The sequence below is a fragment of the Erinaceus europaeus genome, chromosome 7 (assembly GCF_950295315.1).
Source record: "Erinaceus europaeus chromosome 7, mEriEur2.1, whole genome shotgun sequence".
NCBI lineage: Eukaryota > Metazoa > Chordata > Mammalia > Eulipotyphla > Erinaceidae > Erinaceus > Erinaceus europaeus.
Window position 1 is genome coordinate 110347420 of NC_080168.1, and position 144179 is coordinate 110491598.

General features: G+C 42.0%; 3 protein-coding genes and 1 long non-coding RNA gene across 10 annotated transcripts in view; 2 read left to right on the forward strand and 2 right to left on the reverse strand.

The window, feature by feature from the left end:
• Nucleotides 1-4209: 4209 nt before the first annotated feature.
• NCKAP1L (NCK associated protein 1 like) lies at nt 4210-58109 on the reverse strand. Of its 2 annotated transcripts, XM_007518137.2 has the most exons (31): nt 57756-58105; nt 56620-56730; nt 55443-55535; nt 54382-54438; nt 53799-53941; nt 52430-52520; nt 52210-52347; nt 51421-51469; nt 51156-51312; nt 46945-47001; nt 46395-46491; nt 45797-45906; nt 45497-45629; nt 44695-44776; nt 44441-44499; nt 44053-44198; nt 42818-42950; nt 42441-42560; nt 36495-36640; nt 35993-36124; nt 30865-31083; nt 27045-27175; nt 21783-21880; nt 20191-20284; nt 19968-20050; nt 18930-19010; nt 14813-14906; nt 13635-13751; nt 13181-13290; nt 11209-11298; nt 4210-5798 (listed from the first exon to the last, which is right to left on the reverse strand). In XM_007518137.2, the coding sequence occupies exons 1-31, from the start codon at nt 57855-57857 to the stop codon at nt 5667-5669; spliced, it is 3405 nt and encodes a 1134-aa protein (XP_007518199.1). In that variant the 5' UTR covers nt 57858-58105; the 3' UTR covers nt 4210-5666. The 2 variants fall into 2 exon arrangements, with proteins under 2 accessions (XP_007518199.1, XP_060051183.1); XM_060195200.1 differs by lacking the exons at nt 4210-5798; nt 11209-11298; nt 13181-13290; ... (4 more) ...; nt 20191-20284; nt 21783-21880 and adding an exon at nt 25361-25613 and having other exon boundaries at nt 57756-58109.
• A 3882-nt stretch (nt 58110-61991) lies between these two features.
• Nucleotides 61992-90024, forward strand: LOC103109256 (gametocyte-specific factor 1-like). Its single transcript, XM_007518300.2, has 8 exons — nt 61992-62056; nt 63818-63915; nt 64970-65090; nt 65238-65339; nt 66234-66300; nt 67402-67472; nt 89700-89778; nt 89880-90024. Exons 2-8 carry the CDS (start codon nt 63823-63825, stop codon nt 90022-90024), a joined length of 678 nt encoding a protein of 225 aa, XP_007518362.1. The 5' UTR covers nt 61992-62056; nt 63818-63822.
• GTSF1 (gametocyte specific factor 1) lies at nt 88857-103755 on the forward strand. 2 transcript variants are annotated; one of them, XM_007518140.2, is made up of 8 exons: nt 88857-89778; nt 91156-91201; nt 94708-94808; nt 97549-97675; nt 98116-98199; nt 98662-98725; nt 100720-100814; nt 102411-103755. In XM_007518140.2, the coding sequence occupies exons 2-8, from the start codon at nt 91186-91188 to the stop codon at nt 102425-102427; spliced, it is 504 nt and encodes a 167-aa protein (XP_007518202.1). In that variant the 5' UTR covers nt 88857-89778; nt 91156-91185; the 3' UTR covers nt 102428-103755. The 2 variants fall into 2 exon arrangements, with proteins under 2 accessions (XP_007518202.1, XP_060051184.1); XM_060195201.1 differs by having other exon boundaries at nt 88858-90797.
• An 8054-nt stretch (nt 103756-111809) lies between these two features.
• The window catches only part of LOC132539495 (uncharacterized), a 42709-nt gene continuing 10339 nt past the window's right edge, over nt 111810-144179 (reverse strand). The window contains exons 2-5 of one of the 5 annotated variants that reach the window (XR_009550822.1): nt 123713-123779; nt 119233-119350; nt 116465-116511; nt 111810-112141 (exon numbers count right to left, since the gene is read on the reverse strand). This is a non-coding gene — a long non-coding RNA (uncharacterized LOC132539495). Of the gene's footprint in view, nt 112142-116464; nt 116512-119232; nt 119364-123712; nt 123780-144179 lie in introns of all 5 variants that reach the window. The other 4 variants (XR_009550820.1, XR_009550824.1, XR_009550823.1 and 1 more) reach the window with 4 other exon arrangements.

The window sequence follows — 144179 nt, forward strand, 5'->3', positions numbered from 1 at the left end:
TTTATTTCCTCTTCTGCCTGCTCTGTCTTTGCTCAAAGAAAACTAATGGCTAAGAGCCCAGCACAAAACAGTCTAGGTGCTGAAAACATCAGCAGAATAAATATGCTGGGGGGTTGAATTCAAGTCCTTGTAACAGGGCAAAACCCCTTCCATCCAACTGAGTCCTACCTGGGGCTCTTGCAGGAACCTCTCTCTTCCACAGGATGGCTCCTCTCCTTAATGGCCACCCACCTGCTTGGTCTCAGATGGGGTAAATCTTCTGTAAGCAGGCAGTGGAGATGTAGCCACTAACTGCTGGATCCAAAACAGGCCACTTAACCCAGGACCCCAGAATGTGAGTTTTAGTTTCAAGAATTCTGGAGAGTGAGAGGAGAGTGGTCAGGAGAAGGGTACTACTCCTTTCTAAATATAGGTGAAGTTACCCCTCTTTCCAAGCAAGGAGTAGTGAAGTGACAGCATGAAGACTCCCAGCATTAAAGAACTACCTTTTAAATGCTTTTGTTTTTTCATTTTTATATATTTTATTTATTTGATAGCAATAATAGAGAAATTGAGGAGGGGGAGATAGAGAGGTAAAGATACAGAAACATGCTGCCTTCCTTCACCATTCATGAAGCTTCCCCCCTGCAGGTGGTAACCAGGGGCTTGAACCAGGGTCCTGGCACAGTGGTTAAGTAATGTGTGTACTTAATCAGGTATGCCACCACCTGGCCCCCAAGAATTGTCTTTGGGGTAGTTAGACTAAGTGAGGCCTTCAATCTGGAAGAAGAGAAACACCCAGCAAATCCAGCTCTCAGGAAGCACAGAGGCAGGAAGACAAGGTAGAGTCAGAGATGAAAGGCAGAAAGAATCTTGGAATTCCCCCTCCCGATCTATCTAACTTCAATGTACATCCACCTTTCCCCTCCTTGCCAAAAGAACCATCCCAGCCAAGATAGAACTGCACCTGAGCCCCAAATCAGACTCCCACACAAGCCAGTTCTCAAAACTTGAGAACAATAATCTTCCTTATCAACTGAGAAAGAAGGGGCTGGAAACTACAAGAGAATTGCAAATTAAGATTAGATCTAAATAACTCTGATTAGTAAATCAGGATTAAAGGTAAGAAGCTTGCCAAATTAGGCAAGGCATTTCAACTAGGAGGGAAGGAGCGGGATGACGTTTTCCGGAAGGCTTTTTCAACACCTCTTGCAGCACAGTGACAGGCCCACTCCTGCCCTCCCAGGCCCCCAACTCCTAACCCATCTTAAGAAAAGGAATATTGACAACAAAGAAAAGAGTTATCCATGAAGGAGACTTTAGAGTTCATCTAGGGTCATAGGGAGCGCAGCAGGTTAAGCGCAGCAGGTTAAGCGCACATGGCGCAAAGTGCAAGGACCGGCATAAGGATACTGGCTCATCTATCTTTCTCTCCCCTGTCTTCCCCATATCTCTCGATTTCTCTCTGTCCTATCCAATAGCAATTACAACAATAATAATAGCAACAATGATAAACAACAAGGGCAACAAAAAGAGAAAAAAATAGCCTCCAGGAACAGTGGATTTGTAATGCAGGCACCGAGCCCCAGCAGTAGCCCTGGAGGCAGACAAAAAAAAAAAAAAAACAAATTCCATCTTGTCTAACAATCTTTATTTAACATAATGGGAAAACAAATCCCTCCCCAAAGGGGAAAAAAATATGTTGAATCAGTGACAAAGCCAGGACAAAGTCTCTTGGTCTTTACTAGTGCCTTTTCTATTCTGTCACTTTCTTTTTCTTTAGTCCTCACCAGTCTTAGTGTTTCACCTCAACCTCATTCCCTTTGGGACTCAGTCCCATTCCTGCTTTACCTAGCTCTAAAGAGAGAAGAGGAACTGTCAGCTCCATTCAAGAACAGGCTCACTATCCTCTCTCCTACTGTGCCCCCAGCTCCTTCTGCTCACCCTCACCCCTCTCCTTTCCAGCTTCTCAACTTCCCCTTTGCCCTATGGAGACCCTGCCTCCTCATTCCCCTAACTCCACAATCCCTTCCAACAAGGTTTGAGTTTGATCGAGACCAAAAATGATGCTTTGGCAGTGGTGACGGATGGATGTGTTCTGCCTCCCACAGGAATGCTATTTAAAGGGGAGGCCTCATAATCCTCTCCTTCCAAAGTGACAGGAGAAAAGGCTGCTCCTCACTCTCTCCAGAGCTGCAAACTCAGCTCAAGTTAACTTCTGACTTCCTCAACCTAAACCTGGCCTGCTGCTCCTGCTTCCTATTCAGGTGGGAGGGAGAGCACTTGACAACTCTCTGAGGTGTGGGGGTTGATGGGGGGGCATTCATCCTCATCTCCTTTGATGACAGGTACTTAAGAGAAACAGGAGGCCCTGTGGGGAATATCAGAAGAACACTCTTCCCCCGACCTCGTGAGAGCATTTCAGCCATGTGCCAACTTCTCAGAGTCAAACTTTGTTGCGGGAAACTGGTACAGGCATGAGGAGCTAGGACTAAGGATGCCTTGGCCTTGCAGGGACTTTGCTCTCTAGGTCCCAGTGTTCAAGCCACAGTTGTTCTCTTCCTCCTAGGCAAGGTGGCAAAGGCCAGGCCCCACTGCATTTTAAGGTTACCCTCCCCTGCCCACTGGACTGAGCACTCCTGTAGTGGGAACAGTGTTGTTGATGCCCAAAGGGAGAGGGAGCTTCTCTGCAAGCATCCTGCCCCAGGCCTGTGGGAAGGATAATTCCATCTCACTGCTGCAAACAAGTTAATGGAGATTTTAATGAAAACATTGTGCTAATGAAAATGCTGAGGCTAGAATCTACTCTTTGCCAGCCAGACAAAACAGTCAGGGTCAGAACTTCTCTCTAATATGCATTTCTTGTTTCCTTTTAGGCCTAAAGAAAGCCAGGCATATGAGAGCAGATAGCAGTTCATAGCTGACTGGGTCCTGGGCAATGAGAGATCAGAGGCTCTGCTGGTCAAGGAAGCAAGCCACCGTCTAAAATGCTGATGCCCTGAGACCTTACCTGTCCCTTCAGCTCCAGACAGTCACCTTTTGGTTTTGGTGGGAAAGGCAATCATATCCTCACCTTCTCCAATGTGTTTGTTCCATGGTCTCTAGATTCTAATATCTCAGTCTCCCTAGATGAAGAATCAGTCTGGTCGGGTAAAAATGGTTTCAATCTGAGTATTGGTTTGGGGTCTCAGTTCTAGATGTACTGCTCCACACATGACCTTCCTTATGTCACCTAACATCTCTGAATCCATTTACTGACCTGAAATAGGAAGGCCTTCCTTGGCTACCTTGCAGAATTGTTACAAGGAGACATGGATGCAAAAGCACTTTGAAAAAGTTTATGTGCCAGCAAGATAGCTCACTCAGTAAGAGTGCTGCTTTGTCATGTGCAAGAAGCAGGTTAGAGCATGGTATCGGGGGTTATAGAAGGGGAAGGGGGGTTGCAGGAAGAAATTGAGTGTGGCTATAAAGGAGGGATCCTTGTGACAAAGCCACTGGGTATTTTGACTGTGGTGGCATGCTAAAGCAACATAGAACTAAATATATCCACAGAGGGGAAAAAACAGGGCAATCTGAATAAGAACAGTGGATTGTATTGATGTCTATATCCTTGTTACAATAGTATACTGCAATTTCGCAAGATGATATTATGAAGGAAACTGGAGCTGTGTTGCCACTTTCCTTTCTCTCTTTCTTACTATTTTTTTCCTTCTTTCTTCAGCTCCAGGAATCAAACCTAGCATCTCTTACACAAGAAGCATGCACTCTGCCAGTGAGTCACATCCACAGTCCTCTATATTATTTCCTTTAAGTGCCATGCAAATTCACTACCTCAATAAAATTTTGTATTAAAACAGTTTGTTAAGGTAAAATGTCTACCCTCTGTTGCAGCTTATCTCACTGCCCTCCGGGAGGCTTATCTTAAGCAATTCTACATGCATGTGGAAAAGGGATCTCTCTCTCTCTTCAAGGAGATTTCAGCAGAGGGTCAAGAGATAGCTCACCTGGTAAGGTGTCTGCCTTGCCATGCATAAAGTTCAAATCCTGGCATTACATGGGATCACCTAGACACTGGGGAATGTTGGAATAGTACTGTCATGACTCTTCTTTCTCTGACTTGAGAAAAACAACAACAAAATCAGCGCAGGAGTGGTGGGATCAAACATGAGTGAGTAAGCCCCAGGTGCCACAAACTAACCAAACAAACCCACAGGCACATAAGAGTCATAGTTGTACAGAAATGTAGAGACTTCTTAGTCTTTTATTCCCAATCAACACTGCCCTCCACCTGAGCAGGGTTACTTTAAATCAGTCCTTAGAATGCAGTATTCTCCCTACACCTAGGCAACACACTTAGCCGTTTCTATCCTAAAGAGCAAGAAATTGTTACTAAGAAGAACTTACACATTGCTCCTTAAAGTATTGACTAATCCTGGGTACTGTGAAGTAAAGATCAAGCACACATCCAAACATCCTAAAAGAGTTATTGAATCACATTAGTGAAGATAGGACAGATTGGCTGAAAATCAACAATTGCTTCCCTTTTATTGGAACAGTATGAACATGAACCTAATCAATCAACTAGCTGATGATATCTGCCTACCCAAACCACTCTAGGCCTGTGACATATATGGTCTGATGCTCCGGTCTTCCTTTTCAGTAAGTGCATAGAAGTAATGAACAGGGCCTCTGGTTTCTGCCATAGAGTTAACCCAACTTATTGATAGTTCAGTGCTATCTTGAATGCCCCAGGCCTTGTGACACTTGCAATTCTAATTAGTGCAGAAAAAAGCTAAGTTGAAACAGCTGGTACTCCCTCAAGTATACCTACTCTCAGGGCCCTATTACCTAATGAGGTCTATGAAACGAAAGATCTGGAAGAGAAATCTCTGCCTGGAGCAACTGCTGTACCCAAGATGACAAGGAGATTTGGGTTAAAGTAATCCCTCCAGATAGGTGGGAAGAGTACCCCCAAAATGGTTTGGAAACCCATATGACCCTGGTTCAAAAAAGTGGTCATATGGCCTTGAACTGACCTAGATGCTCTGCTCTGGTTTGTAGAGATGGGGGGGGGGGGGTCAAGGTTGGGTAAAAATCCTGGAAACACTTCCTTATGGTCCCTGAGGTAGACCCCCCCATGACTCCTAAATAACCCACACACACACAAAGGAGAAGAGGGGTGTCTTTGCTACTACTTTTCAGTAGGAGCAGGTTGAATGTTTGCTGAACACATTTGGAAAAGGAAGAGAGGAGATAATAGTCCTAATGAATGTGCAAGAGACAATAGCAGCTCCAGTGGGAGGATTATAAGCTCATTATGGTTTAATATGATGATTGATCATCTCTGCCCGCCAGCATTAACCTAGAATAGTGATGAAGGTCGGAGAGACCCATGCCAGTCAAAGCTCAAGCTCTACTCACCAGAGGCTAGAAAGCAGATTTTTATGTGATTCATCTTTTTCATTATACAAAGTCACATATGGGGCCCCATCCCCTTTTTCTATGAACTGTCTGCCCACCCCTCCCCCACTTCTCTGTAATTTCTCAGCTCTGGGCTCTTCCTCTGAACTGTCTCTCAGCTCTGCTCCTCCTGCCCCTCTCTCTGTGACTCTGCCTCATTCCCACCCCTGGAGAAAATGGCCACAGCATCCAGTGAGTCGTGGGTTTAGGTGGATCCCAAAGGCACTTCAGTGGGTGTTAGCTGGCACTCGGTTCAGGTGAAAGGCCCGGGATACTTCCCGATAGGCATTTCGAAGCAGGACATAAGGGAAACAGGACTCCAGCATGTCCAGGGTCAGGAAGGATGATTCCTCCACCACCTGGAAGAGAAGAGGCAGAAGAGAAGTTCAGGGGGGCTTACTTTTGTAATGCCCTGTTCTTCATGGGACTCCCTGGGTCCATCTTTGGAAACTCATAGATTCACGAGTAAACTGGGCTCCAAATAACATACCCTTACTCTCCCTCTCCTCACTTTGTTTAGTTCTAGAAAAGCAATGGCCCCCTTTGGCTCCATTACAGTGGCCCCTGTCCCCCCTCTTCAGTGTTACATGAAGAACTCAGAAGCAGAAAGTCAAGACGAATCATTTTCCTGGTAGGGAATAAAAAAAAAAATCCTCCCATTCTCTCTTATTCTGGATGCTAAAGCATATGTGGGCGGACATCACAGATGCAGGTAAGGATGGATAAAAGTGCTAGTGACAAAGCTTTGCAGGGAAGCAACCACCACAGCAAGTCAAGAACAAGGGGCCTGAAATCCACCGGGGTCCGCTTGTGCCGGGCCTTAGTCTCCTCTCTGTGGAGCTTGGGAACAGTTAAAGAAGCTGCATAAAGGAGCAGGCATGATTAATTAGTTTAATTAGAAGCCTATGCACTATGGTAGTCCCAGCAGCCCTCACAAGCAAGGAGAAAGATAGATCAAGATGCTTGGGTAACACTGGGCAGGGGGTGTAGGAGGGGCGGAAAGGCCATATCCGCCAAGAGCAGCACAGCCTCGCATTGGGCTGGGGGCATGGCGGGGGTGGGGGGAGGGTTCCCATCTCTGAAACAGGAACAGGGTGCATGTCCTTCATTACTCTCCTCAGTCAGAGGCTGGTAGACTGCAAACCACTCTGGAGAAAAATGTACCACATCCTCTGGCAATTCACCTAGGCAGGCCCTCCCCAATAGGCCTAGTGCTTCAAGTCCCGAAATTTCAGTTAGGAAAGAGAATCTACCATGCCTATGCTAACACGTTTCTCCCTCTCTGAATCCCTTTCAAGTTGTAAAATGTGTAAGGTGCTGCTCTTCTCCAACACGTGCACACAGAATGCACACAGCAGCCCTAGAGGAGATGCTGGAGGCTGAAGGAAGGGGACCAGGAAAACTGTACCTTTATCTCAGGCTGGGTAGCAGAGAGGATATCTTGCTAGTCAAGATCTGCAAACCCTAAGTCTGAAGAGATAAGATCTCTCTTCCACTGATACCGCCCTTAAGTACAGGGCAATCAGTGACGGCTTCAAGATGGATCCACTAACCCAAGACTTCTAATTCTTTGCTTCGCTAAACACAGAACATAACAGCACTTCTAACGGGAGGCTGCTTATGTCATGGAAACAGCCCTGGAATGAAGACCGAGAAATTTAGATTCTTTTCCCTAAGGTATCTGCTCATATACTTGGGGGAGACCTTAAGAGTTATCTTCCTCCCTCCCTCTTCCTGGTTTCCTCACCTATAAAGTCTAATACAAGACTAATTGCGAGGATCTAGTCTATATAGTTCTAACAACTATCAGTAGAATTCCTTACTTCGATGAAAGCCATCTCTTCCCCTGTGAAACCCAAGTCAGGAACAGGCTGGGAGTGGGCACTGCTCAGGCTGGACAGCCCAGACATAAAGTCCCAGCAGCAAAAGTGCCTGGTTAGAATTTGGGCCTACACTGAGTAGCCAGCCTCCTTGCTCAGTACATGGCTCCACAGTACACTCCAGTCATTTCCAGATTCTCTGTGGAAACATTTGCATTTAAATTACTTTGCAGAGGCTAGTCTCTCAGTCTCCCCCTTCAACAACTGTCTGGTCCAAGTGCTGTTTCTTTTTTTTCCTTTTTATATTACAGAATTACATGTCAACAGGGGTCTGCATCCACACCATTCCCACCACCAGAGTTCTGAATCTTCACTTTCCCCGCTGCAATCCACCACAGTTCCCTTAAAGTTGTAGACGTGGGCCAACCATCTTCTCTACAACTATCTGTCCACATTTATACATAGTTGCCCCTTCTTTTTCTGATTCAATCCACTCTTCCCCTCTAAGCCACTCATAACATGGTAGCTACCTCCATACATCCCTCTCCTTTTCCTTCTCTCTCTCTGGGTGCTGGACCCTCGCATCTCCAGAGCTCTGGTCCACTAGGGAAAGAAACAGGCTGGGGGTATGGATCAACCTGTCAATGCCCATGCTCAGTGGAGAAGCAGCTACAGAAATCCAGAACTCCTACCTTCTGCTCCCCACAAACAACCTTGATCCATACTCCAAGCGGGGGAGACGTGATAGGATGAAGATGAGAGGACTCTGTACTCCAGCTCCAAGTTCTGTTTCTATCACACTGCAGGCCTCACAGAGACACCACAGGGGCAGTAACCTTCCCACACTTTGGGGGAGTAGGGAGGGGCAAGGCAGGAGGGGGGTGCAGGACTGAGTGGATCGACTCCATCCACAGAGTGATGTAAACTGGCCAAGAAAATGCAGGGGCATGGCCAAATCACAGAAACAAAAAAATAAGGAGGGAAAGAGGAATAGAGGGAGAGAGAGAGAGAGGGAGAGAGAGATATGGCACTAACATTTGTTGAGCATCTATTATATACTTGGCATTTTTACACTTATTACCTCATGAATCCAACTACTATATCATAGCATTAGTGCCCACTTTTAAGGATGAAGAAGAATTAGAATCTCAGGAAAATCAATTAATCTGACCAAAGTTGTGCTGCTCCAAAGACTGTGCTCTACCTAGCACACTGCTGGCATCTGCCCACTCAGCCTTCCCCACTACCACCCCCACCCCCTCAGTGACACCCCTACCAGCACCACCACACACAAGCCCTCCTGTCTACTCCCTTCTCCATCCTAATTTCTAAACACCCAGTTGAGGTCTTTTTCTACTTACAGATAGTAAGGTATAGCAGCATTCATGTCTATATATTTTAAAGAGGGAAGCCTTCATGAAGTCCTGCGATATCTGCTCCTAAATTTGTAGACCTGGGCCAGGAGTACAAACAGATGCCCGCATACTAGATGACAATAAATTAAATAAACCATTACGTCCTTTTTTTTTTCATAGTGACAGAGAGAAATTGAAAGGGAAGGAGAAGACAGAGAGGAAGAGAAAAAGCAGACACCTGCAGCATTGCTTCACTACTAGTGAAACTCACCCTCAACCCCCACAAGTGGGGACTAGAGGCTTGAACCCAGGTCCTTGATGTGTGTGCTCTACTGGGTGGGTGCACTATCAGCCCCCATTAAGTTCTATCTTTCAACCTTCACGACATACTTTTATAACTTCATGGAGGCCTACGAACTGGGAATTCTTAGGCTCCTCTTAAAGTTCTACACCAGAACAGGGGGAAAGGAAGGGACGGGATCAGTTGTGGAGTCCCCTCCTCTCTCCAGCCCCAGTTTGAGAGATTTGTTATACACGCTGACTTCCTAGCTGCACACTGCAGTCACACGTTTCACAGACACTAAAGAGCCATCTGCCAGCAGCACAGTCAGCCTCCAGAGAATGAACCTGGGGAGACTCCACATGGGCCCTACAAGTGGGCTGGAGCTCCTGAGCAGAGAATTCTGCAGCCCCCAGAAATCTTTTGTGTGGGCTTCAAAGTAGCACCTGCTGCAAGCAGCCAACCCCACTGCCCAGGGAGGGCCTCTTAAGTGCAGAGCTCAGGGAGGGCTCTCCTGTCCATGTCTAGGTGCGCTTCTAGTGTGGGAAAGTGGACATGAGAGCAAAAGGCAATGTGTTAAAGAGAGAAAGAAACTCATAAGAAAAGTTGGTTTTTATTTGTTGTTGTTTTGTGGTTTGTTTGTTTTTTTTTTTAAGCTGAGTTCAAGTTTCCAGAACTTTCTGCCGGGAAAATGAAAAGTCCACAGCTTGGGAAGACAGGAGAAAAGAGAGCCTGGTCAATAGTCCAAATAGCCCTCTACCTCACAGCTTTGCAACTAATACCCTTCCTTCCCCATCGTCCTCTCTGCCCCCACCCCCAGCAATACTGTGTGCTATTCAGCAACTCTTCACAGTGCTCTTTTTTTGAATATATATATATATATATATATATATATATATATATATATACATATATATATATATATATTTAACATTTTCCTTTATTGGGGGATTAATGTTTTACAGTCTACAGTAAGTATAATAGTTTGCACATACATGACATTTCTCAGTTTTCCATAAAATAATACGACCCCCACTAGGTCCTCTGTCATCTTTTTTCTAGGACCTGTACTCCCCCACACACACCCACCCCAGAGTCCTTTACTTTGGTGCAATACGCCAACTCAAGTCCAGGTTCTGCTTAGTGTTTTCTCTTCTGACCTTGTTTGGGATGATCTCATTCACAGGCAGAAGTTGAACAACAAGATCAGAAGAGAAAACACAGTACTCTTTTTTATTATAATTAAAGATTTACTTATGAAAGAGAGAAAACCAGAATATTACTCTGGCACATATGGTCCTGGGGACCTCATCTTGCAAGTCCTAAGCTTTATCTACTGTGGTGCCCTCCACACTGCTTTTTTTTTTAATGTTTCTCTTTAAAAAAAAATTAGTCTTTTATCAGTGAGAGAGAGAGAGAGAGAGTTCAGAGCACTACTCACCTCAACTATGGTGGTGATGGGGATTGAATCTGTGACCACTGGGGCTTCAGGCATGCAAGCTGATGCTCTAGTGAGTTGAGCTATCTCCCTGACTACACAGTACTCTTAAAGTCAAGAAATGCAGTGGGGGCAGTGGGTAGATAGCATAATGTTTATGCAAAGAGACACTCTTGCCTGAGGCTCCAAAGTCCCAGGTTCAATTCCCTCCACACACTCCACCGCACCCCCATACCACCACCATTAGCCAGAGCTGAGCTGAGCAGTGCCCTGGTAAAATAAATAAATAAATAAATAATAGAAAAAGAAAATACAGTGGAAGCAGGCAAGTAAAACCAAACAGCTAGATACGGATAAGGACATCTGCCCTGTCCAATGCAGGCTGAGGTCAGACTGCAAGGAAAGAGGCCCAATCAATGAGGTGTCAGGAGGGCGCCATTCACAGAGAAAGCCTTAAATACCATACTCCAGGATTACAGGACAAGTCTGGAATATTAACCAGAATGTGAGAACTAGGTCCAGAGGGTAGTTTACACTGAGGTTATTAGTTCATGTCTTGGGGTGGTGATGATGGCAGGGACCCAAAAACTCCTAACAAGTACAACTCACCTGTATAGTGTACCTGCTCTGCCATGCATGTGATCCAGGTTTCAGTCCTGCCCCCCCACCCCCACCCCCGCTCCACCACCACACCAGAGGAAACATCAGTGCTGGGGTGTCTTTCCCTCTCTCCCTGTGTGTGTCTCTCTCTTCCTTCTATCTGAAAAAGTTAACCTGGAGTGGTACAGCACTAGTAATGACCAAAGTGGGGAGGAAGGGAATCTCCCCCTAGCCCATCCTCTCCTTTTCCCAGAGCAGCTTAGATCAGATACCTACCAAGCGCATGAGCAGAGAAATGGATTCCCGGTTTCTGGTTTTAAGCTTATCTGTCTCCTGGCCCAGCTGCAGGAGGCTGACGGATGCCACCTGTAAGGGAAGAATTTGTAAGGAAGCAGATTCTTATGGAGTTCAGAGTAGGACAGCCTCAGGCTACAGGAAGTTTAAGAGAAGATCAAGGAAGAGAGTCAAGAAGTGTTGGGATGTTCCTAAAGACTCAGGGTGGAAAGGCAGCAAATCTCCTTGGTTTCAGAGATACTCGCACTGCCTATAAACTACACAGACAACAGGAAGCTGGAAGGGGTGAGGAAAGAAGCTGGAACAAAGGCAAACAATACCATAGGCCTGGTGATCCATCTCTTTGCCTAGGCAGCCTCCCGACAACACTGTCACTCACGGGCTGTTTACAGCTGCCTCCCCACTGGACTAGAGACAGAGCTGAGCCTTGGATGCACGCAAAGCATCTTGTTGTTCAGCTCCTGCCAATTCCCAAACTTGCCTTTCCATTCATCTCCAGGCCCCAGGCAGATCAAAGGGGGTGGAAGAAATGTGATTACTGGTATCTCTGGTCCAGATAATCTGCATTTAGCTAAGGGGAGCAGTGGGGACATCTTCTTAGCCCGCCTCAGAGACCTGGGGTGAATTTTCTTTATATCTAAGAGGCTCAAAGTTCATTCTGTCTTTCTGGCTGTCCAGTACTTTCAATAGAGACCCTTTATCTAAGCTTCCAAGTTCCTGACACACATTTCTCAGAACAGTGGTATGAGTGCTGTGCGAATGGTATGATCTGTGTTTCCTCCCTAGAGGAGGCAGAGGAGGCCCTGGTCCTTAAGTCAGGGCCATACTTTGCAAAGGTATAAACTCCCTATTGCCAAGAATGCTCAGGCGGACAGTGGGTCACAGGCCATGTGTCAGAAGTATATGGATGGGATTCCTCCACGGAGGATTTACAATGGCAAACTCTAGGGCCAATTTTCACAATGAGAGGAGATTACTTATTTGGTGGTTTTCCAGAGGCAAGAATGAGATCAATGGTGATAGTTATAGGGAGTCAAGCTTGGGCTAAAATTTCTTAAGGGGTTTTCTTTCCAAATAAATTGGACAGCAGAATGAGCTACCTGGTTATAAATGCCAGTTCCTAGAAAGCTAGACCTGTGGTTCTTGGCATGAGAACCAAGGGTAAGCAGTATCAACCTCACCTGGGAACTTGCTGTACTTTTCCAGCCCCGCCTCTAAGCTACTGAGTCAGAGATTCCACTGGTGATTCTGAAATACACTAAAGTTTGAGAATTTGAACTGAGTTTGACTTTTTGTCAGTATTAGGACTGGAAAGGGCAGTGTCTCTCCAACTTTCTTGTGCATCATATTTCTTAGAGTCCTTATTACAAACAGAGACCTGGCAGCCGGGGAGATGGCACAATGGGTAGAGTATTGGACTCTGCAGCATGAGGTCCTGAATTCCATCCCTGGTATTGCCTATGCCAGAGGGATGCTCTGACTTTCATTCCCTCTATCTATCTCATAAATAAATTTTTAAAAATCTCTGAAAACAAATTTAAAAGGGCCTGGGCTTATCCAAGATATATTTTAACATGCTGCTTGGAATACACTAACTCAAACCATGAGAGTGAGTGATGGCTGCAGGTTAATTCTGTTTATTTAACGGGAAAACTGGGATCCCCAAAAATCTTGGCTCAACAGAGGCTCATCACTTCTTAACAAGAGATCTGCAACTAAAACTCTGATTTGTTGATTCTTAGTTCAGGGCCCTCTCTAACTACACTAGTGGAGGCTGTAATATCAGCTGCTAGAGAATTTAGAAGAAACTCCTACCTCTCACTACTTACTGAATCAATAGGGTAGAAATTTGGGCTCTCAGGCCTGTGCAACAATAAGCATCTTTGAATTTAAGCCAACACAGTGCCAACTAGACTTTGCCATCTTCCATGCCTTATCTTCTAGACCCACTCACCACCAGGAATTCCTTGAGGTGAGTTTCAATGTTCTTGTTGTAGAGTGTGAAGAGGGCAGCAGACACCTGGATAATGGCTTTGGTCAAGCAGTGAATATTGTTGTTGTAACCTGGGTTATTATGATAGAGGGAGAGAGAAACAAAAGAAAATAATAAAGTCACCCTGGGTTCACCCCTCTACAGATACTTTCTCATTTTTCAAGGCAAGGCTACTCCTATTTGACACCAAAAAGACTAGGAGGCACTTAAGTATTAGGCAAACAATATTGCTATGAAATTTCATAGGAAAATGGATTTTATGAATCATTTATTCTCAAGTCTGTTTAGAGACAGAACATTACAAGTGAGTAAAAAAAAAAAGTTGTATTTTCCAGATAAATGTCTCTGTCTCATTTCCCCACCTCCGGATATTAACCTAAATAGCACTAGTCCTTGAAACTGACTCCTTACTTACCATCCTTCTCAATGCTATAGAAGGAAGAAGGGTCACTGGCAAGGAGTGGGAGGGAAACAGCAAGGAAGATGAAGAGCAAGCAGGCCACCTTATAGTCTTCCTCGGGGGATGATGTGTCTGGAAGGAGGGGGCAGGGAGGAAAACTGAGTAAGGTCAGCTAACAGGAGTTCTCTTCTTTTTAAAAAATATTTATTTTAATATATATATATGGAGAGAGAGACAGAAAGGAGGGAGAGATAGAGAGACATACAGAAAGAGACACCAGCACTTCCCAGCTCTGGCTTATGGTGGCCTGGAGGATTGAACTTGGGACTTCAGAGCCTCAGGCATTAAAGTCCTTTGCATAACCATTGTGCTATCTCCTCCCAGCCAGGAGTTCTCATCTATAGGGGTTCTGCTTCACAGAATGACTGGGAAGATCACATGAGAAGGTATCTAAGAGAACTCATTATAAAGTAGTAGGAGCACACTGTGACTGCTGGTGGGGACAAGATGAGCCGCCTTGCATAGTGAGGAGCCTGACCTCCTCTAGTGACAGAACTAAACTGGGGGGGGGGGCAGGGAAGAGACACACAGTCCAAGAAGACTGTTAACTGCCTGATGGGGGAGGGACAAAGGCAAGAAGAAGATAAAAGAGTCTCCACAAGACCAAGAGAGAAGAGGGAGGGCAAGATGGGCAATTTTGAAAGAGTTTAGTACCAGCCCCTTTGTTCCATCCTATTTGGGAAGTGTTTAAGTATGAACATGCGCATTGGAGGAAACGTGTAACGGAAAATGTAAGAGGCAAATGTGGGACAGGGGAGGAATGGATAGTCAAGGTGATTACAAGACCACTCTGGGGAACTTAGACACTCCATGCACAGCTCAGCATGAAGTCATACACTGCAGTGTACTGTTCTCTCATTATTTCATTTGCATTCATCTTACTTCCCCAGCCAGGCTATAAATTCCTTTGAGCACATACTAAGCATCAAACACATTTGCACTTCCTGCTTCTTAGCTGGTTGACAGATCAGCCAGTTAGGATCTAAATCACCTATGTTAAGTATTTTCTAGAATTCAGGGCCTAAACTTTGAGTCCTTCCTTAGTTCCCAGCTTATATCTTCTTTGACAGTGGTAACTTCCCACCCCAAGATAGCGCCCACAGTCCTCCATTACACCCTTTTTGCAATCTTACCATTTTTCAGATTAGCAATTGCAGCCACCAGGGCTGGGTCAATATCACAGCCCACTCCTGCAGCAGATGCCAGCTCAAAGATACTCAGGGTCACCTGGCAGAGAAGAAAGCAACATTCTGGAGCAGGTTCCCAGGATAAAATTCCCAGAAGTGAAGTTCTTGGCAGAAGCTACAGATTGTCAGAATACCTAGAGCACAGATGAAACTTTTCGGTGTACTATCATCTTCTCTAGATATCCCTTCATTAGCTGCTGCCCTTTCTAACTTACAGGGAAAACACCTGGATGAATGGTTTAGTTCAGCATGTAGCTAATCCATAGTACAAACTTACTTTCTCAACGTTATTTCCCCAAATGAAGTCAGGATATTTTTTTTTAATCCACTGCTCCTGGTGGCCATTTTTTTTCCATTTTATTGGATGAGACAGAGAGATATTGAGAGAGGAGGGGGATATGGAGTGGGAGAGAGAATGAGAGACACCTGAATACCTGCTTTATCACTTGTGAAGCGACCCTCCTGCAGGTGGGGAGCCAGGGGCTCGAACCTGGATCCTTGAGCAGGTCCTTGCACTTCGTACTATGTACACAGCCCCCAGGAAGTCAGGATAATTTAGCCACTGTCTCCAAATTATGTCTTTTACTTTCTTACTCCCATACTTTGGATCATATGCTACGTTCTTTTTTAATATTTTATTTTTAATTAATTAATTTTTTATAGAGACAGAGAGAAACTGAGAGGGAAGAGGGAAATAAGAGTGGGAGAAAGAGAGAGACACCTGCAGCACTGCTTCATTGGTCCTGAAGCGTCCCCCTGCAGGTGAGGACTGAGGGCTTGAACCCAGCTCCTTGTGCACTGTAGTGTGCACTCAACCTGCACCACCATCTGACCCACAAGTGCTACACTTTTAAAGAGTATTCTTTCCTCTCCATTACTTACATCAAAGTGACACAGATCCCCCACGAGGTTTACCTTAAATATCATATAAATATCTGTGACATTCCCCCTTGTCGCTTCAGCCTAAGCCCATCTCTCCTTCATTAAATTGGTACCATTGACTTAGCATTGACACACAGAACCAGGTATGATCTATCTGCTGTCTTTTCAAATAGGATGTGAGATTTATGACTTATCTCTTCAACTACTGCATAAAGGTTTTAGAGGAGAAGGTCTTACCATCACTTGCTCTATGTGCAACTTTGGCTAAAAGTTACTTAACCTCTTTGAGCCTCCACTTTCTCATCTGTAAAACTGGGGAAATGATGCTACAAAAATCTCTGGAGGATTAAGTTAGGACACATGTGGAAGGCATCTACTAACAGAGCCACTAGTAGACTAATAAAAATTATACCTTCCCCTTCTCTGTATCTCAAAGTCAAGAAGTTTGAGTTTCTCCTTATCTTTTGTAGTTTTTTTACATAATGCTAAGCTCAGGGGCCAGGCAGTGGCATACCTGGTTAAGTGTGCACATTATAGTTCACAAGGACCCAAGTTCAAGCTCCTGGTCCCTATCTGAAGGAAGAAAGCTTCACGAGTAGTAAAGCAAAGCTACAGGTGTCTCTCTGTCTCTCTCCCTATTTCCCCCTTCTCTCTCAATTTCTCTCTGTCCAATAACAAATAAAAAAAGATTTAAAAAAAATAAATTTAAGCATACAGCAGGCATATAATTACTAAGTATTGATGCCTGAATCCTTCATTGTTCCAAAGTCCCATTCCCACATCAAGGGCTTAAATACTTTTTGAAGTTTAAAAAAAATACAAAAGTGTTCTAAGAGGCTAGGGAGATTGTGCAGAGGTGGTATACCATATTTCCATGCTTGAGGCCCCAGGAACTGCAGGTTCTATGCCTGGTACCACTATAAGCCAGAGCTGAGTAGTATGAGAGCCTGCTCACTCACTCTGTCTATCTCTCTTTAATGAAAATACATATTTTATATTTATTTATTTATTCCCTTTTGTTGTCCTTGCTTTTTATTGTTGTTGTTACTATTGTTGTCGTCGTCATTGTTGGATAGGACAGAGAGAAATGGAGAGAGGAGGGGAGGACAGAGAGGGGGAGAGAAAGATAGACACCTGCGGACCTGCTTCACTGCTTGTGAAGCGACTCCCCTGCAGGTAGGGAGCCAGGGGCTTGAACCAGGATCCTTACACTTGTCTTTGTGCTTTGCACCACCTGTGCTTAACCCACTGCACTACCGCCCAGCTCCCGAAAATACATATTTTTAAATAAATAAAATTTTCTGAGAGAACAAGAACAACTGTTCTAATAGCAGACAGGTAAAAGTATGTAGTGCAGGAGTCAGGTGGTGGTGCTCCTGGTCGGACATAGTACCATGTGAAAGGAATTTGGTTTAAGCTCCCGGTCCCCACCTGCAGGGAAGATGCTTCACAAGCAATAAAACAGGGCTGCAGGCCTCTCTCTTTCTCTCTCCCTTTCTATTGCCCCTTTCCCTCTCAGTTTCTCTGTCCAATAAAATTAAAATAAATAAATATTTTTAAAGTATGTTGTACAAAGAATCCCACAGACATAACGATACACACACTACCTATGGAACTGGGCACAGAAGGCAAGCCAAAGCCATATTCTGCTCTGCCCTTTAAGTTTCTTTCTAACTAGATAATCCTGCTCTTGGCAAGCATGACCAGGGAGACAGGGACCTGGTCCATGACTTGTCATTTTCTGCAGGAAAACAAAGGATGAATGAAAATCAGAGGTCTTAAAAAAGAAGAAAGAATGAAAGAAAGAACGAAAAAGAAAGTCAGAGGTCTTATTTTTCTCCCTTCCTCATCTCCTCATTCCTTTGAGGCAATAACAGCATCTCTGATGGACAGGCTATCCAACCTGCTTACCCCAACCTGCTTATTTTCACAGGCAAGCAAACCTCACACTCAGAGCTGCCTGGGAGATATCATCTAGACAAGCTCCTGACAGGCCAGAGCACTGGGCCCCAACATCAGTAGCTGCCAGAAGCCCAGGCTAACCGAAAAATCAAAGACTGTGCAAATAAGCAACCACTGCAGTGAAACAGTCAGTGTGATATTGTCCTCTCCTAACCCCCTTGACCATTGCCCCTCATCTGATTTCAAGCAGAGAGAAGGAAATCTCTCAACTCTTCCGATCTCAAGGTAAGGAACTGTGTCTTAACATAGAACTTTAATTCTTGCTGCTAACCTTATCGCTAACCTCCCTCCATCAAACTCTATTCATTTAAAGGCCTTTGTTCTCAGCCTTCAGCTGTATTTCCTACAATAACATACTTGTTTGTTACATGTGATTCAAAAGGCGAGGTGATGCAAAAGTGTGGGAGGGACAAGAGAATGAATGTTCAACTTGAGGTGTCTGTAGAACTTGCTGGAGGCAAGTGACACAAACATGGAAGAATCAGAAAGTTTCAGAACATAAAGAAAGGTCCAGAAAAGAAAGGAGGGGCTGGGTGGTGGCGCACCTGGTTGAGAGCACATGTTACAATGCACAAAGACCTGGGTTCAAGCCCAGCCCCCACCTGCAGGGGGAAAGTTTCACAAGTGGTGAAGCAGGGATGCAGGTGTCTCTCTCTCTGTCTCTCTCCCTCTCTCCCCATTTGTCTTGATTTTTGGGCTGTCTCTACCTACTAAATAAATAAAGATAATAAAAAAAACTTTAAAATTTTAAAGAAAGGAAACTTCTGAGGACAGGCAGGTAGGCTGGGAATGGAATGAACAAATCTTTTTTATGTAAACTACCTAAGCTCCCATCTAAAGAGGGGAATTGTTTGCACAAAGTCCACATCTAATTTGCATGCCTTAGGTAAAGGCCTAGGGATCTAACCTGGAACCTTCTATCCCTCTCCAGTAAAGTTCCCCACACTGCCAACATCTCCAGGCTCCCACTTCTCCCCACCCCACCCCACCCCTTGTCTCCCCAGCTCTCTGCCCTCTCTCTCCACAAATGTCTGTCTGATCAGTGCCCCACACTCCACAAAATCTCCCCATGTTTTCCTGTTCAAGTCCTGGCTCATTTCCCTACAGTAGTCACAGTAGTCAGTGCTCAGAGTCCTTTCTCCTGTACAAGATCCTAAATATACCCCCTTTTCAACAACAGAAGTCTCCCAACCGGATTTCACCTTGCATTCCTACTTACCTTGATGTCTGTGTCTGGAGTGACAAAATCCTTCAGGCACTCAATGGGACCCATAAGAAATGGGCAGTGGGAAGAGAAAACCTGAAAGTTAAGGTAAATTAATTCAAAGGGGGAGCCAGACAGTGGCACACCTGGTTAAGTGCACACATTACAATGTGCAAGGACCCAGACTCAAGCCTCTGATCCCCACCTTCAGGGAGAAAGCTTGGTGAATGGTGAAGTAGGGCTGCAGGTGTCTCTCTGTCTCTGTGTCTCTCTCCCTCTGTATCTCCCCCTCCCCATTCAATTTCTCTCTCTGTCTCCCCAGTAATAAAATTATTTTTTAATAATTAATTTACTCGAATGACCATGGTCAGTGTCTTTAAAGATCAGTGGAAACAACTAAAATAATAATGATGATGATGATGTTTTGGCTTAGATTTTTAAAAGAAATAAATTAAAACAGAGAGAAAGGAAAACAAAAATCTAGTGGGCTCTTAAGAAGCTCACCTGGGAAAGCACCACTTTTGCCCTCCCACAGAACCCCAGTTCAAGCCTGACCACACTGGAAGAAGTTAGGCTCTGTGATATCTTCCTCTCTCTTTCTCTCTCTCTCAAGCCCCAGTGGCAAGAAGAAAGAAAGAAAGAAAGAAAGAAAGAAAGAAAGAAAGAAAGAAAGAAAGAAAGAAAGAAAGAAAGAAAGAAGAAAAAAAGAAACTAGCCAGTTTTACAAGCTATTTCTCTCCTTATACCTCAGGGCTTCCCAGCTCATCTTCCTCAAACATCTTTCAAGACCTCTACAAAATTAAATTCCTGAGTCTAGGAGGTGGTGCATTGATAAAGCTCTGGACTCTCAAGCATGAGGTCCCAAGTTTGATCCCCAGCAGCACATGTGCCAGAGTGATGTCTGGTTCTTTCTTTCTCATAAATAAATAAAATATTTTTAAAAAATTAAATTCCCCTGCTCATGGCTCACCAACCTTTCCCAATATTTCTCATACAAACCCTACCTACAGAGGGGTCTAAAATTCTGTGGATCCCCCCTCTCCCTCAGCTCACCTCCCGAAGTCCCTCCTGGGCCATGGCTCTAAAGCTGAGAATAACACCAATGATGGTCATGCGCTTTAGTACGTTATCAGCCCCTGAAGAGAAAGGAGAGCCTTAGGGAAGAGAACTCTGAAGAGCAGCAGCAGTGTTGCTTCAGATCCCCCCAAGAAACCTCAGGTACTGTCACCACAGTGCTTTTCCCAAAGATCCTTCTTCCTTCAGGACAGGTGCTCACCTATCAGCTGGGGCACCAGAGAAGCCATTAAGTCCGCCTTGCTGAAGTTGGATCTGATCTGAACAAGTGCATCCATGTTTTCCACAACCAGCTTCTGTAGTGAGCACACAGAGACATTAAGCAGGGCCTTGTCCTCAATGTGGAACAACATTGGTGGGGATTGCCCCACTTTCCAAAGGGTGGCCGGGTCAAAATACTCTGCTAATTGAGAAAGACAGGCCCTAAAGTGAGTGAAGCCTAAAATGTTCCTAGCTATGATCATGGAATGAGAGCTCAGACCTACAGGGATGTAGAGGTGACATAGGCTCCTGGGCTGAATATGGGCCCCAGATCAGGTCAATGGGGTTTACAGTTGACGGTATCTATATGCTTTTCTCATATTTAGTAGCTACTCTCTCCCTTGATCCAGCTTTCTAGTCCTATTTCCAACTCTGACACTATCTCCCCAGACAACACCTTTGACCCACCGCATATTAGCTGTCAGTCTCAGACAAAAACCAATAAAGTCATGGGCCCCTTGGAATAGACTTAAAATAGACTTCCTAGCTTTTTCTCATTTGCTATGTTCATACCTTTAGTTTTCTGATTATTAAACAATTTATTCTACTTTATATCTTAATGCTTTTTAGCTACCAAGTTGCAGGTGCTACCATGACACCAACCTGACAACCCTGGGGAGACAACCTCACTAATGTGTCCTGGAACCCCACCTCCCCAGAGCCCTGCCCCACCAAGGAAAGAAAGAAACAGGCTGGGAGTATGCACCGACTTGCCAACACCCATGTCCAGCAGAGAAGCAATTACAGCAGCCAGAACTCCCACTTTCTGCACCCCATACTGATCCTGGGTCCATGCTCCCAGAGGGATAAAGAATAAGAAAGCTTCCAGAAAAGATGGGATACAGAACTCTAGTGGCAGGAATTGTGTGGAATTGTTCCCCTCTTATCCTACGATCTTCTCAATCATTATTAATTCAATAAAATAAAATAAAATTTACAGACCAACAAAATGGCTGAACATTTTCACAAAGTGTAACTAAATCTGGATTTCTAATACCTTCTCATTGGGGGAATTTTATTTTACTTTGTTGCATTAAAATTTAATGCAAAGAAGTCCTTGACTGTAGGGGAAATAAAGTTAATTCAAATTTTGTCTTAAAAATAAAGAAAGAGGGAGTTGGGCGGTAGCGCAGGGGGCAAGCGCACGTGGCGCAAAGCGCAAGAACCGGTATAAGGATCCCGGTTCAAGCCCCTGGCTCCCCACCTGCAGGGGGGGGTCTCTTCACAGGTGGTGAAGCAGGTCTGCAGGTGTCTGTCTTTCTCTCCCCTCTCTGTCTTCCCCTCCTCTCTCCATTTCTCTCTGTCCTATCTAACAACGACGACATCAATAACAACAACAATAGCAACTACAGCAACAATAAAAAAAGACAATAAGGGCAACAAAAAGGGAAAATAAATAAAAATTTTTTTAAAAATGAAGAAAGGAAGAAAGAAAGGAAGAAGAGGCCCACAGAATATCTACCCCCAGCCCCTCCCTACTGCCCCTCTGTATCCAAGACTGGGCTTGCTTCCCATGGTTTGCTTCCACAGTACCTTCAGCTCCACAATCTGGGAGGTCACATGCCACATCAGGTTTTCACTCAGGAACTTCATGCCATAGGGGCCCAAGAGTTCAGCCAAGGCCCGCATCTCTGGAACAGAGTCACAGACATCCCAGGTGGGAGTCAGAGGAGTACCGTAGGAGCTATAGGGTAATCTGCATATTTAAGAATATTTTTCAGGGAGTTGGGTGATAGTACACCAGGTGGAGCACTCACATTACTATGCACAAGGACCCAGGTTCAAACCCCCAATCTCCACCTGCAAGGGGGGGAAGCTTCACTAGCTGGAAAGCAGTGCTACAGATATCTATTTTTCTCTCCGTCTCCCCTCTCCCTCTCAATTTCTCTCTGTCTCTATCCTAAATAAGTAAATATAAATATTTTTTAGAAGAAAAACAAGCCAAAAAATGGAACGTTGAGGAGTGAAAATGGCATTCAGGTGACAAGTCATACCTGCCTGAGGAACATTTGTCCTTCTCCCAACTAGTACTCATAACACCACTTATCACAGATGATAACTATTGATTTTACATTCTACTTTGAAGCTTAATGGTTTAATACATTTTCCTTTTTTATTGAGTTAACATTGCATTATAACATTATATAAATTTCAAGTGTGTGGGGGCCAGGTGGTGGCACACCTGGTTGAGCGCACATGTTACAATGTGCAGGACCTAGGTTCAAGCCCTCGGTTCCCATCTTCAGGGGGAAAGCTTTGCAAGTGGTGAAGCAGTGCTACAGGTGTCTCTCTTTCTCTCCCCTTGTCTATCTCCCCCTACCCTCTCAATTTCTGGCTGTCTCTATCCAATAAATAAATAAAGATAATTTTTTTTTATTTTAAGTGTGCATCACTAAAAATCAATAGGGCTACAAATTACATCATATTCAACACTAAAATTTAAGTTCTGGGAGCCAGAAGACAGTTCACCCAGAAGATCACAAACTTGACCATGCATGAAGATCTAAGTTTGAGTCCCTACACCACATGGGAGGACCTGAATAGGAGACGCTTCACATGCACTAAAGCAGAGCTGTGGTTTCTCTCCTTTCCTATATATCTCTTCCTCTCTGTCTCTCACCCTTTATCTTTAAAAAAAAAGTCTGCCAGCGCAGTTAAATATTCAGATGCAAAACCCGAGCGATAACCCTAGTAGAAAGAAAGGAGAAATGAAAAGTAATAATAAAGTTCAGTTCTTCCCTTGCCCAGTATTGGCCCCTTTATCGGATTCACGCATGCCCAGTGCCCTTCAGACTCTACACTCTTTCAAGCATCTCTATTCCCCAAGTTCTTTTATATGTTACCTGGGTTTTACTCAAGCTGGACTCTAGCTTAGTGATATATGATCTTTTAAACATGTCCCCGAGCCTCTGTGAGACTCACTTTACTTCTCTGTAAAATGAAGACAATATCTGCCCCAACTACATCAGTGTTGATATGAGAGTAAATAATGCACTATATTATAAAAGCTTTAGAAAACTATAAAAACAGGGAGTCGGGCTGTAGCGCAGCGGGTTAAGCGCAGGTGGCGCAAAGCACAAGGACCGGCATAAGGATCCCGGTTCGAATCCCGATTCGAACCCCGGCTCCCCACCTGCAGGGGAGTCGCTTCACAGGCGGTGAAGCAGGTCTGCAGGTGTCTATCTTTCTCTCCTCCTCTCTGTCTTCCCCTCCTCTCTCCATTTCTCTCTGTCCTATCCAACAATGACAACAACAATAATAACTACAACAATAAAACAACAAGGGCAACAAAAGGGAATAAATAAACAAAATAAATATTAAAAAAAAAAAAGAAAACTATAAAAACATATACATGTATTAGTAAGAATTGTTTCATGATGGTGTTGAAGGACCTAGGCTGAGGGTGAGACTGTCATGCAGAAAATTGAGAAATTTTATGTATCAAACTTATTTACTGTAAACCATTAATCCTCTAATTTTAAAAAAAGAATTGTTATGAACTAATTGTTTCCAGAGGTATGGGGCACATCATCCTGGTTTAATAAAATATGGAAGGTTAGAGATCTGTCTAAGGCCACTTAACCAAGTCAGAATTGATACTAGAAATTTAGTACAATGCCTTACTACTGTACTTAGTACAATGCTTTAATGTGCCTCAGCAGATGCTGTAGCAATTCCCCTATCTTTGGCCTTGCTTTTTCTTTTTCTTAATTAGTGATTTAATAATGATTAACAATATTGTAGAATAAGAGGGCTACAATTCCATACAATTCCCAGCATCAGAGTTCTGTGCCCCATCCTTTTTCTACGTTCTTCCCTCCACCTTCCTTATTTAAAGCCTCACTGGCCACGTTTCCTTTTCCTTACAGTGCCTCCAGGACTGGATCTTCTTTCCAGAAAGGACCTTCTCTTTATTCATAATCAACCCACATCTCCAAGTCTCAGTTGTATTCCTCCAAAGTCCTCTTCCCTCAAGCCTTCACCAATACCTTACCCTCCCCATTCAGCTTGCCTCTAGCCCTTTGTGGATTAAATAAAACCCACCTGGAGAAATCCCACACTAGAACTACTCAGGACAAACTCAGGCAAAAATTCTAGCTGTGATCTTTGGCCATGGGCCAACTCAGCAGACAAGCATAAAAGACCAGACATAACAAGAGACCAATAAAAGAAAGGTTGTTTAATACAGTTAAGGAGAGTTCAGAGGGTAAAGGAAACCAGGGCTCCACATTCAAGTTTCTGAAGACAGTTGATGTCCAACTCCCTCAATGACAGAGGAAGAGAGACTGGTCACAGCATCTGACAAAAAGCCTTGCTGAGGAGTAGATCCTTGACATGATTTTAGAGCCAACTGTTTACCAAAGGAAGAACTGAATTGAGGACTAGAAAAAGACCTTTCACTGCTCTTCTTTATATCTTAATGCTTTTTCAGACACCAAGTTGCAGATGCTACCATGATGCCAACCTGACTTCCCTGGGCAGGCAGCCTCACCAATGTACCCTGGGACCCCACCTCCCCAGAGCCCTGTCCCACTAGGGAAAGATAGAAACAGGTTGGAAGTATGGATTAACCTGCCAATGCCCATGCTCAGCTGAGAAGCAGTTACAGAACCAGACCTACTTTCTGCACCCCAAAATTGTCCTGGGTCCATGTTCCCAGATAAATAAAGAACAGGAAAGCTTTCAAGGGAGAAGATGGGATATAGAAATCTGGTGGTGGAAATTGTGTGGAACCGTATCCCTCTTAGCCTGTGGTCTTGGTGATATTTTTTATTTTATAAATAAATTTTAAAAATTAAAAAAAAAAGATCTTTCAGTCAGGCTAACAGTACTAAGAAGGCTTCTGACAGAAAAGAGGAACTGAACTGCCTTCTCTGGACTTGTTGGAGAGGAGACACACAGATCTACTGCTTTGGTTCTGCCAAGCCTCCTTACTCAAGTCTTCTCTACTCCAGGCTAGTAACCCTGGGGCTTCTTCTCTTTCCATCTATCTATTTTTACAGTATCACTGTCCCATCACCATGGCAACCCAGGAAAATTGAGGTGGGGTGGTAAAAGGGGGAATCGGCATTACCTCCTGCTGCTAGTCAGTTGTCAGCAAGACCTAAAGCTGATTTTAGATGCTGCCTACAGTCTGTGGGCAGAGTTCATAAGAAGGGGGTACCTGGAACCTCCAGCGGGTCAAGAATATAGTCAGCTTACTAATGGAGTCAGGATGAGCAGAAGAAGGAGGCAGAACCAGAAAACAAACTACACTCAGACTTTTATTAACACCCCCCCAAGGAAAGGGAAAGTTGGAAAAGGGGGTCCATGAAACCCCCTTTGGTGGAGACCCAAATCCAGGTCCTGTGCAGGAACCATGATCTATATGGAGGAGAAAGGAAGGAGGGAACAGTAAGACTGCTCACGAATCAGTTATTCAGTAAAGCAAACCTATTAGAAAGAATCGGTATGATTGCAAGCCCTCTTTAAAATGAGTACTACTTCCCAACTCATTCGCTACACACTCCTTACCCGCCTCCCTAGAGACACAAAAGCACTTCTATATAGTGGAATCAGCACTACAGAGGGATTAGGCACTTGGATTCTGGATTGCCTTGAGTTGAAATCCCAATTCTACTATTTATGTATGTGTAGCCTTGGGCAAGCTTCTTAACCTCTGTGCCCTACCTATAAAATGGGGGTAATAAGATTATTTGCCTCAAGGCTGTTGGCAAGGAGTAAATGAGTTAATACGTGTGAATGTTAAGAATTTAGGCCACAGCAAATGTCACCCATCATTTCTTCATCATTATTAAATCTCAGCGATCTAAACACTGGCTAAGGAGCTCAAATTTTTCCTTAAAGAAAAAGATCCAGGACATCAGATTACTATGTAATAATTCCAAGCACGAGAATGTCCTCCATATACTTTATTTTTATAAACCTTTTATTTGTTTGTTTGTTCGTTTGGAGACAGAGATAAATTGAAATTGGATAGAGACAGAGAGAAACTGAAATGGAAGGGGGAGACAGAAAGAGAGGCACGGGAGTGGGGTGGTAGCACAACGGGTTAAGCGCACGTGGTGCAAAGCGCAAGGACCGCTGTAAGGATCCTGGTTCAAGCCCCTGGCTCCCCACTGCAGGGAAGTCACTTCACAGGTGGTTAAGCAGGTCTGCAGATGTCTGTCTTTCTCTCTCCCTCTCTGTCTTTCCCTCCTCTCTCCATTTCTCTCTGTCCTATCCAACAACGACAACATCAAGAACAACAACAATAATAACTACAACAATAGAATAAGGGCAACAAAAGGGAATACATAAATAAAATAAATATTTTTTTAAAAAAAAGAGAGGCACATGCAGCACTGCCTCACCACTTGTGAAGCTTCCTCTGAAGCTGGGGACTGAGGGTTTGAACCCATATACTTGCACATTGTAACATGTGCACTCAACCAGCTGTGCCACTACCCAGCCCTCTATATTTTTACCCTTCATTTTATGACCCACTTTGGTTATTCTTTATGGAAATGAAAAATATCTATGTGCTACCCTCCAAAGGATAATTTCTTCAGGTGACGTGAGTCCCCTCGCATAACTCCTAGTTCCCTTCTCCCTTCAACCCCCAGGTCACTCCCATTCTGGGTCTCCTTAAAATCTCTTTTTTATTGTCTAGAAGGAGGCATCTAGCAGATTCCTGGGAGGAGGATGTAGAATGAGCCTCTAGGGAGGTAGGAGGGTTGTGTGGTGCCTGTAGATTTAGAGACTGTATGAGGAGTGGGTGCACTCCTTGAGAGGGAAACCAGGTTCTGGACTCACCTGAGATGTCAGAGAACTCCTCTGCACTGAAGTTCTGCTCCCCCTCCCTAGGGAGGCTGATGAAGGCTTGCATGGCTGGAGAGAGGATAATGGTCCCACCACTAGCCTGTCTAAGCAGACTTTCGAGATACCTACAGTATTGATCAAGAAAACACAGGATTATTATTCAAATTCTTTCTTCCTGTCACTACCCCTTATCATTCCACCACAGAGACCAGGAAGTGCCCCAAAAGCTAGATCGGGAAACAGAGACTCAAAGAAAACAGTCCAAAACTCTAACACCCCATGCTATTGGCTCAAAAACAACTGGCAGTACTGTAATTTCTACTTTGCCCCTAATCTACAAGAGATGCTGCTATGCTGTCAACTGCAATGATGTGGACTCCCTTCTGTTAGTCCCTGCTTTTTCAATGACTGCACTCCCCTCAACTCTGGTCTTTCTATAGGTAAGAACTGCCTGCCAAGAAAAAAATCCAGTAATTGGGCTCCTCTGAAATATACCTAGCCTCTACTTCTCTAGCAGGAATACTGGACTAAGGATCTCAGATCCTAGAAGTGGCTCTTAAGCCACATCTGGACAGAGAGAAACCTGTGAGTGCTAGTCATCCAGTTTCTAATCTCTTTCTGAGCAGACAACAAAGACTGACTCCAGTCATTGTCAGGCAAGAAGAGCTTGGCCAACCTGTGCTACACAGCCAGACACTACCTCTGGCCTTGGTTTCACAGAAGTCACTAGCTAAGCACAGGAAGGCCAAGTCCAGTCATCTAACATAGGACTTCTTTTCCCTTTTAATTTGAATCCTTTGTCAAAAATTCGAAACTGTGGGTCTAACATTAAAAATAAAAATGTACAGGTTGGAGAGATATCTCACCCAGTATGGTGCATGGCTTGCCTTGTGGGTGGCACAAATCTGAACCCCAATACCCCAGCACTGGGGAATCTCTGGAGCTATGATCTATCTATCTAACTGAATGAAATGGGGTGGGGAGTGAACCAGGATGTAGTGGAACTGTATATGTGCAAGGCCCTGGATCTGCAAAATAAATAATGATTTAGGAGGACAGTAACCAGACAGTGGCTGACCACTTTAAAGAAATATGGGGGGACGGGGAGAAGTAAGTCCTCTCCAACTACAATATGGGAGTACAACTACATTGCCCATTTACTCCCACCTACCTGACACCTATATTTGCAAATCTTCTTGGTCTTCCCCCCTACTCAGAGGTTCCTTTGCAGCCTCTCTCACTGAGCTGACACTGGATTAAGGGCGCCACCCAGTGGCTTGGGGAGGAGAGACTCCGGCTCTTTTCCATCTTTAAAAATCTCAGAAACAATATTGCTGATTCCCACCTCCTCTGGTTTGGGAAAGGAGAACCCGTCCAACCCATCTCCTACTTAAAATAGTCTATAAACTTGTCTTCATTTGGGGGTAAGAAATAATGATCTGGGGAGACAATGTTGGAATGGTTTTCAAAGAAGCTGGGAGAAATCAGAGATTTTCAGCAATTGAAGAACTTCAGAAATAAGAGAGATCATTTGAAATTAAAATGATAAGAATCCAGAAAAGAGTGGCCAAGAAAGTGGTTCAGTGAGCAGAGTATATGAGTAAGTAGCCAGGTTTGATCTGGCACTGCACATGACAGTGGAGGCCTGGTTGCTCTCCTTCTCAAAGAAGACATATGTATCTTCAGAAAGAGAATAAATTCAGAAGAGGAAATCTAGAAGTGGAGATTATAAGGGAAATACCAAATGTATCAGTGTCTGTCCATAGAAAGGACGTCAAGCAGAATTCCCCGGGCAGATGGCCTCACCAATGTACTCTGGAATCCCATCTTTCTAGAGCCCTGCACCACTAGGGAAAGATAGAAACAGGCTGGGAGTATGGATCCACCTGCCAACGCCCATGTCCATTGGAGAAGCAATTACAGAAGCCAGACCTTCCATCTCTTCTGCACCCCAAAATGGTTCCGGGTCCATGCTCCCAGAAGGATAAAGAAAAGGAAAACTTTTGAGGAAGGGGATGGGATACAGAACTCTGGTGGTGGGAAATGTGTGGGATTTTACCCCTCTTATCCTATGGTTTTGTCGATATTTTCTATTTTTTATTTTATAAATAAATTTAATTTTAAAAAGAAAAGAAAGAATGTCAGGCAGAGCATCAGCATTATTGACACCCCTTCATAAGCTTCAGAAGAAACACTATGCAACTGGCCAAGAGCTATACTGGCAAAAACTACATATCAAGTAAAGAACAATTTTTTAATTTTTTTTTTGGCTTTATCTCTCTTTTTATTTATTTATTTATTGGGGAATTAATGTTTTATATTTGACAGCAAATACAATAGTTTGTACATGCATAACATTTCCCAGTTTTCCGTATAACAATACAACCCCCAATAGGTCCTCTGTCATAAAGGACAAATATTGTCCCTATAACAACCTTTGTTAGAATCATCAAATAAATGCAGAAAAACTTGAAGCTAAATAAGACCCCACTAAAATCCTATTTCCCTCTAACTTGAGACAAGATCCCATACACCTAATACTGGTTTGGATACAACAAGGGATACTCAATGTTTTAACAATTGGGAGAAAGCCCAAGATTATCAGATAAAGAAATGACTACAAAAGCTGGATAAGGGCCAGAGACTGGCTCACTTAAAGATGGCCTTTTTGGCTGCTATCAGGCCAACTTATCACCCAGGGTCCTAGGCAGGGAATTTCTGAATTCCTCCATAGATAATGAGCTTAAGACCTCTGATAGATCCTTCTCTCAACTGTCATTCATCACACTCATTGGGAATGTCACCTGAGCCCTTTTGTAGGCCTCGTCAGGACCCGTACCCTCACTATGAAATAGCAATGGCAGGGACTGCCCTACTCTCCAAAGGGAAGCTGGGTCATCCTACTCTGCCATTTGAGGAAGACTAGCTCTGAAATGAGTGCAGCCTAGAATGTTTCCAGCTGTGACCATGGACTGTGAGCTCAGTTTGACAGGGACTCAGAGGTTATATAGGCTCCTATGCTAAATATAATATGAATAAATATAAATATATGGGCCCTGGGTTAGATCAGTGCAGTAAATGGCTAGTGGCATTTATATATCTTCAAGTTTACAAGCAACTCTCTGCCCTATCCTGCTTCCTAGTTCTACTCTCAACTCTTGACACCATCTTCCCAAATACTTCTGGTCCACCCTCATGTTAGCTATCAAGCTCAAGCAAAATTATTAAGGCATAAGCTCCAAGAAACATTCCTAAAATATACTTTCCAACTTCTTTCTACCCTAAGGCTCCTACTTTCATTTGTTATATTCCTACTTTATGGTTCCTATTTATTAAACATTTTGTCCTGCTTCCCATCTTCATTTTAGTCACCAAGTTCCGGATGCTACTATGATTCCATCCTGACTTCCCTGGACAGATGACTTCACCAGTGTTCCTGGAACCTTACCTCTCCAGAGCCCTAACCCACAAGGGAAAGATAGAAACAGGCTAGGGGTATGGATCAACCTGCCAATGTCCATGTCCAGTGGAATAGCAATTACAAATGTCAGAACGCCCACATTCTGCACCCCAAAAGAATTTTGGCCCATACTCCCAGAGGGATAAATAGGGAACTTTCCAATGGAGAGGATGTGACACAGAACTCTGGTGGTGGGGAACTGTATGACATCACACCTCTATTACAATTATGTCCCTTATAATCTTGTAAATCAATATTAAATCAACAATAATTTTTTTAATTTTTAATTTTTTAAAAATTAAAAAGAAATAAAGAACATCAGAAAAGCAGTGGGAGAAGGTAAGCGACACTGACCAGTTTGTGTAGAGTGTGGTGATTGTCTGCTCCCCACATGAGTCCAGTGGCTGTGTCTGCTGCAGGAGGGCATTGCGGATGACTCTGGAAACATCTGTCCCCAAAAACTGGGCCAGTGACTGTATGAAACTGATGTATGCTTTGACTCCTGCCAATAGCTCAGAAGGCCTTGCAATCTCTTGGGTACTGGCGTTGTAGCCAGCCAGCCACACAATAGCTCTGGGTAACAAAAATCACAATTATAATCAGAATGATAACCAAAGTAACAATGATCACATTTGTATTGTGTTCCAGATGTGGCACTGTGATCTCACTACATGTTATATATACCTCACAGTAGCACAGTAAGGTAGGTACAACTGTTATCCCCCCTGTATGCATTTATTTTAAAAAGCATAGATATAATAAGCCAGTTGTTACCAGTGAAGACCACACAGCTGGCAAATGGCAGATCCTGGGCTTGAATCCAGTAGCATCTGACTCCTAACCAGTGTGTTCTCCTACAACCTCCAGGGAAATCAGGTTAAGTGCTAAAACATCTGGACTCCTAAATACCATCTAACTCTACCTGTGGGCTCCTTGGTATTCTCAACACCTGCATTCTCAGGCCAGTATTTGTCATCTCCTTTGGAAGAATTAGTTCTAACCATTGTCAGAAATGAAAAACTATACTTAGGAACCCTTAGACTCCTTCAGTGAGTCCCAAGTGCTTGTGAGATGCCAGGCTAGAGAGAAAGCACACTTGGCTGACACACAGCCATAGTCACCACTAAGAGCCCACAGGTTGATGTTCAGGGCATACTAGAACTCCATATTCCCCCACTGAATCCCCAACTCCTTCCAAAATACTATCCCCAGGAACTTGAGAATTCATAATTAGACTCAGTGCTTTGACCTGACTTTTCCCCCTTATTAAAATGGCAGCAGTTGAAGAAGAAGAAGAACATCACAATTTGTGGTCCAGGAGGTGGCACAGTAGATAAAGCATTGGGCTCTCAAGCATGAAGTACTGAGTTCAATCCCCAGCAGCATATATACCAGAGTGATGTCTGGTTCTTTCTCTCTCCTCCTATCTTTCTAATAAATAAAATCTTTAAAAGAAAGGAAGGAAGGAAGGCAGGAAGGAAGGAAGGAAGGAAGGAAGGAAGGAAGGAAGGGAGAAAATCACAATTTGAAAATGACAAGCCTTTTTCAGTCATTTGTATCTCAAGCCTAAGTTACATTATCAGATTCCTCCTAGAGTCACCTGTACAATATAGGTTTTTGTTCACCCCACACTCCTGATACTATGGCCATTAGTTAAAAAGAAAGGGGGAAATGTTGGTATGCTTCTAAATTCTGCTTCTAAGACCCCTTCTGTTACATTGCTTGAGGCTGTGGTCTATTTACATAATCACTGTTTTCATTGGTTTAATCCCCAGTAGTTTGAATGCTATTTTCCTTCTCCCCACCCCCTATCCTATGTACTCCTCTTCCTGACACTTCCACCTCAAGAGATATATATATAAGGACAGGATTGTGATTAGATATAGCTAGATCCAACTGCATCCCCGCTCGTCAATAAAGATTGAACTGCATTCCCAGCTCAGCCATGAGTCCCTGGTCGTCTGTCTCCTGCCCGCGAAGCTAGATTGGCAACTGGTCCTCCGAACTGGGACCGGCAGAGTTTTTTTTCTTTGCTTCCTGTTTTGGGTGAATGTTTGTAGCAATATTAGGGGAGGAAAGAGGAAGGCCTCCTCCCCAGATGAAAAGGAAAAGGGAAGAGGAACTACTTGACAGAAAGTAATACAGAAGGGGTAAATGGGGGAGTGGGAAGGTTCTAGAAACAATGTCAGTAAAGAAAGTATTAGAGATTCGGGGTAAATCAGGATATCATGCCCATGCTGCTCCTGGGTCACGAAAACCACTGAACTGACAGATTGTGAAGGCTTTGCACACAGATGATTACCAAACTGTCATCATCCTAGTGTTGTGTATACACCTGAGACACTTCCTTCCATAAAACTAATCTGTTTGAAATGAAAACAAACCAATTTTACTGTCATCCAAGCAAAATCTTAATTGAAAAATAAATATGCATCTCCTCTAATTATAACACAGACTCCTAGTTGTTCCTCTAATTCTGTCTTTGCCCTTTAGTGTGGGTAAAGCAAACCTATTGAAATGTTGAGTCAAATCTTGTTACTACTTTATTCAAACCAATCAAGGCATCCATCTTACTCAGAACAAAAGCCAAAGTATTGACAATGACATAGAAACACCTATTTAATCTGTCATTCATACAGCCTCTAATGTCACATTCTAACAGTTTTCCCCAGCTTCATTCTGATCAAGCAGTATGAGCCTCCTCCATGTCCCTTGAACATACCAAGCATGTTCCCACCTCAAAGCCTTTGAACTTGCTCCAACTGGAATGTCCTTTTTCCAGATTATTACACACATGACTTCTCACTTCCCTCAAGAGTTTACCCAATAACACTTCCTCATGCAGATCATGATCATTCTGTGTAAAATTGCAACATGTTAATGTACACACACACCTCCCTTTCCAGTTTTATTTTTCCACTTAGCACTTACTTTTGTCTAATCTGCTATATTTTGTTCATCACCCTTACCAGAAGGTAAGCTATATGGGGGCAAGGATCTTTATTATATGGTTTGTATACTATTATATTAACCGCTTCTAGAACACTACTGACAGTCAATGTTAAACAAGTATATACTATACATTCCAAAACAAAACATAGAAGACTAAGGACTAAATATAATAATTCTTCCCCTAGGGGGGTCAGGCAGTAGCGCAGCAGGTTAAGCTCACATGACATGAAGCACAAGGACCAGTGTAAGGATCCCAGTTCGAGTCCCAGCTCCCCACCTGCAAGGGGGTCGCTTCACAAGTGGTGAAGCAGGTCTACAGGTATATCTCTCTGTCTTCCCCTCCTCTCTCCATTTATCTCTATCCTATACAACAACAACATCAATAACAATAATAATAACTACTACAACAATAAAACAAGGGCAACAAAAGAGAAAAAATAGCCTCCAGGAACAGTGGATTCATGGTGCAGGCACCGAGCCCCATCAATAACCCTGGAGGCAAAATAAAATAATAAAATAAAATAAATAATTCATCCCCTTACCAAGTCCCTTAATAGCTTACTATAAGGTCCTCATCTGCAGATACCTTTAACTAGAAGATGAGAAATTGAACCCATGTGCCAATAACTGTACTACAAACTATTGCCCTCCCCCCATAAAATGAAAGAAATGACAGGGGAGAAGGAGAAGGAGAGAGAGAGAGAGGGAAGGAGAGAAATGGTCCTGCTTTAGGGAGTAATGTAATGACGGGTGAGGGGAAAGGTATCTATATATCTGAGGCCTATCACATGTCAGGAACTCTACAATCACTGTCTTTATTTCTCTAGCAATTATCAACTACAAAAAAATATCAATTATCTATTTACAAAGTAAATATTTGTATCCTTACTTTACAGGGTGTGAAGCTAAAGCTCAAACAAGTTAAACAACTGTTCCACTTTTCTTATTTAATGTCCTGAATATTACACAGGTCTGATGACTGAAAAGGATCCAATAATTTTACTAAGTCAGAGATAATTAACTGAGTTGTTCATCAAAATCATCTAGAAGTTTGATTTTTTTAATATTTTAACTTATTTTGGATAGTGACTGAGAGCAACTGAGAGGGAAGAGTGGGAAAGAGAGGAAGAGACCTATGGCATTGCTCCACCACTTACTTGTGAAGCATCTACCTGGAGGGATTGAACCTAGGTGTTTGTGTATTGTAAAATGAGTGCTTTCCTAGGTGAGCCCAGCCTGACCCCCTATTGATGTTGTTGTTTTTTTTTATTTATTTTTTTGGTAATTTTTATTTATTTATCTTCCCTTTTGTTGCCCTTGTTGTCTTTTTTTAAATTTTTTTTTGTAATTTTATTTATTTATCTTCCCTTTTGTTGCCCTTGTCTTTTTTTTTATTGTTGTTGTAGTTGATGTCGTCGTTGTTGGATAGCACAGAGAGAAATGGAGAGAGGAGGGGAAGACAGAGAGGAGGAGAGAAAGACAGACACCTGCAGATCTGCTTCACCACCTGTGAAGCGACTCCCCTGCAGGTGGGGAGCTGGAGGCTCGAACCAGGATCCTCATGCTGGTCCTTGTGCTTAGCGCCACCTGCGCTTAACCCACTGCGCTACCGCCTGGCTCCCTATTGATGTGTTTTTAATAGAGATGGTTGGGACCTATGCCAGGTTGCATCAAAATTTCCAAGGTGTAACATGACCATCAAGAGGAATCTAATAAAGTCAATTTTGGTACCCATGTGTCAACAACTAAACTGTAAACATTAAACCCCTCCTGATAAAAATTATTTTTTAAAAAATTAACTTTAAACCCAGCCTCTCCAGAGCCCTACCTTACTGAGGAAAGAGAGAGACGGGCTGGAAGTATGGATCAACCTGCCCGTGTTCAGCGGGGAAGCAATTACAGAAGCCAGACCTTCCACCTTCTGCACTCCATAATGATCCTGGGTCCATACTCCCAGAGGGATAAAGAATAGGAAAGCTTTCAAAGGTGGGGGTAGGATACAGAGTTCTGGTGGTGGGAACTGTACCCCTCTTAACCTATGGTCTTGTCAATATCTCCATTTTATAAATTGTTGGTCATTACACCAGGTCCCCTGCATTGCTTGATGCTGTGGTCTATTTACATAATCATTGTTTTGCCTGAGACCCACCCTGCCTGCAGGGTATTGGTTTAATCCCCATTGGTTAGATGGAAGCTTGCTACTTTTGCACTCTTTTGTTTGCTCCACCCCCTCTCCTAGCCATTTCCTTTTCCCACTTGCCACTTCCAGTTAAAGAGATATATAAAAGGAATTGTATCTGATCAATAAAGGAGGAATTTCATTTTGTTCCCGCTCAGCCACGAGAGTTCCTGGTTCCTCTCCTGCGTCGCTGAGTAAGCAGCAGCCTAGGTTGGCTCCAGTCAAGTTCTCTCCAACCCAGAGAGCATGTGCCCGGGAAGAAACAACCTCACGCTAGCCTGGCAATACATTAAAAAATCAACTCTAATAACTAGCCTACTATAAAATAAGGAAACAAGGAAAGAGCTATACCTGTTGAGTCTGGCCTCCAGATGGCTGCTGAGATACTCTGAAGGGAAGATAATGTGTTCAAATACAGTGAAACTGTGTACATGATTCATTGTCAGTGCCAGTTCTGTCAAGCTTAAATGGAGCTTGTCCATGCTGGGTGAAAGCAAGAAAGGAAAGTGAGCCTCAGTTCCAGGGCTGGCACTGTCTTCTAGCACCTGGGGAAGATCTCCCAGGCCCCTGGCCCTCAGACCCATTTCATTTTTTTTTTAACCAGTGCACTGCTCAGCTCTGGCTTATGGTGGTGCTGGAGACTGAACCTGGTCTATTTCTTTTTTTTTCAATCTCAGGGAGGCTGAGACTAGACCAGAACATATAGAATCTGACTTAAGGCACAGTAGAAAATTCATACTATCTTGTCATGCCCCACCACCACTTTACACTTTCACTGGATCACCTTTCCTCTTCCCTGATTTCCCTTCTCTGATGCAGTATGCAGTTGACCCTCTAAGCCTGAGGTTCTTACTTGGTGACAACACTGCGGTTCTTCCGGTGACTCTCAGCTCCTGGCTTGTCCCTCTCAGGCTCGCCCTTTTTGGGAGTCTGCCTCTGCTTCATGGCTTTCTTGTTCTTGGCCTTGCTGATGGTGGTGGCACAGTGCTTAGGTAGAAGCTTTAGAAACAAGCAAAGGCATGCATAAATGTGATTTATTCCTAAAACTTTCAAGTAACCCATCTAACAGTTGGCCTCTTCAGTATTCTCTTGTCCTTTGATCTTTCTTCCTTTCTTTCTCATTCCTTCCATGTATCTCTTTCCTTAGTGGAACCTATTCAGAATGTGTTCACCTTTTTTATTTTCATTAAATAGTTCAACATGTTTTAGGTTCAAAGTTTCAATGTGGCAGTGGCTTTCAAGGATCACTGAACCACTACACACATCATGAGAATCTTTCTTAATGGAGATATTCAAAGGAAAATAATAGAGCCCAAGAGTTCTACATAGTTGCACTTTCAAGGGTCTTCCAAACTAGGAAAACAACCATTCTTTTGCTGATATGAAAAAAAATCATCTCACAGGGGCCAGGCAGTGGCCCATCTGTTTGAGCACACAAGTTACAATGCACAAGGACCCCCAGTCACTACCTGCAAGGGAAAAGCTTTGCAAGTGGTGGAGCAGTACTGCAGGTGTCTCTCCATAGCTTCCTCTTGATCTCCCCCTTCCCTCTCGATTTCTGTCTCTATCCAATATACAAAGACTAAAAAAACAGAAAAACCATCTCAGTTATTATGTTCCTTCATATTCTGTTCCACTAAAATAGTTATCCCACTACCTAAGTTGCCCCCTCTCCAGATTCAAAGCTCACACTGTCTAGCACTCTTTTTCCACTACTTTTTAGAAATAACATGTTTCTTGCTAGCTAGTTTACTTATCAATCCTGCATGTCTTCTCTTCACCAAGATATCCCAGTTAACCATATAGAAAATAAATAATATCAAGGAAAATGAAGAATGTGGGTCAAAGTAACCAATCATCTTGACATTCTCTCCATACAGTCCAATGCACAGCACATCTGGAAATTTTCCATTTGAAATTACTCACAGAGCAGCATAAGAGTATGAGGTAACTGGTATGCTTTTAAATTCTGCTTCTTCTAAAACCCCTTCTGTTGCATTGCTTGACTCTAGTCTATTTACATAATCATTGTTTTCACTGGTTTAATCCCCACTGGTTCACGTGATATTTTCCTTCTCCCCACCCCCTATCCTACATACTTCCTCTTCTTGACACTTCCGCCTCAGGAGATATAAAAGACAGGGCTTTCTAATGAAGAGGAATTAGAAGAGATTAGATTGTTGAACTGCATCCCCGCTCATCAATAAAGATTGAACTGAGTTCCCAGCTCAGCCATGAGTCCCTGGTCGTCTGTCTCCTGCCCATGAAGCTAGCCCGGCAAATGGCGCCCTGAACAGGGACTGGCATATGGCACCCAACCAACATGCGACATAACCTGCCCAACCCCCAGATAAGTAAAGCCGTTTGCTACCTACCTATCCACTACAGGATGCCTTTCTACTTATGAAGAGGTTTCCCAAAGCCTCTACTCTTTCGTCATGAGACAGTTTCTCTGTCTCTGGAACATTTTGCTCTGGGCTACACTTTGGTTCCCTGACTGGGAACTTTGGTTCCTTATGACCGTGATCATAGAGCTTGGGAGATGCATGGAGATATCCTCTGGAACTTTCTGGACTCCCTCTCCCATGTTTCCCAAGGAGAAGGACTACATTTTGCTCCGAGCCACACTTTGGTTTCTTATGACTGTGATCGTAAAGCTTGGGAGATGCACGGAGATTTCTCCTTGGACTTTCTGGACTTCCTCTTGCATGTTTCCTGCGGAGAAGGACTACTCTAACTTGAAGAGCATTCTCCAGTACCCTGGCAGTCCCCAAGAATGGAGACACATGGTTAGTTCTACCCTCCTGATTCGATTCTTTCTTCGATGGGAAGACGTTTTTAAAAATGGGTGCCTGCAGCAATCCAGCAGGAACCGTCAGAAGCACCCTAAATGGAATTTCGAGGAGCTTTTTGGCCTAGGACACCCTCCAGGGACTCATGATGCTACATGGTGAGATCTGGAAAATGTGGTTCAAGGTGAAAGAAGCAAAAACTGCCTACCGCTTTTCTCTCGATTCCCCCCTCATTGTTCTCTCTGAATATCTTAAGTTTGCTGTCTGCTTTCAGTTATGTTTCATAAGAGAGTGATTTGAATGACTGAATTTTTGTATAACATTGACTTAAAAAAACATGCTGGATGCAGCCATGATTTCTAGAAACATGCAGAAACAGTCCAAAAAATTGTTTTTTCCTCTTTTGATTTTTTACATCTTGGAAACGTTTAATCCTGAAAACTGTATGAGTATGGGTGGGGTAGAAAAAGCAATGGTTATGTTAATGATTCTCATGCTTGAGGCTTCTAACCATGGTTCTTCTATTGAGCTTATGCTGTTTAAACAACCTTAAAAAGTTTTGTTTCACAAGTAAGTGAAGTACAGCTGTCAAGTCTTCACATGAAAAAGCATCTGCTCAAATGAAATCCCCGGAAATCCATTTGGACCCCTGTTCTCTGACATCGCCCACAAGATGGCATGACTACAATGCACCCCCCCCACCAAAACCAATGATGTGACCTGGCACGACCTGAAGAAATTGATTAACAGACTCCAAAGCTCACTCTCTACAGTAAAGTGGAATTACAGTGGCTGACCTTCCCCATTGAGACAGATGTGCAGCGTTTCATCCCCTGGCATTTCATCCGTGGTCATCTGCTTTGGACTGACACTGTGGGACTATGTGATAGCTTGGTAGAGCATAGGGGAGCTCTCCCATCCTTGGATGGAGGTCTGGATAGACACCCCGCTTGTAAGTCTCTCTCGTCATATAGGTGAGCCAAGAGGGAAAAAGTCTCTCAGATTAAGCTTGCCTTGTTAGTCTCTCAAGTCCACAGAGACCTCAATGCTTCCCTCCATTAAGTGCAGGCCACATGGCCACCTACTTTAAGATTCACTTACTCAAAGTTCACAGAGAAGAACACACCTAATCACACACTCCTAGCAGTGCCCTTTGATGTATGTCCTTAATTTGCTTATCTTCTCTCTATCTTGCCTTAACTGGTTCAACCCCTTTCCTTCCCTCAAACGCCTTTGGGTAATTAAATGCCTGCATCAGGAGACTAATTATCTTGACCTTTATGTATCTGCATCAATTCTTGTCATAACAGCCCCCTACCATAGGGGCAAGTTGACCTTTAAGAAACCTGTAATTTCTGACCTATTTCAATAATTCCCTTTGTTTGGTTTTCTATTTAACTCATGTCCACCTGCTAATAAACGAGACCTGAGACCTGGGATCTGAGATCTGAACACGCTGTAGGTCTCCCAGTGTCTTTACTTCATGTCGTCCCTTGCGTGAGCAAGAAAGAACCGGTCTGTTACCTTTCTCCTGGAGATCAATTCGCCAGAGACCCAGACACTGACACTTCTATCGGACTTACTGGTACACCTCTTGGACACTTTATACAACTTTACAGCAATTTTCTTTTATGCTGCTGGGTTTCTCAAAGACTGACCGCAGCAGTCTATGAACTTTGCAGCCAGCTGCCTTGGGACTCTATAGACCATGCCCCCTCACCTGCAGGCCCTGTCCCCAGAGTCAGGAATGCCCCCTCCTTACTAGGTCCTGCCCACAGAGGAAGGAAATGCCCTTTGAGGCATGAAACGCCCCCAGAGGCAAGAAACACCCTTTCGCCTGCTAGGCACTGCCCTTTGAGGTAGGAAACGCCCCTTCAGGCCTCCGCTTGGCATCACACTGGTTCTTGCTGCTCTCTTACTTGTTCCTCCATGTCTTCTGCCAGTTCTTTTGAAAATACCTGTATGATACAGGTTTCTGTTCACCCCACACTCCTGATACTATGGCCATTAGTTAAAAAGAAAGGGGGGAAATGTTAATATGCTTTTAAATTCTGCTTCTTCAAAGACCCCTTCTGTTGCATTGCTTGACTCTGGTATATTTACATAATCATTGTTTTCATTGGCTTAATCCCCACTGGTTCACTCGATATTTTCCTTCTCCCCACCCCCTATCCTACATACTTCCTCTTCCTGACACTTCCACCTCAGGAGATATAAAAGACAGGGCTTTCTAATGAAGAGGAATTAAAAGAGATTAGATCGTTGAACTGCATCCCCGCTCGTCAATAAAGATTGAACTGAGTTCCCAGCTCAGCCATGAGTCCCTGGTCGTCTGTCTCCTGCCCACGAAGCTAGCCCGGCAGTTTTGTTGTAGTCACACTTTGTTTTTTTTTTTAAATCCAAACTCTGTTTCAAAAAAAAAAATCAAGTCCATTTTGATGGACAAGGATGTGCCAACCCTGAAATTATGCAAAAGTGTCTGACAGATTCTGAAAGTACTTTCCAAAAAGGTAACTCCATTAGTAATGGCAACATCACATATTACTTATTCAAGATGATAGCTTTGAAAGGGCCAGTGCTCATTTAGTTGCAAAAGCTCTGCTGCATGTAAAAGTAATTGCTCGCATCATATTTCAGTCCTTTCTCATGCAGCACAGAGCAAATCTCTTCAGCTGTGTCCCTTGCATGGATTGATGAATACATATATAGTTTTATTTGTTCGCATATTTTCCTTGCATTAATTACTCACATTTCTTTCAATCATGTATTTGTACTCCTTTTTCCCTTAAGCTGGGACATTCCCCAAGGGCAGGAAATATATACTTCCTTCTGGGACCACATCCCAAAAACTTAGCACAAGGCTTAATGCCCAGTAAGTTACCATATAATATAACAATTAATATTCATTGAGAACATAATACTAAATATCCAGCATTATCTGTTTCATTTAATTTTTATGAAGTCTTTATAAAAACATTTTTAAAGATTTCAATGGTCCAGGAAGTGGCGCAGTGGATAAAGGGTTGGTCCTGAGTTCAATACCCGGCAGCACATGTACCAGAGTGATATCTGGTCCTTTCTCTCTCTTCCTATCCCTCTCATTAATAAATAAATGTTTTTTAAAAAGATTTATTTCATTTTAGTGAGAGAGATAGAGAGGCAAGAGCACTACTCAGTCTGGCTTATGGTGATCCTAAGGATTGAACCTGAGACCTCTATACCTCAGGCATTAAAGTCTAGTGCATAATCACTATGCTATCTCCCAACCATATAGGAAAAAATGTTTTATATAAATCTTACATATGAAAAAATAAAAAATAAGCAATAACTGTGGGTATGTACATGTACACACACACACACACAGCTGGCTCCCTTCCTATGAAAGTTGGATGGCTTCTGACTGAAACCCAGGAAAAGTGGGTAGTCCAAGCAGCCTAAAAGACTAGAGGGCAATAATAGAATAAGCTCTTGTTTTGTGCAATTTAGTCTGAGCTAATCATGACCAGGTGCTGTGTGTGAGTTGAGAGGGGAAGGGAAAACAAACAGACAGGACAAAAAAAGCAGTCCTGAGAATAAACAGAGGAAGTGGCTGAAAATATTCAGACATCAAGAGATTAATGTGCAGATGGAAAGAAAGGTGAGACAAGACAGGTGATTGTGGGGTCACTGTCCTACTCGTGTACACACGGCAAAGAGAAACGGAAAATATAGTGGAACATTTCTTGGCACTCTTCAAATGAGAGCACAGATTTTGTTACAATGGAGCTATTCAAATTTTTTTAAAAAGGGAGAGAGTGTGTATTTTTAGTATCTCTATCTAGTCCTAAGGGTATAACAACTGAAGGAACTTCCATAAGAAGTCTGCAATAAGCTCAAGTACACAAAGTCCTATTCTATCCTAGATGTGAGAAAGGATTCACTTACTTGAATTTTGAGAAGACACAGGTAGAGGAGACAAACCAAGAAAAGGCAGAGAAGAGAATAAGCTGCATGAGGACTGGGTCTACCTGCTCACTCAGGTTTCGCTGTTCAGCACAGATCTCCAGCACACAGTTGCTAGTCTGCTTGGCCAACTCTTCCAGGAAGGAGTTGCAATGATGAAGGCCATGGTTCTTCAGGTGAGGGTACTTTGAGAAAGAAGAGTCAAGGAAGACACTGTCATCACTAAGAGAGCCAGTCACTTAGTCCCCATCTCCTCTAGGGTGAGGAAGTTCTCAACCCAGACAGCTGCAGGCATGTTCTACATCAAACTGAGCCACTTACAGGCACATACTTGTGTCTGTGTCCTTCCTGGGACCAGGAACAACCCTTTGGATTGTGTTGGCAGGGAGAAGGTTGAGAAGTGAAAAGAAAGATGATAAGGTTTAGAAGTCTGAGTACCTACCTCCTCTGGGCACATCTCATGAGTGCAATGGACAAAATGAGCACAGATCAGGGGGAAAGCAATAGCGTAGCGCAACATGGAAGGTTCCTCCAGGGTCATTGCAAACATTTTCTCAAAAGTCCGGAGATGGAAGCTGCAGAAAAAGGGGAAAGAGACTGAGACTTCAGAATCATTGTTTGGGAACTGCTCCCTTCCATTCTTTCAACAAATATTTACTGATAATCGCCACTCTCTCTTTAATGCTCCTTCCCTTAAGGTAATCAGGAACCAAAAAAAAAACCCTTAATCCTTTCTGATTTTCATTCTGGACTCCATGGCAACTGAGCAATGGTCTTCTTTCTTTTCCTTATACAATATTTTCTATTCCTCCCTCAATATTCTCTACTTATTTGGCCCATTACCCCTAAATTACAACTTTAATTCCCTCCCAAAGTTTGACATATAGGTTCCAGAAAACTTTCTTAGAATAATTCTGAGACTTAGGTAAGGAAGATGGCATAATGTTTATGCAAAGTGACTCTCATGCCTGAAATTAAGGTTTCAGGTTCAATCCCTCACACCACCATATACTAAAGATGAACAGTGCTCTAGTAAATAGTAATAGCAATAAATAAACAAAACAATAATTCCATGAGATTCATTTCTATATCTTCTCAACATCAAAACTCTCTTTTTGCACTTTTTTGATATTTCTAATTACTAAATTCATGTCCTTTTCACATGTAGGTGTCATTTCTCCCTGCTAATATTAACTACATGGAACATAGATAATATATTGTATTGTTTTATCCCTTAAAGTGTAGAAATATGCACAAAGAGGTCACCATTAATAAATGCTGAGTGATGCTCATGGAAGACAGTCTAATTTCTTCTTCCAAAAGCCTGTTTTCTAACCCACTTGATTATTTTCAGTTCTCTCCACTAAACTTCCAAGTTTTCCGTGTCTCTTTTAAACCACATTACTCTAAGAAGAAAAGGAATCTGAAGGTTCCAGAGGTACCAATGAAGAAAGAGATGTGCTGATGAATTATTCCAGAGCAGAAAAGGTTGTATAAAATTCAAATGGCTTTCCAAAAGAAAGTCAGAACAAATGGAACCAGTTCCAAATTCCTATCACTTGGTAGAAGCTGAAATGGGTAAGCTTTGGAGCTTAAGCACCTGCCTGTCCTCCTGGAGGGTTATAGTCTCCTACAAAGATTGGACAAAGACTGGGTGAATTGCTAGTAGGCACATACCAGAAAATAGACAGGTCAGAAGTTTCCACCAGCATTTTCTCTACTGAGTCCAGCATTCGGGAGTGAAAAACAATTAGGTTCATAATCTTAGCTAAGTCAGGGTTCTCATGCAGATGCAGGGGAGCCTTAGCCACACTGGTATACGCCTATGGTTAGAGATAAGGAAAGGGTGGAAAAAAAACCAAGATCAATGACAAGGACCTCAAGCCTTGGGGTTATGGTTTGGCTGGGGTTTGTCCTATCCAATAAGCAGTTTTCAATAGTGAGTCACCTTATGCAGCAGAGCTGAAGAGTCAAAAAGAGCATGTGGGGGGGGGGGAAGGTTGAAGAACCTAAGCATGAAAAAAATATATAAAGAATCTAACAAATCTAACAAAAATAGACCTACCTGTAGACGGAACCAGTCCAGTCTCAAGCCAGAGAATTCAAATGTCTTTCCATCATCAACTGCAAGAAAAACAGAAGCTTAGAAGGAAATAGAAGTTCATAAAGCAGGACTCTAATACCCAACTGCATAGGATGGTAGGCCCTCTTCAAGGTCATCTTGTCCCACTCCCTGGCTCAAGAAATCAATATTTCTAGGGAGGTAAAAAGATATCTACTCTCACTTACACCCTACCTGCTCCACTTGCCTTCACTTACCTTGTCTGAGATTCAGAGACGAGAGAGTGCTGACAAATGAGGACATGATAACTGACTCCTCCTCAGGGCATACTGACAGGTTCTAAAAGAGATGTTGCCGTTACTGTCAGGTGGGCATAGTTTCTTGCAGGAGAGAAACTAGGACCACAAGTCAATCAGTGCATGAAGGCCAGGAATAGTCAACCAAGAGACAGAGCAGAGTTCTTGGGTTCCCCGCCATGGCACCCCAGTTTTTATTTTTCTCTCATCTATCTTTCTTCCTTCCTCCTCCTCCTTCTCCTTCTCCCTTATTTATTTACTTATTTATTTATTTATTTATTTATTTTATTGCCACCACAGTTATTGTAGCAGCTCAGTGCCAGCACTATGAATCTACTGCTCCCAGTGACAATGTTTTCCTTTTTTTCTTTTTTCTTTCTATTTTTATTAGATAAGACAGAAATTGAGAGGGGGATAGAGAGAGGGAGAGAGAAAGAGAAACACCTTCAAACATGCTTTACCACTTGTGAAGCATCTCCCCTGCAAGTGGAGAATAGAGGCTCAAACCCAGGTCCTTGACACAGTAATGTGTGTGCTTACCCAGGTGTACCACCGCCCAGCCCCCTTCCCTTCCTATTTCCATGTAGCTTCATTAGAGGGGGGAGTGTCTAGGATTGTGTGTTTGTTTAAGCAAATGTAGAAGGAGTGGAACTGGGTTTTTTTGACACACAATTGACAGAGCATGAGATTCAGTCCGAATCCCCCAAAGAGAAACTGACAGAGATCACCCTGAGGTTTTCTGTATATAATCAATTACACATACTTGGATGATGTCACTGAGCACAAGAGCATCAAATCTGGCCAGATACTGAAGATGGTACTGCTGTATCACTTTGATGTGTTTTCGGACCAGAGACCTAATACCCTCCAACAAGAAAAGCAACTCTGCGATGCTCCTACAAGTCAAGGATGAAAGCAGATCTATCAGACCAGAAATATGAATTAAGGCAGGGGCAGTGATAATGGCAGGAACCAAGGTTCCTTTGGGGAGTCATTAAATGTTTCCCGGTCCCTATTCCCAGTCCTGTTAAGACTGAGGTTCTTAACCATGTCAAGTACTAACGAGTCGGCATAGTCCTCAGGTGTCTTTGTCTTGGTGACATTTTCTGAGTGGCGAACCAGCCAGGTGACCTCATCACGAATAAAAGAAAGGGCCATGAAAGCAAAAAGGGCCTAGAGGAAAGAGAGGGACTATGAGAAACTTCAACTTTAACAGCTGGATTTCAAGGCACAGAGAACATTACCCTGAGAATACACATATGGATACAGTTGTGCAGCCACGCCAACAGAAACAACAAAGACCCACACAAAACCTACACCACACCAAATCAGACATGTACACATGCTCATATTAGCTCACAGTAGATTCTCTTCCCTAACAAATTAAATTTTAGAAATACTTACCAAGCATTTGTGTAGTTTTTAACAAGGACAAACAGTCTTTAGTTAGCACACATTCAAGTAAAGAATAAGACAAATACATAAATAATCATGCTACATGTAAAAGGAGTTACAGAAAGCATCAGGACACTCTAGTAATATTCAAGGGCATCAGTATGCACATATACAAATAGATCTCCAAAGAGGATGCCAAGCCATTCCCCATATAGAATCTTTTATCACTGGTCATCACCCTCCTCCCAAGCATTCTTTTCACTTGCCTTGGGACCCAGCAGTCCTGGTTCATCAGTTAACACAGTTTCTAGCTCCTTTGCTGCCATCCGTAAAAACTGCCGTCGTTGACAGTGAAACTGCCCACTGAGGGAAGAAAGTGGAAACTAGAAACTATAATTGCTCCTGTCCTTAGAACAGAACAGAAAACAACTGCTTTTAGGAAGGAGTGTCAGGGCTGAGAAGATAGCACGATAGCAGTAACCAGACTTGCATGACTAAAGGCCCCTGAGATCACAGGTCCAATCCGAGCACCACTATATGCCAGGCATAAGATGTGATCTGCTCTCTCTGTCTCTCTTTCTCTGTCCCTCGCTCATGAAAATAAATGTATATATTTTTAAAGGAAGAGCTCTCAAGTGGGGGAAGGGTCAATGCTAAAGATAGACTTGCTAAGAAAATAAAATATTTGTGTGGCAGCAGGAAATTCTTGGGACAAGGTAATAAGGCTGTACAGGAACTGAGTGTAGCTGAGGTAAGGACAAAGGTCAGGAGAGATTCTTGTTCCATCCCTCTCAGACAGCATGTTCCCTGACGTACCTGTTTGCAACTGCATATTCCTTGCTTTCCTTCACATCAGCCACTCGCTTGCCATACCTGAGAGTTAAGACAAGCACAACAAAGTTTATTACACCAGATTCTTCTCTCATCACCTAAGTGCAAAAACTTCCTTTGTTTAAAGAAAATAAAATTCTCGTTTGACCCTGACAGCCAGCTGAGCTTTAGTCGTTCTCTCCCATTACCAAATTCCCCTAGAGAGATCCCTACGCAATTTTTTTTACTTCCTCTCCCTTCACTGACCCTTGCATCATCCCTCAAGACTTTGACACTAAACAAACAAAAAAAAAAAAGGTGGGGGAACCAACATCTGAGAGTGGTGGAATCATACAAAGCCTTAGCCAAATTAAAAAAAAAAAAACCCTCCTTTTTCTAATCCTAAACAATCTCTCTCTTTCCTCTCCCTCTCCCTCTCCCTCTTCCTCTCCCCACCCCCCTCTCTCTCAACGTGAACCTGTGAGTCACCAAATTAACTGGCCTTTGTATTGTTAGTCTGCAGTACTGACTCTCCTGACCACCTCTATTTTTTCACGGACTGGTCCCTCAGAACTCTGAGCACTATCTTAGTGCAAGCTTGTGAGCTTGCACGCTCTCAGTCTCTTTTAAATCGTTTCTGTTTGTTTGTTTTTACCAGATGACTGCTGGTTTATGGTGGTGAGGGAGGATTTAACCTGAGACTCCGAAGCCTCGGACATAAGAGTCTCTTTGCAAAACCATTTGTGTGCTCCATTTGCATGCTGTCTCCCTCCCTACCTCCCTCTTTCTTCAGTGTGTTCCTGTACTCTATTATCACTACTGCCACCACAAAACTTCCTAACCTCTCATTCCTTCTCTCAAAACCCTCTCTTAGTGAAATTAGCACAGCATCAAAAACTTGAGAGTTGGAATGTATCTTAATTAAACCAAGATTCAACTCCACAGCATTTGAAGTGGATAATTATTTCAACCATTACCTGGTACGATGGAAACAGATAGGATAAGGTGTCAGAAGATTATTTTCAACTTCTACCCATTATTAATGGAATGACATTGAGACAGAGTCTCCATTTTCCCATTTAGAAAACTATGTGTTAATACTTAACCTTGAATATAAGTGTTGTGGAGATCAAATTAGATTTTTTATGTCAAAAAACGCCCTATGCTATAAATTATACATGTTAGTTGGTGGTGGGAAACTAAACACCCTTCAAATATCCCTTCTGTCCCTTAAAAATAGAAAGTTTTTCCAAATAAATATATCTCTAAATCCACTCCTCAGGCTGGGGAGATAGCATAATGATACAAGAAGACTTTCATGCCTGAGGCACCAAAGATCCCAGGATCAATTCCCTGGAATTCACCAGAAGCAGAGCTGAACAATACTCTGGTAAAAAAAAAAAAAAAAAAAAAAAAAGAGAGAGAGAGAGAAAAGAAAAGAGGGGAGTCAGGTGGTAGCACAGTGGCTCAAGCACATGTGGCACAAAGCGCAAGGACCCAAGTAAGGATCACGGTTTGAGCCCCCGGCTCCCCACCTGCAGGGAAGTTGCTTCAGAAGTGGTGAAGCAGGTCTGCAGGTGTCTTCATCTCCCCCTCTCTGTCTTCCCCTCCTGTCTCCATTTCTCTCTGTCCTCTCCAACAACGATGACATCAATAACAACAATAACTACAACAATAGCACCAAAAGGGAATAAATAAATAAATATTTTTTTAAAAAAGAAAAGAAGAGAAGAGAAAAGAAAAGAAGAGAAAAGGGAGGAAGGAAGGAACAAGAAAGAAAGGAAAGAAAAGAAAAGAAAGAGGGGGCCGGGTGGTGGCACACTGGGTCAAGCACACACAGTACAAGTGCAAGGATCTGTGCAAGGATCTCAGTTTGAGCCACCGGCTCTCCACCAGCAGGGGGGTCACTTTACAAGCTGTGAAGCAGGTCTGCAGGTGTGTATATTTATCTCTCTCTCTCTGTCTCCCCCTCCTCTCTAATTTCTCTCTGTCCTATCCAATACAATTTTTTTAAAAAGGAAAGAAAAGATGGAAGAAAGAAATTCTACCTCCAATAACTTCTAATTATTAATTTAAAAGTTACTATCTCTTAATCATTGAAGTGCTTTGGGGGAGGGGGTAGTGACACACCCAGTAGTGTGCAAGGACCTAGGTTAAAGCCCCTGGACCCCACTTTCAGGAAGTAAGATTCATGAGTGGTAAAACAGTGCTGCAGGTATCTTTCTCTCTCCCTCTCTATCTCCCTTTCTCTATCAATTTCTATCTCTATCCAAAAATAAAATTAAAATAAATTAAAATATAAAAAGTTTTGGTTCTTTAATGACAATATACCATTGTTGAGGAGAATGACAGAACTAGTCACACAAACTATTAAAAATGTGTCTGTTTATATGGCAATCTGGTAAGTACTCTTTTATATTTTAAATATGCAAAGCCCTTACTCAGCAATTCTACCCCTGGTAAGTCACTTCTCCAAATCTGTCCTTAACATAATGTAATTACCCATCGACTCAGCTATATAAATTTCCTGGAACATTCTAGGTTTCCTCTTGCCTCAAAATTTTAATTGTTTCTCTGCCTAGAATATCTTTTTCTTCCTTAAGCAACTCACCTAGGCTGGGAGATAGGCCCCCAGTAGACCGCACACTTTACCATGCATGAAGATCTGGGTTCAAGCCCCAGGTCACACTTTCCTTCTCTTTGTTTCACCCTCTGCCTTAAAAAAATGGGGTGGGGTGGGTGGGGGTGATGGAAATGAACATCTGGGAGTGGTGGGATCATACAGGCACATAGCCCTGGCCAAAAGAAAAAAGCAACTGTCCACTTTTTAGCCCTAATAATTCCCTCTCTCTCTCTCTCTCTCTCTCTCTCTTTTTCTCTCTTTCTCTACATATACCTATCATAAGATCTTTCTGAATTGTTCAGGTCCAGTCCAGTTTAGTTAGGTGTCCTTTCAGATACTTCCACAGCATTTTGTGTTTCCACATAACAAAGCCTTTACTGTATCACAGGTTTATCTGTCTTCCAGCAACTTTAAAACTCCTTAAGAATAGTCAACAATATTTATACATTTTTCTCATATTTGGGAGCTACTCTCTTCCCTGATCCAGCTTTCTGGTCCTTTTTCCAGCCATGACATCATCTCCCCAGACAATAACTTGGATCCACCTGCATATCAGATTTCAGGCTCAGGGGAAAGAAAAAAAAAAAAAAACTAGTAGAGCCACAGGCCCTTTGGAATTTAACTAAAATATGCCTACTAGCTATCTACAAAATGGAGGACCCCTCCCCAACTCTTCATCTGCACTACTCCATCCTTTAGGTTCATGATTAGTCAACAAATTTGTTTGGCTTTATATGTTAACTCTCTTTTCAGCCACCAGGTTCCAGATGCTACCATGATGCCAACCAGACTTCTCTGAACAGACAACCCCACCAATGTGTCCTGGAGCTCTGATTCCCCAGAACTCTGCCCCACTAGGGAAAGAGAGAGGCAGGCTGGGAGTATGGATAGACCTGTCAACGTCCATGTTCAGCGGGGAAGCAATTACAGAGGCCAGACCTTCCACCTTCTACATCCCACAACTACCTTGGGTCCATACTCCCAGAGGGATAAAGAATAGGAAAGCTATCAGGGGAGGGGATGGGATACGGAGTTCTGGTGGTGGGAGTTGTGTGGAGTTGTACTCCCCTCTATCCTATGGTTTTGTTAGTGTTTCCTTTTTATAAATAAAATTTTTTTAAAAACTCCTTAAGAACAGACTGTCTATTTTTAATTTTAAGCACATATAGAAACTCACAATGTACAGAACACTTTTCTATATGCTTTATAGATAGATGGTAGCTCTTTCACTCCTCACAACACTTTAAGGTAGTTCACAGGTAAATACTATTATTGTCTTCATTTTATAGATAAGGTAATTGAAACATAGCATGAAGCCATTAACTTAGCCAAGATCACATAGCCAGCAAGTAGTAGAGTCAGAACTCAGACTCAACTAGTCTGATTTGAGTCCATGCTCTTAATTTCTATGTTATCTTATTAATGTAAAGCCCATAGAAGTGCCTAGCAAATAGCAGTGATTCAGTAACTATTTCTTCAATAATCAGAATCAGTCCTTAGCACCCAGACTGGGACACTCATTGAAATTAAAAAAGGCAGTCAGGAGGTACCAAAAATCCTCAAAGAAGATTAGTTTGGTTCTCCTATCTCTTACCCTTTGAAACTGCTCAACAGGTCCTCAGTGACCTTGTGCACCTGGAGCACGTCTTCCCGGATGAGGGTGATGTACAGGGAGCCCTGCAAACATAGCTTCCACAGCTTCTGGCACTGGCTATTAGAGTTGAGACACCCATGGCAGAGAAGGAACCCAACTATGAGGAAAGGGAGGGAGGGAGATAGTGCAGAGGATGACTTTTAGAACTTGAGCTCTGTGTAACATGCTACTATATCCACTTACTACTCAAAGCCACAAAACTTACTAATAATCCAGCGCTCCATCACTTCCACAGACAGGTACTCACAGGCCATCTATGAAAATAGAAGCAGAGATGGTCAAACAGATATTTAATTTGGTCTTCCCCTAAAGACTATGAAAGTCAAAATAAGGACAATAACATTAGTATTTGAAAATCAAAACCAACTTTATTTAACTACACTGGCTGGGGGTGCATTAATAAGCCAATTCTTGGGAAAATAATAATTCAGACAAGGCACTGTAAATAGGATGATAAAGGATACAGTTGAGAAAAGGAGGATCTTGAACTGGAAGTCAGGACAAACCAAAGGTTTTTAAAAACTTCAATAGTTCAGATACCTACAGCAACAGAAGACCAAAACTAAAAAAACCTCTTCATGATTTCTCTCTCCTCTGGATTATTTCACCACTTGTTTAAGAAATTCTCATCCATCATGTACCAGTGGTTTTATTTTTATGACTATGTGGTATGTTTTCCCGACTAGGTTATAAGCTCCTCAGTTTGGGGCCAGTGTACTAGTAAATAAAAGTGGTTGTTAATGGCTATCTACATTCAAGTCCCTGCTGGACCAGCTAGGCTTCACCCATTCATACTTTCTCTGAGTAGATATTAAATTCCTTCTAGGTACACATATAAATAAAAGCTCCAACTTAACTATGATTTTTTTTTTTTAAGAAATAAGAGGTGATCATCTTAGAGATATATCCTAATAGAGGGCTAACACATTCTTAAGGCTGATGCTCTCTGAAAGAAGCATCCTCTCTCCACTGTCAAGGTGAAAAAGGAACTCACTGTGTCTGAATTAGCAGGGTTAATCATGGCTGGAGGGGTGCTGATAAGACTTAGAAGTTGGGCACCGCGCCACTGCTCAGCCCCTTGGTTCCTTCGGACAAAGAGGAAGTGCAAAGACAGGAGGGCTCCACTCACAGTCTGGGGGAGAAAATGAATCTTTATTGTCAAGGATGGAAACGATACACTGAAGACTGGGGAACTTTCCACTCAGCAAACTTGCCTTTGTGTGAGGGTAAAACTCCTCTGTCAGTTTCTTCAAAGGTTGGTCGTACTCTAATACCATCTGTCCCAGACGGGCAAAACTTGAGTCACTGGAAAAAAGCAAAGGAAAGAGGTTTCCCTACCATGATGTAAACTGTCATGTTTGTATACAGGATAAAGATGCATGCGTAGCCTCTGCCACCTCTGAAGATACACATGTAAAACTATGAATTCCATAGACAGAAAATCTACTCTAAGCCTAGGCATACTAAACCATGGTTAGAAAGAATCATGTAATTTGGGATAGGTTCATCAAAGTTTCTTCCTTGTATACATGTCAATATGTGCAAAGATCAGGTTCAAGTACCTGGTCCCCATCTACAAGAGGAAAGCTTCATGAAGAATGAGGCAGTATTGCTGGTGTCTCCCTCTCTCCATTTCTATCTCCCTCCTCCTCTCGATTTCTATCTCTATTCAATAAATAAATAATAAAATATTTTTTAAAAACTGATCAGTGACAATCTTCTTCTTCTAGAAGAAGTGACAATGTAAATTGACTAATCTGTTAGCAGAAATTTGAGTCAAGTACATATAAGAATGCCCTTATAGGGGGCTGGGTGGTGGCACAGCAGGTTAAGTGCACATGGCACTAAGTGCAAGGACTGGTGTAAGGATCCCAGTTTAGCCCCCAGATCCCCACCTGCAGCCCCCAGCTCCCCACCTGCAGAGGGGTCACTCCACAGGCAGTGAATCAGGTCTGCAGCTGTCTGTCTTTCTCTCCCCCTCTCTGTCTTCCCCCTCCTCTCTCCATTTCTCTCTGTCCTATCCAAGAACAACAACAGCAACAACAATAATAACAACAACAAGATAAACAACAAGGGCAACAAAAGGGAAAAAATAGCCTCCAGAAGCAGTGGATTCATAGTGCAGGCACTAATTCCCAGCAATAACCCTGGAGGCCAAAAAAAAATGCCCTTATAAATATTCTAACTTGTTTTCTTTTGCCAGGGTCATCACACAGACTATAGGTTCTCACATGACAGAGTAAGGCATGTCCCTCCATTTTAGCCCCTACCGCATAGTATCATCTTTGAAATTCATCTCATATTATACCCCCTTGGGGCCAGGTGGTGGTGCACCTGGTTAAGTGCACATATTACAATGCACAAGGACCCAGGTTCGAGCCCCCCGTTTCCACCTGCAAGGGGAAATCTTTGCAAGTGGTGAAGCAGTGCTGCAGGTGTCTCTCTGTCTCTCTCCCTCTCTATCTCCCCCCTCTCAATTTCTGACGGTTTCTATCCAACAAATAAATAAAGATAATTTTTAAAAGCCTTAATACATATACACATACACATACACATACATATACATATATCCCCTTAACTCACCTATGCCCGTGCAACATCTCATGGGCACAGTTATAGGTGCCAATGAGTATACGTCGATCCTCAATACGTGATAGGAGTAAAATTACTGAGGTGTAAGTCACAATCAAGTCCAGATAACTCCGAGTGAAGTCAAAGTTGAGATTCTACAAAAAAGAAAATGCACAGGAACCCAAAGACAACAAAACAGATTCATCTTTATTTTCCCAACCCTTTCAGACAATGCCAAATTGACTCTGAAAAGGGTCTATTTAGAAAGAGGACCTGACAGTACTGAAAATCCAAAAGAAGAAAACCAGAGTGAAAGTCAGAGGCTAAAAATGAGCCCAAGATATTAAAGAAGGCCAGGAAATAAGGTAACTGGGGAGTTAGAAGAGGTGGAATATGATTTTTATACAGTTTCTGTGTCAAATAAATCACTTTTTGATCTGCTTAACAAGTAAGTGCCCTTTAACAACAGTACTTCTTAGAAAAGAATTATGGTCTTGGAATAAAAGAGTTATTCCTCTAGTCCCCCCACAACTCAAACTGTCTTAATCAAGATTTCAGTGGCTTTAGAACAGAACAGAATTGCAGAGAGTCTCACAATATCAAGATGGCACAGGCAGGCATCAATCGTGTTGAGAAGTTCATATACATGATCCTGCAGAAATAATTGGAGATGAGAGTTAATAAAATAAATAAATAGAAACTGACATGCTACCAGAATTTGAGGGGAAGAGTTTGTTTGGTTGGTTTGGTTTTGGTTTTTCTCTTACAAGTATACATGAGCCACCAAGGAATATTAAGGGGGCCATTGCTCAGTAGAGATAGTTCTTCTAACTAAGCTGTCAGTGGACTATACCATGTTTCCACAGGCATATGTCATTACTACATTATACACCCTTTCCTGTTCTTATCATCTAAGGGACCCTTCCTCCACAAAAATAAGATTACAAAATATATTTTGTCAGGCCTATTGTCTCTAAAACTTGAGCAGGTGTTTTAAAATCTAACCAAAGTACCATTTTCAGGATTTTACTTTTGTTAGTGTCAAATAACTGATTTTTAAGTTAAATTAATTTATTGCATAGCCTTTGGGTCTGAGAAAACAGTTCAGCAGGTCGTACGTGTACTTTAGCCCAAGTTCTGACGGTACCAGATGGACATGGAACTATGAAAGATGAGGAAATATAGCAAATAGTAACAAGAGACCCAGGAGAAGAGCAGAACAACATACATTACACCACTCTTAGAATTTTTCAGTAGACCTGTAATAAAATGCTGGTGCAGGAATTCTTTAAATTTTTAACTGAAATAATACAAATATATGTAACTAATTAAAGTCAATCATATACCACTCCCAAAGATAGTTATTTAACAGTTTAATGCATAGCATTCCAGATTTTTCCTACACACACTAACGTGTACATAGCTTACACACCTTATAAAATGTAATAAAAATATAATCATACCATATTCTATACTGCAATTAGCTTTTACTTAAAATAACTTAAAAGTCTTTTCATATTAGTATCATCCATTACTTCCTTTTTTTTTTTCAAGAAAAAATACCTTAGTGAAACATACATGAATATCTACAAAAGAAGGAATAACAGTCTTGGAAGAACAACGCCTACAGCGAGAACCAGGACTAGGAGAGCTCACCCGAAATTCCATGACATCCACAAACGATTGGTAGTAGTTGGTGAGGAATCTAATTAGCTCAGTTTTCTCCCGATGTATTGGTCCCAAGTGTTGCTAAGAGAAACACAAAACAAAGCTTAAAACCACAAAATAAGATGACAATTGATTAAAGTAACCCAAGAAGAATAAGGGTCGCACCTAAAACATTTTTTATTTATTTATTTATTTATTAGATAGAGACAGAGAGAAATTGAGAAGGGAGGGGGAGATAGAAAGGGAAAGAGACAGATTGACACCTGCAGCCCTACTTTACCATTCATGAAGCTTTCCCCCTGCAGGTGGGGACCAGGGGCTTGAACCTGGGTCCTTGTACACTATAATGTGTGTGCTTAACAACCAAGTGCACCACCACCTGGCCCCGCACCTAAAACATTCTTAAAGTGGGCTGAAACACACTGACAGGAAACTGAAATAGTTCCAAACCACTGAAGAGGACATTCTACATCTGAGGTGGATGAAAAAGTGAGAAGATGCTACAGGGAAGATGGTAAGGAATTTAGTTAACATTTCTGAAGAGAGAAGAACAATAGGATCTGCCACTAGACATGTAAGTCTAAGACAGTTAGCATGGAATCACTGAGTGAAAAAGAGAAACTAGAAGACATATGTCCTTTTCTAAAGAGTAAAATGTTCTCATATGAAGAAAGAAAGAAATATAAAGGGAGTCAGGCTGTAGTGCAGCGGGCTAAGCGCAGGTGGCGCAAAGCACAAGGACCAGCATAAGGATCCCGGTTCGAACCCCAGCTCCCCACCTGCAGGGGAGTCGCTTCACAGGCAGTGAAGCAGGTCTGCAGGTGTCTATCTTTCTCTCCTCCTCTCTGTCTTCCCCTCCCTCTCTCCATTTCTCTCTGTCCTATCCAACAACAACAATAATAACTACAACAATAAAAAACAACAAGGGCAACAAAAGGGAATAAAAAAAAATATAAAAAAAAGAAATATAAATAAATCAATCAATAAAGAAAGGTGCAGCATTTTACTCCAATTCACCCTGAAAGAATCCCACTATATTTCAGAATTTTTAAAACTACAGTAACCTGAAACTATGCAGCTGAGTCTAGAGAAACTTTAAAATAATTAATTAACTGATTGATTAATTAAAATAAAAGCAGGGGGAAGTGGATATCTGATTTCTCACCGTGCTGTTTCGGACATCTATGTTGGGGAATTTCTTGTTGATGTACTTAAGAGACGACTCCATGGACTTTTCCAGTAAGAAAGATGGCTTGGATTTGGGGTCTGAACAAGTCTGCATAAACAAATCACACTGTATTTCAACCCTTTCTCCAGAAATATATCTTTGTGATTGTGAACCTCTGAATCATTCATTCTCACAATCTCTCTTAGTGAAAAGGAATCTGAGAATTAATTACAAAAGCATAGGAGTAGGTCAGGAACAAATTCCAAGACACTAAATCAACCATCAGAAGAGCTAGATGATGTGGGCATTTCGTCTTGTAGCTTACTGTCTGCTTAGGCCCAGTACAAAGAGGAAGCCCTCTCCCCACCCATCTACTGAAACCCGGAAAGAGTGAGAGAAGCAGCTGCTCAAGAATTAGACTTCATGGGAGACTCAATGTCACAGTTACAGCCATGATACAATTATCTCATCCCAAGAGCATTTACAGGAGACTTGAGAACAAAGGAACAACATTCCAGGTGAGTTGTTCTATTGCAAAATACACAGAAGTCCGCTCATCTCACTTGCTTTCTCTCTGCCCGTCTTTATCTTTACTGTCCCAAGTCCAGCCCTTAGTCTAGCTCTTGCTCCAGCATCTCCCAGTTCCAGTTACTATGCTAATCACACACACAATCACAGTATGAACTGCTTCAGAAAGTGCCTACCATTTTTTTTTAATCTAGATATCACATCTTTTTTTCTCCCCCTTTAAGGGAATTCTCTTAAATTTCACCCAACTCTTAGTATCTTCAGAATATAGGGTGACCAACAATAACTCATAAGACCCAGAATACAGACATCATTTTAGTTGACTCAGAATACAATTATTTCCCACTCCCACCTCTACCCTCTCTCTACCCTCAGCTGGCAAAAGCAGCCACTGCTGTTAGGCCAGGAGTCGTACTCAGAAAGGGGAAGCCTTGAAAAGAAGCCTCCCATTCCATGTCCCATATTGGCTAGACTACAAAATTGGATTGACTGAAGGCTAGTTTAACCAGCTGGGAAAAGGGCGGAGTCCACCACTAGACCTACAGGCCTCAGGTCCTCGGTCACAGTAGCATTGCCGCAATCAAAAAGCACTTGCTCATGCTTACCTTCTTGATGTTATACATACGGATGAGAACCCCCTGGCCCCGGTCATTCAAGATCGTGAGCTTCTCTGCTAATTTATGCTGGTAGGCAGAGGTTAGCGACATGATGGCCACAGAGAAAGAGGAGCGCCCAAACAGCAGAGTCCGATCTCCCCCAAACACTTTCAGCTTGGGTGGTGACACCCTCTCAGCAGAGGGACCCAGGCTGGTTGGTGTGCTGGTCTTCCTGTTGCCTCTGTAATTGGCTCATGGGTAAGACAGTCATTATGGCTTACAGGCCCTCAGAATCTTCTGCTTCCTCTTGCACACTCAGCAGGGGAGACTTCCTCTTTCTCTCTATGCAGCATTTTTTGGCAAAACTGAGAAATGAGTGAAGGTAGACAAAGGAACAGACTTATAACTCTTCAGTCTGGCACCAACCTTTTTAGCCTTACTCTTCCACTAATGTCCTATACAAGGGTCTACACCATACAAATAAGTGTCTACCTGGGGAGAATACAGGTCCATGAAAAATGATGAATGAAATAGTGGGGGTTGTATTGCTAAATGGGAATCTGGGGAATGTTAAAAAAAAAAAAACAAATAAGTGTCTACCACCCTATTCCTAATCACGTTTATATTTTCCCTCTCATAGATCAATAGAGATAAATTAGAGATACCAGCATCATTCTTTTTTTAAAAAGAAATTTATTTATTTATTTATGAGAAAGACAGGAGCAGAAAAAGGACCAGACATCACTCTGGCATATGTGGGGCTTGGGATCCAACTTGGGACCTCATGCTTGAGAGTTCAAAACTTTACCACTATGCCACCTCCTGGACCACACCAGCATCATTCTTTACCAGACCTTAAACCCATACCTTTTTTTGCCTCCAGGATTATTTCTGGGGCTCAGTGCCTGCACTACACTGCTCCTGGAGGCTTTTTTTTTTCCTTTTGTTGCCCTTGTTGTTTATCACTATTGTTGTTAATATTATTCTTGTTATTACTGTTGTTGTTGGATAGGACAGAGAGAAATGGAGAGAGGAGGGAAAGAAAGAGAGGGGGAGAGACAGACACCTGCAGACCTGCTTCACCGCTTGTGAAGCAACCCCCTGCAGGTGGGAAGCCAGGGGCTCAAACTGGGATCCTTATGCTGGTCCTTGCACTTTGTGCCATGTGCACCTGGCCCCCACTTTTTTTTTTTTTACCAAAGCACTGCATAGTTCTGACTTATGGTGGTGAAGGAGATTAAAACTGGAACTTTGGAGCCTCAGGCATGAAAGTCTTTTTGTGTAACCACTATGCTATCTCTCCCTGCCCAGGTCCATACATCTTTTAGGTCCCAGATCAAATCCTAACTCCTTCCAACTACCCCATTCAGTGTCATATATTGAATATAATACTGTATCCTAGTTATATTTTTAAGCATATGTCTTACCTTCCCATACTACACTACAGGCTCCTTAATGGCATGAATTATATCTAATCTGCCTTTATCTCATTCACAATACTCTCTCCAGTAACTCTCAAAGTGTACTCCAGCAGGATGAGCATCACCAAGAAACTTACTGGAAAAATTATCAGGCCCCATGCCTGGCCTACTTTAAAATTCTGCAGTAGGGCCCAGAGCTCTGGTTTATAAAACCTTCCAGGTGATGCCAATGCATTCTCAAGTTTGAGAACCACAGCTACTACAAGAATTTGTTTGTTTTAGATAGGAGAGAGGGGCGGGGAGGGAGAGAAAGACCGACACCTGCAGACCTGTTTCACCCTCTTGAAGCAGACCCCCTACATGTGGGGAGCAAGGGCTTCAAGAGTTCTTAGTGGTGCTTCAGGAACTGAGATCAATCCTATCCTTTGAGCTTCAGCACTGGGAGGTCTGCAATGGGACTAAAAGCCTATAGCTATTAGTACTGTAGGACCTCTTGGGTACAAATGCCTCGTTAGATAAATACTAAGAAAACACTGATCTAAAAAAAAGTACTTCCTTGACACAGTAGTTATTCAACAGATATGCTGATTATTGAATTATTAAGACTTAAGGGGGAAACAGGCCCCACAAAGAATAAATTAACTGTGGTTCACAAGAGGAAATTAATAATAAGCTTTAAATCTTTGAGGCCCAGATAAATTTTAGCATTAAAACTGTTAACTGATATTAACAAGGGGGAATTAATAATAAACTTTAAATCTCAGAAGACCAGATGAATTTTAGCATTAAAATAGTCTTGCCATTTCAACCAAGGCTCAACTCAATTTCAAGTTTTTCCCATGGAACAAAGCAAAAGGTCCTTGGGAAAATTTTAAACCAAAACAGAATTGTTTTCCTATCTACCTCTTTTCAATTACCACTCCTTTGCAATTACCCCGCCCCACCCCAATTTTCAACTATTCCCACTTTCCATACCCAGGGTTTTCACATCATCCCAATAAATCCTGGGGTAGAAGGGAAAGCTGATTAGTACTACTATTTAAGGAGTTTAATATATGTTTTCCTCCAAGAAAATGTGTGTGTGTTTAAAAAAACAAGAAGATGGAAAATGCTTAACACATAAAAATTTCAACATTATCTAAGGGATACTTTACATTTTTGGAAAATACAATCTGCCTTCCAGTTCATTGACTGGGTGGTACCCTTAGAAAACTATGGTCTGGCATATGGTGTTATTGGTATGGAGAATTATAATCACCTGCTGTCATCAAAGAACCCTCCCAGGTTCTGCTAAGGAGTAGTGCAGGGTTGCCATTGGTTTTTTACCTTGATAGGATGGAATAAAGAGCAGGCAGTAAGACATCAACCTCCATGAACCTGAGCGGTAGCACAGCCAATATCCTAGAGGTTAGTATAGTTCTACTGGCTCTTCCTTATTTTCCTACCTACTGAAAATTTAGCTGAGGGCTTTCCAGACTTGTTTCCTGTTGTCTCCTAAATATACATTTCCCAGTCTAGTGGGGACTAAGTTCTCAGCCTACTGTAAATATGCTACAGTCATTTCTGCCTTTCTGCCCTCACTTCTGCATGCTTTCCCTACTACTGACCCAAACCCCAATTAGTCTTCAGGATCTTTCTCAAGTGCACTCCATGCTACACTTCTACAGTACTTATTCTATGCTACATACTTTACATCTAAATTAGATTCCACCTTCAACTATCCATTTCATAGTATACTGTCACCCTAGCTGAACTTACTGAAATTACTAGCTGAACTGTAAGATTTCTGGAGCTGGAAATATTTGTCTGTATTTGACACAGAGAAAAGCTTTTTTTTTTTTTGACAGAATTTTAGGTTCAAATACAGTTGAGAACTATGACTTACAGAGTAAGAGCTTGGGTTCTGAAGTAAGATAGCTAGAATTTTAGATCCCAAATCAGTTAGCAACTGTGACCCAATTTTCCTACCTATTGAATAAAAATGGGCTGGTAACAGTTCATTTATCATGGAGCTGTTGTGTGTAAAGTGATAGCCTGGGTATTGACTTATGTAGCAGCTACTTTTAAGTACTTTACATGTATTACCTCAAATAATATACCCAAACATGTACTAGCTGTCATTTGACATAACACATCACTGATATGGGTTTCCTAGTCTATAAAATGGTGGCACCCCCCACACATACACACTCAATTATGGAAGCAGTTAAGTGATCTGATGTAAAAGGGTACTTGGCTCAAGACTTGTTACCTTGGCTTAGAAATGTCAGGGTTTTTTTTTTTTCCAATATGTAGTAAACTTGTGTTATTTTCTGTGGAATTCTATTTTGTACCCCATGAATTGAAAAAAAAAAAGCATTTTGAAAGAAGGGACTAATTATACTAACTGAAAATCTTTAGAGGAACTTCATCAGAAAGATAATGGGGTAATTTCTCTTGGAAATTAGAGGGATCCTTCTGAAGGTAGTTTAACTACTCCAGAGAAGGGTTGAGTTACCTTGGATACATATCAGAACCCGCTGTGGAACTCACTTAAAGGCACAGTTATCCAGACCCTGCTTGCGAAGATTCTAACCCATTAGTGCTGAAGAAGTGCCAAAAGGTCTGTCACTTTAAAACTACTTGAGCTTTTCTCATATGCCAGGATTGAGACCCACCTCTCCAAGATCTATCTATGACATCAATAACTTCCAAACCTCGGAGAAGCCATAGAACATATGGTGAGAGTGAGGAGAGTGAATAGCTTGAAAAACTAACTGATCCACATCACTTGATTGAAAGGTACTGTACCTTTACTTTCCTCAAATTTCACTGTTTGCCTTACAGACTGTCTTCCTCTTCACATGACAATTCCCTTTGGACTCTTGAGAGATACTGTTCAAGTATAAGGTAGGTCTCAAGTGCCTATAGACTACAGTTACATGCCAAGTTTGAAATACTCTTGCCACATCTAGTAAGTATTAAACCAAATGACCTAGAGTATAATCCAGATCTCCCTACTTGGAATATTCAACTATCAATAATTAGATGATTCAAGGTAGCCAATTTGAAGCACTCCTTATTAACCCCATCTTTATTGGTTTGATCAGACTTCATACTCTCCTAGATTTATGATTGGAATAAGAGATTGTGTTATCAAAAGATCCCAACTGTATACTAAAGTTATTTTTCCATCATTTCTAAGACTCTAAAGACAAATGAATACAATATTGAGTTATACTGCAATCTTTATTTCCCACAGACCAAATTCACTTCATACCAACTGCTCATGGCTCTGATATTATCAGTAACATGCAGTGTAAGCTTTAAAGAACCACTCTAGCTTGTGTTCCTGAAATATAACAGAATCTAAATCCCTGAGCTTAATTACTTAAATGCCCTCAGGAAAAGTTGACATTTAACATTGTCTCAGTGCCCTTTGTCTGTGCCCTAGGCATGATGTAAAGCATAATTCAAATGAGCTATTCTAGGTACTTTTCTATCCTTTACTGCTTATACCAGTCTGCCTTGATCTTTTTCCCCCTATTAGACTAGACTGTCTCTGCTTCACAAAAACTCAACTGTAGATGTTGCCTGGGAACTTGAGAGTCCTTGAAATGAATGTCTGCTATGAAAACTAAAGATAGCTAGCCATAAGAGAAAGTAGACCACCTATTGGCACTAAAATATAACAGCTTTGAGATAGTTTATTTTTGGTTCTAGGAGTCTTTAAAAGCTAATACTGACAACTTTGGACAGTTTTCAGACTAGAATTCTCATATAGTTATAAAGTAGCTTGAGCTTGAATTGGTACTACTATTCATTCTTCCTATCCCCTCTCCCCAAAAGTGACTATGCTGACCTGCAGGTAGCATCCCTTTCTAGAAAAAAACTTTAATTTAAATAAACTTGGAGAAGAGGTGGAAGGTAACAATGTTGAATAATACAGAAACCAGTTGTCTGGGTCCTGCTTTTTTTAATTCTCAAGGTTATGGTATTCAGCTTTGTCTTACCCTAGTGCTGTGAATTTTCTAAGGAACCTATCTATTTGATACTCTATTAGAGGAAAGAAAGAAAATTTTTATAAAACCTAGACAAATTATATAAACGGTTAATTTTTGGTCTTTGAGGCATATGTGTGATGTATTTGTCCTGTCATCTAACCAACTATGCTATTTTTACTTATGCAAAATTTTCATGGTAAGATTTGGGAGGGGAAAATAAATACATAAATTACACTCTCCTGAGAAAAGGACATAAGCCTATATCAAGACTTCCTGGCTGTAGGCCTATATATCAACTCAGTTTATCAGAGCACAGAACTTACATGTCTAAAACCCAGAAGCCACAGATTCAATTCCTAGTGCCACTTTATGCCATAACTGAGCAGTGTTCCTGTCTCTTTCTCTCAAAATAAACAAATCAATAAATAAATCTTTTTAAAGTCTATCTAGGGGTCCAGTTGAACACACATGCACAAGAGCCTCTGTGCAAGTTCCTGGTCCCCACCTGCAGAAGTGGAAGTTTCACGAGCAGTGAAACAGTGCAGGTGTTTCTCTCTCTCTCCCTCTATAGCTCTCTCTTCCCTCTCAATTTCTCTATCAACCAAAAAAAGAACATATAACTTTAATGTCAAATTTTTCTTTGTCAACCCCTGATTCCTGCCATTAGGCCTCATGGATCCAGAAGTTTTAGAAGTATGTCCTTATGACCCAAACCACAGGATGCCAGCCAGCAGATTACAGTACCACCTGGCATCATGTAAAAAGGTAAATTTTATGGATTACTGTTATGTCACTGGAGGGAGGAAAATAAGCTGAGAATATATAGAAAGTCAAAAACTTATACAGAGGTGGTGAGAAGTCTGTATAGTTGTACTCCTCTTACCCTATGGTCTTATCAATATTTCCATTTTGTAAATGAATTTTTTTAAAAGTTTAAGTCAAAAACTTTGAAAAGAACAAGCAGAAATTTGGTTTTGTTATTGTGGCTGCTGCCAGGGATTCCCTGGGGCTTTATGACTGTGTGGTTGCACAGCTCCCAGTAGATCCTTTGTTTTCTTTTTTTTCCAAATGTAGGAAGAGATAGTGGGTAAGAGGAGGAGAGACACTGCAGAACTGCTCCACTGCTTGTGAATCTTCCCTTTTTTGTGGTGTTCCCATGTGGTGGCTGGAGACTTGAACCCAAGTCCTCGCACATGGTAACGTGAGAGCTCTATCTCCCAGCACTTAGCAGTCTTTAAATATATATATTGGGTCCAGGTGATGGCACATCTGGTTAAGCACACATAGTAATAAGAGCAAGGATCTGGGTTTGAGCCTTCACACCCCACCTGCAGGGTGTCACTTAACAAGCACTGAAGCAGGTCTACAGATGTCTGTCTTTGTCTCTCCTTCTATAACACCCCTCCTCTCTCAATTTCTCTGTCCTATTAATAAAACGGAAAAAAGTGGCCACCAGGAGCAGTGGATTTGTAGTGCCAGCACTGAGCCCCAAGTGTGTGTGTGTGTGTGTGTGTGTGTGTAGTTACTGGATAGAGACAAAGAAAATTTGAGTGGGGGGGATAAGGAGAGGGAGACAGACAGACACCTGCAGCCCTGCTTCACCACTTACAAAGCTTTCCCCCTGCAGGCGGGGACCAGGGGCTGGAACCTTGGTCCTTGTGCACTATAAAATGAGCACATAACTAGATATGCACTGCCTAGCCCCACACCTGGCAGTTCTTAATGTTGGAACATGTTATTTCTTCAGCATTTACAGAACAGAATGGAGAGTAGAATACAGGTGAAATCTACTAGCCGTTTAATAACTTTTTCCTTTTAGAAAAATCCAAAGATAGCTAAAAAGATGGCTAACTGCAAATACAATGCTTGTCATGTGGTTCCAATCAAAAGACTCAAGGAACATGAGGCTAATTGTGTCAACAGAACTGCTGTAGATGATGGTGAGTATTTTGTTTGTGGGGTTGGTAAGTGGTATCAGGTTCTATTGCCCTGCCACTGCCCTTCATAATTATGGAAGACTTAACCAAAATAGAGGAAAACAAAGTTTCTACTTCTGATTGTATAACTTCTGATCTGCTTGGTTTCAGAGCCATTTAATCTCCCAAAGGTTACTCCTCCAAGCTCAGAACTGAATGAACAATCTACTAATACTACCAGTGAGGTTCCTGACCATGATGCCTGGAACATAGGTGAGCATGTGTGAAACAGTTAACAGTCATAAAGGAAGGGCTGAACCCCAATCTTTCATAGTTAGTGTAAACTGGAGGCCTGAACAACTAAATCTCGATGTTCCCACAAAATCTGGAGAATTTCTTCCACCTCAGGAAAGGCAATCAATAAAAAGAAGTTTACATAAGATATAAATTCACTTACAGTAGTTCAGAGATTCTTAACAATACCCAGTCACCTCCTGTAGAAAAAAAAAATTACTGAATCTGAAATGTTAGCATTCATCCTATCCTTTTTTTTTTTTTTTTTTTTTCAAAGATACAGCATGGAGACCTCGCTAGCTTTTCATTCTGACCTAGATTCAACTCTATGCTCTGGCCTAAGGGAAATTACTTCTCAAACACATCTTCCACCTCTTTAAAAGGAGTAGTACCTACCTTGTAAGGTGAATTAGCATTAGCTAAAGATGTATGTCTGTGTTGGAGCCATACAAACTCCTTGAAGAGATAGCATCCAAATAGTGTTAATATCACTGTTTAGCATGGAGAAAGCTTCCCTGTACACAGTCCCAGTGCAAGTATTTAATGGCGGTGATGACTCAACTGCACAAGCTCTTTTCATCTTGTGACTATCACCTTCCACACCTGGCTTCCCAAGCTGTCACTGAAAGGATAGAGAAGAGGCAGCTGGGAACCATCCACTCACCCCAGAAGAAAATGCTTCCTTCCATTCACATTCTGTTAGTGAAAATCAATCATGTGATCACACCGAAATGAAAGGGAGGTGAAACTGTCATTCCTGGCAGAGCAGTTGTTTCCCAGCAACTATGGGAGACTCAAAATTTGCAGCCAGCTAGCCTTTTCCGCAACAATATAAAAATGGCCAAGTACTTACTGTCACTTCTTCCTTTCCAGATAACTTACATCATTGTCCTTCATTTGTTCTTAAGACATTTGCTCCAAAAATGCTGGTTTGTGAAAGGTAAGATAAATCCTCTTTGAAAAATTACTGGAATAGAGGTCAGAATACCTCTAAATCTAGTTCTTAGAGCTAGATGGTCATTGGCAGGGAAGACACCTAAACTTTAACTTGTTTGTTTTGATCATCAAGGTGCCTGCATGACTCTAGCACTGTTTCCTGGTGGCTGGTTTTTGCTTGTTTTTTGTTTTGTTTTGTTGTTTTTTCATAGAGACAGAAATAAAGAGGAAATAAAGAGAAAATAAAGGGAAAGACACCTGCACTTTGGGATGGGAGAGGATGGTTCAGGTCCTGGAACATGATAGAAATGGAGGTTGAATTGTTATGTGGAAAACTGGGGAATGTTACACTTGTACAAAATATTGCATTTTACTATTGACAGTAAACCTTAATTCCCCAATAAAGAATTTTTTTAAAAGACAGCTGCAACACTGTTCCATCATGCATGAAGCTTTCTCACCACCACCCCCAACACACACCCCTACAAGTGGGAACCAGGGACTTGAACCCTGGCCCTCATGGATGGTAAAATGTGCAAATGCCACCTGATTCCTAACTATAAATTTTAAGAGTTTTACTCATGTGCTCTGTGTACTTTTTTTTTTCCTCAAGGGTTATTGCTAGGGCTCAGTGCCTGCTCCTGGAGGCTATTTTTTCCCTTTTGTTGCCCTTGTTGTTTATCGTGGTGGTTTATTATTATTGTTGTTGTTATTGCTGTCATCGTTGGATAGGACAGAGAGAAATCGAGAGAGGACAGGAAGACGGGGAGAGATCTACACCTGTAGACCTGCTTCACCGCTTGTAAAGCGTCCACTTCAGGATGAACCAACACCCAATCCCTTGAAATTTTTTTTTCAGTTGATCCAGGGAAGTAGCTCAGGAACAGTGTGTGTGTGAGGTTCTGGGTTCAATCCCCAACATCTTTTAAAAAATCATAAAGCAAAATTCTCAAACAAGCTTGAAGAGTACATCCAAAAGCTAAAGGACTCATCGATATGGTTGCCTACCACATATACACCGGGAAGGGAAGGTGCAGGGGAACTGGATAACGAGGCTAATTCTCTAGTTTCCAACTAACTTTCTCCTTTTGGTCAACTCCTACAGTGACCTGAGGGACATTAAAAAAGAGACTATGGATGACAAATTTCCTAGCAATGATAAATACTGGAGAAAAGGTAAGATATTTTTTTTGTTTTTGAGGTCATTTTTCCCGATTCAGGGTCCACACACACACATGTAACTTCACCACTGATGGGCCAACATTTTTATTCAGACAGAGACAGAGACAGGGAGAGACACCAGGGTACTAGAGCTTCCCCCAGCTCCATAACACCTCCCATGTGCTGCCAGGGCTCAAACCTGGGCTCCAACTCATGATGAGCCACCTCTCTGGGATAAGACTAACTTTAAAAAACATACTTATTGGGAGTCAGGCGGTGGCACAGCTGGTTAAGCACATGTGGTGCGAAGCGCAAGGACCAGTGGAAGGATCCTGGTTCAAGCCCCGGGCTCCCCGCCTGCAGGGGAGTCGCTTCACAGGCGGTGAAGCAGGTCTGCAGGTATCTGTCTTTCTCTCCCCCTCTCTGTCTTCCCCTCCTCTCTCCATTTCTCTCTGTCCTATCCAGCAACAATGACATCAATAACTACAACAATGTTAAAACAATAAGGGCAACAGAAGGGAAAATAAATACAAAATAAAAATAAATTTAAAATTTTTTTTTAAAAACATACTTATTAGAGGAAGAAAGAACGAAAGCATCACTCTGACATGTGTGATACTGGGCACCAAACTCAGGATTTCATGCTTGCAAGCTGGGCACTCCACCCACTGTACTCTTCCTGGGCCACAAGACAGTCATATTTTTAGTTAACATATTTCAACTATGTTCATAGTTACATGTTCATAGTTAACATATGAGAGCAGCAGTGGAAACCAGCATCACTATTACATTCTAAATCTTAACCTCATAGGCAAACCTTAAAAAGGTAGCCAAAACCTATTTCCTGACTTATTAAACAATATGTGAATCAGACAGCATCTCATGGAGTAAGAAAGGTCCTGTCATGAATGCAGGGGAAGTACTAGTGGCATTAAATCGGTCTCTGGAGAAACAGTTGTCTAGCATTCTGCCTGAAATGCTACTAACACACATTGAGCTTATGTCTAAAAAAAGGAAAAAAAGGTTCAACCCCACCCCACCCCCAGAATTCCATGTGCTGGAGTAGTGTTCTGGGTTCTCTTTTCATGTGAAACTCTCTCATAGAAAGTAAGTGCTTTTTAAACTTGAATAATTACTATCAGCAGCTGAGAGTAGACCCTAGGATGACTTGGTGTGTGTGAGGCTCTATCCCTCGAACTGCACATGTTGTGGGAGAGCTGGGCTCCAAATTCTCTCACTAAATATTTTTTTAATTTTTTTATTATCTTTATTTATTGGATAAAGACAGAAAATGAGAGGAAGGGGAGACAGAGACAGAAAGAAACAGAAAGATACCTGCAAGCCTGTTTTACCACTTGCAAAGCTTTCCTCCTGCAGGTGGGGGCCAGGAGCTCGAACCTGGGTCCTTGTGCATTGCGATATGTGCGCTCAACCAGGTGCGCTACCGCCCGGCCCCTAAATAAATAGTTTTAACTTGCTGTCAAAGCAATACTAACTTGATGCTCTTTTTATCCACAGGTCAGAAAAACTGATGAAGTTATGAAGTGAAGAGCCAGCAGATAAATTATAAATTATTAAACCTTAAAAAATAAAAAAGAAAGAAAAACTTGGGAGAACTCTGTCACATTCTAAAGTACAACTCATCACGGTTAACATCTAAACATGTTTTTATTTATTTAAATAAAAGAATATTTTTTCTTACAGCAAGTTTCGTGCACTTTTCTTTTAACTCTCGTTTTTCTATCTGCACGGCTTAGAGGGCTTATTGGTAGGAGAAAGACAATCACTATAGTGCTATTCCTTATTAGGCTCCTTATGCTTCTGGTGTCTGTCCTCACCCTTTTTTCACTCAATCTTTCACCTCTGTGGTGGGGTAAAGGGGAGGAGGGGAAGGGAGAGGCTTCACTGAGAACAGTGGAATAACACAGACAAAAAGCCCCAACAAAGCCCTGATGGCAAAAAAAAAAAAAAAAAAATTGAGTCAGGAGGTCATTTGACAGCATCACATATTGGCTAACAAGGCCCTGGGCACATCCCCCAGTATTACATTAAAAAAATAAGTAAATAAGAGGTTGAATAGTGGCATCTGGTTAAGCACACACATTACCAAGCACAAGGTCCTAGGGTTAAGCCCCTGCTCCTCAGCTGCAGGGGGGAAGCTTCACAAGCAGTGAAACAAATACTGCAGGTGTCTATCTTTCTCCCTATCTATCTACTCTTCTCTCTCGATTTCTCTGTCCACTAGGTGCAGCAGATGCATCATCATGCAAGCACTGAGTCCCAGCGAGAACCCTGGTAACAAAAAAATAAAGGCCTGCAAAATAGCTCACCAGGATAGTGTGCCTATTTTGCCATGTGTACTAGCCAGATTCTAGCCTGGCCTCTACTGCACTGGAAAGCATTTTGTTAGTGTGGTATCTCTCCCTCCCTCTGTCTCTATCTGAAAAAATCAAGAGTGGTAAAGCACCAGTGATGACAAAAAAAAAAAATGGTCAAAGTATGGCTTTGAGGTTTTTCTAGCTTTCTGATTGGCTAAGTTATATTTAGATGTATAATTGAGAGAAGTTATATTCAGGTGACTTTCTAGATACTTTTCAAATGATCTTTCGTTTTTCAGTTAAAGTAGGAAACAGAAGAAAAACTAGACACTTGGTATCTAGCACGCCCTAGATTACTTCATGCAAAGGAAACCTACTGACTTTCTCCCTTAGATTAACAAAATATAAACAAGATTTACTCTTATCTCTTGACTAAAACTTTGCACATATTTTGAATTTTTTAAATTACATTTTGGTATACTAACACTAGACTATATAAAAACAAAAGAATGTTTCCCAGGGGGAAAAAAAAACCAAAAAGATAAAAATGTCTTCCTTTATTACAATTTAGCTATATGGAATCTTCTCCTCAAAGGCCACACAGACTTAATTGGGGTGACCACATAGTGCTTCCTCCAAACCAAGATATTCTTGAGCATGAAAGGGGAATAATAATTATCCCAGACAAACCAGGCTGCTCACCATAGTGGTAAGGAATAAAACATTAGTTGTGTCAGTCAAAAAAGAAAGTGGTTCTTCTTTCAGCCACCAGGTTCAGATGCTACTGTGATGCCAACTGGACTTCCCTGGGCAGACAACCCCACCAATATGTCCTGGAGCTCTGCTTCCCCAGAGCCCCACCCCACTAGGGAAAGAGAGAGACAGGCTGGGAGTATGGATGGACCTGTCAACACCCATGTTCAGTGGGGAAGCAATTACAGAAGCCAGACCTTCCACCTTCTGCACTCCATAATGTCCCTTGGTCCATTCATACTCCGGCATAAAAGTGTTTTTATATAATCATTATACTACCTCCCCAAACCAAGATAAAGAGTAGGAAATAGTGATAAATAGGAAAGCAAGCACAGGTGGCACAAAGCGCAAGGACCGACATAAGGATCCCAGTTGGAGTCCCCGGCTCCCCCACATGTAGGGGAGTCACTTCACAAGTGGTGAAGCAGGTCTGCAGATGTCTTTCTCTGCCCTGTCTTCCCCTCCTCTCTCCATTTCTCTCTCTCCTACCCAATGACAACAACATCAATAGAAACAACAATAAAATAACAAGGTTAACAAAAGGGAATAAATTAAAATAAATAAAAAATGAAAAGAATAGGAAAGCTATCAGGGGAGGGGATGGGATATGGAGTTCTGGTGGTGGGAAAAAAGAAAAAGAAAAAAGAAAATGGGTGCCAGATCTTTTCACATTTCAATTTACAAAGTTTTGAGCCCTTAAAAAAGGCAGTAGATGAAGTAGATGAAGAGAAGATGTGCAGATCAGAAGTCAGCAGGAGAGACGTGAAGATGCCTCACACTTCCAATCTTAAAGTTAGCAAAAGGACCAGAAGTCACAGAGTATGGGTGCCTGGAAAAAAAATGAAAAAGACATGAAAACAGATTCTCCCCTAGAAATTCTGGAGTCTCCCGAAGGAACACTACTGACACCTCAATTTAGAAATCTTGATCTCTGAAAAGGCAAGAAAGGAAGATGCTACAAGTGCCAAGCTTGGTTCCATATTCATTATCACCACCACTGCCAACATCGTCACTGAAACCATCTCTAGTACCAAAGGGCTTTACAAGAAGGCCCTCAGTGGCTGGACAGTGGTGTACCTAATTAAGCTAACAGCTACTATGCACAAGAACCTGAGTTCAAGCCCCCAGTCCTCACCTGCAGAGGGAAAACTTGATGAGTGGTCAAGTAGTGCAGCAGGTGTCTGTCTTTATCCCTCTCTATCTCCCCCTTCCACCTCAGTTTCTGTCTCTATCTAATAAATAAATAAAATATTTTTAAATAAATTCAAAAAATGAAAAATAATATCCTGACACTGTGATGTGAACAGGTACAATGTCCACTCTCCCCCAGCCAAGAATGCCCAAGCTTTGCTAAGGGATAGGCAGACTGTGCTCTTGTCATCTCTCTTGTGCCCACTATTATTTAACCCTGAACACTGCAGAACACCTAGTCCAGGAAAGATACTAATCTTCCTAATATGTTGGCCAGATGACTTATAGATACCCACCACCAGTCTCCACTAGCTTCTGTTTAGTCTGACCTGTGTGTCTGATTTAGCTAACCACACTTGGGACCAGCACCACTTTTTACAAACAATGGATACCATAGTTCTAAAACAGGAAATGATAACTATATAATACATACCAAGGAGGAGCCCTAGGTGGTCTGAAAGGAAAATACCAGCAGAAGGTAAGTTAGGAATGCTGGGGGGAAGGGGCAGACAGGCTGGTGGTGGTGCACCCAGTTAAACGCATATATTACCAAGTACCCGGACCTGTGTTAGAGCCCCACTCCCCATCTATTGGGGGGGGGCGTGTCACAAGTAGTGAAGCAGGTCTGGAGGTGTCTATCTTTCTCACCCTCTATCTCTCCATCCTCTCTTAATTTCTTTCTGTCCTATCTAATAAAGATTAGAAGGTATAAAAGAAAGGGAGAAAGGGACAGGGGAGGGAGGGAGGGAGGGAGGAAGGAAGGAAGGAAGGAAGGAAGGAAGGGAGGGAGGGAAAAAGAAAATAGAAATGGTACAGAGGGCTGGGGAGACAGCATAATAGTCAGGCAAAGGCTTTCATGATACTGAGGCTCTTGAGGTTCAATCCCCAGCACTCAGATCGGAGTAGTGCTTCCGGGATGTCTGTATGTCTCTCTGTCTCTCTACCTTTCTCTCAATTTCTCTCATTAAAATAAATATATTATTTTTAAAAGAAGTGATAAAATATGAACGTCCTGGGAGTCAGGCGGTAGCGCAACAGGTTAAGAGCACGTGGCGCAAAACACAAGGACTAGAGTAAGGATCCCGGTTCGATCCCCCAGCTCCCCACCTGCAGGGGAGATGCTTCACAGGCGGTGAAGCAGATCTGCAGGTGTCAAAAAAAAAAAAGAAAGAAATGAATGTCCTTTGATTCCACATATGATGACAACCAAGTGATTACACAATTTAAAATATTATTGAACAGTACCATAACACAAAAAGAAAACATCACTTTTTGACTTCCAATACAGCAACTGACAATTTGAAGACCAAATAATCATAAAAAAAAAAAAAGGCAGTTGTCTCTGTCTGCCTAGATTCCTCTATGTCCCAACTATTTCTCCATGTTCCCCTAATCTTATGTCTCCACTGAAGCCCCTTTCATGGTGATTTTACTGTTAGCACCCCTAAAGATGCTTTAGGAGTAGGTGGGGAGGTGGTGGAGTACAGGACTTGTCTGTGCTGAGTCATAGCTTTGACCCCTCAACCACATTATGTTGGAGCAGTACTCCGACTCCTTCCTTAACCACAATCCCATCCCTTCTTAAGGAAGAAATATTTACTTTTTTTTGTTTTTTTAATATTTATTTATTCCCTTTTGTTGCCCTTGTTGTTTTTATTGTTATAGTTATTATTGTTGTTGTTATTGATATTGTTGTTGTTTGATAGGACCTAGAGAAATGGAGAGAGAACGATAAGACAGAGAGGAGGAGAGAAAGACAGACAGCTACAGACCTGTTTCACCGCCTGTGAAACGACTCCCCTGCAGGTGGGGAGTTGGGGGCTCGAACCAGGATCCTTCCAACGGTCCTTGTGCTTTGTGCCATGTGTGCTTAACCCACTGCGCTACCGCCCAACTCCCTACTTTTTTTTTTTAACCAAAGCATTGCTCAGCTCTAGCTTATGATGATGTTAGGAATTGAACCTAGCACCTTTGGTGCTTCTGGCATGAAAGTGTTTTTTCTTTAATATTTATTTATTCCCTTTTGTTGCCCTTTTTTATTGTTGTAGTTATTACTGTTGTCATTATTGATGTCGTCACTGTTAGAACAGAGAGAAATGGAGAGAGGAGGGGAAGACAGAGAGGGGGAGAGAAAGATAGACACCTGCAGACCTGCTTCACCGGTGAAGCGACTGCCCTGCAGGTGGGGAGACAGGGGCTCGAACTGGGATCCTTATGCTGGTCCTTGCATTTTGCACCACCTGTGCTTAACCCAATGCGCTACCGCCCAACTCCCAAGTGTTTTTATATAATCATTATACTGCCTCCCCAAACCAAGGAACAAATCTTTAAAAAGTAATAAGATGCCTTAGGAGAGACACAATCTAAACTAAGTACTCTAAGTACTAGTCACATGCCCACAAAATAATCAAAGTTGCTAAATGTGGAAAGTCTATACTTTATAGGTATGGTGGGGATTAAAAGGGACTCTGTTCTTAGATAAATATTTACACTAGAATAAATCAACCTTTCAAAGGTCTTGGTAACCAGAGTCACTCATCTTCAACTAAAAGTCCTATCAAGACCATTATATTTATATAACAGTAATAAGACTTTCCAGCTATGAAGTTTCTCCTTAAAAATGAGGCTTAAGGGTTTCCACCCTTCCATTCACATTATGAGATGCAGAAGAAAATTGCTATGGCCCATTACTCATGTCCCAGAAAAATACCGAAACATATTCCATTGGTTCCACATCTTTATCCTATTGTTGGTCCATATTTTATGGGCTTTGATTGTACAAGCTTTCCAAGCAGCTGTGGTATAAAACAGAGAAAGTAAAAAAAAAAGAAAAGATAGTTTTTTTCCCACAAATTCTTTTACAAGATAGATAATGTCTCACAGTTGCTGTTGCTTCTGACAAAATATACCTATATTCTCAAATCAAAAGATCAAGTATCTACTGTTTGCAGCACTACATTAAGAACTGCCATGATTGTAGTCCAGTCTGAGGGAACAGTGCTGTCCACCATAGTATATAGCAATGGTTCCTAAACTTTAGTAGGTGTCAAAATCACTTGGAGAACTTGTTCAAACACAGAATGTAGTGTTTCTGGCCCAGTATCTGATTCAGTAGGTCTGTAGTATAGCAGGGGAATTTGTATTTTCTCAAGTTCCCAAGTGAATCTGCTACTGCTAGTCTGGGGACTGCACTTTGAGGAATACCGATATGACACACAGTTCAAGTTCTGGGAAGCAAAGAGGATGGGAATGTCCGGCAAGAAAATGTAAGGACTTGTTGTACCACTCTTATCCTATGGTTTTTGTCAGTGTTTCCTTTTTATAAATGAATTTTTTTTTAATTCGTCCATGGGCTTAAACATTTGACATCCCTTATAGTAAAATTGGGAAAATGGCGTATTTGAGTTGTAGAATAATTCCATCCAAGAACAGTCCCTTACACAAATTTTAGTTGGTAATTTTATTTATTTATTTATTTGCCTCTAGTCATTGGGGCTCGGTGCTAACACTACAAATCCACCACTTCTGGCAGCCATTTTTTTCCTTTTTATTTTATTCACTAAAACAGAGAGAAATTGAGAGGGAGGGGAGATAGAGAAGGAGAGAGAAAGATAGACACCTGGAGACCTGCTTTGCCACTTGTGAAGCATCCCCACTGCAGGTGGGAAGTGGGGCTTGAACCCTGGTCCTTGCATGGGTCCTTGCACTTACCCAGGTAAACTACCACCTGCCCCCATTGGTAAAATTTTCTTAGCATAACCACCATTCTACCATCTTTTCATTAAACTTTTTATTTAAGAAGTTCTATTTTCTTAACTATTTTGCTCAATAAGCATTGTCAAAACAATACTAACAATGGTTCAACTTACAATTTCTATCTTAGATTCCAGCACCAAAAAAATGTGAGGGGTTATTTGTTGTTGGCTCCTAGGCAAAGGAAATGGTTAGAAGTTACCGAAAAACACAGCGAGTATCTTTCTCAAGTGCACTGGTTAACTATTACAAACTGTAGATTACAGAACATATATACATACTTATTTATACTAGGACACAGAATGAAGTTAAAGTATAGAGCAGTAAACAAACAAACATTTGAATGTTTTTTTCCATTCATCCTGTATTTCTGGAGCTGAGTATCAGCTATTCTTGGCAAACTCCCATTTGCATCTTTTTTTAAATATTTATTTATTCCCTTTTGTTGCCCTTGTTGTTTTATTGTTGTACTTATTATTGTTGTTATTGTTAATGCCATCGTTGTTGGATAGGACAGAGAGAAATAGAGAGAAAAGGGGAAGACAGAGAGGGGGAGAGAAAGATAAGACACCTGCAGACAGGCTTTACTGCTCATGAAACGACCCCCCTGCAGGTGGGGAGTCAGGGGCTCAAACTGGGATCCTTATGCCAGTCCTTGTGCTTTGTGCCACCTGTGCTTAACCCACTGCGCTACCACCCGACTCCCTTGCATCTCCTTTTTTTAAACAAAAATTTATTTTCATTGGATCCCTAGTGGGAGAACCTTTTCCTACCACTTTGGCTGAGATTTGTAACCAGTCTCAGTTTTCACCCTACTCTAAAGCAGTAATTCCCAATCTCCCCTTGTCAATATTACTCCACAATTTATTAAAGAATGTTGCTCTCTCACTTTGAAATATTTTACAACTGCACTTATTTTGAGTAATTTTCCTATTTGTCATTACACTTAACTGCCTATGAGAAGTTATAGTTAAGGGGGTGTGCGGTGGCACACCATGTTAAGTGCACATAGTACAAAGCACAAGAACCCAGGCAAGGATCCCTTTTTGAGCCCCCGGCTCCTCAACTGCAGGAGGGTCACTTCACAAGTGGTGAAGCAGGTCTGCAGGTGTCTATCTTTCTTCCTCTCTGTCTTCCCCACTCGTCTCAATTTCTTTCTGTCCTACCCAATAAAAATGGGGAAAATGGCTGCTAGGAGCAGTAGATTCACAGTTCAGGCACTAAGCCCCAGCAATAAGCCTGGAGGCAAAAAAAAAGTTATATTTAGATGAAAATAACAAAACTCTGCCCCACACCTATGAACATCTAATCTTTGACAAAGGTGCCCAAATAGGGAAAAGAGAGTCTCTTCAACAAATGGTTCTGGAAAAATTGGGTTGAAAGATGCAGAAGAATGAAACTGAACCACTAATATTTCACCAAACACAAGAGTAAATTCCAAATGAATCGAGGACTTGGATTAGACCAGAAACTATCGAATACTTAGAGGAAAATATTGGCAGAACTCTTTTCCATCTAAATTTTAAAGGCATCTTCATCTGATACAAACCCAATTACAAAGAAGACCAAAACAAAAATAAACCAACGGGACTATATCAAATTAAAATGCACAGCAGAAGAAATCACTACCGGGGAGCAGATGATGGTGCACCTGGTTAAACACTCACATTACCATGCACAAGGACCCAGGTTCAAGCCTCTGCTCCCCCACCTGCAGGGGGGAAAGCTTCACGAGTGATGAAGCATGGCTGCAGGTGTCTCTGTCTCTCTCCCTATCTCTCCCTCCTCCCCTCTCAATTGCTCTCTGTCTCTATCCAATAATAAATAAATAAAAATGTTTAAAAAAAAGGAAAGAAATTACTACCCAAACAAAAAAAGATCACTTACAGAATGGGAGAAGATCTTTACATGCCATACATCAGACAAGAGGCTAATAACCAAAGTATATAAAGAGTTCACCAAACTCAGCAACAAAAAAGCAAATGATCCCATCCAAAAATGGGAAGAGGACATGAACAGAATGTTCACCAAAGAAGAGATCCACAATGCCAACAAACATATGAGGAGATGCTCCAAGTCATTGATGGTCAAGGAAATGCAAATAAAGACAACAATGAGATACCACTTTACTCCTGCAAGAATGTCATGCATCAGAAAATATAGCAGCAACAAATGCTGGAGAGGTTGTGGGAACAAAGGAACCCTCCTGCACTGCTGGTGGGGGTGTAAACTGGTCCAACCCCTATGGAGAGAATTCTAGAGAACTCTCAGAAGACTAGAAGTGGACCTACCCTATGACCCTGCAATTCCCCTCCTAGGGATATATCCCAATCAATCAAACAAAACCATTTAAAAGGATTTGTGTATACCTATGTTCATAGCGGCACAATTTGTAATAGCTAAAACCTGGAAGCAACCCAGGTGTCCGACACAGATGAGTGGCTGAGAAAGTTGTGGTATATATACACAATAGAATACTACTCAACTATTAAAAATTATGAAGTCACCTTCTTCACCTCATATTGGATGGAGCTTGAACAAATCATGTTAAGTGAGATCAGCCAGAAAGAGAAGGAAGAATATTGGGGCCAAGTGGTGGCACCCCTGGTTGAGCTCACATGTTACAGTACACAAAGGGACCCAGGTTGGAGCCCCCAGTCCCCACCTGCAGGGGGAATGCTTTGCAAGTGATAAAGTAGTGTTGCAGGTGTCTCTCCTTCTCTCCCTCTCTATCACCCCCTCCCCTCTTGATTTCTGGCTGTCTCTACCCAGTAAATAAAATAAAGATAATAAAAAAAAAATTTAAGAGTATTTAATGATCTCACTCACAGACAGAAGTTGAAAAATAAGAACAGAAAAGGAAAACACTAGGCAGACCTGGACTGGAGTTGGTGTATTGCACCAAAGTAAAAGACTGTGGGGTGGGAGGGGAGGATTCAGGTCATGAAACATGATGGCAGAGGAGGACCTAGAAGGGCTTTAATTGTCATGTGGAAAACTGGGAAATGTTACGCATGTACAGACTATTGTATTTTACTATCAACTGTAAACCATTAATCCCCCAATAAAGGAATTAAAAAATAATAAATAATAAAATATTAATATGTGTTTACAAAGCCGAACTTGGACTGGGTTTGGTGTATTGCACCAAAGGTAAGGACTTTAGGGTGGTGGTGGGGGTTCAGGTCCCAGAACATAATGTCAGAGGACCTAGAGGTGGAAACACGATGTTATGTGGAGAACTGAGAAATGTTATACATTTACAAACTACTGTATTTTATTTGTTGTTAACTGTATTTTATTGACTGTAAGCCATTAATCCCCCCAATAAAAAAAAGAACAAAACTCAGTATGAAAAATTCAGCCCAGAGGCAAATCAATATTTTTAGTAAATAAATATTTAATAAATAAAACTTCTGATGGGCAAAAGTTTATGCTTGATTAAGCTTTCTTACACATTAAAAGTCTCTAAAGAATCTCAATCCTTAAAATTGAGAAAATTCAGACTGGGGAGATAGCATCATATATCTGCAAACAGATTCCCATGCTTGATGCTCTCAGGTCCCAGGTTCAATCCCCAGCACTATCCCCAGTTATACCAGAGCTGAGGAGTGTCTCTCTAATTAAAACAAATAATTTTTTTAAAAACTGAGAAAACTCATTTTCTAACAGATTTTTTAATACCTACAGTATAGATCTTTTTATTCATTACCCCAGTCTATTTTCATACAAAAATATTCACTATAAAAATATAATCTATAATTTGAAGATAGGGGCCTGATGGTGGCACACCTGGTTAAGCATACACATTATAATTTGAGGATAAATGCCAGCAAATCCACAAGTAGAGCCAGCAAGGGTTAGATTTAGTTTTGGATATTAATTCCACTAGCTCCGAGAGTGACCCTGCCATGATCTCTCATTGTGGCTCCCCCCCCCTTCTTTCTTTCTTTTCAAATATATTCAACATGGCTGGAAAACCAATCTGAAAGAAAGCTCAGCAGGACCTCAGATAAAGCATGAACTTTATGGGTTGGAAAGGAATGAACAAAGCATGTAAGAAGAGAAAGAATAGATGTGTGGTGCATTTTAAAATCTGCTCTGCAAGGTGTGTGTGTGTGAGAGAGAGAGAGAGAGAGAGAGAGAAAGGGAGAGAAAGAGAGAGATGGGCTGGTTCACTAGTGCTAAATGGAACAGGTTGTGTGTGTGTGTGTGTGTGTGTGTGTGTGTGTGTGTGTGTGTGTGTGTGTGTGTGTGTGTTTGGTGTGCTGGTTCACTAGTGCTAAATGGAACAGTTTTATCCTTGAGGCTTTCCTCACCCTTATAAAGCATTACTAAATGCAGATGAAGCTTGACTCGGGATTCTGATTTGGTACCCACTCCTCATCTTCTCAAGCCTTTAACTCTTCCACTGAAATTTCAATCTGCAGGTATGTGAATGACAAGTATTTGAAGAATCATGGTAACAGTGTCAACAGTTCCACACGATTACTGAAGCTGAAAAAGAAAAAACAACCACATTTGAGGGGGGTCAAACGGTAGCTCAGCAGGTTAAGCACACGTGGTGCAAAACACAAGAACTGGTGTAGAAATGAGAAGCACTGGGAGGCGGAGCTACGAGCAGCAGATCGCTTTCTCTCCTCTCCTCTCCTCTCCTGGATCAACTAGGAATACCAAAGGAGACCACCTGGACCGAAACAAGACAGGACTAGAATGACCACAGAAACCCAGTAAATCACCCGTGAGTACAAACACGCGTGGCTGGTGACAGAGAGGAGAGAGGGGCCTAAGGAGAGATTAAGTGACTGCTAACAGTTCGACAGTTTGTCAGTGGAGACACCACCTCCAGTCTGCTCCACCAACAAGGGGACAGCTGAAGGGAGGAAAGGACTCCCCAGAGACTCACCAAGTACAACTCTGAGTCTCCATTGCTACTACTCTCAGAATCTGGAGCAGCAACAGGGAGGGACACCAGGGTACACCAGGGTACAGAGATCTAACCGGGAAACTCAGGAGAAGACCTATACCTCGGTGGCATAGCTGAAGGGCTGTGAAAGTCTCTTTGCATAACCACTGGATTATCTCTGCCACACCCTGCTTTATCTCTTGGTCAGGAGTCATTGATTAAGCCAAGAAGCCTATTGATAGTTTAAAAGCCCTCAGGCTACCATAGCCTACAAGGGAAAAAAAAAAAAAGGCTTTTACACCACTTAACTCCAACTCAGGGATTGAAAAAACTGTTAACTTATATAAAATGGTTAAAACAACAAGAAAAAATAATGGAGACTCGAACCAGGACAAGAGTCCAGCTAAAAGTCCTCCAGAGGGCGAAGCACAAAACAACGAGTTCAACATCCAAACATTAGCTAAGGAAATAATAACAGGAGTAAAGAATTTGAAAAAATTGTAATCAGAACTGCAGGAACAACAAATGAGAATATGGAAGAAAATTCTAATAATCTCATGGTTATTAGAGAGCTGAAGGCTGAAATTGCTGAGCTAAGAAGGCAACTAGCTGAACAAGCTAAAACAGTATCAGAGCAGGGCAACAAAATAGATGAACTCCAGAAAGCAGTAGAGGGCAGAGAGAATAGAATCAATGAGGCTAAAGACAGAATTAGCAAGATTGAGGATGAATTAGAGACAACTAAAAAAGAAGTAAGAGATCTCAAAAAGAGATTAAGAGATGCTGAAAACAATAACAGAGTCCTATGGGATGACTTCAAAAGAAACAATATACGCATTATTGGCTTACCAGAGGAAGAAAGAGAAGGGGAGGAAGAAAGCGTTCTCCAGGCCATAATAGCTGAAAATTTCTCTAGTCTAGACAACACCAAAGACATAAAGATTCAAGAAGCCCAGAGGGTCCCAAACAGAATTAACACAGACCTAAAGACACCAAGACATGTCATACTTAGATTGGAAAGGAATAAGGATAAAGAAAGGATCCTCAAGGCTGCAAGAGAAAAACAAAGAGTCACCTACAAAGGAAAACCCATAAGATTAGCAGCAGACTTCTCCATACAAACACTACAGGCCAGAAGAGAATGGCAAGATATCTATCGAGTGCTCAATGAGAAAGGCTTTCAGCCAAGAATACTATATCCTGCTAGACTGTCATTCAGACTAGATGGAAGCATCAAAACAAGCAACAGTTGAAGGAAGCAACCATCACCAAGCCTGCCTTGAAAGAAGTTCTGAAAGGTTTCCTATAAACAACCAGACCACCACAAATAGAACATATATCAAAACACTCTAAAACTCTACACGAATGGCGTTAAAATATCTTCAATCTTTGATATCAATAAATGTGAATGGCCTGAATTCACCTATTAAAAGACACAGAGTAGGAAGATGGATCAGAAAACACAACCCAACAATATGTTGTCTACAGGAAACTCACCTAACGCAATAAGACAAACACAGACTTAAAGTGAAAGGATGGAAAACTATCATTCAAGCCAATGGCCCACAAAAAAGGGCAGGAACAGCTATTCTCATATCTGACATGATAGACTTTAAAATAGATAAGATTAAAAAAGATAGGAATGGACACTACTTAATGCTCAGAGGATCAGTCAATCAAGAGGACTTAACAATTATTAATATCTATGCACCCAATGAGAAGCCATCTAAATACATCAAACTTCTACTGAAAGAGCTACAGCAATATATTAACAGTAACACAATCATAGTAGGGGACTTCAACACCCCACTCTCTCAACTTGACAGATCATCCAGGCAGAAAATCAATAAAGACATAAGGGAGCTAAATGAAGAGATAGATAAACTAGAACTATTGGACATTTTCAGAGTCATTCATCCCAAGAAACTGGAATACACATTTTACTCAAATCCACATGGATCATTCTCAAGGATAGACCATATGTTAGGCCACAAAGACAGCATCAGCCTATTCAAGAGCACTGAAATCATCCCAAGCATCTTCTCAGACCACAGTGTAATTAAACTAACACTTAACAATCAACAAAAGATTAGTAACAGTCCCAAAATGTGGAAGCTCAACAGTACACTTCTTAACAACTTCTGGGTCAAAGAGGAAATCAAGGAAGAAATCAAAATGTTTCGAGAGTTCAATGAAAATGAAGACACAAGCTATCAAAATATTTGGGACACAGCTAAAGCAGTCCTAAGAGGGAAGTTCATAGCTATACAAGCACACATTAGGAAACAAGAAAAGGCACAAATAAACAGCCTGATTGCACATCTTAAAGACCTAGAAGAAGAACAACAAAGGAACCCTAAAGCAACCAGAAGGACAGAAATTACTAAAGTTAGGGCAGAAATAAATAACATTGAGAATAGGAAAACCATACAAAAGATCAATGAAAGTAAATGTTGGTTCTTCGAAAGAATAAACAAAATCGACAAACCTTTAGCCAGACTCACAAAACAAAAAAGGGAGAAGACCCAAATAAATCGGATAGTAAATGAAAGAGGAGATATCACAACAGACACTGCAGAAATTCAACATATCATGCGAGGCTTCTATGAACAACTATATGCCACCAAGCTAGAGAACCTGGAAGAAATGGACCATTTCCTAGATACCTACCAACTTCCAAAACTAAGTAAAGAGGAAGTGGATAACATGAACAGGCCCATCACAACTAATGAAATTGAAACAGTTATCAAAAATTTTCCCAAAAATAAAAGTCCTGGACCAGATGGTTTTACAAATGAATTCTACAAAACTTTCAAAGAAGAACTAATACCTCTACTTTTAAAAGTCTTCCAGAAGATTGAAGACACTGGAATACTCCCTGCCAGCTTCTATGAAGCCAACATCACCCTGATACCAAAAGCAGACAGGGACACAACCAAAAAAAAAAACTACAGACCAATATCTCTGATGAACATAGATGCAAAAATATTGAACAAAATTCTAGCCAACCGGATACAGCAGTATATCAAAAAAATTGTTCATCATGACCAAGTGGGGTTTATCCCAGGCATGCAAGGTTGGTTTAATATACGTAAATCAATGTGATCCACCACATCAACAAAAGCAAGACCAAAAACCACATGGTCATATCAATAGATGCAGAGAAAGCCTTTGACAAAATACAACATCCCTTTATGATCAAAACACTACAAAAAATAGGAATAGATGGAAAATTCCTGAAGATAGTGGAGTCTATATATAGCAAACCTACAGCCAACATCATACTCAATGGTGAAAAACTGGAAGCATTTCCCCTCAGATCAGGTACTAGACAGGACTTCCCACTATCACCATTACTATTCAACATAGTGTTGGAAGTTCTTGCCATAGCAATCAGGCAGGAGCAAGGAATTAAAGGCATACAGATTGGAAGAGAAGAAGTCAAACTCTCCTTATTTGCAGATGACATGATAGTATACATGGAAAAACCTAAGGAATCTAGCAAGAAGCTTTTGGAAATCATCAGGCAATACAGTAATGTATCAGGCTATAAAATTAACATTCAAAAGTCAGTGGCATTCCTCTATGCAAACACTAAGTTAGAAGAAATTGAAATCCAGAAATCAGTTCCTTTTTCTATAGCAACAAAAACAATAAAATATCTAGGAATAAACCTAACCAAAGAAGTGAAAGACTTGTACACTGAAAATTATGAGTCGCTACTCAAAGAAATTGAAAAAGACACAAAGAAGTGGAAAGATATTCCATGCTCATGGATTGGAAGAATTAACATCATCAAAATGAATATATTACCCAGAGCCATCTACAAATTTAATGCTATCCCCATCAAGATCCCAAGCACATTTTTTAGGAGAATAGAACAAATGCTACAAATGTTTATCTGGAACCAGAAAAGACCTAGAATTGCCAAAACAATCTTGAGAAAAAAGAACAGAACCGGAGGCATCACACTGCCAGATCTCAAACTATATTATAGGGCCATTGTCATCAAAACTGCTTGGTACTGGAACATGAACAGACACACTGACCAGTGGAATAGAATTGAGAGCCCAGAAATGAGGCCCCACACCTATGGACATCTAATCTTTGACAAAGGGGCCCAGACTATTATATGGGGGAAGCAGAGTCTCTTCAACAAATGGTGTTGGAAACAATGGGTTGAAACATGCAGAAGAATGAAGCTGAATCACTGTATTTCACCAAATACAAAAGTAAATTCCAAGTGGATCAAGGACTTGGATGTTAGACCAGAAACTATCAGATACTTAGAGGAAAATATTGGCAGAACTTTTTTCCACATAAATTTTAAAGACATTTTCAATGAAACAAATCCAATTACAAGGAAGACTAAGGCAAGTATAAACCTATGGGACTACATCAAATTAAAAAGCTTCTTCACAACAAAAGAAACCACTACCCAAATCAAGAGACCCCTCACAGAATGGGAGAAGATCTTTACATGCCATACATCAGATAAGAGTTTAATAACCAACATATATAAAGAGCTTACCAGACTCAACAACAAGACAACAAATAACCCCATCCAAAAATGGGGGGAGGAATTGGACAGAATATTCACCACAGAAGAGATCCAAAAGGCCGAGAAACACATGAAAAAATGCTCCAAGTCTCTGATTATCAGAGAAATGCAAATCAAGACAACAATGAGATATCACTTCACCCCTGTGAGAATGTCACACATCAGAAAAGGTAACAGCAGCAAATGCTGGAGAGGGTGTGGGGTCAAAGGAACCCTCCTGCACTGCTGGTGGGAATGTCAATTGGTCCAACCTCTGTGGAGAACAGTCTGGAGAACTCTCAGAAGGCTAGAAATGGACCTACCCTATGACCCTGCAATTCCCCTCCTGGGGATATATCCTAAGGAACCCAACACATCCATCCAAAAAGATCTGTGTACACATATGTTCTTGGCAGCACAATTTGTAATAGCCAAAACCTGGAAACAACCCAGGTGTCCAACAACAGATGAGTGGCTGAGCAAGTTGTGGTATATATACACAATGGAATACTACTCAGCTGTAAAAAATGGTGACTTTACCGTTTTCAGCCGATCTTGGATGGACCTTGAAAAAATCATGTTGAGTGAAATAAGTCAGAAACAGAAGGATGAATATGGGATGATCTCACTCTCAGGCCGAAGTTGAAAAACAAGATTAGAAAAGAAAACACAAGTCGAACCTGAAATGGAATTGGAGTATTACACCAAAGTAAAAGACTCTGGGGTGGGTGGGTGGGTGGGGAGAATACAGGTCCATGAAAAATGATGAATGAAATAGTGGGGTTGTATTGCTAAATGGGAATCTGGGGAATGTTATGCATGTAAAAAAAAAAAAAGAAGAAGTAGAAACGCAAAGCAGAAATTGACTGAGTTTGGAGTATGGCACCAAAGTAAGAAAGCAGAAGTATACTAGAGTTTGCAGTGAGTACCTCCCTAATACTTCCTCTCCACTTTTCCAAGCTTTGGGTCCATGATTGCTCAACAATTTGTTTGGCTTTGTATGTTAACTCTCTTTTCAGTCACCAGGTTCCAGGTGTCATCAGGATGCCGGCCAGACTTCCCTGGATTGAAGACACCACCAATGTGTCCTGGAGCTCAGCTTCCCCAGAGACCCATCCTACTAGGGAAAGAGAGAGGCAGACTGGGAGTATGGACCGAACAATCAACGCCCATGTTCAGCGAGGAAGCAATTACAGAAGCCAGACCTTCTACCTTCTGCAACCCTCAATGACCCTGGGTCCATGCTCCCAGAGGGATAGAGAATGGGAAAGCTATCGGGGGAGGGGGTGGGATATGGAGATTGGGCGGTGGGAATTGTGTGGAGTTGTACCCCTCCTACCCTATGGTTTTGTTAATTAATCCTTTCTTTAATAAAAAAAAAAATTTTTTTTTTAAAATGAAGAAATAAAAAAAAAAAAAAAAAAAGAACTGGTGTAAGGATCCCAGTTCGAGCCCTGGCTCCCCACCTGCAGGGGAGTCGCTTCACAGGCGGTGAAGCAGGTCTGTAGGTGTCTATCTTTCTCTCCCCCTCTGTCTTCCCCTCCTCTCTCCATTTCTCTCTGTCCTATCCAACAACAATGACAATAACATCAATAATAATAACCACAACAACGATAAAACAACAGGGGCAACGAAAGGGGAAAAAAATAGCCTTCAGGAGCAGTGGATTCACAGTGCAGACACCTAGCCCCAGCAATAACCCTGGAAGCAAAATAAATAAATAAAAGTTAAAAACAACAACAAAAAAAAACATTTGAGGGCGAGGGAGGCAGAGCATAATGATTATGCAAAAAGATGTTCATGTCTGAGGCTCCAAAGTCCCAAGTTCAATCCCCAGCACCACCATAAGTCAGAGCTAAGTAGTGTTCTGGTAAAGAAAATCAATAAATCACATTTGACTTCAAATCACACTAGATCCACCAATCTACATGAAAGATTTGATAAGCCAAGAAGTCTGGGATTTCAGACTCATAAAGATTACTTTTGATATTCTGAAACTGTCTTTTCAAAAAAAAGTCATTTCGGGGTCTGGGAGGTAGTGCAGTGGATAAAATGTTGGACTCTCAAGCACGAGGTCTTGAGTTTGATCCCTGGCAGCACATGTACCAGAGTGATGTCTGGTTCTTTCTCCTCTTTCTCTTTCAGAAACAAATAAAAAATTTTAAAGTGCTTTCTAGGGAGTCGGGCGGTAGCACAGCAGGTTAAGCACAGGTGGCACAAAGCGCAAGGACCAGCATAAGGATCCCGGTTGGAGCACCAGCTCCCCATCTGCAAGGGAGTCGCTTCACAAGTAGTGAAGCAGGTCTGCAGTTGTCTATCTTTCTCTCCCCCTCTCTCCATTTCTGTTTCCTATCCAACAACAACAGCATCAATAACAAGGGCAACAAAAGGCAATAAATAAATATATTTTTTTAAAGTACTTTCTAAAATGTCTTAAGCAATGAAGCTTCCATTCTTATCAGTTATCCTTCAAGAAGCACTTTAACAGGTTTCCTCCCACATAGGAAAGATCTAGGCCACCCAGGTTTATAGATTTTGTACATTCTAAACAGTGCCTAGGTCAATGAATCATAACCCAGACTGAATATTAGAATCATCTGGGTTGCTTTTTAAACAACTATGCTTTCTGACTAATTGGTCTGGGGTGGGGACTTGGCATAAAGGGTTTTAAACACTCCCCAGATGATTCTAATGTGCAGACAAGATTAAGTACTGAGAGTTGGGCAGTAGCACAGCGGGTTAAGCACACGTGGGGCGAAGCACAAGGACCAGTGTAAGGATCCTGGTTTGAGCCCTTGCCTCCCTATTTTCAGGGAAGTCACTTCAGAGGAAGTGAAGCAGGTTTGCAGGTGTCTTTCTCTCCCCTCTCTGTCCTCTCCTCCTCTCTCCAATTCTCTCTGTCCTATCTAACGACGATATCAATAACAACAACAAAACAACAAGGGCAACAAAAGGGAAAATAAATAAATATGAAAAAAATTTTTTTAAAGATTTAAGTACCACTAGCCTACAAGAATGACTTGGGCCAGTCTTCCATCAACACTTTTCTTTTTAGGGTCTTAATATGATCCAAAGGCTGTGAAGTACACACTCCTCAGTCCAAAAGCTAATTAAAATTTTTAATCAATTTTTAAAAACTGGGCTAAGGAAATAGCATAATGGTTATGCAAAAAGACTTCAATACCTGAGTCTTTGACTTCCCAGGTTGAATCCCTAGCACCATCGTAAACCAAAGCTGAATCATGTTCTAGTAAAATAAATAAATAGGGGACTGTGCAGTGACAAACCTGGTTGATTGCTCAAGTTACAAAGCACAAGGGCGTGGGATTCAGCCCCGAGCCCAACCTTCGGGGGTCAGCTTTTAGTGAAGCAGTGCTACAGGTGTCTTTCTCCCTATCTCCCCCTACACTCTCGACTTTGGGCTGTCTCTACCCAATAAATAATGTTTTTAATTTAAAATAAATAAAAATAAAATTGACATAGAAAAATAAATAAAATGAAAATTGCTAACAATTCATGTTCATAAATTATTAGTGTAGTGATCCAAAAGAAAACATTTAACTTTGGGGCATGAGGTCTGGGCAGCTTACATACACGAGTGATACTCTGGTCATCTTGCCCTCCCCTCCTCTCTCTCATAAGTTAATTAAATCTAAAACTATAAATGAATCTTTAAATATATCATTCAGGTAAAAAACGGCATCCACCCCATGATTCTTTTCACAGACTTCAGTTCCTGCTGTTTCCGCAAGCCACCTTTACGCTGTATAAACCAGTGAACTGTCTCCAGAGCCTACAACAGCACTCAGACTGGTGCCTCAAGCCTCCTACATCTTAAGAACAAAAAAATTCATTTTTTTTGATTTAGGGGGGAAAAAATTAAATTATGATCAGATCTACCAGTAGCATCAATATCTTTTATTTGTTTTAGTCCACGTTTCAAAGGCCAGTCTCTTTTCTCCACAGTCTTCTCAGCTCAGTTTGGGTCCCGCTGAGTTCTTTGTAATACGAATTTACAACCTTGACCACTTCCATGGCATTATACTGAGATTTGATTTTTTTTTTTTTTAACACTTTGGGGCCTGTTTCTCTAAGCACCTTGGTGACGGAAACTGTTATTGCTTTTACTTCCCGCTGCCCTTGGGTTTTTGCTTTAATCAGTGTGTGGAAGCAAAAGCTCACAACAAATGCCCGGCTTTCCGTGTGGAGCTTTCCCAGCCCTGAAACTCCCTCGCCGCCGTCCAGGGCGCCCCTCCCGCCACGCACGCTCAGATGCGCTTCACTTCTGAATCTGAGTCTGGAACGTGCACTTAACAAGTGCTACAGGCCTATCCTTGCTGAGAGTTGCTTTTTGTTTTTTTTTAACTGCTCTCCCTGCTTTTCTCCTTTACCCTTCCCCTCTTCCCTGCCCTCAAAGCCTACATCGCCCTTCTAGCTAGATAAAAAAAAGTCCCTAAACACATCTTTCTAAGGCGTGTCCTACCTCCAGCCCTATTCCCTCCTGGAGCGCCCACTTCTAAACACGTGCTTCTCGTTACTAAAATGGCCGCGGCAACGCCAAGAGGAGGCGGTGAGCGGCCCACCCACTCAGTACCCCCAAGCTCCCTCCCATTGGAGGCCACTTTATTCTGGGGTCTGGATGGGGGCGGGAGGGGGTGAGCGGTGGGAGGGGCCAAAGAGAAGGGGCCCCCGGAAGGAGGGCAGGGAAGGCCCAGGGCGCGTGCGCAAATCCCCAGCCCCTCAGAAGCCTCCATCACCGGAAGTTGGAGCCTCCCCCTAAGCTCAGGGGCCGGAAGTGAGCGTTGCCGGGACGCAGGCGCGGGTTGAAGGCGACTGTGAGGAGAGCGTGTCTCTACCGAGGTAGGCAAGGCCTCGGCGCTGTGGCCTAGGGCCCCCCAAAACAACTCCCCTCTAACGTGATGGGGTATGTCTCCCTCACAACGTTTCCCTTTTCCGTCCAGAGCCTTTAGCCCACCCCCACCCCCGTTCTTGGCGCGGTTGTTGGGGCTCCCGCTGACTCAGGGCTGCTTCGTCCCTTCGACGCCCTGCCGGCCCCAGCTTCCTTCAGAGTTAACCCCCTCCCCGCCTCCTGCGCCCTCGCCCTGATTTTTGTTGTTGTTGAGAAGGGAGAAAACGAGCATTTTCCTGGGGCCCCAGATCTTTTTAAGAGTGTACGCAGGGACGTAACTGTGTGGCGTCGTCGTTTTTCATCCTTCGCGGTGAGGTGAGGCCGCGGTAACGGTCGGAAGATGCTTAAAAGGCCCAGTGGGGCGGCGACGCCCTGGGACACAGCCTGCAGCTACCACCACCAGCTCCCCTCACCCCCCAAAAAATCAGATTCTAAAGTACTGTCTTTGGAGCCGATTCTTCCCTGAAAGGATCTGGGCGGGGGGGGGGGGCGAGAATCAAAGAACATAAGATGATTCTTCTAATCCCCTTTTGTTTTATGAGATTTTTCTTAAGGTTTCAAAAGGTCGGAGTTTTCTTAAGCAGAACATTGGATTTTTTTTTTTTATTTTTAAGATGGTTTCCCTAACGATTGTGGCCAACCAATGGGCTGTGCAGCAAATCTCCAAACTAGAGTTCCAGCTGGGCGTCGCGGCGGAGGTTCCAAGGCCGCTTATGTCATAGAATGGGGGGAGGGAGGTGGAATTGTGAGAGGGGCCGGGGCGAGCTTGCTCGGGGAGCCGGCTCTGGAAATCTAGCCAGTTGTCTGAGGTTTCCTGTGGGGGGTGGTCGTATACAATTTTAACTTTTTCCCTGGAGTCAGGTTTTTTGATCATTGCTGCGTAGGTGGGGAAGCGGGGAGAAGGGTCTCTGGAAGAAGCGGATTCCATCCACAAAGCCATTTCTTGCCTTTTTGATCTTTCACGTTTCAGGTACTGACCTGTTTCTTGAATGTCAGCCATAAAATGGGCGCGGCTTGCTTGCTAGCATGCGAGGAGTTTTCTGTTAATGCAGAGAAGGGAGTTGTGTTAAACTGGAGGGATTTCCGTAAGCGGGTGTACATTTTACTGCAGAGAAAGGGGCGGTGGGTGTTAGTGGGGAAAGTGTGGCACTCCTAGAACAACCATAGAAAAAGTAAACTAGAATGGCTCGAGGCACATCAGGTTAAGTGTTTACTGACTCCCAGCATTTCCGGACTGTGTTTCCTTCCATTTGACTCCACTTTTTAAGGCTACCTTTTGGCACATTCGTTCAAATTTCTAAAAATCTCTTTTTCTTTTCCCTGCTCAGCACTTGGATTCAGCTCCCTTCTTTTCCAACATGGAAGAAACTTACAGTATGTACTTTTTGTTGCTTTTAGAAAATAAGTTCAATTACGTATGTAGTTTTATGTGTAAGAAGACTTTAGTGTGTTGGGGAAGACTGACTTTACTCCGTAACTAATGAAGAAGAAAAGTGGCAGAGGAGCAGATAAATACCATATTTGTAATAAGACACAAGAAATTTTAATAGTTGGAAAAGGTATGAGAGTGGCCCAGGAAGTGGGGCAGTGGTAGAATTCTGGACTGGTAAGCATGAAGTCCCAAGTTCAGTCCCCAGCATATCTGTCCTAGTGATACTCTGGATCTCTCCCCGCCCCCTCCTGTGAAATAATTTTTTAAATTTAAAAGCTACTCGATTTCATTTAAAAACAGGAAAATGGCATGAGAAGAACCAGCAAGACAGCTCACCTGCTTTGCCATGTGTGCTACCCAAATGTGAGACCAGCCCCCTCAACAGTGGGGAAGCTTCTGGTGCTGTCATGTCATTCATTATCTCCCTCTATACCTGAAAAAATCAGCCTGAAGTAGCATGAAACCTTGGAGACCCCCCCTTAAAAAAAAAGTTTGGAATTCTGTATTTAAAAAAAAAAAAAGATTTTATTTATTCATGAGAAATGATAGAGAACCAGACATGACTCTGGTTGAACTGCTGGGGATTGAACTCAGGACCTCATGCTTGAGAGTCCAAAGTCTTATCCACTGTGCTACCTTCCAGACCACAGAATTCTGTATTCTTGAGCTTTGAAAAGGCTGCAGTTGGGAATACCTATGCTAAATGATGTTTTTTATTAAATGAAATATTTAATTCCTTGGAGATTAGTTTTTTCCTGTTAATGATATGACAATAACATCTGTTATCTGTTTTAGGGGCTAATAAGGTATACATAATTTTGTTTACATACATTGAGCTTTTAGCACTAGAGAAATCCTAGGAAAGATCCTTCTCAAGTGATCTGGGAACCTTAAATGGCCCAAGAAATGAAAGGGAAAACAGCACATAGATAGCACAAGTGTTGAGCCAAAAAAGACCTGGCAAGTCATTTCACTTAATGTTCACATTTTTCAACAGAGAAAATAGAACCTAGATTAATTGCTGCCCAAGGTTATATAGTTAGGAACAGTCAGAACCAGAGCCTTGCATATTGTTTATAGAGTATGCCCTACTTGATAGCACAGAATACTATGGTTTCAAGGTCCTGACCGAGTTGGGGAACATCTGAGTTGATCGTTGTGGATTAAAACTTGTCAACAGGTTGGCTTTGTTTCATTTTGTTGACACATTCAGAATCTTTACAGTTAATAATGATTTGTATGTCATAAAATGAATAAACAATATTAAACTGTAAGATAATTGGTAGATTTAATAGTTTCTTCACCAAAAGGTAGGAACTACATGAAAATAGTCTTAAATACCTGTCAATACAGCAGAGGGTCTCTAATTTGATTCTACTCAAACGTGAGCAGAATTACCTGTGAAATTCATTAAAACACAGGTTGCTTGACTCCACCCCCAACAGCATCACCTGAAACATGTTGGAAATGCAAAAATTCTTGACTTGCATTCCTTCTGAATCAGTTGTTCTGGGGGCAAACGCTAGAAGAAGAAGTTGTTCTGTGTATGAATCATAAGGCACATCTAGTCTGTCAGCTGCTGACATAGCCTAACATTTGCTAGTGATGGAATGGACTAAATGAAGGGAAACTAATAAGAATTTCAACTATAAACACTGCCTGGGTTTCTAATAAGAATTGCATCTGTAAACTCTCCCTGGGTGTCCTGAAGTTTCAGAAATGTGAAGAGACTGCAGGTTAGGAGGATGAGCCTGGCTGGCATAATAATCTGCCCCTGTCCTTTAAGACTTTTCTTTCCTATTCATCTGTCCTTCAAGTCACCTTTCTGGCTCATTTGCATTACGATCATGGTTAGCAATTCCATGTTTACCACTCTCCCAGTGAAGCTGTCTGCTTCAATTCCCTACTGGCTTTTGATTTCGTATCAGTCTCCTGGTTTATAAGCTTCTTATCAAATGTGAATTGTTTTATCTTATTTCACTTTTATCATTGCCTTCAGTGGTGGCAGCAGGATTCTATTAGGCTGCTTCTTGTTTAAACTCAGAATGTGCTTAACTGTTTAATTTACCTTCCTTAACCAAGCTCATTAACATTTTGGGCTCAACCTGGACAGTCTGCATAGCCTGAAGGTAGGTTTATGCTTTGAGATGAGCTTCTCAAGTAACAGGCTCTAGAAATGAGCTCTGAAGAAGATAGTCTTCTAAGGGTAGGTAGCATGATGTAAGTCAGTGTCTCTCATTCACACAGCAGCTCTAAATGTCTACAGTTGTCTTAACATAAGGAGATGCTGGTTTTACAGGTCATTCTACATTTTTAGCTGAAGAAGAGCATAGGATTTGCATGCATGGAGCCCCAGGCTCAATCCCCAGCCCTACATAAGCCTGAGCAGAGTGATGCTCTGGTCTTTCTCATAAAAACAAGGGCCAGTGAAATACCTCACTTGCATAGTCTGCTGCTTTGCCTTGTGCACTGTTAAGGTTTGAACCTGACCCACACTAAAAGAAGCTTAGTGTTAATGGTGTGTGGGTGTGGGTGTGGGTGTGTGGGTGTGTGTGTGTGTGTGTGTGTGCATGCGTGTGTGCGTGCGTGCGTGCGCGCGCCTTTCTGGAGAAAGTCAGCCCAGAATGGTGGAGCTCTGAATACAACTAGAAATAACCAGAATAAATAAATTATACTAAAATATTTTTTAACTTGGGGTTATTTTATCTCTTCTAAAATAAGAAAAACAAAACTACACTCTGATAAAAAGGTGCTCATTTTTTGGAAAGACAAATAGAACCAGGAGCTACTTATAGTAGAAATACATTTGGTAGCAAGTTAAAGCAGACAGACAAAAAATAAATCTATTATATATTTCTCAAGCTTCCAATGACCATGTAAATGATACAGAGCAATGCTTGCCAGCTTTTTTCTTGTCATGGCATGCTAGTAAATAAGAATGCTGGTGATGGGGACTGACTAACCTTAATTTGCTCTACGGCTGATGGAAAGGAAGAAATAGACCTACTGAATCAATGTATTGGCACACTACCTGCTCCAGACTTCAGCATTCTGCTGGGCAACTGGTTGATTAGAGATGGGAATTACCCTAAATTAACACTTTGTGACAAAAAGAAAAGTATGTCCTTTCATTTAACTTTTGTAGGAAGGGTAGCAAAACAGTAGTATCTGTGTACAACAAATATAAACTTAGATCTCATCTCAGTATTACTGGTTTTGCTGGACTATAAGAATTGATAGCAGTTAAAAATAAAAATGGAAAAAAGATTTGATAAGTTTTATTTTCTCAGAATTAACATTTTCATTTTCAGATAGTCAACCTTGAAAATTTCCAAGTTATCTTTAAACTCTTGTTCTCTACTTACAGGTTATGCTGGAAAATCTGTGTCTAGAACACAGTAGTTAAGGACTGGTCGGCTTTCTATTTAACCTTTTTTCTCTCTTTCAGTCGATTCCCTGGACCCTGAAAAGCTGTTACAATGCCCCTATGATAAAAATCACCAGATCAGGGCCTGCAGGTTTCCTTATCATCTTATCAAGTGCAGAAAGGTATTGTTTTCATAGTTTGTCCTGTAGTACCCTCCTGGGCTCTTTTAAAAGGGCATATTTTTACCACCAACCTTTTAAAAAAAGCCAGATTTTATAAATGTAACTTTAATATAAATGTTTTAGCTGAATTCCAGGGTTGTTTTTTACCTTTGTTGAGTTTAATTCTTGGGTACTTTAATTTATTCCTGTTTTTTGGAGGTTTTTTTCCCTCTCCTAGCTAGTGATAAAGTACCCTTTACAAACTGCTTCTGTGTAATCTTCTTATTCTCTGTAAGATAAAGGAAACAGTTTTTTCTGTCAATGGGAAGTCTCTGTTTCTTCGTGATTTTGATGTATTCATTGTACTGATATGGGTTGAATGATGTAACATACTTGTTTAATATTAAGCATCTTTGAGAAAGGAAAAAAAACTCAACCAGAGTTGTTTCTCTGATCACTCTTTTGTACATTTAACTGATAAAAGGTACTTTAATACTGATACATTAATTAAGACACATTGGAACAGATTGTTAAAGTGCAGATAGTGTGGTCCAGGAGGTCGCACAGTGACATTAGACTCTCAAGCAAGAGGTCCTGAGATCAGTCCCTGGCAGCACATGTACCAGAGTTATGTCTGTTTTTTTTCTCTCCTATCTTTTTCATAAATAAATAAAGTCTAAAAAAGAATGCAGATGTCAGATACAGAACTCAAAGTTGTGCCAGCATTTATACTTACAAAACAATTTTGATAATTCAAGCATATCCATGCTTACAATTTATTAAGTATTAACATAATTTTTAATGTAGTGCTGAAAATGGAATTTGAGGTTTTAAGCATGTGCTCTAATGCTAAGCCACCTCACTGGCACAATTTTTTTTTTTTTACGACAAAAAAGTCCTTCCTCTATCATTTTTAGTGGCATATGATACCAGAGGGATAGAATCCAGAACTTCATACATGGAAGGCGCATGCTCTACCACTGAATCACCTATCCCACCCTAACCCTACCCCAGTATTAATATTAAAGACCACCCACTTGAAATTCTGAAGACATAATACCATTTTTTTATCCCACCACTCTTTAAAAATCCCTAGAATGAGGATTCCTTGATATTATACACATTGATAGTGAATTTAAACAATGTGAAATCCTCAGATATGACCACAGCTTCCTCCCCTAGGCTGTCAGACACCTAAGGATAAAGACTGGGAAAAGGAGCCAAACATCATAACTCCCTGTTTCTAATACTTTTAACCTTTGGCCACAAAAGCTTAGCTTTAGAATGCCTGATATCCCCCATGAAAATTATGGAAATAAGTGCCCTCACCATTTTCTCCATCTCCTGCTTTTCCCCAGATTTCTTCCCACTTAACATTTTTTTTTCAGTATTTTACTTACTGAATAGAGATAGAAATTGAGAGGGGAAGGGGAGACAGGACAAGAGACAGACCTGCAGCACTAATTCACTACTTGTGAAGCTTCCCCCTGCAGGTGGGCACCAGGGACTTGAACCCAGGTCCTTCTGCACTGTAATATGTATGCTCTACCAGGTGCACCAACAGCCTGGCCCCTATAAAATTTTTTATTGCTGGTGTATTTGTCATAGGGTGTGGATGATACTGAAGACTTTGTTTTGCTTTCCTGTTGTAAAATAAAGAAATTGATCAGAGCGGAATAGACTATCAATTGGGACTTTCTAGAATGAAATAGCTGAATAAAGGCCAAATTGTTTGGAGCCTCATTTCAGGCATCATTACTTTAAATAAGCATTCCTGTGTTAATCTGAAAAAAAATCATTGGTTTGGCATCTTCTCTAGCTCCTTTCTAACAGTTATTTGCCAGCAAATTGTATTATGGTAGCAGGGACTTTGCTGCAATGCAGATGAAGAGTGTTAGTTTCAGTGTTGCTTTTCATCCTAAGTATCAGCCTTCAAAGACATCCAGAGAGGTCTATCATTATAGGTGCCACCTGAATCTTGTGACTCTATGAAATAAACATGGAGAGAAAATACGCTTCAGATCCTCAATTCATTGTTTAACTACACATAAGCTTATTGTCTTCTGTTTCTCAGTAATCATAAGAAATTTACATGTTGATAATTTTGAAGGAAGATTGGTGATCTGTATGAGTGGTAAATAATTACTTCTTGGGCTAGGCTGTGGCCCACCCAATAGCAAGCACATGTTACACAGTGTGCAAGGACCCAAGTTGAAGGCCCCAGTCCCCACCTACATGGGCAAAGCTTCATGAGCAGTGAAGTAGTGTTGCAGGTGTCTGCTTTTCTTTCTTCTCAGTCTCCCCTTCCCTCTCAGTTTCTCTCTATATATCCAAAAATAAAATGTTTTAAAATAATAATTCCAGGGCTGGGTGGTGGCACACCTGGTTGAGCACACATGTTACAATGTGTAAGGACCCAGGTTTGAGTCCCCCGACCCCACCTGCAGGGGGAAACTTTGAAGCAGTGCTGCAGGTGTTTCTCTGTCTCTCTCCCTCTCTATCCCCCTTCCCTCTCAATTTCTGGCTGTCTCTATCCAATAAATAAATAAAGATTAAAAAATTTTTAAGTTGAGCTTTTATTTAAACAAGTTTAAAAAATAATAATTCCTTCTTAATTTTCTACTATGGATTTGCATACTATAGTTAAGCCATACGTTTATTGAGAGATATTAGGGGCACCATTTATAGAATAAAGATAAGCTAGTCTCCCTCAACTATAATAAATACTAACAGCTGACACTTTTTTACCTTTGTTTCACAGAATCATCCTGATGTCGCAAACAAATTGGCTACTTGTCCCTTCAATGCTCGCCACCAGGTTCCTCGGGCTGAAATCAGTCATCATATCTCCAGCTGTGATGACAAAAGCTGTATTGAGCAGGATGTTGGTAAGTCATGAGCTAAAATATTCATGAGGTTAACCCCCTCAGATTTTTTGACATACTGCATCTTCACTTTGTCAGTTTTCATCATTTCAGAAGAACTGTATTCTGTTGCCTTTGAGAATTTTATCTTAGCAGCATAATATTATCAGGTTGTGTCTTAGATTGCTTTCTCTTATTGAACATCCTGATTTATTTTACTAGTAACTCATCTAAAAATCCACTTATTGCCATAAATATTAAGAACATCTTTGTGTTCTTCCTTGAGCACAGTGGTAAGACTTCTCTTTAGCTCTGATACTATGAATTCTTTTACTTTTTGATACTTTGAATATGTCATAAACAAAGCCCTTTTGGGCTGTCCTACAATCTTAGAAATCACTAACTCCTTTACATGTAACTTGACAATGCCCCCTTCTGATGTTAGACTCTGTATTGTCTTGTAGTCAACCAAACGAGGAACCTGGGACAAGAGACTCTGACTGAGAGCACATGGCAGTGCCCTCCTTGTGATGAAGACTGGGATAAAGGTAAAGTGCCTCTACATATTTTCTTCAGTGGCTAAATTTGAAGTAATTTGCTTTAGACTGAAGGAAGATGTTCCTTTTTTCTGAATACACCATGTTGTTTAGAACGCCTTATTATTTTTATTGGGCCCCAAAATGAGCTCATTTGTATCACGATGCAGACACATAGAATAGCCTATCCGTCTTGATTGGAAAAAGCACTTCTTTACATCTGTGTTTTTCCATAAATTGTTTTGTACCATCTGTGTTTGATTGTTACTAGGCACATTTATTATTATTTATGTCACTTGTGTTTATATTCTTCAATTAAGTCCCTGCTACTGTGTCACTTAGACAGGGTAATTGATCAATTTTTATTTGCATCTCTAAACTTAGGTTTATTTTTTCCCATATTACATATTCAGCAAATTTAAACTGGTTTCTTAACCTAGTGTTACCACAAACTATTTTGCTTCTTTTTTGCAGATTTGTGGGAACAGACCAGCACCCCATTTGTCTGGGGCACAGCCAACTACTGTGGCAACAACAGGTAAATGGAATTACCTCCTTTCTAGTGCTTACTATCTCCCAACATCACAATGGCCTGTTTACAGAAGAATCCATGAGAGAGAGCGTGAGTTGACTTCTTGATGATGATATATGTTTTTTAATATAACTGAGTCTAGATGTTTCAGTATAGGATTTTTTTCATTTACCCCTTCATCCATGGATAATGATCACCTATTCTACACTGAGATCAAAAAAATAATTAGCTTATTAAAGCCTAACAAGACAGTGACATCAGACATTCTCATGTCATGTCTTATTTTTGTTTTTATTTTGTTTGGTTCACATCCTTTTAATGCATTGAAAAAAAATTCTCCACATGGGTCATTTTTATTCTGGGTAATCAGTATCTGAAGAAAACTTTTTTTTTTTTTTTGCCTCCAGGATTTATCGCTGGGGCTCAATACCTGCACTGAAGCCACTGGTCCTGGCAGCCATTTTTTCCTTTTTATTGTTGAATAGGAGAGAGAGAGAGAAATTGAAAGAGGAGGGGGAGATATAAAGAAAGACACCTGCAGACCTGCTTACCCACTTGTGAAGTAATCCTCCTATAGGTGGGGAGACGGGGGTTCGAACAGGGATCTTTGTGCTTTGTACTATGTGCGCTTAACCTGGTACACCATCGCCCAGCTCCCTAAAAAAATTATTTTACCTTAGCACTGCTCAGCTCTGGTTGATGGTGTTAGCAGTTGAACTTGGGTCCTTTATTGCCTCAGGCATAAATTTGCATAACCATTATGATATCTCCCCAGCCTGAAATAATTGATCTGAAAAGTTGATTTAAGGGCTGGGGTGACAGCGTAATGGTTGTACAAAAAGATTTTCATGCCTGAGGCACCAAAAATCCCAAGTTTAGTACCCAGCACCACAATAAAGGCTTAAAATAAAAAAGAAAAAGAAAAAAAAGGAGAAAAATCAACATTCAAATCCAGGTGAAAATATTTCTGGAATCAAAATTGAAGGAATCTGGTTAAAACAGTTCACCTGGATAGTGTGCCTGTTTTGTTATGTACATAACTCGGGTTCAAGTATAGCCCCTCACTGTCCTGAAGGACACTTCATTACTATGGTACATTTCCCTCTGTTTCTTGTCTTTTTCTGTCTTTAAAAAAAAAAAAATGAAAAAAAAAAAAAAAACTAGTGAAGCACCAGTAGCAACATAAAGGAAAGAAAATGAAGGAATCAGAATCAAATATACTTTATATTTTCCCCAGATAGAATGATTAACAGTTTTTATTCATAGCTTCAAAAGTCAGTAATTTTAAGTTTAACTTATTTTGGGTGTACAAAAATAAAGAAAATGTAAATGTGATGGGTTTGGGGAGTTGGTTTAAGTAGATCCTGTCTTGGATCCATCAGATCCTAAATCCAGCCCCTAGCACCACATTATAGCAAGAAAGACAAAAATAGAATAAACAGCAGAGCAGTGCTTCTATCTGTCTCTCACACTAGCATTTTTTTTTTTAAAGAATCAGTACACTTTTTAAAAAATTTGTTTTGTTTTACAAGAGCAGTGCTCTGGCATGTACCATTCTAGGGATCAAAATCAAGGGTCACATATACCTGTCATGCAGTCTACCTCTTTCCAATGATACATTTAAATTTTACCTCCACTGATTTTAAGAATTTATGCCATTAGTTTTGTTGTCTTGCCATTTTATCTCGTGTGTTGAGTGAGTTGATAAGCCTGTCATCCAACTGAACTGTAGATGGCATTGTTCTTTATATGAATTTCTAGGAAATAAAAGTGATTATGTCCATCTAAATGCCTTAATATAAGAGTAGGCTTTCCAGAAAAATGATAATCATTTTAATTGCAAGAATGTCTTGATGAAAATGTGCATACATTTCAGAATGTAGGTGGTTGTTTTCCTCCAAATTACAAAAAAATAAAAAACATAGTTTGATTGTTATGTAAGTGCCTGCCTGAAAAATACAGATATGCCTGCGTTATAAAATGTACCTTTGTTTTTGCAGCCCTGCAAGCAACATAGTTATGGAACATAAGAGTAACCTGGCTTCAGGCATGCGAGTTCCCAAATCTCTGCCATATGTTCTGCCATGGAAAAACAGTAAGTGGAGTGGGACTAAATGCTTTTATTCTTCTCATTGTGCTAAATACAGTTGGTCTTGATTATTCAAAGACATGTTCAATCTGAACACTTTTCATTCACATAACTTGTAGTTAGTACCTCCTTAAGTGCTGCTCCCTAAGCATCTCACTGGCTTTACTGTAGACCTATTAATAACAGGAAAATACAAGATTATAAAAGCCAGAAAAGGAGTCCAGGTGGTGGTGTACTTTGTATAGCACACACATGACAGTGCACAAAGACCTGGGTTCAACCCCCTGGTCCCCCCCCCCCACAAAAGGGTAGCTTTATGATCCATAAAACAGTGCTACAGATCTCTCTCTCCCTCCCTCTTCTTCTTTCCTCCTCTCTCCTTCCCTCACTCCCTCTCTCTGTCTTCTTGTCCTCAATTCCTCTCTGTTTCTATGCAGAAGAAATAGAAACCAAAAGAATACTTTCAAAATAGGATGACTACTGACAGTGAGTAAATCTGAGGACCGGGTATTGATTCTGACTAGGAGAAAGTCATCCCTGAATTTCAAGGCATACTATCAGTAAAGTATTGGTATTAACAGTTGGATTGCAGGGGCCAGAAAGGAAATGAGTAGAGAAAATGAAAGTAGTAAGTCATGTACTTAGGAGGTAGCTCAGCAGTCAAGCAGAGGACTCACAAGCATAGAGCCCCAGACCCAATCCCTAACACAACATATGCTAAAACAGTGTTCTCGTGTGATCATGGTGCACTCTCGTGCTCTCTTGCCATATATATAGTTCTCTGAAAATTATATATGCAGCTATGGATCATCAGGTAGAGTACAGGATTGGAGGTGCTGGGTTCAATCCTTAGCACCACATCTACTGGAGAAAAGTATTGGTCTGGTGTCTCTGTAATAGAATTAATATTTTAAATAAAAATAGACATCTACATATGAGACAGATTTCCTTGAATGTAGTCTTTGTTATTGTTTGAGCTGATTTTTAGGTGGATAGAGGATTCCCTTTAAAAAGTGTCCCTCTGTGGTCTGGGAGGTGGCGCAGTGGATAAAGCACTGGATTCTCAACCATGAAGTCCCAAATTCAATCCCCAGCAGCACATGTACCAGAGTGATGTCTAGCTCTTTCTCTCTCTGCCTATCTTACTCATGAGTAAATAAATAAATTCTTTAAAAAATAAAAAGTGCCCCTCCATTTGGGCCATTGAAATAGTGTGCTTGGATTATGTGCTGCTTTGCCATATGTGCCAGGTTCAAGCCTGACCTCCACCTCATCGAAGGAGGCTTCAGTGTTGTAGTCTTTCACTTTCTCTGCTTCTCTGTCTAAAAAAAAAATCCTTTGTCTTCTTGCACACAACCCCCCCCCAAGAAAAAAAGACCACCAAATGGCATGATAAAAAACTGATTTTATTTCCCTTGCTTTTGAGTGGAATCCACTTTATTTTTCCTTCTCCCCTCCCCCCAAAACACTAATTTTAAATTCTACTTTTATATTGTTATGCATTATAGCTCAGGATAAGTCATTTGTGTTTAGTAAAAATAGGGTACGGAGTGAATTTCAATTGACATGGTGTATTCATTTTGAAATATCTCTACTCCATAGATGGAAATGCACAGTAACTGAATATCTCATCAAGTAAGTGTTTGTTTTATTTCATTCTGTCTTCAGATGGTTGCAAGATTTAACTGGACATTAAGCAGTTTGGGTCCAATTTTCTTTAAGATTATGGTACCAAATTAAAGCTTTGTATGTGCATGTGCTTTTTAAGTTTATAGCCTCTCTCTTATAGCTGTACATACTAATGAATAGGCATTTGCTGGTTAAATTAGAATTCTGTTAACATGCCAAGTTGCTCAGTGCACAGTGCCTTTTCCTTTCTTCTTCTTTTTTTTTTTTATCAGAGTTGCATTCTGGATCTATCACAACTCTTTAATGGGCTGAGATTAATCAGACAGCTGTGCTTCACTGCTCTGCAATTCTTTCTCTGTACAGTACAGTTTTAACACTCATCAGAAAATTCATACTATTTAATGAGCACTTAAAAGTTTTGGGTCTTTTAACAGTCTTGCACTGTTGACCTTATCTGAATATTTGATTTTGCAAAACCTCACAATATCTCCTATGAAAAGACCAAAATGTTTTATTTTTCATAGATGAATCCTTTCCTTGAGGTTACCCTCTGTTCCCACAGCAGAGCCAAGTTTAGTGCTTCAGATTCTGTCTTGGCAAATGTTACCCAACCACATTGCTCCTGGCAGAGAGGGGATATTATAAATGGTTGGGATGGAATTATTTCCCCACTGTCTTACAGATAGTAGGCCATCAGTGAGTATTTATTGAATGAATGAATGATTGGCCTGTTGCCTTCCAGCTCATTCACTCTCTTTGGACAATGAAGCAGATGGATCTTGAGTTTGGGTTTATTTTTTACCAAAACAAATGTTTCTTCTAGTGAAAAGCAGAAAAAAGATTCAAGAAGCAAACACTCCTTAGCTTATGAACAATATGTCAGATTTTTTTGTTTGTTATTGTTGGATAGGACAGAAAAATCAAGAGAGGAGGGGAGAAAGAAAGACACCTGCAGACCAGACCTGCTTCACCACTTGCAAATCAACACCCCTGCCCGTGGGAAGTCGAGGGGTGGGGGTCTCACTCAAACTGGGATCCTCGAATGGGTCCTTGTACTTCACACTCTGTGTGCTTAACCTAGTGTACTACCTCCCAGCCCCCAGTCAGTTGTTTTTTGGTTCTAACATCAAATTGGTATGTATATGTAGAAGAGAAAGGACACATCACCTGGATATGTCAGAAAGCTTACACAGACCTGGATAAAGTGTCAGCTCCAACTCCTCTGATGTACTGCACAATTGGTGCTCATACAGTTTACATTGCTACCTCATAAAAATAGTGAAAGTCTAAAAGAAACTCTAAACACTTCTCATTTGGAATCTCTGCTATTAAACTCCTTACATGTTGTTTTCAATGGGTTATGTTGTTTTCGCCGGGCTGGCTTCACGGGCGGGTAACAGACAACCAGGGACTTATGGTTGAGCTGTAGGCAGTATCTCTTTATTCATGCAGGACGCAGCACAATCTAAGACAAGCTAAGTTAAACTCAAAGTAAAGTAAAACTCACAATGCTGTCTTTATATATACTTGCCAAGTAGGGTGGAAACAGGATGTGACATAGAGAGGGTGGAGAGAAAAGTGACTGGTAAAAATCAGAGTGTGACAAGGAGAGGGCAGATTAGGCGAGAATCCTATCACTGAACTACAAATGCCCTGGAGGGAGGGTGGAACTTGTTAACAGTAAATAGAATGAAGTGATTATGTAAATATAATAGTGTTAAGCAGGGGGGATTTAAACCAAATGAAACAGAAAGGGTCTCATGTATACCAACACTTACATGCTGAAATTTTATTTTTCTGTGTATCACCCCCCCGCAAAGAGTCAAGGGAGAAAATTATCTTAAGTTACATAAACAGCCACAGATCTTGTTAATAAATGCATTATTTAAGGGACCGGCTGGTGGTGTACCTGGTTGAATGCACATGTTACAATGTGCAAGCACCAGGGTTCAAGCCCCCAGTCTCCACCTACTGGGGGAAAGCTTCACAAGTGGTGAAGCAGTGCTGCAGGTGTCTCTCTGTCTCTCACCCTCTCTGACTCTCCCTCTCGATTTCTGACTGCCTCTATCCAATCAATAAATAAAGATAATAACATTTTTTAAGTGCATTATTTAGTGAATACCTGCTGTTGCAGAAATCTCTAGGCTTCTTCAGAGGATACAAAAGAAATGGAAGACATGATTTATTCTGTTAAGGAACTTGCATGAAGGTGGAAATTTATTTGAATGTACATATGTGAAAGGGGCTTGTTCACTTAACACATAATATGCTTTATCCCATTTGTCTGTTTTTTTTATTTAAGTACCCAAAAGTGTAGATTATGTCATATTAATATTTGATCATTTAATGTACATTATAAAAACTCAGAACCATCATTGAAGTGATTTGTAAAATAGACCATATAGGAAGAACCAAACCATATAGGTTAGCCAGAATTAATCCAGAATTGTCTGGAGAAATCAATTTCCTGAATAGACAATTCAATTCTCTCCTCACTTGTGAAAATGTTGACTCAAGGAGTGTACATTGGTCTCTGTAAGAATGCTTTTAATTCACTTAAGAAGTTTCTGTGTGTGCTTAGTAGTATTAAAGAACTAAGGGTCAGAAGGTACTTCATGCTCTATCATTAATAAAAGCAGACTCCTTCAGCAGAACAAGAGATTTTAGTTGGAACACTATTGTGTGATCAGTTGCAATTTGTTTTTCTCATTTAAAGGAATTAATAACTTTTCCTTTTCCTTGCAGATGCCAGGCCCTAGAAGAGTCTTTCTTCTTCCTGCTAGCAGTGGGTTCTCCATTTTTCTCCTAATCCAATTATAGATAAACTGTGGCTTTCAAACTGATAAATGTGTTTCTTTTTCTTTTCTACCCCATTTGAGTTCTCACCCATTTGGTTCAAGAAAGAGCCTTCAAACTGGGGATGTGGTTCAGTGAGACAGTAGAAGATTGAGATATGAGAGCCTTCATTTGATGCCTGATATCACCTCCCCACCCAAAACACAAAAGCCAGACCCTTTTCAACACTTACAGGAATGGACTCTTCTATCAGTGTATCTGTTTATCCAGAGTTTCTGAGATGTTGGTATCATTTATATAACAAAACACCTTATTTTTGTTTAAAATCCTTAAAACACTTGCTATTCTAAATATTTCCAAACTATGACAGTCATTGGGTTTTTTTTTCCTAATCTGTCCCATAATTTAGCTAGAAATTGTGCTGTCAATATAGGTATGGATTAAACAGGAGGGGAGATTAGAGTAGAGGAGAGGAGCCAATGAATGTGAAATCTGATCAAATTTTAAGTCTTGAATGGGAGAACCTCTTACATCCCTGGGATGTGTTTATGTTAAATTAATTTCTGACATACAAAACTGGCTGCTTTAGCATCTTATTGGCCTTCACACAGAGACTTAATAATCTCCCTCAGCCAGTGTTTTGATTGATTGGGGGGTTTTGTTGAGTTGTTTTCAGATTTGGTTTGATTTGGTTTAAAAACTTCTGGTTCAAGCCCCCGGCTCCCCACTTACAGGGGAGTTACTTCACAATTGGTGAAGCAGGTCTGCAGGTGTCTCTCTTTTCTCCGCCTGTCTTCCCCATCTCTCTCTATTTCTCTGTCCTATCCAACAATGACAACATCAGTAACAACAATAACTACAACAATAAAACAACACAGACAACAAAAGGGGATAAAAAAATATTTTTAAAAAATTTTTAAAAAAGGGCATAAAGATCCTGGTTCGAGCCCCCAGCTACCCAACTGCAGGGGAGTCGCTTCACAGGCAGTGAAGCAGGTCTGCAGGTGTCTTTCTCTCCCCCCTCTGTCTTCCCCTCCTCTCTCCATTTCTCTCTGTCCTATCCAACAACAACAACTACAATAAAAATAAAACAACAAGGGCAACAAAAGGGAAAATAAAATAAAATTTAAAACTTCCTGGCATGGGGAAGGATTTGGGATCTGTAATATAGGGACTTGTATGAAGCGTGACAGATAATTCCCAAAATCTAACATTGTGAGTGACAGTTAAGAAAAATTCAGCTGTTGTGAAATGCCTCCTACAAGTTTTACAACAAGCAGGACTCTAATGAAGCAGACAATCTGTGTAGCTCCAACCTCTAAAGAACAGATTCAAGATAAGCTCCTTGCCACAGTGTCGCTGCCTCTAGTTTTGTCTTCAGTGAATGACTAGATCATTTCTTCTGGAAAGGGGAGTAATGTATTGGGTAGGGGGAAAGCATTCCTTATACCTCTAATTCTGGTCACTTTATGTGTTAAACAGTAACTTCACAACTTTGCTTTAAAATCATCGTATGCAACCCAGGAAGTGGTGCATCAGGTAGAGATACTGACTTGTAAAACTAAAAAAAAATGAAAATGAAAATGAAAATTTTTTTTTCAAATTAAATTTTTAAAAGGGTAAAAAAAGATACTGACTTACAAGTATGAGGTCTGGAGTTTGATCCCTGGCAGTGCTTATGCCAGAGTGATACTCTGGTTTACTCCCATTCTCTCATTAATAAATCTTGGGGTTAAGTGCACACATACAGCACAGCACAAGGTCTGGCGCAAGGATCCCAGTTCAAGCCCCCGCCTTCCCACCTGCAGAGGGGTCACTTTGCAAGTGGTGAAGCAGATCTGCAGGTATCTTTCTCTCCCCCTCTCTGTCTTCGCCACCTCTCTTGATTTCTCTCTCTCCTATCCAACAATGGCAGCAGCAACAACAGAAGATGGCCACCAAGAGCAGTGGATTTGTAATGTAGGCCCCAGCCCATATGATAACCCTGGGGCAAAATAATAATAATCTTTAAGAAATAATAAATGATACTTACCTGGCAGGGGAGATACCATGATCACGAAGAAATAAATGGTCTTATTACTGAAAAATAAAAGCCTTTTGGTTTTTTGTTATTGTTAGAACCAGATCATCACTCTGGCACATGCTGTAACATGAAACTAAGGATCTTACGCTTTGAAGTTCAAAGTTCTAGCTTTGATTTCTTGTTTGAGAACAGAGCAAAAGTTATGTCTATGATAAACTTATAACCAGAACCCCTACCTGATTTAGGAGAAAACATCAGAAGCATAAGTTTCCTTACAAAGAATTGGCTACTTGAGGGACAGTTTAACAAAATATTAAATAGGAAATAGTTATTTTATGGCTTTTTATTGTTTCTAAATACATAAGATAGGTTAATATTTATCCTATTTGAAAAGCATTTTGTTGGAACTCCTTTGCTCATAACTATGAGGGCTTAATTATAAAATATGTGACCATTTAGAGTGTGAATTGCATTCACTATGGGAGAATGTGTTCATCTTATTAGTTCACAAATTCAGTCCTCTTGTTTCTTCAGTAAACTGATTAAAGCTGCTGATTTGTTTCGCTAAGAGCTTTCAGAAACTGCTTAGGGTTTTAGTAGGCCTAGAACTCTCCTAGCCTGGATTTCATTTGCCAGAAATATTTGTAGATTCCCAAAAACTAAAGACAAAGAAATAACTATAACTCTACTCTCAGATGTTGCAAGAAGTGTACTTACCTTTGAGCCTCTCTTTTTCAGGGGGATACTCTCCCTTTGAAACACCAACAATGGAAAGTAAACAGTTAAATATCCTACCTTAATTTCATTTAGAGTCAGATATGGTGAGGAAAGATTAAATGTAGAGCTATTTCACAAGCTTAGGCCTGAAAGCCTTTGAATCCTGCATTTTCATCTTACCAAAGGTTCCCATGCTTTACCACCACCACCCCCCAAAAAAAAGAATTTGCTTTTTAAATTACCTTTCTCTGTAAGTGTTTTAGAAGTGCAAGTGTGGTTTGTAAATATTCTTACCAGGAATAAACTAAAGTGGGTACTAAATGGCGCTTAGGTTAGTGATACCTAAGCTAAACGGAGAGAATTGGGATTTAATTTCAATAGGGCACTGCAGTTATTCTTGCACTGGTGAGACAGAACAGAGGCAGTAGTCTTAGTCCCTTAGGTAAAATGCATCTTCCTATACTGATGTTATTTAAGTCCTTTAGTTGTACTCTTCACAGTGCAGATTAAGCTCCAAAGTAAGCAGAACCAAGAAAATAACATTCATTACTACTTAAAGAGACAGGTTGCAAAAATCAAAATTGGTTTATGTACTATATTTTACATAATCAATGCTGGACTGACCTTTGGGAAAACAGACCTTTAAGAAAGTTTATTTTCTTGTGCTAACTTAATGGGTAAAGTAAAATTACGTGATTTCATGGGAAAACACTATTCGAACATACCCAGAACATATTCACACTCTATATTATAGCCTAAAGAGGCCACTGAAGACATATTAACCTATTACTTCATAGCAGTAGTCTCAGCTGACTGTGTAGCCACACTAGAGTCTGATAAATGTAGACCTGTGTATGAACAGGTCATTTGCCCTTTACACAGCAATTTCTCTTCCCACCCAACTCAACTTGACTAATAAACTGGGTAACTAGTGAGACAAATAGGAAACCTAAGATAGTTTACAGTTGGGAAGTGCAACACCCTAAGCCAGATGGTAACCCCAGAAACAACCATATGGTTAGCATATCTGCTTTTGTCATACACACACACATTTTTTTAACCAGAGGACTGCTCAGCTCTGGTTTGTGGTGTGGGGATTGAACCTGGGACTTAAGAGCTTCAGGTATGAGAGTCATTTCGCATAACCCTTATGCTGTTTACTCCTTGATGTAAAGATTTTGATATAAAACTAAAATAATGAGGGGCCAGGCAGTGGCACACATGGTTAAACATACACATTACAGTGCTCAAGGGCCTGCGTTCAAGCCCAGGTCCCCACCTGTAGGGGGAAAGCTTCACAAGTGGTGAAGCAGGGCTGCAGGTGTCTCTGTCTCTTTCCCCCTTCCTCTGTATCCAATAAAAAATAAAAATAAATAATAATGTAAAAACCTTTGAGGAAATGTGAACACAAGTTCAGTTGTGTTTTATATAATATAAAAATATAGGACAGGGATGGATAGCATAATGGTTATGCAAAGAGACTCATGCCTGAAGGAGGCTCCAAAGTCCCATATACTTTTTTTTTTTTTTTTTGGCCTCCAGTTGCTGGGGCTTGGTTCTAACACTACTAATCCACCACTCCTGGTGGCTTTTTTTTTTTTTCCTGGTTAGAACAGAGAAATTGAGAGGATGGAAGACGGGGAAAGAGAAAGACGCCTGAAGACCTGCTTTACTGCTTGTGAAACTTCCCCCTGCAAGTGGGAAGGTAGGGGGCTCAAACCTGGATCCTTGCTTGGGTCCTTGTAATTAGTTCTGTGTGCTTAACCAAGTGTGCCACCGACCAGCCCCCCGGGTTCATCACCACAACCACCCCACACACCATAAGCCAGAGCTGAGCAAGCAGTGCTTTGGTAAAAATAATAATAATAAATTACATGAAAGTAGATTTAAATTGTATGAAAAACTAGTTTGTGAACCCAACCATGACTCTTAATAATAAGAAAATAATTGTCACAAATAAAGTATGCTTTCCCAGTTCATCTGTGTCAGTCTATTTCTTTAGGCTTGGGTTTGAGATTCTCGTCAGACAGGGTCAGAGACTGATTATTTTGCAGTTGCTAGTTTTCTCTAGAGTAAAACTTTAGAGGAGAGGTGCAAATTGAAATTGATGGAAAGTCTTGATTTTGAGATTAGAAACTCCACTGAGAAATCCTCTTGTTAAATGGAAATTTCAGTAGATGAGTGTTTTAGCTTTGTAAAGATCCTTGTAAATAACACTAGAGTGGTTCTACTAGATAATGTAATTTTTATATCCACCTGTCATATCTCATACTCTCAGAACTGGAAGGAAATTTAAATAGCTTCATCTTAAAGAGGAAAGAGAATGACAAAAAAATTCAAGATCTCTCATGTCGGGGGTGTGATCAAGAAAATATTACTAATATTCTGTATAATAAAGTTGAGTGGTGGCTTCCTACTTGCTATATGTGTAGAAATACTATATAATTTTAAAATATTTTAGAATAATTGCTAAAATAGGGCTGCAGTTTTCTAAAAACCTGGCTGAGACTAGAGAATTTGCTTTTGAAGTAGCTCACATTCTTGACAGGTCAATGTTAGTTGCTGGCAAAAGGCTACCATTCCCATGCTGAATTCTCCACATCTTTTCTGACTGTCCTCCCAACATGGCAACTGACTTCCACTAGTGTGGACAATTTAAGAGCAAGTTGACTTTCAGAAGCTGACTGGTGAAGAGCATGCAACTTCTCTACATGGATCCCCGGGTCAGCCCCCAACACCACCCCACATATGCCAGAACATGCTCAGATCTCAAAATCTTTTTTAAAAGTGGAGGGCTGGGGGAGATAACTCACCTGGCAGGACACATGCCTTGACATGTCTGCAGCCCAGATTGAGCCCTAGCACTGCATGGGAGTGCCATGGCACGAGTAGTTCAGGTGCTGTGGTGTCTCTGAATGACAAAGCTTAAGGACCCAGCTTTACAAAATAAGAAAATCAAGGAGTTAACTCAGCAGTACAATACATACTTTTACATGCATGAAATTGTGGGTTCATTACTTGACACTTCATAAAAGCAGCATCATAAATGTCATAGCAGTGTTCTAGTTAATGTCAAAAGTTTTATCATTGGGGAGAGGTGTGGGGTTTAGTAGTTGATAGTACCGTTATTGACCTATGATATAATTTCTCATCTCCCCATGTGAGGTGTCAGAAAAACACTTTCACCAACAACAGGTCTTTCACCACTATCATACACTAGGAGTCCAACACTCTCTCCTCCCCCCAGAGTCCTTAGCTTTGGTGCAATATACCACACCCAGTCCCAGTTTCATTTTGTTTTCCATTTCTGTCCTTGTTTTAAGTTCCAACTATGAGTGAGATAATCTGATACTCATCCAGCTCTTTTTGGCATAGCTCACTTAACATGACTCCTTTCAAATTCCATCCAAGAGGAGTTAAAGGAAGTGATTTCATTTTTAACAGCTGTGTAGTAGTTCACTATATGTATGTATTACAGCTTTCTTAGTCACTCATCTGTCAGGCATCTGGGTTATTTTCATGTTTGGGCTGTTATAAATTGTGCTGCTATTAACATAAGTGTACATAGACCTCTTCAGATAGGTGTAATTGCTTCCTTTGGCTAAGGTAGGTCCATTTCTAATGTTCCAGGAAGACCCCAGACTGTTTTCCATAAGGTGTTGGACCACTTTGCATTCCCACCAGCAGTATAGGAGAATTCCTTTTTTCCCCATATCTTCTCTAACAGTTGATTTATCTCTGTCTTTTCTAATGTATGACATTCTCACAGGTGTAAGGTGGTATCTCACTGTTGCTTTTACTTGCATTTTTAAAATTTATTTTAAAAAAGGGACATTAACAAAACTAGGATAGGATGGGTACAACTCCACACAGTTCCCACCACCAGATCTCCATATCCCATCCCCTCCCCTGATAACCTTTCCCATTCTTTTCCCTCTGGGAGTATGGACCCAAGGTTATTGTGGGATGCAGAAGGTGGAAGGTCTGGCTTCTGTAATTGCTTCCCTGATGAACATGGGCGCTGACTGGTCGATCCATACTTCCAGTCTGCCTCTCTCTTCCCCTAGTAGGGTGGGTCTCTGGGGAAGCGAAGCTCCAGGACACATTGGTGGGTTCGTCTGTCCAGGGAAGTCTGGTCAGCATCATGCTGGCATCTGGAACCTGGTGTCTGAAAAGAGAGTTAACATACAAAGCCAAACAAATTGTTGAACAGTTACGGACCTAAAGGCTGGAATAGTGCTTTTTTTTTTTTTTAATACCCAGTGACTGAGCATTTCTTTACATGTCTGTTGGCCCATTGTTCATCTCCTCACCCCATTTTTTTATCTGAGTTTGGTGACATATATATTAGTCTTTTTCTGATGTATGTCATGTAAAGATCTTCTCCCATAAGGAGTCTCTGTTCTGATGGTGGTTGGTTCCTTTTGCAGTGAAGCAGCTTTTTAGATTGATGTAGTCCCACTGGTCTACTTTTGATTTTGTTTTCCTTGCAGTTGGACTTGAGTCCTCAAAGATGTTTTTAAAACTTACATGGAAAAGAGTTCTGCCAGTGTTTTCCTCTAGATATCTGTGGTTTCTGATCTAATATCCAAACCTTTGGTACATTTGGAGTTTACTTTTATATATAAGTACATTTGGTGATCCAATTTCGTTCTTCTGCAAATTTTAACACAATTTTCCCAACACCATTGGTTGAAGAAATTCGAATGTTTTGGGCCCCCTTGTCCAAAATTAGATGTATAAAAGTATGGGGAATACCAACCGTTTTTACAAAATAAGAACAAAGTGGAAAGCTTTAAATTGTTTATGGTCAAACTTGAGAAGTCAACTCCGTTCCCACGGTATGCTTTTGGTGACACTGGTGAGTCCTTTTCTTTGTGGAAGGGGACTTGACAAGAACATGAGTGCCAGTGAGCAAGTCACTAGATACCATGCTAAAGACTGGCTGTCATACCAAACTTCTCCTGTCCTCCAATCTTCCACAAATTACTCTTTCTTTTTGTTTTCTTTTTAAAATAAGACCAAAGCAGTGCACCACTCTGCTATATGATGGTATGAGGGATTGAACCTATGACTCTGGAGTCTCAGACATGAAAATATTTTGTATAATCATTTTATTATCTCCCCCTTGCTAATTCTTTTAAGTCTTTTTTAATTTTTATTTTATTTTGGATAGAGACTGATTGAGAGGGATAAGTAAAGGGGGGAAGAGATACCTGCAACCCAATTTCACCTCTTGTGAAGCTTCCCCACTGCAGGTGAGGACCAGGGGCTTGAACCTGGGTCCTTGTGCACTATAATGTATGTGTTCTACCAGGTGTACCACCACCTGGTCCTTCTTTAACTCTTTAAACTACAAAATGTTATGAGTCTATTCACTGTTTTAAAAAAAAGACATACTCATGGAGAAAAGACAAAATTGGACCCATATGTCAACAACTATATTGTAAACCATTAACCACACACACACAACAAAATTAGAAAAAAAGACAAGCTCTGTAAATCTGTACTATCAAAATGTTTTAGTACTGTAAATAAAATTGAGGTTTTTTTTTTTTTTTTTAAATACACATCCCAAGCCAGCAAAAGAACTTACTTGGATAGTGCACTGCTTTTGCCATGTGTGCAACCCAGGTTCAAATCCAGCCCCCTAGTATAGCCACAGGCCCTTTGGAATATAACTAAAATATGCCTACTAGCTATCTACAAAATAGAGGACCCCCCAACTCTTCATCTGCACTATTCCAACCTTTAGGTCCATGACTGGTCAACAATTTGTTTGGCTTTGTATGTTAACTCTCTTTTCAACCACCAGGTTCCAGATGCTAGCATGATGCCGACCAGACTTCCCTACCAATGTGTCCTGGAGCTCCACTTCCCCAGATCCCTTCCCCACTAGGGAAAGAGAGAGACAGGCTGGGAGTATGGATCGACCTATCTACATCCATGTTCAGCAAGGAAACAACTACAGAAGCCAGACCTTCAATCTCCTGCATCCCACAATGACCTTGCATCCATACTCCCAGAGGGTTGAATGGGAAAGCTATCAGGGAAGGGAATGGAATACAGAGTTCTGGTGGTGGGAATTGTGTGAAGTTATACCCTCTTATCCTATGGCTTAGTCAGTGTTTCATTTTTATAAATAAAAAATTAAATTAAAAAATCCAGCCCCCACCTCATTGAAGGAAGCTTCAGTGCTGTGTTCTTTATCTCTTTCTGCCTCTTGCCCCCCCCCCCCCACGTGTGTGTGTGTGTGTCCCCATCCCTGTATGGATCACAACTCTGTTGCAGAAAGCAGAATCCATTTGAGCTAGTCTAAGCAGACTTAGGGACTTATTACAGGGCACTTAATGGATCCCAGAATAGCTGAGAAGCCTGCAGAAACAAACTGTAGACTGAACTTCAAGCAGCAATCCCAAGGATTGCTCAGAAAGCTGCTGTAGCTCTGGTTAGGCAGATGCCAGTTCAGAAAACAGATTCCCTAAGCCACTGTCAGCATCCCAGATGGATTCCCTGCATGCTGTCTCAAGCCCTGCTGGTTTCATGATCCAAGTAACACACTAGTACATCTGGCTGACAGGACTTAAATGAACTTAAATGAACCCTAGCTACAAGGGCATGAAGGAAATGCACTCGTTAACTTTCCGGTTTCTGAACATTCAAGTATTTGTGTTGAGAAATCCAGTACATAGAACCCTCTGCGTTCCCTCTGGGCTATGACTTGCATCCTCCAGTTCCAGATTTCTTGAAAGGATTATCTGTACTTGGCTTTTCCCTTTCCCCTCATTCTTTAATTCGTTGTCATCTTTCCATTCTGTTCACACTAGTGTCTCTGCTCAGCCATATTATTTGCAGCCTAAGCAAGCTATTTTAGTCATACTCTCTGGGACAAAGAGTAGCAGGCTAGTGATGTGTATTGACTTGGAAGCAGTCACAGCCTTGAATTTCACCTACCACCTAAACCGGTTCTTCCTCATACATGACTGATTAGGCTAAAGATACCGCTGGTCAAGCAGTTGCTGGTTTTTTTGGGGTTTTGTTTTGTTTTGTTTTGTTTTCCAAATTCCCTCACAGTCACTAATTCACCAACCCTTTGCACTGTGGGCATTTTTTAAAAATCTTTTTATGTACTTATTAATGAAAAAGGACGAAAGAGAAAAAAGCAGACATCACTCTGATATAGGTGCTGCGGGGATTGAATTTAAGACCTCGTGTTTGAAAGTCCAGTGCTTTATCCTCTGCACCACCTTCCAGACCACCATTGTGGGCATTTGAAGACCAAATATGATCAAGTACCAGAAGCCAACCAGTTCTTTATGTTACCATTGTATTCTTTTCCTGCAGTGCGAGGGAGTGAACCATGCAACTCAAGCATGTGCTCGGTCAGGTGAACTATCACCTCATTTGCTTGTTTGTTTTTCCACTGTGAAATGTTTTACAAATTTGCAGGTCATCCATGGGCAGAGGCCATGCTGAACTCCATGTTCAAACTATTTTGAATAAGATCTATTGAGTTGTGTTCTGTCTCCTAAATGTCTCTGAGGGTTTAGAACAGGAAACGGATCACTCAATGTCTTGATGTTTGAAGCAGAAAGTAAATGTAATGGAAGGAATTATTCAGTGCTGAAAAGTCAGTTGAATTGTAGGAAGGACAAGCTGTGGGTGGGGCCTCTAGGGCTGACTCCCAGAAAGCCACTGGACCAGCCCACCAGGAAGCGTCAGCCTCTGATGGCCACTGCAACGTGGAGTTTGAGAACATAGCACTGCAATTACAATCCCAGGATCAGAAAGCTGCCACAAACAATCCCACAGTGTGTATACTATCAGGCCTTTTACAGTTCTAGTAACCAATGTAAACATCCAACTGTATGATCAACAGAGGAAGGAAAAAGGAAACTAAATAGTACCTGGAGCATTGAGTTTTGCTCTGGGGTGTGATGGGATTTTTGAATGTTTGCTTTTATAAGCTTGGAGTCAGTTTTTTCTTTTTTTTATATTTATTTATTTTCCCTTTTGTTGCCCTTGTTTTTTATTGTTGTTGTAATTATTATTGTTGTTATTTGATGTCATTGTTAGATAGGACAGAGAGAAATGGAGAGAGGAAGGGAAGACAGGGGGAGAGAAAGATAGACACCTGCAAACCTGCTTCACTGCCTGTGAAATGACTCCCCTGGCAGGTGTGGAGCTGGGGGCTCGAACTGGGATCCTTACGCCGGTCCTTGCACTTTGCGACATGTGCACTTAACCCGTTGCACTGCCGCCTAACTCCCACTTTTATATATATATATACCAGAGCAGTGCTTAGCTCAGGCTTACAGTGTTGCCAGGGATTGAACCTCTGAGCCTCTGATATGGAAGTCTGTTGTGTAACCACTGTGTTATCTGACCAACCAGAAAAAATTAAAGAAGAAAAAGATTATGTAACCATTCTTAGGGATTGCTTTACATTTGATCATTGTGTTAAAAAAAAATTCTGTCAACTTTAGCATACCTTTGAGGTCACACAGATGAAGTAAGAGCAGCAGTAAGGGAAATAACCTAGAAAGTGAATGATTTTTTTAATTTTTGCCTTCACCATATTGAGTCAAATATAGTTTTTTCAAAACACTGCACAACTTCAGAGTTCCCTAATTTCCCACTTCAGAGTTTCAATTAATCTGTCTCCAGGAATAAGGGGGAATGTTGCTCTACAAAGAAACCATCGCTAGGTGCTGTCTAATCATAATCTCAGAAGTTTGGTTTATTTTGGTTTTGGTTTTGGATTTTGCTTTTCTTTTTGAATGCACTGAAAGCATCCTCTGGGCCATGCTAGCTAGATCAGAGATGAAATAAAGCTTTCCACCAGGTCCCTGCAACCTCCTTTGGGCTATTTGAGGTATGCTGTATTTTTTTTTTTACCTAATTTTCTTCCTATCCGGACTTGTCCTTCATTCTCTTACCATGCGGATGTAAACTGCTTTTTCAAAACACTGTAGATAAAGCCTCAGATGTTAGCTGAGGGTCAGTTTGCCTATACTATTATTTCCTTCAGAATAGGAGGCACCTGGCAGCAGGGACTGGTGCTATCTTCAGAGAATGCCATGGTGTGACAGAGTCGTGGGCAGCCCTTCATGCCTCCCTGCTAATGTGCTTCCTTGGTTCTCTTCAAAGCCTGTTTACCAACTCCAGTTTAATCCCTGGACTCTCTTCCCTTCACCACGCCCCTTCCCTGAATTCTGCCTCTCAAAAGGTAAAGAAAAACACGTGCTTCTCAGCCCTCTTCAGCAAAGACTGCAGAAATAGCTGGGCTCATATGTTAAGTTGTGCGACCTTCCCCAAACCTTTGCACAGTTATTTCAGGCTAGCTGAAGAAGAATCAGTTAGCACGTAATAACCTCATTTCTCAGGGCCTCTAACAAGCCCCAGGACTGCCTCATCCGGTCCAGGAGCAGAATGAGATAAGTGAGTGAACAGGGTTTAGTGCACAGACAAGGATGACACACACTCAGTGTTCCGTGTATTGCTACATGCATCCAGATTAAATGGGATGGATACTTGATCCGTTGTAGTCGCAGCCCTACCCTTGCTCAGGCCATGTATGGTCAAAGACAGTGTTTCTCAGATCATAATCCAAATATCACCTACATCATAATTACTTGGATGTTTGCTTTAAAATTCAGACTCCTGGGCTTTGGTCCAGGATCAGAGTATCTGGAAGTGGCACGCTGGGATCTGTTTTTCACAGTACACTTGCTATCATTCTTCATGCACAGTGACGTTTCTGAAATTGGGTTACCTTAAAGACACGAATTCACAGAGGTAACTACTCAATTTGAGTTTTAAAGACGTAAGTCCTTAGAAAAATGGACAAACTAATCAGAAAAAGTATAGCATCGTAGTGATTCCTATACAAGGGTGGAATTAAGGCAGGGCAATGGCCATATCCAGTGGAGAAGCCAGACCTTCTACCTTCGGCACCCCATAATGATCCTGGGTCCACGCTCCCAGAGGGATAAAGAACAGGAAAGTTTCCAGTGGAGGGGATGGGATACAGAACTCTTGTGGTGGGAATTGTGTGAAACTGTATCCCCCAAGAATTAAGGCAGGGATGTAGCTTGGTGGTGAAACTCATGCTCCATGTATATGAGACCCTGGGCTTAATCCCTATCACCCAAAAAAAAAAAAAAAAAAAGTATAACCAGTGAGATAGCTCACCAGGTAGGGAACACGCCTTGCCATGCACACACCGTTTATATTTGAGTCCCAGCGCCACAGAGAGAGGTGTTGTGGCACTGGTGGAAACCCCAATACTGTGATGTTCTCTGTCTCTCTGTGTGAATGAAATAGTGGGCCAGAGCAGCCGAGCTGCATATACACGAAGCTCTGGCTCCACACACAAAAAATAGAGGTATAAATGCATGAAGATAATAAAGATGGGGCCCAGGAAATGACTCAGCTGGTTGAGTGCCTGCTTTACCATGTACGAGGACCCAGGTTCAAGGCCCCTGCCACCCCCGAGGAGGATCTTGCAAAGGAAAACTCCGTGAGATGTGGAGCGATACTGTTCTCTCTCTCTCTCTCTCTCCTACTCTGTGTCTCTCCTCTATTTTCTCTCTCTCTCTTTTTCCTCCAGGGTTGTCACTGGGGCTCAGTTCCACCACTACAAATCCACTGCTCCCGGCAGCCATTATTTCCATTTTATTGGATAGGACAGAGAGAAATTGAGAGAGGAAGAGGAGACAGAGAGGGAGAGAGAAAGAGAGAGACCTGCAGACCTGCTTCACCACCTGTGAAACATCCCCCCTGCAGGTGGGGAGTGGGGACTCAAACCTAGATCCTTGTAAAGTTCCTTGTGCTTAGTACTATGTGTGCTTAACTGGGTGCACCACCACCTAGCCCCTCTATTTTTCTCTATATGAAAATTTTTTAAAAGTCTACTCACTAGAAGCAGTGAATCATACAGATACAAAACCCCAGCTGTGTCCTAGCAACCTATAGATGACAGAAAAAAATATACAGTTCCTTAATCGTGGCATCACCTAAATGTATAGATAAGATGGAAGAAGTGGCTTGAGTTTTAATTTTAAGAGTGTTAACAATAAACACTCAGTACATTTTAGCTAGAAATGAATAAACTGTGGATACTTAATAGAGACATGAAAGATATGCAGCACAAGATTATTTTCATATATTTATGATTATTCCCATATACTATCTGACTTCTTCTAAAACATTTTTTTTTTCTTTATCATTACCAGGGCTTCCTCACTCCAGACCAACGTTTTCAGATAGCAAGAGAAAGGGAAAGATAGCACATCTCCAAGGCTTCCCCCAGTGCAGTGGGAGCTGGACTCAAACTTAAGTAGCGCACGGCAAAGCAGGCATCTTTGTGGGTGAGCTGTTTTGCTGACCTAAAACAAAAATGTTGAAAGACACTTAGAGGGAGTCGGGCTGTAGCGCAGTAGGTTAAGCGCAGGTGGCGCAAAGCACAAGAACCGGCATAAGGATCCCGGTTCGAACCCCGGCTCCCCACCTGCAGGGGAGTCGCTTCACAGGCAGTGAAGCAGGTCTGCAGGTGTCTATCTTTCTCTCCTCCTCTCTGTCTTCCCCTCCTCTCTCCATTTCTCTCTGTCCTATCCAACAACGACGACAACAATAATAACTACAACAATAAAACAACAAGGGCAACAAAAGGGAATAAATAAAATAAATATTAAAAAAAAAAAAAAATATATATATATATATATATATATAAAATATGAGAGAAAGACACTTAGGGACTGGTGAAATAGATCACTTGGATAGTGAGTGTGCTGCTCTGCTATGTGCACAGCCCAGGCTCAAGTCCAGTCCCATCACATTGAAGGAAGCTTCAGTGCTATGTTCTCTGTCTATCTCTGCATCTCTGTCTGAAAAAAATAATGGGGAGAAACTATGAAAAAAAGAAAAGACCTTTTTTTTTTTTGCTTCCAGGGTTATCACTGGGGCTTGGTGCCTGCACTACGAATCCACCGCTCCTGGAGGCTATTTTTTCCCTTTTGTTGCCATTGTTGTTTATCATTAATGTGGTTATTATTATTGTTGTTATTGCTGTCATTGTACTTGGATAGGACAGAGAGAAATCAAGAGAGAAGAGGAAGACAGAGAGGGGGAGAGAAAGATAGAGACCTGCAGACCTGCTTCACTGCTCGTGAATCAACCCCCATGCAGGTGGGGAGCCGGGGGCTCGAACTGGGATCCCTATGCCGGTCCTTGTGCTTGGCACAATGTGTGCTTAACCCACTGCACTACAGTCAGACCTGCTTCACTGATTGTGAAACAACCCCCCTACAGGTGGGGAGCCAGAGGCTCAAACCAGGATCCTTACACCAGTCCTTGCACTTTGTGCCATGTTCCCTTAATCCACTGCGCTACCACCCAGCCCCCAACAAAAGTACTTTTTTCTTGACCTTGGTAGAGCCCAGCATCAGTTGGGAAAGAAGAGATCTCTGGAGCTGATGTCATTTGTTTTCTTAGCCCCGTAACCTCCACAGACTGATGGCGTTGTATGTCCTGATCAATTCTGAGGATGTTTATTGACATTGGCCCATTTCACCAATAAAGAAGCTGTCACTACTTATAAATGACCTTCACTTCTGAAGATGTAGCCTGGGGAGTCGAGGGATTAGCTCAGCAACAGGGACTGAATGATTGTTAACAGCTTGTAATAGAGTTGTCTTTGCTAGTAGGCCTGGGGAGAGAACAGGCTGTGAGTATGAGAACAGGAAAGGTCACCGCTGCTGGTCTCTAGATCAGATTGGAATCAGGGAGGGGAAAGACACTGGTAAAGGAATTCTTGACCTAAGATTTCCTTTTCCCTGCCCCTCAGCTACCAAGCATCCTCTGACTTGCACCCAAGTATTACCCACCTACCTGCTGTGTTCTGTGTGCTCAGTTAGCCAGTGTCAGGAGTGCCCTGGATTCCAGCCTCCCTACACCCAGGACAGCTGCAGCAAGGCAGTAAGTCTCCTTATCCAATTTTGAAGTATTTTATTCTATTTTGCTTGTTTTGGTTTGGTTTGGCTTGGCTTGGCTTTTTGTTTGTTTTTGGTGGGGAAAGATATTTTTTGATATGGAGGAAGTGGTACCTAGGTCTTTCTAGAATCTAGTCTCCTGAGAAAACAGTCTCCAAACGAGAAAAATATAGCCTGAACAGATACTGAGAAGGAAGGACTTAATCCAAAGAGCTGCGGTTATGGCTGTCAGTCTCCACGGCATCCAGCAGATGGAGATAGAGTCTAAGGTTGCCTTGGACTGGTGTGGAAATATGGGGCTTTGGGGAGCAGTTTCCAGTCCCCTGAAGCTTGTTGGGGAGTAAACAGATGCTTTTCCCAGTCCCCACTCATCCCAGTCTGCAAACACTCTACTCCTCTTCCTTCCTGTTTTTAAACACTTTCACCTGAGACCTATCAGGCTAGAGAAGGGTGATATGTCTCTGAGGCTAAAGAGATAGTAGGACAGTTACGCAAAGGCTTTCATGCCTGAGGTAACAAAGGTCCCAGGATCAATTCCCAGCACCACCAGAAGCAAGACCCAAATAGCATGCTGGTAAAATGAAGGAGGAGAAAAAAAAAAAAGAAAGAAAGAAAAGAAAATAAAACTATCTGGTGGAGGAAATATGGGAAGCAGGGGTCACGGAAACATTTGAAAGTCTGTCCTGAAGTCCGGATCCGGTGCTGTGCTAAAACACAGATCCTAACCTAGTGACTGGGCATTCCCCTGCCACTCAGGAAATGCCATTTTCTTAGATTCAGGAATGACTGCCCTCCTAAAACTTTACCTCTATATAAGTCTGAAAGTGACACAGAGCAGAACAAGCAGCCTGGGGAAGATAGAACTTAGGTATCCAGTCAACCATCTGGCATCCATGGATGCCAGACATGAAGTTAACGCGTGAGTGGGCACCCTCACTGCCAGTGGGCACTAGGCCATGACCACCAGTGAGCACAAGCAGCCTGCCAAGGTGGAGGGCATCCCAGAGTACTGTGCCCATCATCTTTCCCTGCCGTGAGCTCAATGGAGCCCAGGATGTCCAAAGAACCCTCCTGCAGTAGGATAAATAGACTCATTCCTCACCGAGAGCAGTAAGGAAGACAGAGGGAGGGGAGGAGGAAGTACAAATTATAGAAAAGGCTCCTCCTTCCACTGAGGAAGGAAAAGAAAGATCTGGAAATGGACCTGTCTGGAGATGACCCAGAAGTTGACATTGGGAGGTAATAGGATGAAACTGAATATATGTTAGAAGTAGAGTGAAAGCAAGTGACGTGGTGGAAAGAACCTAACGTGAATTGGATGGGGCACATGGCATGCAGAAGATTTTCAGTTTACATTCTTTTTATTGCCACCGGGATTATCACTGGGCCTCAGTGCCAGCACAACAAATTCACCACGTCCGACAGCCAGCCACCCGCCCCTTCTCCCCTTTTTTTTTTTCTTTTATTTGATAGAATAGAGGGAAATTGAGAGGAAAGGGGAGATGAGAGGGAGGGAAAGAGAGAAAACTGTAGACCTGTTTTACTGATGATGAAGCTTCTCCCATGACAAGTGGGGACCAGAGACTTGAACCTGGGCCTTAGCTCATGGTAGCATGTGTGCTGAATTAGGTGCACCACCACCCACCCCTAGAAGACTTTTTTTTTCCTTGCCTCCCAGGTTATTGCTGGAGCTTGGTGCCTGCACTACGAATCCACTGCTCCTGGAGGGTATTTTTTCCCTTTTGTTGCCCTTGTTGTTAATCATTGTTATTATTTTTGTCACTATTGTTGTTGTTGCTGTTGTTGTTGGATAGGATAGAGAGACATGGAGAGGAGGGGAAGACAGAGAGGTAGAGAGAAAGACACCTGCAGACCTACTTCACCTCCTATGAAGTGACCCCCTCTGCAGGTGGGGAGCCAGAGGCTAGAAATTTGACCCTTATGCCAGTCCTTTTGGTTCACGTCACGTGCGCTTAACCCGCTGTGCTACCTCCCAGCCCCCAACTATTTTTAATATTTATTTCCTTTTGTTGCTCTTGTTGTTTTTTATTGTTGTAGTTATTACTGTTGCTGTTATTGATGTCGTCGTTGCTGGATAGAACAGAGAGAAATGTAGAGAGGAGGGGAAGACAGAGAGGGGGAGAGAAAGATAGACACCTGCAGACCTGCTTCACTGCCTGTGAAGTGATTCCCCTGCAGGTGGGGAGCTGGGGACTCTAACCGGGATCCTTAAGCAAGTCCTTGCGTTTTGCACCACCTGTGCTTAACCTGCTGAGCTACTGCCCAACTCCCCCCGACTTTTTTTTTAAATAAATATTTATTTATTAATGATGGAGAAGAGGAATGGGAAGGGTAGGGAAGGGAAGGGAAGGGAAGGTGAGAGGCAGTTGAAGGGCCGGATTGTGGCACACTGGTTTAAATACACATAGTATGAAGTGCAAGGACTGGCACAAGGATCCCAGTTCGAGCCCCCAGCTCTCCACCTGCTCTGGGGAGGGGGGGGTCGCTTCACAAGTAGTGAAGCAGACCTGAAAGTGTTTATCTTTTTCTCTCCCTCTCTATCTTCCCCTCTTCTCTCAATTTCTCTCTGTCCTATCTGATGAAATTGGGAAAAAAAAAAAAAAAAAAGACCACTAGGAGCAGTGAATTCACAGTGCAAGCACCAAGCCCCAGTGATAAACATGCAGGAAAACGAAATAAATAAATAAATGGAAGCTGAGAGGAGAGGGGACTAGGAGGTAGCTTACTTGGCAGAGCATACACCTTGCCATGCACGAGGACCTGGGTTTGAGCTGTCACACCATATGGGGGCACCTAGCAAAGGAAAAGCTTCATGAGTGGCAGAATGTTACTATAAAACCTCTCCTGTCTCTGTCTCTGTCCCTCTCTGTCTCTCACCCTCTGTCTGAGAGGAAAAAAATAATAAAGTTTGTCAACTTGTGAGCAATGTGGTGGCTATTATCTCTGGGAGGTGGGAGAGTAAGAACACAGAACCTTGGTGGTGGGCACAGTGTGGAACTCGGCCCTTTATCTTACAGTCTTGTCACCCATAATCAAAAATGAAAACAAAGACTCATATGCAGACCTTTTCTCTCTCTTCTCAACTCTCATGGGACTATCTCCACAAGTTTTCCTTTCCCAATATTGTTTTTGTGTGACTTTTACTTCACACCATTATAATAAAAAGGTTTGCATTTTGCATTTGGGGTGGGGTGAAGCCTTTTGGGTGGTGGAATTGAGTGGGCAGGAAGCTCCAGCAAAGCCCTGGCAGCAAAAAAAAAAAAAAAAAGAAAGAAAGAAAGAATTGAGATGAGAGAGTTTGGGAAGATTCCAGAATGACAAATAATAATACTCATCTGAGACCTGAATTCTACTCCCTTGGCCTCACCTCCACCCTGGGGAATATTTAGTAACCTCAGGGAAGAAAAAAAATCAGAATAGTCAGACCGATTAACATCTTGTTTCTGCTCCCCCAGCTGTATTCTCCCGTTTCCAGGAGAGTGTCATTCACTCCTCGGATTCCAGTGCATATTTTAGTATGTTCTACTCTCCTAGGCCAGGGGAGGGAGATGGTTGATGCAGTCAACTGAAGTCAAGTAAGTATGACATGAATCCCACTTTCCAAGACATGATCTCGATTAGTTGTGTAGTGCTACATAGCAACTCCCAAATGTTATGACTTAAAGGAACAATAAATACTTTTTTGCCTCCCACAGTTAATGTGGAGTTTGGAACTCAGAAGCTTCTTTCTAAGCAAATGGCTGTGACTTGATGTCACTCACAGAGTTACAGTCAAAATGTCAACTGGGGCTAAGCTTGCTTAAGAATTTGACTGGGTAAAGAAATAAATAACAACACACCTGAGGGAACAAGTTCAGCAGTTAGACACAGGACCTGAATGCCTGAGTCCCTGGTTCGATTCTCACCACCACATATAACAGAGTGGTGGCTTGTGCTCTTGTCTATAGCTCTTTCTCTCTCATTAAAATTAATAAAACTTTTCCTGAGGCTGACCACCATGTACTGCAAGGGGACTCACTCACATGAGTGCACTCAGTTTCTGGCAAGTTGCTGTTACCTTTGGGTGGAAGTACACATTTCTCACATAAGCTTCCCTAAAACTTGGGTGTTTTTTTGTTTGTTTGTTTTTGTTTTGATGGCCATCAGGGCTATTGCTAGGACTCAGCACTTACACAATGAAGCCACCAATCCACCACTTCTGGCAGCCATTTTTCTTTTCTTTCTTCTTATTTTATTTTATTCATTGATTATTAACTAGAGACCGAGAGAAACCGAGAGGGGAGGAGGAGATAGGGAGAAAGACAGAGAAACACCTACAGCTTTACTTCACCACTCATGAAGTTTTCCTCTTGCAGGTGAGCTTGAACCCAGGTCCTTGTGCACTGAAGTGTCTATGCTTAATCACTGCCACACACACACACACACACACACACACACACACACACTTTTTTTTCTTTTTCTTTTACTTGATGGGGCAGATAGAAATTGAGAAAGGAGGGAGGATAGGGAGAGAGAGGCACCTGCAGCCCTGCTTCACCACTCATGAAGCTTCTCCTGTATAGATGGGAAGCAGGGCCTTGAACCCAGCGCCTCACAGGTGGTGAAGTGTGTGCTTAACCAGGTGCATCTGACCCTCCTTGGGTGTCCTAATGACAACGACAGTTGGTTTTCCTCTGAGCAAGTGATACAAGAGAGAGATAGAATGGGCACTGAAGTATTTTTACAACAGACTTGACAGTTATTTACACTCTCTTTTATTGGCCGCAAGGCAGCCAGGACTCAGCAGAGCGAGAGACCACAGAAAGGCAAGAATTCCAGGAGATGAGGATCATGGTGCCATCTTGGAGGTCAGCTAACTCAAATACACCTGGGATTTCAAAGTTCCTTTAATATAACTCAGCAGAAAAGTTAGGATGCTTATAAACTTGTAAAAAAAAATTAAATATGATTACAATAGAGAGCTTTTCAGTTATTCATAAAAATGTCATGAAATAGATTTCAACAGATCCCATTTTCACTGAAACTTGGTTCAATTTTGTTTTGAACTCCTGGAAACATTCTTCAGAGTAGGCTAGGAGTTCATGAGCTACATGGTGATCTTAATCTTTATTCATAGAATGTAGGGCATACTGCTATATAACAAAAAGACCAAAAAACTCAGTGGTTTAGATCAAATCCATAGATTAAGTGGGGTGGGTGTGGGTAGATGGATGGCCTTTGACTGCTAGGGAAGAAGTGTGAAATGTCTTGGTCCTAGATGGCTGCTCAGCAAGCAGAAGGAAGAAAGAGAAAGTCGGAAACAGTCAACTTTCCTTTTTTTTCATTATTTTTTTTTAAATTTCTTTTTTATTATTTATCTTCCCTTTTTTTCCCCTTGTTTTATTATTGTTGTTGTTGATGTCATCGTTGTTGGATAGGACAGAGATAAATGGAGAGAGGAGGGGAAGACAGAGGGGGAGAGAAAGACACCTGCAGACCTGCTTTACCGCCTGTGAAGCAACTCCCCCAGGAGGTGGGGAGCCAGGGGCTCGAACCAGGATCCTTATGCCAGTCCTTGCGCTTTGTGCCATGTGCGATTAACCTGCTGCGCTACCGCCCGACCCCCTCAACATTCCTTTTATAAAAACATGTCTTAGGGGCTGGGCAGTGGTGCGCCAGTTAAGTGCACATAGTACTAAACAAGGATCTGGGTTCGAGCTTCCACTCCCCAACTGCAGAAGGGAAGCTTCCTAGCTCCCCTCTCCCTCTCTTTGTTCTATCAAATAAAATGGAAAAAACGGCTTCCAGGAGCACTGGATTTGTAGTGCTGGCACCAGGCCCCAGTGATAACCCTGGAGGCATTAAAAAAAAAAAGAACATGACCTAGAAATTACATTGCTTCACTCAAATTCCATCAACCAGATCTTATTAATGTAGTCAGCCCTTCCTTACTGCAAGAGAAAACTGGGCAGAGTCCTATCCAGTCACAGACCCTGCTAACACTCAGTATGTGGGCAGTAGGATAGAGGAGTCATATTACTCAGCGGAAGAAGAGGAGACTGGATGCTGGATATGATCTTTGCCACACCTAAGAAATATAGTTCTTTGGGCCAAGTCAGGTGACCAAGGTTAACCAGTTATGGGACATCTCTCCAGAAACACTTCAAGAATTAGATATACATTAAAAGCACAGTAGCGGGAGTCAGGTGGTAGCGCAGCGGGTAAGCACAGGTGCCGCAAAGTGCAAGGACCGGCATAAGGATCCTGGTTCGAACCCCCAGCTCCCCACCTGCAGGGAGTCACTTCACAAGCTCCCCACCTGCAGGGGAGTCACTTCACAGATCTGCAGGTGTCTGTCTTTCTCTCCCCCTCTCTGTCTTCCCCTCCTCTCTCCATTTCTCTCTGTCCTATCTGACAACAACAATAATAACTACACAATAAAATAACAAGGGCAACAAAAGGGAATAAATAAATATTTAAAAAGCACAGTAGCATGGTAGGGGGTTAGCTCACCCTGTAAAGCATATGGTTTACCACACATGAGGACCCAGGTTTGAGCCACCAGCCATTACAAAGGAGTGCCTGCAAGGAGGAAGTTCATAAGTAGTGGAGAAATATTGAGGTGTCTCTCCTTCCCCATCCTTTCTCCCTCCCTGTCTCACCCTGTGTCAACACACACACACACACACACACACACACACAAATACGTGATATCTTGCTGCAATACTTTTGTTGAAAAAAAACAACTTACTTGTCATATCATCCATAAATTAGTTTTGTATTATCACTGTATTGTCACCGTTGCTTTCTTTTAAAAATAAATAAATAAAAGGTTCAAGTTAGAGTCAGAGAGATTAAACAGTTATTTGTGCAACAGATTTTAAATGTTTAAGCCTCAGAGGTCCCAGATTCAATCCCCAGCACCCTATAAAACAGAAGTGAGTAGTGCTCTGGTCAAACAAGCAAACAAACAGGAGAAAAATTCCAACTATTTGAAGAATATTTGTTTCTGTAGGCAATGGAAAAACAGAAGTAAATACGATCTTTACCTCCCAGAACAAAGTCTAGTGGGTATTGAGGGGCAGTTAAACAAGGAGATACAAAAAAAGTGGGCTAGTGGCAGTGGAGATCACTCAGCAGGTGGGACACTGGAATTGCATGTGCCAGAGTGATGCTCCGACAACATGAGCACTAACACCTCAATGAAACATGTGTCTGGGGGCCGTGTGGTAGGTAGTGCAGTGGGTTAAGTGCACATGGTGCAAAGCTCAAGGACCGGAATAAGGATCCTGGTTTGAGCCCCAGGCTCCCGACCTGCAGGAGGGTCACTTCACAAGTGGTGAAGCAGGTCTGCCAGTGTCTGTCTTTTTCTCCCCCTCTCTGTCTTCCCCTCATCTCTTAATTTCTCTCTGTCTTATCCAAAAACAACAACATCAATAACAATAACAACAACAAGGAAGAAAATAAAGCCAACAAAAATGGAAAAAACCTCCAACCTAACTCAACAAGACAAACACAGACTCAAAGTGAAAGGATGGAAAACTATCATACAAGCCGATGGCCCACAAAAAAAGGTAGGAATAGCTATTCTTATATCTGACACGATAGACTTTAAAACAGATAAAATTTTTAAAAGATAGGGATGGACACTACTTAATGTTCAGAGGATCAGTCAATCAAGAGGACTTAACAATTATTAATATCTATTACCCAATGAGAAGCCATCTAAATACATCAAATGTCTACTGAAAGAGCTACAGCAATATATTAACAGCAACACAGTCATAGTAGGGGACTTCAACAACCCACTCTCTCAACTTGACAGATCATCCAGGCAGAAAATCAATAAAGACATAAGGGAGCTAAATGAAGAGATAGATAAACTAGAACTATTGGACATTTTCAGAGTCATTCACCCTAAGAAACTGGAATACACATTCTACACAAGTCCAGATGGGTCATTCTCAAGGATAGACCATATGTTAGGCCACAAAGACAGCATCAGCAAATTCAAGAGCATTGAAATCATCCCAAGCATCTTCTCAGACCACAGTGGAATTAAACTAACACTTAACAATCAACAAAAGATTAGTAATAGTCCCAAAGTGTGGAAGCTCAGCAGTACACTTCTTAACAACCTCTGGGTCAAAGAGGAAATAAAGGAAGAAATCAAAATGTTTCCAGAATTCAATGAAAATGAAGACACAAGCTATCAAAATATTTGGGACACAGCTAAGGCAGTACTGAGAGGGAAGTTCATAGCCATACAAGCACAACATTAGGAAACAAGAAAAAGCACAAATAAACAGCCCAACTGCACATCTTAAAGACCTAGAAGAAGAACAACAACAAAGGAACCTTAAAGCAACCAGAAGGACAGAAGTCATTAAAGTTAGGGCAGAAATCAATAACAATGAAAATAAGAAAACCATACAAAAGATCAATGATAGTAAATGTTGGTTCTTCGAAAGAGTGAACAAAATAGACAAACCTTTAGCCAGACTCACAAAACAAAAAAGGGAGAAGACCCAAATAAATCGGATCATAAATGAAAGAGGAGATATCACAACATATACTGCAGAAATTCAACATATCATGTGAGGCTTCTATGAACAACTATATGCCATCAAGCTAGAGGACCTGGAAGAAATGGACGATTTTCTAGATACCTACCAATTTCCAAAACTAAGTAAAGAGGAAGTAGATAACATGAACAGGCCCATCACAGCTAATGAAATTGAGACAGTTATCAAAAATCTTCCCAAAAAATAAAAGTCCTGGACCAGATGGTTTTACAAATGAATTCTACAAAACCTTCAAAGAAGAACTAATACCTCTACTTTTAAAAGTCTTCCAGAAGATTGAAGACACTGGAATACTCCCTGACAGCTTCTATGAAGCCAACATCACTCTGATACCAAAAGCAGACAGGGACACAACCAAAAAAGAAAACTATAGACCAATATCTCTGATGAACATAGATGTGAAAATATTGAACAAAATTCTAGCCAACCAGATACAGTAGTATATTAAAAACATTGTTCATCATGACCAAGTGGGAATTATCCCAGGCATGCAAGGTTGGTTTAATATACGTAAATCAATCAATGTGATCCACCACATCAACAAAAGCAAGACCAAAAACCACATGGTCATATCAATAGATACAGAAAAAGCCTTTGACAAAATACAACATCCCTTTATGACCAAAGCACTACAAAAAATGGGAATAGATAGAACATTCCTGAAGATAGTGGAGTCTATATATAGCAAACCTATAACCAACATCATACTCAATGGTGAAAAACTGGAAGCATTTCCCCTCAGATCAGGTACTAGACAGGGCTGCCCACTATCACCATTACTATTCAACATAGTGTTGGAAGTTCTTGCCATAGCAATCAGGCAGGAGCAAGGAACAAAAGGGATACAGATTGGAAGAGAAGAAGTCAAACACTCCCTATTTGCAGATGACATGATAGTATACATAGAAAAACCTAAGGAATCCAGCAAGAAGCTTTTGGAAATCATCAGGCAATACAGTAAGGTGTTAGGCTACAAAAGTAACATTCAAAAGTCAGTGGCATTCCTCTATGCAAACACTAAGTTAGAAGGAGATGAAATCCAGAAATCAATTCCTTTTACTATAGCAACAAAAAATAATAAAATATCTAAGAGTAAACCTAACCAAAGAAGTGAAAGACTTGTATACTGAAAATTATGAGTCTACGCAAGAAAATTGAAAAAGACACAAAGAAGTGAAAAGATATTCCATGTTCATGGGTTGGAAGAATTAACATCATCAAAATGAATATACTACCCATAGCCATATACAAATTTAATGCTACCCCCATCGAGATCCCAAGCACATTTTTAGGAGAATAGAACAAATGCTACAAATGTTTATCTGGAACCAGAAAAGACCTAGAATTGCCAAAGCAATCTTGAGAAAAAAGAACAGAACCAGAGGTATCACACTCCCAGATCTCAAATTGTATTATAGCGCCATTGTCATCAAAACTGCTTGGTACTGGAACATGAGTAGAAACACTGACCAGCGGAATAGAATTGAGAGCCCAGAAGTAAGCCCCCACACCTATGGACATCTTATCTTTGACAAAGGTGCTCAGACTATGAAATGGGAAAACAGAGTCTCTTCAACAAATGGTGTTGGAAAAAATGGGTTGAAACATGCAGAAGAATGAAACTGAACCACTATATTTCACCAAATACAAAAGTAAATTGCAAGTGGATCAAGGACTTGGATGTTATACCAGAAACTATTAGATACTTAGAGGAAAATATTGGCAAAACTCTTTTCCGCATAAATTTTAAAGACATCTTCAATGAAACAAATCCAATTACAAAGAAGACTAAGGCAAGCATAAACCTATGGGACTACATCAAATTAAAAAGCTTCTGCACAGCTAAAGAAACTACTACCCAAACCAAGAGACCCCTCACAGAATGGGAGAAGATCTTTACATGCCATACATCAGACAAGAGGCTAATAACCAGAATATATAAAGAACTTGCAAATCTCAACAACAAGACAACAAATAACCCCATCCAAAAATGGGGGGAGGACATGGACAGAATATTCACCACAGAAGAGATTCAAAAGGCTGAGAAACACGTGAAAAAAATAAAAACAATGAGATACTACTTCACTCCTGTGAGAATGTCATACATCAAAAAAGATAACAGCAGCAAATGCTGGAGAGGTTGTGGGGTCAAAGGAACCCTCCTACACTGCTGGTGGGAATGTAAATTGGTCCAACCTCTGTGGAGAACAGTCTGGAGAACTCTCAGAAGGCTAGAAATGGACCTACCCTATGATCTTGCAAGTCCCCTCCTGGGGATATATCCTAAGGAACCCAACACACCCATCCAAAAAGATCTGTGTACACATATGTTCTTGGCAGCACAATTTGCAATAGTCAAAACCTGGAAGCAACCCAGGTGTCCAACAACAGATGAGTGGCTGAGCAAGTTGTGGTGTATATATACAATGGAATACTACTCAGCTGTAAAAAATGGTGACTTCACTGTTTTCAGCCGATCTTAGATGGACCTTGAAAAATTCATGTTAAGTGAAATAAGTCAGAAACAGAAATATGGGATGATCTCACTCTCAGGCAGAAGTTGAAAAACAAGATCAGAAAAGAAAACACAAGTAGAACTCAAACTGGAATTGGCATATTGCACCAAAGTAAAAGACCCTGGGGTAGGTGGGTGTGGAGGATACATATATATCCAAGAAGGATGACAGAGGACCTAGTGGGGGTTGTATTGTTATATGGGAAACTGGGGAATGTTATGCATGTACAAACTATTGTATTTACTGTTGAATGTAAAACATTAATTCCCCAATAAAGAAATTTAAAAAATGACCTCCAGGAGCAGTAGGTTCATAGCGTAGGCACCGAGCTCCAACAATAACCTGGAGGAAAAAGAAAGGAAGGAAGGAAGGAAGGAAGGGAAGAAGGGAGGGAGGAAGGAAGGAAGAAAGAAAGAGAAGGAAAGAAAGAAAGAAAGAAAGAAAGAAAGAAAGAAAGAAAGAAAGAAAGAAAGAAAGAAGAAAGATGTATCTGTAAAGTATTTATAGTGGCTTTTGTCATATATATATATATATATATATATATATATATATATATATATATCCACATGCATCCAATTTATGAATTGCACAAGAGCTTTATAAATACTCTCTATAACTAGGTGCTACACTATATCATCCAGACTATGAGTGCGGGAATTCAGAAGAATGGGACATTACTGAGTGAATGGACTGGGGAGGCTTCTGCAAAGTGTGCTTGGGCCTTGAATGATGCAGAGAACAGTCTGTTTCATGTGCCAGAATCACAAGAGCAGAGCTAAACTGGGCCTACTCGTGAGTCAAGGTGGCTGGAATAAAGGGAACATCACAGAGAATTTCTTCTTCCTTGTCTTCACAGAGAAGAGAACGGAGAGAACTAGCTGGGAGAAGGGAAGCCTTTTCAGAGGGATTTGAGTGGCCCTGTGTCAGTTTACCCCCACTTAAGTGGCCTTGGCAACACTGCCCTGCCTCTCCCCCCTTTCTAGGAAAAAAAACAAACTCCAACATCTCTCCTCCTCCAGAAGGAGCATATTGTCACTTTGCATATCAAGAACTAGATCAGATTTTCCTAACTCTGGCCTGGGGGCTATGCCAAGCGACAGACACACAATCCTTGTTCCCTAAGAGCTTCCTGTCTAAGAGGGATGCAGACTGACAATTCAGAGATCAGAATGAGATAATCTCAGTTTAAAATGAAGTCATCATGGTTCCCTAAAGGGCAATGCTTTCAGCTGCACCATGGAGGGACCTTGGCAGAGAATACTCATGGCCTGGGCATGAGTGGGATGAGCCCAGGCTGGGTGAGGCTCTATAGACCCTCTAGCCCTTGAGATCAGTCTACAACAGCCACCCTGAGAAGGGCTGATGGAAGGGAGACCTTTCCTCCTCCAGAACCAGCCTCTACTATCTCCACCCCCAAAAGAGCATTGAGAGGGAAGCTGACCAAAGGAAGAGGTAGGAGGTGCTGCTCAGATCCTGATAGGACCTAGCAACTTGGACACAAGCCAGCGGAAAACACCATTGTCTGAGTTGCTTTTCCAACTTCCTGCCTTCAAATGCACACCCTGCCTGCCCTCCTGCCTCTCCTGCCCTTCTCTATCCCTCCTCCTCCATCACTGCAGTTAGGAGGCAAAGCAAACCGAGAGGAAGTCAGGCCACCAAGTAAGAGGGAAGAGCATCCAGGTCCATCCCTTAGTGGAGAAGGGCAAAACCACATAGAACAGGACATTGGGGCCATTCAAGGAGGAAGCTGAGAGCTGGATACTTATCTCTCTCAACCACCACTACCTTCTCTGGAAAGAACTGTGGTTATCTGACTGTGTTTCTGTGGGTGTCTGGGCCTCTCTGCACATCCCCGTAGCCTGTAGTGCTATTTGTGGGAGGAGAAGAGGACTCAGCAAACTGCCTTTTGAGAGGGGTAGGAGGGAGGTGTCCCACACGGCATGAGTGAGGGAGTCTACAGCCCAGTTCGTGTTACCGTTTACTCTCTCTCTCTCTCTCTCTCTCTCTTTCTCTCTCTCTCTCTCTCTCTGTCTCTCTCTTTCTCTCTTTGTCTCTCTCTCTCTCTCTCTCATTTTAGTATTTAGTTATTGGATAGAGACAGAAAGAAATCTAGTGGTCCAGGAAACAGTGCAGTGGATAAACCATTGGACTCTCAAGCATGAGGTCATGAATTCAGTCCCTGGTACCACATGTACCAGACTGATGTCTGGTTCTTTCTCTCGCTCTCGCTTATCTTTCATATTAACAAATAATTTTTTAAAAAAAGAGGGGAGGGAGGGAGAGTAGGAAGAAAACTTTGGGGGCCTACTACGTAATGAAATTGTATGCACATGTCAATGATTGCACTGTAAAGCATTCACCCCCAGATTAAAACAAAATTAGAGAGAATTCTGTAAGGAACTGAGAGATAGAGGAGAACATGAGACACCTATAGTACTGCTTCACTACTTGCAAAATATCCTCCCTTTAGATGGAGACTGGGCCAGGGGCTTGAACCCGTGTCCTCAGGCATGATAAGATGTGTGTTCTTACCAGTGGAGCCACAGCCCCGTTGTTTCTGATCTCCAGGTTCCCTGACCCTGAGTCTACCTCATGAGTCTACCTCATGTCCCCAGAGGGACCAGCTTTGCCTTCCCAACCAATTCCTCTGCCCAGCCACTGCTTCCAGCGCCTCGGGCCCTCCCCATCCTCACACTCACTCCTCTGGCAGGAAGGCTGGACTTTTGGCTGGGAACTGAGTGCAAAGCGGAAACGGGCAGCTGGCAAGTGTGATTTATGTCTCTGACTTCACCCCAGGCTGGAACCCAAATACAGGGAGCCTCCCTATAAAAGCCCTTTTGGTAAATCTCCTCCTCCAAAACCTCAGGTCCTTCTAGCAGGTCACAGGTCACGCAGGTCCTCACCCCTAACCCCAGTCCCCTACCCCCACCAGCACTCACACTCCACCTCCTGCTGACTGGTTGGAAGAGTGTATTCACTTTACAATCACCAGCAGGAGGCAAGAATCCTCTATCAGCGGGAACAATAGTCAGGTCCCACTGTAAATCTAATTTCCTTCTCTCCTGCTGTCGGACCAGGACTTGGTGACAACAAAGGGCAGCTAAATTACTTAGAATCCTAACTCTTGCAAATTTTAATGTACTCTCCATCCTAATGATTGTTTCTATCTCTAGAAGAATCCTCAAAGACAAGAGAGTGCCAGATCCTCATGGTTAATCTTTAACTTGGCAGTGCATGTATCTTTACCTCCTGTTTGTCAAGGGCTGGGAAGCACGCACCATTCTCCTTCCAGCTAAGTCAGTCCTGAAACAACTTACAGGACTTGTTTGTTTGTTCATTCATCCAGGACCTTCTTCAGACACTATTTCATTGATCCTGGACTGACTTTTCACCCCTTTTATTTCACAGACACAGAGAGAAAGAGACATGATAGCATTGGCGCTCCATCCCCACCATCCCCAGTGGTATTCACACTTGGTACCAGGGCCCAAACCTGGACCACACAGCAGGACAGCTGGGGAAATAGCTCAGCATTTAGAGCTCAGGACTTGCATGTCTGGGGTTTCCAGTTCAATTTCCAACACTACCCATGGTCTGTGCCAGAATGGTCCTCTGACTTTTCTCTTTGCCTCTTACATTGTTTCAGAATGAAATCTCATGGGGCCTGGGCGGTGGCACACCTATTTGAGGATACACAGTATAATTAATAAAAGGAGCCAGGTTCAAGCCCTCAGTCTTCACATGCAGGGGGGGAAGGTTCACTAGCAGTGAAGCAGTGCTACAGGTCTCTCTCTCCCTCTCTGTCCCTCTCTCTATCTCCTCTTCCCCTCTCAATTTATCTCTATCCTGTCAAATTAAATTAAATTAAATCTCATTAAGAAAAAAAAGAGAAAGCTACTTTAAAAAGAAGAGAAAATCTTACTCAGGATGACAGTCCCTGAAGTCATTCAAGTGCTTCCCATTTTTGCCAATCGGAAAATCATTAGGGCATCCCAGGAGGTGGTGCAGTAGATAAGGAGATTTATTTGTTTGTTTGTTTATCACTGGGGCTCGGTGCCCACATTATGAATCCACTGCTCCTAGTGTCCATTTTTTCCATTTTACTGGAGAGAGTAGAGAGAAATTGAGAGAGGAGGGACATTAAGGGAGAGAGAAATACACCTGAAGACCTACTTGTGAAACGACACTCCCCCCCACACACAAAGGTGGGGAGCCAGGGGCTCAAATCTGATCCTTAAGCAGGTCCCTGCACTTAGTACTATGTGTGCTTAACCAAGTGTGCCACCACCTAGCCCCAATTAGGTGTTATACTATCAGACATGAAGTCCCAAGTTTGATCCCTGGTATCACATGTGCCAGAGTGATGCTGTGGTGTTAGCTCTCTCTCATCAATAAATAAATCTTAAAAGAGAGAGAAAGAGAGAAAGAAAAAAGAGGTGATTAAATTAGCAAATCTAATGTCTTCTTTTTCAAATTTTTCATCAGTTAAAGGACCTTACTAACCTTAGACCTTACTAACCTTAATTAGGAAGTTCATTTGAAGGCTATAAACAAAAAAAATGTTACCTTGGGGGGGCTGGGTGGTGGTGCACCTAGATGAGTGTACATGTTACAGTGCACAAGGACCCAGGTTCAAGCTCCCAATCCCCACCTGCAGGAGGGAAGCTTGCAAGTGGTGAAGCAGTGTTGCAGGCGACTCTCTGGCTCTTTAACACCCCCTTCCCTCTCGATTTCTGGCTGTCTCTATCCAATAAATGAATAACTATAACTAAAAAATAAGAAAACGGGAGTGGGGCGGTAGTGCAGAGGGTTAAGCACACATGGTGCTAAGTGCAAGGAACATCGTAAGGATCCTGGTTCAAGCCCCGGCTCCTCACCTGCAGGGGAATCGCTTCACAGGTGGTGAAGCGGGTCTGCAGGTGTCTATCTTTCTCTCCCCCTCTCTGTCTTCCCCTTCTCTCTTCATTTCTCTCTGTCCTATCCAACAACGATGACATCAATAACAACTACAATAATAACTACAACAATAATAAAAAACAACAAGAGCAAAAAAAGGGAAAATAAAATAATAAAATATTTTTAATTAAACAAAAAATAAGAAATTTATACCTTGGGGTTGTTTTGCTGTTAAATAAGATAATATACAGAAAGCACTTATATTTGTACTTGATACCTGTTAACAGCTTATTTTACCCAGACCTCAACAATTGAACAACCTGAGAGTTTGCATCACCTAGATAGTAGAGCTGACACTCTCATTCACCTCCTTGGAGGGAAGCTCAGATTCCTGTTTTCATTTCAGAGAATGCATTAGTGAATGAAAGAATGGATGAGTGAATGAATGAATGAATGAATGAATGGCTCCTCCTCCATTTGTTTTCCTGGGTCTGGCCTGGCCTGGCTTCCTTTCCATCACCCTCTGCAGAGTCTCCCCAGAGCCCTGAGCTCATCCTAGTTACCGAGTGTTTGTTTCCTCCTGGCCCCACACAAAAGCTCCAACCACCGCACTGGATTTCCCCAGAGCTCCTCCAGAGAAATTGGAATGTGTTGGAGATGGTACCTCAGGGGTCATCTTGTTCAAGTCCTTTAGTTTAGAAAGATCCAGAGAAGGAAAAGCCTTGCCAAAAGTTGAAAGCTTAGAATCAAATACCTGGGCCCATCCCAGAGGTGTCCCTGTCTGCTCTCAAGGCTACAAAAAGTCTCTTCCCCTTTTCCTTTCTCTCCCTAGTGGGTAGAATAAATCATAATTTTTAACTGCCTGGAACATCAGCAAAAGCTGGAAAATAGCTCAAGGAAGCCCTTCTACACACATAACCTGAGGCATTTGTCTTCATGTTCCCAGTTCTTTCCTAACTCTTATCACCACCACCTCCAGGCACAATTATCTGGCTGCTGTGCTAAATTTCATGTCACTCCACCATAGATTACCAAAAAAAAAAAAAATTTTTTTTATATGTAGGGATCACTGGCTCTCTGGGAGTGTTTCCTCTAAATCCACACAAATACTCATGATGAGTCCTCAGTGGGGCATATCTGAAGGGTGGCCACTGTGAGCTCATAGCACCCACTATGTGCATTTAACCCAGCGTGTCATGGCCTGGCCCCTCATGGCCACCACTTAAGCCACTCGTTATCCTTCCACTGGTGAAGCTCAGGCAGGCCAAAGCCAAAGCCAAAGCCAAAGCCAGTACGTCAGTGGCTTCAATGTGAAGCCAGATTGGCTGAATTTGTCATCCAATGCTTTGCCCCTGAGCTATGCCCCCAGGATGGCTGGACTTGAAGCCCAGCTCCAAGTAAAAACATAATGATCTAAATTTATCTTGGGTAAATTAATTAGCCTCTCTGCATTTTAGAATCCTCAGCTTACCATAGTACCTCCAGACCAGTCGTATATTCCTGAGAGAGTAGCAGTGCCAATTAAACCAGTTTAATGTGGCCTGGGGGGTGGGGTAGTGGATAAAGCTTTAGATTAAGTTTGAGGTCCCAAGTTTAATCCCTGGCATTGAATAAACCAGAGTGATGCTCTAGTTATCTCTCTTTCTCACTAACAGGTAAATTAAAAATAAAGATGAGGGAGTCAGGCAGTAGCACAGCAGGTTAAGCACATATGGTGCAAAGTGCAAGGGCCAGCGTTAAGGATCCCAGTTCGAGCCTCGGCTCCCCACCTGCAGGGGGATTGCTTCGCGAGCGGTGAAGCAGGTCTGCAGGTGTCTATCTTTCTCTCCCCCTCTCTGTCTTCCCCTCCTGTCTCCATTTCTATCTGTCCTATCCAACAACAACAGCTATGACAACAATAATAACTACAACAATGGCAACAAAATGGGGAAAATAGCTTCCAGGAGCAGTGGATTCCTAGTGCAGGCATCGAGCCCCAGGAATAACCCTGGAGACAAAAAAATAAATAAATAAAATAAAAATGAAGGGGCTAGACAGTAGTGCACCGGATTAAGCGCACATAGTGCAAAGCATGAGGACCCGTGCAAGGATCGCTTGGCAAGTGGTGAAGCATGTCTGCAGGTGTCTTTCTCTCTTCTCTGTCTTCCCCTCTCAATTTTTCTTCTCTATCCAGCAACACCAACAACAATAACAGCAACAACAACAACAATGGAGAAAAGATGGCCTCCAAGAGCAGTGGACTCATAGTGCAGGCACCAAGCCCCAGCAATAACCCTGGAGGCAAAAAAAAATAGTAATAATAAATAAATAAAAATGATTTAAGGTGGAGGAAACAGCATAATGGCTATGCAAAATACTTTCATGCCTGAGGCTCTAAGATCTCAGGTTCAATTCCCAGAACCACCATAAGCCAGAGTTGAGTAGTGCTCTGGTTTAAATAAATAAATAAATAAATACTAATACAGGTAAAATTCTTAGAATACAGGAGTCCGGCAGTAGTGCAGCGGGTTAAGCACAGGCAGCGCAAATCACAAGGACTGTAATGATTCCAGTTCGAGCCCCCGGCTCCCCACCTGCAGGGGAGTCACTTCACAGGCAGTGAAGCAGGTCTGCAGGTGTCTATCTTTCTCTCCCCCCTCTGTCTTCCCCTCCTCTCTCCGTTATTCTCTGTCCTATCCAACAACAACGACATGAATAACAACAATAATCACTAGAACAATAAATCAACAAGGACAACAAAAGGGAATAAATAAACAAAATAAAATTATAAAAAAAATTCTTAGAATACACAGCACATAATATATTATCATATATAATATATTTAATGGCATAAGCCATTATCACTTTAGGAAGGGTAATTACTCCAGACAGCTGTGCCTACCCACACCCCTTACATACCTGGGTCACAAGCCCCAATCCTCTCTCTCTTTCTGGGATTGCATTACCCTTCTCCAAACCTGCCCATCTGTCCTCAGTGCAGTCATACCCTTGCCCAGCTCTCTTCTCTCTCCTGGATGTGGGGGGAAGGAAAGAAGAAAGGAGGGAAAATGTGGCCATTTTAGGGCAGAGGAGCAGTTAGAGGGGAGAGGGAGTGGGTGCAGCAGGGGAGTGCACCCAGAGTTGGGAGGCTCCTTATTGGGAAAGGCCCCTGTCTGATTCTGAGATAGAGGCCAGGCCTGGGCACTCAGCCAAGTCCAAAGAGCAGGGCCCCAGGCCCTTGTCCTGGCCCCAAAGTCAGCGCTGGTGTAGGGACTGGATGCTCAGTAGCTTTGGCCTTTCTCCACAGGCTCCCAGTACACAGTTACTGACCCCATCCCCACCCCAGCTACCAAAGCCATGGCCACTAAAGTGACCGAGACCAGGAGGTGTGTGTGTGTGTGTGTGTGTGTGTGTGTGTGTGTGTGTGTGTGTGTGTTATACATGCGTGCTGTGGCTGTCTCCAGGATGGTGCCCACCACCCACACTCCCCACTCTTCCCTCTCCACCACCATGGCCAGGCCTGTGAGCTCCTCTACCAGGAATCCAGCCAGTTCTGGAGAGTTGTCTGCCGGTAAGGGGGGGCCCAAGGGTGAGTAACGGTTCCCATGGGGTCGGGGTGCCCATGACTAATCAATGAGAGGAGTGTGAGAGGAAACTTACATTCCTTGACTTGTAGGGCAGTAGCTGGAGGTGGGAGGTGGGGCAGGGGCAGACTGAGGCAGGACAGCCAAGTAGGGACATGAGAGGGAGACTAGACTGAGTGGTCCTGCTGTCTCCCACCCTGGACCCAAGGGAGGCAGACCCCAGGTAACCCACCTGGGTTTAGATGTTTCCTTCCCATCAGTGGGTTAGGCAGCCCCACCCACAGTTTCTTCTGGCCAGCACGTGTATCTCATGTGCCTGCCTCAGCCCCTATTTCCACTCATCTGGGCTCTCCCCACCCCACCTCAGTCCCTAATGCCCAGAGGGCTCAGCTTGGAAAAACTCTGCTGTGCCAGGGTGAAAGTAGATTGCTAAGGGCAGAAGAGAGGAAATGAGCAGGGAGCCAAGGTGCCTCTGGGAGGAAGGAAGCCAGTCTGCACCACAAAGGAGTCAGGAAAGCGAGGGAACAAACAGCCAAGTGCTTCCTGCCCACCTCTGTTGCCCCCACCCCTAGCCTCCTCCAGTCTGGGGTAAAGGGGTGCAGAGTATTCTGGACACCCTCTAATGCTTCCCACTCAGAAGACCACTGCTGGGAGCAAGGGGGTCTCACTGCTGCATCTCACTGAATGACCCCCACCCTAGCTGATAGCTGATTCTGCCCCCCCCAACTTCTTCGTGTGTGTGTGTGTGTGTGTGTGTGTGTGTGTGTGTGTGTGTATGTGTGTGTGTATGTGTGTGCTTTCTGGGGTCCTCCAGTTGTCTGTACCCAGTTGAGCACACACAGTGCAGTGCGTAGTGATCCAGATCCAAACCCCAACCCCACCTGCAGGGGAAAAATTTACCAAGTGAAGAGCCTCTATCTCTCTCTCTCTCTCTCTCTCTCTCTCTCTCCCTCTCTCTCTCTCTCTCTCTCTCCCTCCCTCCCTCCCTCCCTGTCTCACCCTTCCCTATTTCTCTGTGTCTCTATCCAGTAAATTAAAGGAACACACATTTAAGATAATAATAGAACTGGAGATAGCATAATAGTTATGCAAAAAGATTTTCAGGTCTGAGACACTAAAGGTCCCAGGTTCAGTCCCTAGCACCACCTTAAGCCAGAGCTGAGCAATGCTCCAGCAATAATAAATAAATAAATAAATAAATAAATAAATAAAGGGCTGGGTGGTGGTGCACCAGGTTAAGCACACATAGTATTAAGTGCAAGGACCTGCGCAAGGATCCGGGTTCAAGTCTCAGGCTCCCCACCTGCAGGGGGGAAGCTTCATAAGCAGCAAATCTATCCTTCTCTCTCCCTCTCAATCTCCCTTTCTTCTCTCAATTTCTCTCTGTCCTATGCAGTAAAATGGAAAAAATGGCCCCTAGGAGCAGTGGACTCATAGTGCTGTCATGAAGCCCCAGTGATAACCCTGGAGGCAAAAAGAAATAAATAAATACAGATAAAAGTGGCAACCCTTGCCCCCCAGCTACTCACCTTTCATGCTCTATGGACAGAGCAGGACATTCACGCCCTTGTACGTACCCCAACACCCCAACTTCAGCTTGTTGACCACTCAGGATACAGATCCCTCTATTTGTCCATATACACACACAAGCATGGCCAGGAGCTACACACACACACACACACACACACACTCACACACACTCACACACGTTGTCATGTCTCATGAACATCCACATCTCACTAATCTCTTGCCAGCACCAGTGGTGCCCATTCCCAGGCAGGATGAAGAAACCTGAGCCAACTGGGGCATCAAATCTATTCCAGCTTTGGTTCTGCTCCAGCCCTGAGATGGGGAGGAGGTACCTGAGGGTGCTTGGGCCCCAAGTTGTTTGTTGTGAAGCTCAATCAGCTCATCTAGGTTTCTGGAAGCCAGTTCCCCTCCCTGAGATGATCACATGGCAAATGCCTAGCTGTGGTCGCTTGCTTGCTCGAAGAAATGAGCTCAGCCAGCCTGAGAGGGGCTGGGGTCCTGGACTCCACACCAGACTTTCTACCTTGTACCTTCCCTCCCCCTCATCCAGCCCCCAAGCCCGCCTAGGGGATTCAGCAGCAGGAAAGGGGCCAAAAGGACTCTGACAGGACCTAGCCCTGGACCTGTGTGGGCAGGGTGGGGGAGGGATCAGGACAGCAGACCAGAGCTGGAAGCACCTCCCAAACTATAGCCTCCCCAAAGAAGGTGGGGGGGGCCAGCAGTCACTTCAGAAATCTGTGCCCTGGGAAAGAATCAAAGAAGGGAAGGAACCCATTCAAGGACCCCAAAGTGACAAAAGGATTCAGAAAGCCGACTCCCAAATGGAAAGGGGGCGGGGAGCAGACCAGGTGGCCCACAGACTTCCTGCTCACTCCCAGTCGCCTCTCATTGGCCAGTGGGGAGTTCCTGACCCAGCGGGAGGATGGGACTATGCCCCTCCTGTCTTCCAGCCAGCATCTTCCACTCTCCACATTCCTCTCCCTCAGACCCCACTACCTTCTCTTCCCTCTCCTTTCCTCTCTCCTAACACCTTTCCAGGATCCTCTTTCTGGCTTCCTCTAGCTGTCCCCCTCTCACTCAACACTCCTGGCTTTTTCTCCCTACTCAGCCTTTTCTCTCTGAGGCTTCACTCTGTCTGCCTTTCTCTCTTGTTTACATCTCCTTCCTAGGCCAATTGCCCCCCTTCTTTTCTTGTTTTGTGCCCCCAGCATTGTCCACTGGACCTTGCATCTAGTTACCAATCAACAGAGCATATGGAATTGGACCAATGGCATGTACTATGTGCCTTGCAAAGTTCTAGGCTGTCGCTAGCAAGGACTCACTCGGAAAGCGTGTGGGGGTTAAGCAATAATTCTTTACTTATTTTAGATGCCAGAGAAGGGTCACACAATTCACACAACACAGTCAACCCGATGCCTCTCCTTACTAGTAGCTGTTCGCAGGTAAGGCTGACGACGACGTGGTCACCATCCGCTGTGTTCCCGAACTGGAGGTCCTTCCTCCGCTGGCGCGACCGGATGAATGAGGGTCTCTGGATGCTGGGGAAGCAGTTACTTAGCCGCATGTGCATGTGCTTAAGTCTTTAGCAGCAACGGCAGCATCCCAGTCAGTAAAGGTGAAGGTGCTTCATTCAGCTGGTTTTTGACCCTCTATTTATACTAGCTTGCCTCTGGTTTCAAAGTTACATCTCCATTGGCCAATCAGGTTCGGGTTGACATCTTATCCTATGTATACATATGTCTTTGTCTTTATCACACTATGCAGGAGCACTATGGTTACTATAGTTATTAGGGTTACATGTTCACTACATAGGCACTTGGACATAGACATTATTGTTGTTAGTTTTTTTAAATTTTATTAGTGGTTTAATATTAATTTACAAAATTACGAGATAACAGGGGTAGAACTCCGCACTGTTCTCACCACCAGAGTTCTGGATCTCCATTCCCTCCTTTGCAAGTTATAGCCATTTATATATATATATTTGTTGTTGTTTATTTATGAGAAAGACAGAAGGAGAGAGAAAGAACCAGACATCACTCTGGCGCATGTGCTGCCGGGGATCGAACTCAGGACCTCATGCTTGAGAGTTCAAAACTTTATCACTGCACCACCTCCCGGACC

Coding starts and splice junctions, on each gene's coding strand:
- NCKAP1L (XM_007518137.2), bottom strand. CDS start 57,857: ATGTCGCTAACCTCTGCCTACCAGCATAAATTAGCAGAGAAGCTCACG. Junction 51,313..51,420: donor GATGGAGCGCTGGATTATTA/GTAAGTTTTGTG, acceptor CTTTCCTCATAG/TTGGGTTCCTTCTCTGCCAT. Junction 13,291..13,634: donor CTATAGCATTGAGAAGGATG/GTAAGTAAGGAG, acceptor ATAATAACCCAG/GTTACAACAACAATATTCAC.
- LOC103109256 (XM_007518300.2), top strand. CDS start 63,823: ATGGATCCAGAAGTTTTAGAAGTATGTCCTTATGACCCAAACCACAGG. Junction 63,916..64,969: donor ACCTGGCATCATGTAAAAAG/GTAAATTTTATG, acceptor TTTTCCTTTTAG/AAAAATCCAAAGATAGCTAA. Junction 65,340..66,233: donor CCATGATGCCTGGAACATAG/GTGAGCATGTGT, acceptor CTTCCTTTCCAG/ATAACTTACATCATTGTCCT.
- GTSF1 (XM_007518140.2), top strand. Junction 94,809..97,548: donor ATCTTATCAAGTGCAGAAAG/GTATTGTTTTCA, acceptor TTTGTTTCACAG/AATCATCCTGATGTCGCAAA. Junction 98,200..98,661: donor TGATGAAGACTGGGATAAAG/GTAAAGTGCCTC, acceptor TCTTTTTTGCAG/ATTTGTGGGAACAGACCAGC.